Raw genomic sequence first — 121896 nt, 5'->3', positions numbered from 1 at the left:
ACCCAAAAAGGTTTATAAAGGGTTAATGATTAATAGATGTTACAGACATGAGTAGCATGAGGTTATAAGCACATCAGAAGAGGGTGTCATAGGTGTTTCTAAGCAATCTAGAGACCCGATTGACTTTATAACAATCGATTAAACAGTTATTAAAAGATACTTTAATTCTCTATTAACCATGTAGACACGGAACTTTAATATAAAGTGTGTCCCAACTCTCTATTAACCCCAGCTTCTCTCAGGAGAGTATGCCAGAGAATGACTCCCAGATGGCACCTTGATTTAGAAGGAGTTATATTCCATCTCTTCTTTTCCATGGGAACACAAGCAAATGGGAACAGGCTCTTTTCCTCCCCAACCTGCCAGCCCTATGGAAGGATGTTTATCCAAATAGACCCTCCAGTATTTTGGAAGTGTGCCCATCACATGTTGAAATTACATTTAAAAAGAGCCATAAGAATGAGCACTGCAGTTTTCCAAATGTTCTTTTTTCTAGCAAGAAAAACACTTCTGCAAAGCCAACCTGATATGTCCTTGGGGGTGGTTCTTATAATTGTAACTGACAGTATGGTATATGAATTCTGTTCTGACATGCCAGGAAACCAAGTGCCATCCATCTTCTGTCCTAGGGAACAGTTTCCTTTTCCTCTCTGTGGCTGAATCCAGAGAGATGGATTTTTTCCATTTGGGGGGTAAATGTCCAAACCTGGCAGCTAAAGCTTTTCCCCACCTTTATTGACCCACAAATGAAATGTAGCTGAAGGTGCAAATAAGAACCACCTACCTATTAAACCACTTCCTACACACCACAGCTAAAGTATATTGCACATTGACAGTTTCAATCTCTCGCACAGATCTAGACAGCCGAACGATGATTTGATGACCAGAAAGAAATGTCCTACCTGTATCCTCAAAATGGTTATCCCTTTTTCTGTCAGATTGCAATAGACAGATCATCAGCTCTCCCAGAGAAAGCCCCTTGACCTTTGAAAAAACTCCTTCTCGTCAGTGTTGTGCCGACAGTATGCGAGCAGGTTACATGGAGCTCCTTTTTCTTTTGTTGTGGGGCATGCTCAGCTACAGAGAGGCGGCAACTGGACAAGGAAATGGTAAGAGATCATCACTTTCTGGAAAGTAAAATCTGTTTTACTATTGCTTGGTTGCTGGAATAGGTTACTAACACTCTGACCTCTTTAAGGTCAGGAAAGAGATTAGTAGTTTAAAGGAACTTTGTATTCTAAGGAAGCAAGACAAATATGCCCACAAACCATCAGTCAGAGATAATCCAGAGTGGGAACATTACCTGTTTTGTCTGAGTAACATATGACTCTTCTAACCCATCACTGGAACAGTGGGCAGATCAAAGAAATACTAAGCACTCTTCTGGGCAGACAGTTCTTTTGAATTTTTTTCCATTTTGTGTGAAATTTTAGGAAATATAAAAATAGAAGTTGAAATGTCAGTAACCTCAGATAACTTGCAAGTGTTTGCTACAGATGTGATCAATGCCAATTACTCTTTTTCACCCCCTGAATAAATGTCATCTATTCATTCTAGAAGAAATTAGAATAACCATCCACCACAAGCTACAGGTTTAGATTGGTATTGCCTTTTTGGGATATTCACATACTCTAAGTAATTGGCTGAATTTGAAGAACAGATTGGTAATATGTACATAATTGGTGAGTGTGTTTGTGTTTGAACTTGAATATTTAAATGCAAAGGTGTCTATAAATTATAATGTCAGTATACATGATATTTCTATTCTACACATTTGAAGGATTTTCAGCTTCAGAGGTAAGAGCTGGGTAGGAAATTCAGAAAGACGTTCTTTTATGGGAAGGAAACTCATGTGAACTGAGTTTATTGCTAATTGTTCACCTCTAGCACTGTATTCTAAAATTGTACCAGGGAAATTGTGATCTTGAGAGGAGATTGTATTGTGTATAAAATAATAATGTGTCCTGGCTGTTGCCCCAGTCTACTCATAAGCAAAATGTATAATCTCCAGGCAATTATATTTTCAGAGAATGATGCATTGAAACGCGTATCTTTTTTAAAAATTGAGACATTTTATTGGCAAAATGAAATGCCAGAGCCTCCTGCATGATTTGAAATGATGTATGTGACAGTCTCACAGTGAAATGTTCAGCAGGAGATATGTAAATGGAATCAGTTCTGGGATGAGTCAAGTCCTGTGTATCATGTTCTCTATATTACTCTGTGCTGGATGCAATTGTGAAAGCACACAATGAGAGCTGCATTTATCAGAAGCCTTTCTTAGAATCATGGAAAAACTGAGGGGTGTCTAAAACTTATCTTGCATGCTGAATTCTGTGACTGAATTCTGTCATGAGTTTATAAACATAAAAGATTAACTTAAGATATTTCTACATAGTTATCTCTTCTGCATTGCTTTGCCTCTTCCCTTCACTTCCTGTGCTTCCTTTGAATGCCTGTCATATTTTCATAATTTTTAACTTCATTGTGTTATTCTCCTTATAATAATGCTCTTTGATACTGAAATCTAACTCTTTACTAAAATCTTTTCCCCTTCGATTTAGTTATTATGGGTTTGCCTCAAACTGGGTGGGGTTGCGACTTCTTTGGAGGATAGGGACATAATTCAAAATGACCTTAGCAAGTTAGAGAAATGGTCAGAGGTAAACAGGATGAGGTTTAATAAAGAGAAATGCAAAGTGCTCCACTTAGGAAGGAACAATCAGTTCCATACATACAAGATGGGAAGCGACTGTCTAGGAAGGAGCATGGCAGAAAGGGATCTAGGGGTCATAGTGGATCACAAGTTGAATATGAGTCAACAGTGTGATGCTGTTGCAAAAAAAGCAAATATGATTCTAGGTTGTATCAACAGGTGTGTTGTAAGCAAAAGTTGTGAAGTCATTCTGCCGCTCTACTCTGCACTAGTTAGGCCTCAGCTGGAGTACTGTGTCCAGTTCTGGGCGCCACATTTCAAGAAAGATGTGGAGAAATTGGAAAGGGTACAGAGAAGAGCGACAAGAATGATTAAAGGTCTAGAGAACATGACCTATGAAGCCAGGCTTCATGAACTGGGCTTGTTTAGTTTGGAAAAAAGAAGATTAAGAGGGGACATGATAGTGGTTTTCAAATATCTAAAAGGGTGTCACAAGGAGGAAGGAGAAAATTTGTTCCTCTTGGTTTCTGAGGACAGGACGAGGAGTAATGGGCTTAAAGTGCAGCAGGGGAGGTTTAGATTGGACATTAGGAAAAAATTCCTAACTGTCAGGGTGGTCAAATATTGGAATAAATTGCCAAGGGAGGTGGTGGAATCTCTCTCTCTGGAGATATTTAAGAACAGGTTAGATAGACATCTGTCAGGGATGGTGTAGGTGGAGCTTGGTCCTGCCTTGAGGGCCGGGGGCTGGACTCGATGACCTCTTGAGGTCCCTTCCAGTCCTATTATTCTATGATTCTATGATTCTATGAAGTACTACAGGTACTAGTGTGTTTTTTTTCTTCTTATGAGGACCATATAAAGGACAGGAAAGAGTCTTTCAAACATAGTGAGTTAAAAAGAGGGTAGTCCAATTTATGGGCCAAACTTGACAAAGTCTTTTCATAATCACTGCATCTATAGTGCCTATAAATCACTGCATCATTTACCCTTTGATCTCCCAGTATTGCAGATCCATATAATAAAATAAATCATGTTGCACAGTTCATATAGCACAGGGTTTCTGGGCAAATACAGCATCCATCATGAACATTTCTGGAAAGGGAATGAAAATAAAAATACTTTGTTCTCATATAGCATTTTTCATCTGTGGCTCTCAAAGAACTTTCCAAAATGTTAGCAAGCATCATTTCCCTCATTTTATAGATGGTGAATCTGAGTTAGAAAATGATCATTCACTCATTTAAGTAGCATATCAGGGGCAGAGAAGGACAGAGAACCCATGTCTCCTGACTTCTGGTTCATTTGACAGACTGCCTTCTATCTTATTATTCCTTGGTGTACAAAACAGACGGGTGTCAATTGTAATTAATATATAGTTACTTTTGTATTCAGTTTCATGGACCTACATAAGCCCTGTGATTCATTCTGACTCTCTAATTCATGGACTAATTAACACGACAGGCATGATTCACCATTACCTTACCATCTGTCACCATTGGGGCTATGTCTACACAGCAGCATTATTTCAGAATAGCTGGCGTTATTCCAAAATAACAAAAAGCGCATTTACGCTGCAAGCCTTTATTTTGAAATACTGGTGAGCTGGAGGACTTTTTATTACGACTCCTGTTATCCTCAGTTTACAAGGAATAAGGGAAGTTGAAGGAAGAGTGTTCTTTCTTTGACTTCCTGCTGTGTAGACAGCGCCAAAAGCCGAATGAAGCTATTTCTACTTCAGCTACGCAATTGACGTAGCTCAAGTTGTGTAGTTTGGTTTAATTTTTGCCCTGCTATGTAGAAGTACCCTTACATTGTACAAAGCGAGCGACATTTGGGCGTGAAATGCCAGCTCCAGAGTATATGAGTGAAGACATGTAACTTGATAGTATTTTACCTGCACTTTACAGAGCTATACATGATTTCATAAGGTAGAAAATCTGACTAAGGTTGTGCTGCCTAGTATTACTACACATAGCATCCCTAACTCCTGTCCTGGACAAAGCAGCCGCACCAAAGACTGCTGTCCATAGGAGAGATCTTTTAAAAGAGGTGCTCAGGAAGTGAGGGAAAGTACTTAATACATGGTCAAGAGGAAAATTGTTCCAAGCACAGGTGCCTGTGCGGAAAAGGCATAAAGCAAAAGATCGGAGATTTTTCCTCTATTTTGTCCTTTTTATGACTGTCCTCTAACCACTGTCATAAAATCAAAGAGCGTGTTCTTCTCCGGGGCAACTGTTGAGTACATTGCAGTAACAACATGCTCATTTGGTGCTGACTACTAGATTGTGTGAGAAGCAAATTCTTTGATGTATGACATTTTCTGTTTTGAATTCACTTGACCACACTTTTACTCAGATGTGGCCTTGACAACATAGACCTCATCTGTGTTTATACCCACAGGAAAAGGTCGTTCTATTAAGAAGAAGATTTGGCAATTAAAAGTGTTTGCGTGCACATAAATTCAATCCCTGTTCTTTGGCATTAATCTCCTCAGTTTTGGGTTTTGGTTGTTCTTTTCTAGGAGGTGGTATAGAACATCACTGCAAGAGGAATTGCTCTGGATCAGTGTTTCTCAACCTTTTTTTTTATAAAATACCCCTTTTTCAAAAAAAATTATAAGTACAGGAGGCCCCCACTTTATGACGGCCCAATTTATGACTCCCCCTCGCCACACTTACGACCTTTTCCATAAGTGTGGAAGGGGCCGAAAGCTCCCGACATATGTCCCCACATTTACGACAGCATATGACATCTGTCGTAAATCGGGCTTGAGTTATGATGCCCCCAACTTGCGACACTATCCCTGGAGCTGATCACATCACAAGTTGGGGCAGACTGTGCCCCCTTTTAAAAAAATATAAGTACCCCCGTACCTACAGTTTTCAGACACACAATTTTTTTTCTACCATTGCAACACATTTGTTTAAACAACTTAATCGTAGCAGGGCAGGCAATGAAATTTTTGGGTGTAAAATGTACAAAAATAATAAAATGCTATAAACCGTAAAACAAAAATTTAGTTTTTTCAAAATTTCAGTTGTGTTGATGTACCTCTCCCCCCCCCCCCCCCCCGGACTTCTCTCAAGTACCCCTAAGAGTACTTGTACCACTGGTTGAGAAACACTGCTCTGGATGACAAACGTGGCCAGACGATATGGGTGTTTGGTGGGAAAACATGCTCCAATTTTCAATAATACTGAAAAAAAATATGAGTCACACTAATTTGGCTTTGAAATGGTAGGGGGGAAAAGCCTAAGAATACTGCCCAACTGAGTGAGGTCCGTCTCACAACAATAATCAGAGCCATTCGGTTTTCCTCTGGCAGTCTCAGGAGAGAGATCAAGGATTGACTAGGCATTATTCATTCATATTTATTTATACCTTGTAATGACCCTGCCATTGTACAAAATTTAGTGTAAAGCATCTTCCCTGACCTGCAGGGCTGAAACTTTAAAAATGAGAAGATAAAGAAATCCTGCAGTGCAGATAAGGGAGGTATGGGAATGAGATCACTGGTGAAGAGAATAAGGCAGAATAGAGTGGGTTGTGAAGAAGGAGGGGAAATCTGGCAAACAAGAATGGGAAATTGTTCTAATGATCATAGTCAGGCCTGGAAGATGGAGGCAAAGAGCAGCAAGAGACAGAAAGCCAGTGAAGGAATTCAGGGGGTGGGGAGCTTCCCATCAGTGCAGTGGAATAGGTTTTAGCAGCAGGGTTTTGGACTGACTGGAGGGGAAAAACAAGGAGGCTAGAGAGGAGGTTATAGTTTTTGAGGCGAGTGTGACCAAAGTCATGGGCATGTGTTTTAACAATGGAACTGTCCTGAGAAACTGGACATGAAGTTAGAAGTAAATAGATGAGTCAGAGATTATACCATGATGGCAGGGCTGCTGACGGGATGAGGGGAGGGGGGCAACTTCCCCAGATCCCAGCAATTTAAAAGGACCCGGGGTTCTGGGATCCCACCACAGCTACTGAGGCAGCAGCAGCCACTGGACGCCCAGGCCCTCTAAATCGCCATCAGAGCCTCGCGTGGCGTGGTCCAGGAGGCACTGATGGCTGGATGGGGGTAGGTGCAGCATGGCCCTGGCAGCACAGAGGGCTGACTGCCCCAAGCTCCGCCCCTTCCATCTGAGGCCCTGCCCCTTCTGTGGGGCTTGAACCCCTCCTCCCTCACATACATTGCCCAGGACCTGGCGAAGTCTGTTGCCAGCCTGGCATGAGGCTGAGATTGGGAGACTGGGAGGCTGACGGAATTATTGGTGGTGACATGATAAAGGAAGTAGAGGAAGGGGATTCGACTGCATAATACAAAATGGGAGCACACTCAAGCCCGAATGGGGCAAGAGGGCATTTTTTCACCTCAAAATGGAGATATTTTAGGGAACCATAGGACATCCCTGTCTGTAGCCACTTCTATCTCTCCTAGATTATAAGCCATGGGTGTGGCAGTCTTTTACTCCAGAGCAAGGTGTATTACTTGGTAAGGACTGCTACCATTGGGAGTGTAAGGGGTTGCTAGCAAGGTAGTTTGCTCTCTGGTCAGCCCACTAAAGACTTTGCATATGTGCTTGATGATTTAACATTTCATGCAGCATCCAGATACGATGATGATGGACATTGTAGAAAAATACAATTACAGATGGATACTTTGCATAAACATTTTTGAGACCTTGCACTCTAACTTAAATTCTCACTTTTTGGTTTTAGTTCTTTCTAGGTACAATCCACACATCCATAGAATATATTAACATTCATAAAATTCAAAGGGATCTTGATAAATTGGTGCACTGGGATATAGCTAACAGAATGAAATTCAACACAGGCAAAGGTAACGTGCTACATCTAGGAAAGAGAAACCAAAATACTCAGCTACAGAATGGGGGGTAACTGACTTGACAACTGCACTGTTGAGAAGGATCTGGGAATTGTGGTGAATCCGAACCTCAAAATGAATCAGCAATGCGATCTTGTGGCCAAAAAAAGGCAGATGGAATATTTTGAGAGTGCCCTTCTACTCAGCACTAGTTAGGGCCCAGCATGAGTACTGTGTCCAGGTTTGGTCATTGCGACATAGAAAAAATGTAGAGAAACTGGAAAGGATCCAGAGGCGAGTGACAAACATGATCAAAGGGGTTGGAATGCAGATGTACGAGCAAAGGTTGAAAGAACTGGGTATGTTTAGTTTGGAAAAGGGGCGCTTAAGGAGGGACACGATTGCCGTCTTCAAATACGCGAAAGGCCGCCATAGAAAAAGATGGAGGAAAATTGTTCTCCCTTTCCACAGAGGGCAGGACAAGAAGCAATGGGTACAAACCACAGAATAACAAATTAAGATCGAATCTCAGGAGAAATTCACTAATAGTAAGAACAGTAGGACCATGGAACAAACTGCCTAGGGAAGTTATGAGACTCTCCTTCGCAGGAGGTTTTCAAAAGGAGGCTGGATATCCCTCTGTCTTGGATGGCTTAGACACAACAAATCCTGTATCTTAGCAGGGAGTCAGACTACATGTCCCTTGTGATCTCTTCTAACGGTATGGTGGTATGATTCTATGATTCTGCGTTAATGTACGATGATTAGTTAGACTGCAAGCTCTTTGGGCCTGGAACTATATTTTTTGTTCTGTATTTGTGCAGTACCTATCACAGTGGGGTTCTGGTATGTGTATGGGGCATCTGAGTGCTATCACAACACCAACAATGAATAGTAGGTTCCGCCTAGCTGATCTCCCTTCTGGTGCTGTTCACCACACCTATGATGATTTTCTCATTTGTGTTTTATTTGTATCATCAGTTAGGTTGTAAGCTCATTAAGGAAAGGATCTTGTCTTCTTACAAGATTTTGTTAAGTATTACATATGTTTACAACACACATGGTCCAAAACCCCAGATACAAATGCTCTCTAACTTCAGGGAACTTTAGAACCGGACCCAAACTTCACAGCCTAGACCCATCTCTAGTTTACCTGTATAAATAAGAAATGACATTAATAAAATGAAACTAATTCAGGGAGGAAATGTTACAAAGATAGCACAGATATCCATTTTTTCTTTTAGATCAACAATAGTTGGAAAAGTTTTCAAAGCCAGAACACAATAGTTTCCATTTCACTCCAGCACCTCTGTCTGCTGTATTTTCTCCAACAATTTCTGCCTAAGTCTTCAGCAGTACCAGACTGCTGTTCCCTTCCATGCCATCCTTGTACTTAGAGGAAAATATCCTATTCTGTATGTTGCAGTTTTATATTCTGCACAGTACCATGTCATATCTAGTGTAACAACCTTGTCATCCCCTCTCCCCAAGGATATTGTGAGTTCAGATTACCATGACATTTGACTCACTATGCTGTGTCTTTCTAGTATTCCAAATACTCTCATCAAATTTCCCCTGTCACTTATTTTGGTAAAAAATAAATGACTTTCTGTCTGGATTCCTGCATCAAACCAGTCCTTAACTCAAATATTGGTGTGAAGTAGCCATGCAATTAACAAGTGGCCATGCAAAAAACACTCTGAAGCAGTGATGGGCAACCAAGAACAGTGAATGGGCTGCGTGCATGGCCCTCCTTAATCTTGACTGGTCTGCATGACCAGTGGTGGGCAATTAATGGCCCACACCTGTGACACATGTACCCCCTCTCTGTCCCCTTTTCCCATGTACCTCTCACACACTGAGACACTGGAGCCCCGCATTCAGGGCTGGCCTTACCATGAGGCGAACTGAGGCAGCCGCCTCAGGTGTCAGACTGTTGGAGGGCACCACTAGGACCCAGAGTGTAGAAAATTGTGTCTGCTGCCAGTGCATTTGTATTCTCTCTGCTCTAGATGCACAGAGATGGTGGAGTGCTGTGATGGAGGAAGGAGGCACACGAGACATAACAGGCAGGCAGGAGAAAAGGTGGAGTGGGGGCATCATTTGAGCTCCCTGCCTCAGGTGCCAAAATGTTGTGAGCTGGCCCTGCCCGCATTTCCTATTCCTCTTCCTTCTCCTTCCCAGCACTTTCGGAGCGACATGAATTGCCTGATTACTGCTCCATCCCTTTTCCTCCTCCTCCCTCCCAGAGCTTGATCAGCGATAAACAGCTGACTTGCGGTGTTTCAGCTCTGGGAGGGAGAGGGAAGAGCATGGACAGAGCAGGAATCAGCAGATTTGTGGTGCTCCAAAAGTGCTGGGAGGGAGGGGAAGGAGTAGGAAGTGCAGGCTGCCAATGCCCCAGTGTGTGAGAGGTGTGCAAAGGAGGGGGGCAGACAGAGAGTCTGTGGGCCACAGGTGGAACCCCATGGGGATGGATGCAGCCTGTGGGCTGCAAGTTGCCAGCCAATTCTCTAAAGCCATGATTTTATTGGATTTCAACAACTAATATGTTTTGGGAAATCCCAGTAGTATACTTGGGTGGGAAACTTCTGGGAAAGAACCAAGTGCTTAAGGAAGTGATGTTGGCATTGAGATATCTCTCTCCTCTTAGACAGCATCATGTTTTTTGCAGACAATGAGTTATCGAAGTTAACATCTTTTGAATCTATTATATAGCTGAGAGAGTGTGTTGTCTGTGAGCAAGCGAGTAATTCTGTCTGTCTGTCCATCCATTTGTTCAATAACTCTTCCTAAACGGTAAGAGCTAGGGCCAACAAATTTGGTAGGCAGTTTCCACTTATCATAACGTAAATGAAGAAAAAAAATTAATTGAGTTAAGGACCTGAACAACGCTGGGTAAATCTTCTAGTAAAATATAAAATGGTGGCTATGACTATTAAAAATCCTATAGCACATATGCAAGAACAGAGAAGTTAGCTTCAATGTCTACACGATGAGATAAGGTCGAATTTATTATGGTCAATTTTTTAGCACCCGATTTTGTAAAGTGAAAAGTGTGTGTCCCCACTGTGCACAAGAATTCAGCATAGTTTTAAGTAGCATATTCCAGTATGGTAACTATCATTGACTGAGAGCGAAGCTATGGAGAGTTATGGAGAGCTATCCCATGGCACCTGGGCCTCTTTGCTTTCTGGGTTGTGCTTCCAGTGCATGCTGGGAACAAGCTTGTGCAGCAGGTGGTTCTGGGTACATGTCATCAGCGGCCCATAATATACTCATTTCCTCCCTCCCCACCCCTGCAATGACAAACAGTCTATGGAAGCATGGAACCCATCATGGATCTTGTTCAGCATCAAAGCTTTATGATGCAGATGTTAACCTTGGTGGGCCTAATGCTGGAGTATGTCCAGAGCATAGCCAAGATCTGCCAGAATGAGGAAGAATCTCAGGAGGCCATGAACATATTCTTCTGTGAAGCACCCGAGTTGAGCGAATTGCAAATGCCGCCAATATTCAATCCTCTGCACTCAGTGGAATGCTGGTTCTGGTGCTGTGGGACAAGTGCAGACGGGTGAGACCACATTGTTATGCAGATATGGGATGACCAGCAGCGGCTGCAAAACTTTTGCACGCGTAAGGCCACTTTCATGGAACTTTGCAAATTGCTTTCCCCTGCCCTGCAGTGCATGAATATCAGCATGAGACCCGTTCTGACAGCGGGGGAGTGACAGTAGCCCTGTGGAAGCTTGCAGTGCCAGAGAGTTACCAATCAGCTGGGAAGCAATTTGCAGTGGGGAAATCTACAGTAGGCACCGTTGTGATCCAACTAGCCAAGACAATCAATACCTTTCTACTACGGAGGACAGTGACACTGCAAAATGAGGAGGACATTTGCCGATCTGGGGTTCCCTCACTGCAGTGAGGTGATAGATGGAACACACATTCCCATCTTGGCACCTGACCACCTTGCAAAGGAGGACATAAACCACAGAGGTGCTTCTCAATGGCCCTGCAGCGGCTGGTGGATCACAAGGGCCATTTCACCAATATCAATGAGATGGCTGGGAAAGATCACAGAATCATAGAATCATAGAACCATAGAACTGGAAGAGACCTCAGAAGGTCATCTAGTCCAGCCCCCTGCTCTAGGCAGGACCAATTCCAACTAAATCAACCCAGCCAGGGCTTTGTCAAGCCGAGACTTAAACACCTCTAGGAGTGGAGACTCCACTACCTTCCTAGGTCACCCATTCCAGCGCTTCACCACCCTCCTAGTGAAATAGTTTTTCCTAATATCCAACCTGGACCTCTCCCACCGCAACTTGAGCCCATTGCTCCTTGTTCTGCCATCTGTCACTACTGAGAACAGCCTCTCTCCATCCTCTTTGGAACCTCCCTTCAGGAAGTTGAAGGCTGCTATCAAATCCCCCCTCACTCTTCGCTTCTGCAGACTAAACAGACCCAAGTCCCTTAGCCTCTCCTCGTAGGTCATATGCTTCAGCCCCCTAATCATTTTGGTTGCCCTCCACTGGACCCTCTCCAATGCATCCACATCCTTTTTGTAATGACACATGCCTCTTTAGGATTTCTGCCTGTTTGGAGAGCTACAAGCTGGAACTTTTTCCCTGATAAGAAAATTACAATCAGAGAAGTTGAAATGCCAATAGTGATCCATGGCAACCTGGCCTACCTCTTGCTCCAGTGACTCATGTAGCTGTACACAGACAGCCTGGACCATAGCAAGGAGCAGTTCAGTTACAGGCTGAGCAAGTGCAGAATGGGGGTAAAAGGTGCTTTTGGGCATTTAAAGGGAAGGTTCCTTAATCTGCTAACTAGGTTAGATTTCAGCAAAAGCAACATTCCCCCAGTGGTGGCAGCCGGCTGTGTGCTCCATAATATTTGTGAGCGCAAGGAAGAAATGTATCTATCTGGGTGGAATGCCAAGTCCCAGCGCCAAGCCAGGGATTTTGAACAGCCAAACTCCAGGGCAACAAGGAGAGCACGATGCGGGAAAATGCTAATTAGAGGTGCTTTGAAAGACAGTTTTATGAATGGTCAGTTTTAAGAGTGATGCATGTTGCTCTTAATGAGGTGTCCCTGCATTCATTGTGCTTGCCTGTAGCCCACCAAGGAAGAGACTGTTGTTCATAAATCATGTGTTTTCATTAAGGGAACACAGAGCAGTGACAGAAAAGGAGCCCAGGGCAGGAGCTTCAGGGGTAGGGGTGCTAACAATGTTGAGGACAGCCTTTTGGTCCGTGATGCATCCCTAGGGATTGAAGGTGAGGCTGCCCTTGACTTTCAACCCCCTCCCCCCTTCATTCTAGAGCCCCTGGCAGAGGAGGCTATGGAACTTGGTGAGGAGGGAATGTTGGCCCTCAAGGGTTGGAGAAGGTGCCTCTCCTGGAGCTCCAACAAGTAGTTCACCACATCCACCATGGACAACAACTCACTCTCCTAGGGTATGTCTACACTACCCCCCTAGTTCGAACTAGGGGGGTAATGTATGCATACCGAACTTGCTAATGAAGCCCGGGATTTGAATTTCCCGGGCTTCATTAGCATAAAGCCGGCTCCGCCATTTTTAAAAGCCGGCTTGTTCGAACCCCGTGCCGTGCGGCTACACGCGGCACGGGCTAGATAGTTCGAACTATGTAGCCATTCTGATCTATCTGTACGCCTCGTGTATCTATCTGTGTCCCCCCTCCCCCCCCCCAGGATCATGTCCAACTGTGAGATGTCCTGGGAAGGGGATTTTCTCCAAAGTTATAAAAAGTTCTTGGCTATGGTGGCTGCAACTCCATGCTCCAGGTGTCCACAAATCTCCAACTGCCAGAAGATGATACGGGACAACAGAGGATGGATTACTCAAAAGTCTTCTGTTAATTCTCTCTCTGCAACATCTGGCAATGACCACTGCCAAAAGACAAGATACTGGGTTAGATGGACCATTGGTCTGACCTGATATGGCTTGTTCTTTTTCAGATAAGAGGTAGATGGGGCTAATTTATGAAGGGCCATGAAAGTGAAGATAAAGAATTTATGTCTATTCAATTGAGAAGGACGAGATTGTGGAAGTAAACAACGAAAGGGGTGACATGGTGTGGTGGCACGTCGGGGTTCCTGTGCCTCCTGCACCTCCGTAGTGGCACGAACAGACTCCACCAGCCAGTAGAATAGAGGGAGTTTATTGCTTCTCCAGGATACAGCACAGCACAGATGCAATCCAGTTACAGGGCAGGCCTAGGATGCCTCAGCCCCCCCTTGAGATGGGAGAGACTGGGCCCTTAAATCCCAGGCCCCTTGCTTAGGCTGCCTCCTCCATGATTCCAGCCAGAAACTAAAATGTCACTTCTAGCCCTGCCCCCCAGCCAGGGGCTGGACCTCGCCCTCCTTCCTTTGTCTCCCTCCCTGGGAGCCAACTGGTCGGACAGGTTGGGAACCCCTTGCATAATGACTCATCCCCTGTCCTGCTGGGCCGTGCTACAAATAGCCGCCAATGGAGGTCACCCACAGCCCACTGCCCAGCATAGCAACCAGCAAGATACCAACACTACACATAGTCAAAGGGGGGCTAGGAAAAAGATCCTTGCATGGGAAAAGATCCTTGAATGGATGTGAGTGGGGCAAGTTTATGTGTCAAGGCCATAAGAAAAGATGATGTGAAATGCTGAGTCTAAATGAAAGTTTTAGCTGAGTGTATGGAGAAGAAAGGTTGAATCTTAGAAGATCCAGGAAGACTTCGCAAGATCTGGACACAGCCTGGCTGTGAGGCGCCAGAGAGAGGGCCAAGTTGAAGATGACACCCACACTACGGGTCTCAGTGGCAGTGTGGGTGGCAGTGATGTCCACAATCACATACAAGTGTCTTTTTTTGTGTACTATTGTGCACAGCCGCTCAGCAGAACCCCAAGCATCTCACCGGCTTGCCAGATAAATGAGCAATTGCCCTTTACAACGAGTAGGTTAAACATCGTGAGTTTTTCTTAAGAAGAACTTAAAGAGATGTCAGTTGGAATGCTGATGGGTGAGATTCAGATCTACCAGCTGCTTTAAAGAGGCATCTGAAGTCTTGAGGGAAATGTGCTTTCACCTTTAAGGGAAAGTGAGAGTACATGTTCATGAAATATCTCTAATCTGATAACTCTTTAATTTTAATCACCCTGACAGTCTGTGGTAAAGCATGCGGTTAACTATTTCGGGTACAACAGCTCCTCTAGAAGCCACAATCTGCTGCTATATTGTACAAGTCAAATCCTTTAACAGCATAGAGAGGTAGGTGGATTGAAGACATTAAAACAGCTCAGATCATTTGTGCTCACTGGATGTCTGTGTCTTCTTCCTCCTTTTCTTCCTGTGTGGTCACTAGCCCTCTGCTTTCACTAAAGTGGTGAGTACAGGCAGGGAGGGAAGGAAAACAAAGCAAAACATACAGTAGGTGACAGTAAGAGTTTTAAAAAAAAGGAACATGAAAATAGCATTATAGCACTGGGTTTAGAAATCACTGGTTTCCATGGCTGGAGGTAATACCAGCAAGGCCATGATTATCTACATAGAGATATCATTTTGAGAGTCAGGGGTTGAAGGCAAGAAGAATTAAAGACAGAGGGCTGTCTGGAGTTTGAGGCCTTTTGTCCACTGGAGGGATTGTTTCTTATCATAGCAAATGGGAGGAGGTGGTGAGTAGAGAAGCCTCATCAGAGCAACCTGTGATGAGTGTCATAGATAAATAGCCACAGACCACATTTGTCTTTTCTTTCTCTTCCTGAATCTTTCAAAGACCCTCTGCCTACAAACCACCCCCTAATGGATTCATCACTAGGTCTTCCTAGCACAGCACCCCATATTAAGAAAGCCCTTCAAATCTAGAATCCTGAGTTTCCCAAGATTCAGGGAACTGGGGCAAATGATTCCAGAACTTCATTTGGGAATGCATTCATCTAACACTGGGTCTACAGTGAAGCCTGATCCTGTCTTCTTAGTGGCATTATAATTACCCATTCTTAATTAATCCTTGTGATTGAGAATTATATTTAAATGTCATTTGCGGTGGTCATAACAGTCCTTTTTTCTGGATGGATTGTTTTTAAGTTTGCAACCTTCACTTTCTCACTATAAGCCAAAGGTGGGCAATAATTTTTTGCTGGCGGCCACTTCAGAAATTTTTTAAGTGGCTCCAGGCTGCACCAGAGGGGCGGGGCCTCAAGCCGAAGGGGCGGGGCCAGGATACTTCCCTGCTTTCCCACCCACAGACCACGATTGCTCTGAGGGTGGGGGAGTGCATAAAGTCTTTATCCCTTCCCTCCCAAACGTTCCCCCTTTGCAGTGGGAGGAAACTGCGCACTCCCCCTTCTACTCCCAGACCAATCAGGGCTTTGGGGCGGGGGAGTGCACGAAGTCTTCTCCAGCCCTTCCAGGAGCATGTGGTGCTTCTAAGCGCCACATGCTCCTGGCAGGGCAGAGGAAACTTTGTGCACGGGCATGGGGGAGAGTCAGGGCTTCCGCAGGCTGGCTCAACCCACTTGGTGGGCTGGATGTGGCCCAGAGAGGCCCTTTTGCCCACCCCTGCTAAAAGCTGTAGTTGGTTGATTGCTGTTCACTGCATTGGAACATAACTGTGAATCGCCTAATTTTTTTATCACTTTGCTTAGTGACTGTTGTAACCGTTTTCACACAGTGTTTCTAATGCTCGTATTTGGGATCCACCACAAAAGAAATTGGTCAGAGTATTCCTATGTATTGAGGTAATGTTATTGGTATTTCACATTGGGCTACTGCTAGGTAGGTTCAAGAGGTGTTACCTGAGCCCAGCCAGCAAAGGGTAGGCATGAAGCTACATGGCTATTGCTACTGATAACCATTCCCAGCTACCATGGGGCCTTCTGTTTCCTGCCTTGCTTCTCTCTCAAAGTGAACAAAGAAAGAGTCAACCTGCCTTTCCTAATTTGGACTCTAAAATTCATTCAGCTGCATCATCCCTAGTCTGGAGTAAACAGTGCTGAGAAACACTGATTGCAAGGCAGATTTCTTCTTTGATGGATTAAAGACTCTGGGTGAAATATTGACTTGCCTGAAGTTAATGACAAAACTCCCAGAATCAGGATCCCTTTTTCTTAACTTGTATAAACTGGTGCTGCTAATAATTCTACTGATGAAGTGAAGCATTTATAGAAATCTTTTTTAAAGTAAAAATAATATAAAGCCAAAATGTTCAAAAGTTTGGATGGGTTCCAAGAGCCATTTATGTGCCTATTTTGGGGCTCAGGTGGGACTTGAGTGACATGACAGTTTTCCACGCCTCCCCATTCCTCCCTCCTGCTCCACTTACTTTTGAAATGCTATTTGACTGCTAAACTCTTCTCGCTATGCATCATGCATTACAATCTATGTCATCAAAAGAAATTGTTCTGAACTAATGATTTCTTATCCCCCAATCACTAGAGCCAGAATAGAGGGAGTTTTGTCCTTTCAATCACAAAGGCCTTTTTGTTGATATAGGCATTTAAGGTTTGGACATTATATAGTTTAAAGACATTTTATATTAATTTAGTGCTGGTTTGACAGCCCCAGACTCTTCAGGGAAAAAAAGAGTCAGCAAGCAAGTCATCCCACACTGTCTCATGGGTATGTGTTGGAAGTGTCCTGGAAGTTCCTTTTTTAGAATTCTGATTCTGAATTGAAGGACAGATTAGGGCAACTTCCCTGCCTTGAGTGGATGTCACCCTCTGTCTGAATCCTAATAAACAATCTCTGTCAAATGCAACTGGTGACTTAATTATGGTGTATTCATGGGGAGAACATATTGGGCACAAAAGGGCTATTGCATTTAATGGAGAAAGGCATTGCAATAGTGAGTAGCTGGCAGCTAATGCCAGACTAATTTAAACTGGAAATAATGCACCAGTTTTCAACAGTGAGGGTGATTAGCCACCAAGGAGCAGAACTTTGCTGCACAAAGATACGTCTACACTGCACTGCTATTTTGGGATACCAAAGGTATCCCAAAATAGCTACCCTACATCCAAGGAATAAGTCCACGATTTTGAAATAACAGATACTCTGTTTTGCCATCCCTGTAAACCTAGTTGCATGAGGGATAAGGGATGGCTTGAAATAACACTTTATTTCAAAATCTGGTGACATGTACCACAAATTAGTATATAGAACCTGTGGGTTATACATGTTTTTACAAACCCTGCTCCCCCCGACAGGGTATACATGTCCGAGGAGTATACACATTTATTTTTACTCATGAGGCCTGGGGGCTCTCCATTCCCCATCCCGGAAGAGTGTGGGTTGTGCCTTGCTGCGGCTGCACAGGTCCTGGGGGTGAGTGCTGTGAATGTGGTGAGTGGATGAATGCAGGACCCGCAGGCTATACACATCCGTGGGTAATCTAAGGGTTCTTTTACACAAAAAAGAAAAATCGCGGGTTATACACGGGTGCGGGTTATAATCGCTAAACTACAGTAGACATGCCAAATTCCGAAATAGCCTATTTCAAAATAAAATCGAAATAAGATACACAATTTGCACCCAAAAGAGATGCCCATTTCCTCCATGAAACCCCAAATCCTCCCATACTTACTACTCAGCCAAACAGTCCTGATTCTATTGCCATGAGCTCCTCTGTGTTTATGGAAGAGTGGGCACAATTGAGTTTGCAGAGCACAGTAAGCAAAGAACCTCTCAGAACCTTGAGACCTCTTCTTAAAAGCAGGATTTTCAATGTGTCTCCCTAAAATGGGAGTGGTACATCCTATCAACCTTTGGGACAGCGAGGAGACCTAGCACAACACTGTGATTGGGTTCATTGCACTGAGTGTTGTTGGGGTCACTGGTGGCCAAGCATATAGGTGGGTGGGGATTCCCTCCTTCTGTCTTGTGTATTCCCCCTACCTAGTGGCTGGTGTCGCTTTCCTGGACTCCCTGACCTTGCTCTGCTCTCTCTGTGTTACTAGATTGGTCTATTACTGTGGAGTATGTTCATTTATTAGGGTTACGTTTCTGAGGGGAGGAGATCGATAATTCTATCAACACGTTACTTATCTCACTTGTGTTCTCATATGGAGCCCCATTTTCTACTTCTCCCAGAGCTGGGTTCTTCCCACCATAGAATCAGATGAGCACACATTCACACATTCTAACAGAGCATGTCTGAGAGGGCCGGTTAATCAGCATTCACAAACTGACCCCCTTATATGTCTCTGGACTCAGTAGTCTGGGTTGGACAGTGATGCCCAGCTGTGATCCTCATGTGCCCTTGGACTTGTGGGATGGGTTAAACAGCACTTTAAGTTGCCACTCCCATTTGTCTCAAGGTTCAGCACCTACCTCCCTAGCCCCACTTTCATGCCACTAATGTTCTGCTAATAACTCACTTGATAAGCATACCCCACAGAATTTTTGAGGTTGTCTGGGTTTGGCTTCCTGCACTGGGGTTCCTGCTCTGGGGTTCAGCTTTGCCACTGCCCCCTAGCTAAGTTAAATATGTATGAGTTGTGTGGCATCCTGGCACATGCCTCAGTTTGGCCCAGCTGGCCTCCCAGGATCATGATGAGTGGGGGGCTGAACCAAACTGAGTAGTGGTGCAACCCATGTATCAGATCCTAAGGCCTGGAGTGGGGAGCTATGCCCTGAGACTCATTGACACCTCTGAAAATTTTGTATTGAAACTCATGGTTGATAGAACCTGATCTAGTGGAGCTACCTGGTGAGTTAAGCCCTCACTAACCCAAAACAGATATTCTGGGTCTCATTATCCATCCGACCAGGAGTTTTACCATCATTTCTTGTAACCTGAAGATGTAATTCTCTAAAAGAAAGCCCCGTTTTATTGGCATCTTGGACCGGATTAGTCCAGGGCTGCTTTCTATCTGGTCTGGGATTTCATCTCCCATGGTCACTGAAGTTAATCCTTTTAAATCCCTCTTCACCCACATTTTCCTTCTTTATAATTCCATTACTTTGTATGGTGCTCCTGATTTACATCATGTCAAAAAGATCAGGCCTCAGGTCATTAGTCTACGCAGGGATAGCAGATCTTGGAACAATGCACTGGAATGAGAGAGGCATTCAAACATGTACTCCCCCATTTGCAGAAGTGGAACTACTCTAATGACATAACCATATGGACATCATTGCTCCCAGGCTGTCTAAAATTAAAGTGATTCAAAGTCCTCCAGCCATGTACTAACAGACCTGCTTTCTCTTTGCAGGGAAGTGCCGTGCCCCAGACTACATTAAGTTTGCTGAGATTACCATTGACAAGGTCATGGTGCGCAGCAAGGCACGATATGTGTGCAAACCTGGCTATCAAAGGATAGTTGGAGAGTCTGATCTTATTGTCTGTAAAAATGATTCTGGGCTCATTCACTGGACCACGAGAACTTCTGTATGTAAACGTAAGTAGTTACCTTCCCTCCTGCTATGTCTAAGCACCTCTCTTATCTGGACAGCCAATATTCAATTAATTGTGCTACTCTAGAAGCAGCACAGCACGGCAGTAATAAGTGATGTTTTGTGTTCCTACTGCTCTCATGCACACCTGACACTCAGATATTGACTCTTTCTGAAAATACAACATCTAATATACAGAGAAGTGTGTACAATGAAATTAAAATAAAGAGTTTAGTTTATTATTGCTATTAAAAACATTATGGCAGAGCTAGAAACACCACATTGTTGAGCTAATGCATAAGAAAAGGAAAGTAAAACAGATTTTAATCAGAAACTGACCAATTTAGAGTCACATTGCAAGCTGAGTGAAGAAAAGGAGTGGAAACACACAGCTTACAAAGTGAAAGACATATGGTACCTGTTAGAGGCCAAAGCTTCTGTCAGGAACAAAACAAGGATGGGCCCAGAGCAAAATCTAAGCTCTAAACTTTGGAAAAAATATGGATCTGAATATCAGTCCAAACTTCTCTTTATTTACCTAGGTGTTTATACGATACTAACCATCTGATTCCGAAGTTAGCTGTTGCTCATGCCTACTTCTAGAATCAACATGCAGGCTATCAGGGGAAATTTCCTAATGGTGGAATCTACTCATTTATTATTTGCTGAGGGCCGACAGTAAACACAGTCCTCTAAGAATCTCATAGAAAGACGTGGTTCCTTCTCTTAGGAGCCAGTGCACCTAAAAACATACAAATCCAACACAGACCTCACTGGCTGCCCAAAACAGTTTAACCCGTGGAGAGAGGACTGGCTATTTGCTCATGTCCTTCTCACAACTTTCACTGTTGCCTCTGGAGTTTAGTCTCTTCTGAACACAGTGGAACTTTCATGTCTCCTGCCCCACTTACTAGAGCTTTGGATGTTCATTTTTCTGGTTCCATGGGACCACAGGCAATGAGGTGACAAGAGAAAGTTTTCTTGTCATGTCTCCCTTCAATACCCTGTTGCCATAACTGGAATCATTCTTCAGCAAAGAGCAAACTCCCTCTGACCTGATGCAGCCATTAAAGCTATTTGAAACAACCTACTCTTCAATGTATATTAGATTTTGCTATTTCAGTCTAATCTACTAAAAGGCACTTGTATCAGTCACGGTGTTTGTTTCAGACATACCCATGGTTCTGGTCTTTGCTAGGAGCCCTAAGCTTCACAAACATGTGTGATGCTCAGTCGTAATCTCTGGTTGTTGTTATGTGCATTTATAGACACTGGTTAGAATGGATAGTGGAGGCAATCGTGTGCTCAGCCACATACGGCTCTAGTGAGGGTATGGAGGACTCTCCAATGACTTATCTCTAGTGAGATACTGCAACACGTAATTTGTCCTGTTATGCTATACTTGCGGTGAGGCAGGGATTTAGAGATGTCATATCTGATAAGTCTCAGAGGGGTAGCCGTGTGAGTCTGTAACCTTAACAAGTAGTCCTGTGGCACCTTAGGTTATGTCTAGACTACATGGCTCCATCGACGGAGCCATGTAAAACTAGTCTACCCAACATAGTCAATGAAATGGGGATTTAAATAATCCCCACTTCATTAAAATAAAAATGGCCACCGCACTGTGCCTACAGTCAGCTGATCTGTCATAGTGCGGCATTCTAGACACAGATTGGTCAACAAGAGAAGCCTTTGTCGACTGCTCCCTTATGCCTCATAGACTCATAGACCTTAAGGTCATAAGGAACCATTATGATTATCTAGTCTGACCTCCTGCACCATGCAGGCCACAGAATCTCACCCACCCACTGCTAGAATAATCCTCTCACCTATATCTCAGATATTGAAGTCCTCAAACGATGGTTTAAAGACCCCAAGATGCAGAGAACCCACCTGTGACGGGTTTTAAGGGTGCGAGCGCCACACCCCGCTGCTCCCGCCCGCGCCCCGGGCCGGGGCCAGCAGAGTGGGGTGGGGCTCCGCGAACCCACTGCCCTTGAGAGCTCAGTTGTCCCAATATCCGGGGTCCGTAAGTGAGCCCGGGACCGGGTGCGATCACCCCTCGCCCTGTATGGGGCCGAGGGGGCTCAGCAGACCTAGTCCGGTACCTTCCCGTGCGGCCCCCGTCCGGGGCTCTTGAGCCATCCCTCTAGTCTCGATCCCTTCCTCTCGCACCCTCTCGGCGCGGGGGGGGAGGTTGGGTAGTGTGTCCGGCTATTACAGCTTTGAAGACCTGCGCTGAGGTCGGGGTGTGGGGAGTGGGGGACCCGGGCCCACCCTCACCACCGGGTCCCAGCCCGAGGCCCTAAGTGGGGTGGGTGCTTTAAAGCGATCCCCCCACGGCAGGTGGGGCAGCCGCCCGAAACTCGCCTGCCCACGGGCACCAAAACGGTCCCGCCTCGGACTCCTTCCACTCCCGCGCCGTCGGCCCCCTGGGCCGGCGCAAGGTTAAATCATTTACCCCATCGCAGCCGCCATGCCCGTCCCAGGGCGAATCGCCAGCTGCCGGCGTCGTCTCCCCTCGTTGCCCAGAAGGCCGGGTGCTTGGGGTGCCGGGAAGCCAGGGTGGCTGCCCTCTCGGTCCCCTCACCCTGAGCGTCTCCGCGCCCCTGTTAGGGGCACGGGCGGGTGATGTCAGGGGCGTAAGCCCCGCCCCCTCCGGGGCTCTCCGATCCGGCTCCCGCTGGAGCGCGCCCATGGCTCCGCCCCGGGGCGCAAACCGTGGCGCCCTAACCGGGCGTTTTGCAGCTGCCCGGGGCTTCCCCCGCTTCCCCCGGCACGCGCCTGACCCCGCTTTCTGCCGCGGCGGGGCCGGCGGCGTGGCGCCGAGCGGCTTTCGGCTGTCTACGGCCGCTGCTTCCCACTCGGGAGGGGGGTCCTCCCCCGCTCCCAGTGCAGACCCCGCTGGGTCCGTCACACCACCCACAAGTGACCCCATGCTACAGAGGAAGGCAAAAAACCTCCAGGGCCTCTGCCAATCTACCCTAGAGGAAAATTCCTTCCCGACCCCAAATATGGCGATCAGCTGAACCCTAAACATTGGGCAAGACTCACCAACCAGACATCCAGAAAAAAGTTCTCTATAGTAATTCCTATCTTCCCACCATTGACCTATTTACCACTGATAGTGAAAGGTCAATTAATTGCCAAGATCATGTTATCTCATCAAACTATCCCCTTCATAAACCTATCTAGTTTAATCTTGAAGCCAGATAGGTCTTTTGCCCCCATTACTTCCCTTGGAAGGCTGTTCCAGAACTTTACTCCTCTGATGGTTAGAAACCTTCACCTAATTTCGAGTCTAAACTTCCTAATAGCCAGCTTATATCCATTTGTTCTTGTGTCCACATTGATATTGAGCTTAAATAATCCCTCTCCCTGCCTGGCATTTATCCCTCTAATATATTAAAAGAGAGCAATCATATCTCCCCTCAGCCTTCTTTTGGTAAGGTAAACAAGCCAAGTTCCTTGAGTCTCCTTTCATAAGACAGGTTTTCCATTCCTCGGGTCATCCTAGTGGCCCTTCTTTGTACCTGTTCCAGTTTGAATTCATCCTTCCTAAACATAGGAGACCAGAACTGCACACAGTATTCCAAATGAGGTCTCACCAATGCCTTATATAACGGCAGTAACACCTTCTTATGTCTACTGTAAGTACCTTGCCTAATGCATCCCAAAACTGTATTAGCCTTTAAACGAGGTTTACAGGAGTGGTCAACAAAGGTTTCTCTGGTCGACCGATCCACATCTAGACTGCCGTGCTCTGCCGGATTAGCTGATTGTTGGCACAGCGCAGCAGCCATTTTTATTTTAATGACGCAGGCATTATTTAAATCCTCATTTCATTGACTATGTCGGGTAAACTAGTTTACATGGCTCCGTTGATGGAGCCATGTAGTCTAGACATACCCTTAAAGATTAACAAATATATAGATAGATAATATCATGAACTTTCATGGGCAAAACCCTCTTTCTCAGATGAGCCTGAGAGGGATAACAAGAACCCAGAAATTATAAAAAAGTAAGAAGGGGTAAAAAATTACCTGTCAATTGTAGAACCGGTGCTAATGACGATGGTGGTCTCACCAGAGACTGGCAGTCTGGAAGTATCCCATACTTAGCTTTTGATATAAAAATGAGGTGTTAAAGGCAGGGGATATTAGCTTTATAATGTGACATCCTGTTAATGTCTTTATTTCTCTGGGCTTGTACAGTGTCAAATTTGTAGATGAACGTCTATTCCATGCACTCTCCCTGTACTTGGCTGGTGAAATTCCCTTGTAAAAAAATGGGTAAATCATGGCTTTGTATAGCAAAGTCACCTGAGTGCTGCATACTGTTTCTTTATATCAAATCCAGGTGAGCCATTAACCAAAACATGAACATGCCAAGTAATGAAAATTATCTTTGCCTTCTAATTACAAATGGGAAAATATAGGCAAAATATGAGGAAAGTTTCCTGGCACTGTGATGTAGTGTACTGAGCTATGGAGTGAGGGGGGATTTGATAGCAGCCTTCAACTCCCTGAAGGGAGGTTCCAAAGAGGATGGAGAGAGGCTGTTTTCAGTGGTGACAGATGGCAGAACAAGGAGCAATGGTCTCAAGTTGTGGTGGGAGAGGTCCAGGTTGGATATTAGGAAAAACTATTTCACCAGGAAGATAGTGAAGTACTGGAATGGGTTACCTAGGGAACCCTGGCCGGGTTGATTTAGTTGTGATTGGTCATGCCTAGAGCAGGGAGCTGGACCTGATGACCTTCTGAGGTCTCTTCCAGCTCTATGGTCCTATGGTTCTATGGAGCAGTCTCTCTAGGGGCTCTGTCTTCTGTGACTTTTTAAAATAGTCAAAACATATGGAATTGACAGATTGGATCAGACCAACAGTCTGTCTAGTCTAGTAACCAGTCTGAGAGGGGCCAGACCCTGATACTTCAGAGAAAGGGGAAAGAACCCCATAACAGGCATACATGGAATATTCGGAAATATGTAGAGACAGATTATGTGCTATAAGGAATCACTCTGTACCTCTACTGGCAGGGGCTGGCCTAGGCAATCAAATGGGGATTTTCCATTTGTGATTCTAGAGTGAGTAACTCTTCCAGAAATAATCCCACTACATTTAATCTCATCCTTAGGGGACACCAGTGCTATTTCACAGCAGTCAGAAAGAAAACTACAGAACAGTGCACCGGAGAATCCAGTCACCATAGTGCCGTCTGACACAGCAGGTACCAGTCATGTAATTTCTGTAACATATTTCTTCTGTTGGGTTGCATGGGAGCAGAAAAAGGCCAACCTTGAGTGTTTTCCAAATCCACTCTTTAATGTTTATGTTTTAGATTTGGTCATCTTCAATTCAGACATAGCAGTCACAAAATCCACTTGCTAGGAACAGCTGTTAACGTGTGATCAACAGGGTTTTTCATATTACCGTGCTTGGCCAAAGTTTGCAGGGCCCCAGGCAGCATGCTGGCAGCGGCTACACTGCATGCCCCGGAAACTCCCAGCCAGAGCAGCAAGTGAGAAGCCAGGCATATGGGCGCTGGGCAGCACGGGGCCCTAAAGGCATGGGGTTCAAAGCAACCACTTTACTTGCCTTGCCCTAAGTCCAGCCCTACATTTTGCCCCCTAAAACTGGGGGAGACTGGCTTTCTCCACACAGGAAAATGTTGTTGCATTGAAAATCTCACTGATGTGATAAGAGCCACAGCGAGATAAATATTGTGCCTGACTTAGTGTTTGCTCCCTTTGGATTGCATAGGTTACTGTGGGATGCCCATGCCCATGGAATATGCCACAGCTAAGGTGACAGAGTATGCTGTGGGTCAGGAACTGCATTACAAGTGTCTGAGCGGTTATGATGCTCGACCCCCAACCTCTGGTATCAGGACATGTAAGGAAGAAAGTGGGAAAATCTTCTGGACAAGTCTACGTCTGCAATGCACTAATGACAGCAAGAGTGTAGAAGAGACGACTCAATCGGTTCCAATAATAGGTACAAAGCAATCTTTCATCCGCTTGGTCACATCACTAGCCAAGAGGCTACCAGCAAAACCAAAGATCAATTTGGGGCTAGGTTCTGTCAGACCCTTGAGGAGACTCACTTTCTCCAGACATACTACTTGTTCAACCAGGACTGGATCCTGCTAATTGGAACATAGGTTCTACACGTGCACCATATCTGTACCACTGTGCATTAATCACTGTATATTAATAAAGTCATATAGAAATGGCTGAAATTACAACTGCTTTATCTAACAAAATACTAAACATAGAAAGCAAACATAAAATCTGGTTGTAACAAATGAAGTGTGGTTGGGGTTAGAACTCAAACTAGGAATGGTTTAAAGAGTCCTACCACTGTCTCGATGTCTGGAGAAAAGAGCTAAGTGAGTGTCTTTAGGCTGAGGAAAAGGAGCAAGCAGAGACGGGACGGAGTTGCAGAGACCTAGGTAAGTAGGCAGTCTTCTCTGTTCTGGTCTTCTTTCTGCCTTTCTCCTGTACTTGACACGCCGTCCTGTGTGCAGTGTGCAGACCAGAGGATGAGATGGTATGTATGCATGTGTGTATGACTGGCCCTGCTGTAGACTCCTACCTAAAACAAATAAACCCTGTGCTAGCAGTCATTACGGCTATAAAACTGGATTGCTGCACCACAAAGGGCTGTCAGCAACCAGGCTGGTTTCTGCCCCAGATGGCCTACAAAGCCAAACAGCCTGCTAGCTATCTCCTTAGCACCGCTGGGTTATATTGATAACATGCACACAGAGAGCCCTGAGGGGTGGGTGAACTCCCCTTATGAACAAACCCTCTGGTTACTGGGCAGATTAGGATCATGTGACCTATTTTCCCACCTTTTCTCTTTCCTGCCTTTCCTCTTTTTCCCATTCTTTTCTGACAGGAAATGGTGACCAGGAGACTGGATGCCATCTTAAAGAGGACATAAAAATGGAGGACATAAAAAAAAAGCCTGGTGCCCCTTCCCCAGTATATCCCCTCCTTGGCAATCTGGTACGTTGGTGCCATAGTTGTCACATTAACATTTACACAGGAGGAGGCACATAGCTACTAAAATTAACTACACTCCTGGTTTTCATCTTTACCCAACTAATTATTGCAATATTGGCTATAAAGGTTACAAAATAAACAATTAAGATAGTAACAAATGGATGCAATAAGATGTATCATGCATTACTCATCTCTATAGGGCTGGCAAACAAAGATTCCCACCAATAGGCAAATTGAGAGTATTGGAGCACTTTTTTCAGGATATTTTCAATTTCAGTGTTGGAGTGGTGCACTGTTATCATTGTGCTGTGATCCTGCTTTACAAGCTCCTGAATATGTTGCTTTAATTCGGGATGCTTTACCTATTGCCTTAATACTCTCAGGTTAGCTCCCAAATTCACAGGCTCTACATGGTCATATAAATCATAAGCAAGCCTTATATCCCTGGTATTCAACTTCTCCAAAATAAACTTAATGTCACAACCCTCAGAAATAGCACAAAACATAAGCACAAATTAATGTGAGGATCATTAACAATAGGGTAAAAGAAATTAACAATAAACTGGGTACAAGCACTCCTGATGCATATACAGTGATTGTTGATTATAACCAACTCCGACTGAGATGTATTTCTTCGTTGCATATGGTAATGGCATCTTCCCTCAGCTGTACTAGGACATATGTGTGGCCCCCTGCAGATTTTGGTGGGACACACATATCTAATATTTACCTCCCGTACATATGGAAATGGATAAATCCCAGAATATTCTCCTCAATCCTCTATTACCAAATTTGGTATATCTATGGGCATTAATACAGTATGGCTACGTCTAGACTGGCATAATTTTCCGGAAATGGTTTTAACGGAAAAGTTTTCCGTTAAAAGCATTTTCTGAACAGAGCATCTAGATTGGCATGGATGCTTGTCCGCAAAAGCACTTTTTGCGGAAAAGTGTCCATGGCCAATCTAGATGCGCTTTTGCACAAAAAAGCCCCGATCGCCATTTTCGCGATCAGGGCTTTTTTGCGGAAAACAAATCTCAGCTGTCTACACTGGCCCTTTTGCGCATAAGTTTTGCGCACAAGGGACTTTTGCCCGAACAGGAGCAGCATAGTATTTCCGCAAAAAGCACTGATTTCTTACAGTAGGAAGTCAGTGCTTTTGCGGAAATTCAAGCAGCCAGTGTAGACAGCTGGCAAGTTTTTCCAGAAAAGCGGCTGATTTGCGGAAAAGCGTCCGTGCCAATCTAGACGCTCTTTTCTGCAAATGCTTTTAACGGAAAAACTTTTCCGTTAAAAGCATTTGCAGAAAATCATGCCAGTCTAGACGTAGCCTATGATTTTATTAAGAGACTCGGCCAAGGATTGGTTCAAAGAGGCTAATTTGTAACTCACATTGCTAATATGTTGGGCAATAGTACCTGTACTCAAAGCATTGACAATTCCCAGTCCGGTACCCACCTCCTCTAGAAGCTTGGCAGCAATTTCTCGCTGTGAAAGTGATATAAATGAAGACTGGCTATACTTACTTGAAACCTGCAGATTTAAAGTAACTTTCCATAAGGCATACCAGGGTGTGTCACCATGATGCGCTTCAGATCCTCCTTAACAACCACTGAACCTATATGATTAACATGTTGTTTTGGAATAACTTGTACCTGGATATGATATTTGGACCCAAACACTCCTATCAGGGTCCAAACTTCTGAATCATTACCAGCTATAGACATATTTAATTGTCTCACACAACTTGCTTTGTTTATAGATGGTAAGTATACAGGACAAAGACTATTTACATTACCAGTTGAATTACAATATTGATGAGCACCAGCTTCACATTTAAGATCAATAAAATACTGACAAGAGGGAGTATGTAGTCTCATTTTTTTGCACAAAAATAAAGAACTGACCATTGGAATAGACTGTAACATTAAAGATCCCTTCCTTAACATGACTGGCTAACACTGAAGAAATATAGGCACACTTCAATGGACTTTTTGTCACAAAGCCACCTGTACAACCAGTGACCCTCGGATCTTGAAGCTCCCAACTACAACCCCCGAGATATTTTTGAGACTCTACCTAGGAGTAAAAATTCTCGAGCCCACTGCTCATTTTTGTATGCCAAAATCGTATTTGCTCTACTACTCTTTTCCTTCTTCCACTGTAGCTCACAGTCTTCTCCATTTGTATAAGCAAATATGGAAATATGGATACCTGTAGTATCCTCAATTCTAGGCCTAAAAGGGAAGCCCCAGTCCTTAGGTTCACTGGGTTGCGATCCCCTTATTCCTGTTATAGGAGTCACAGTACAGAAATAACTGTCCCTCATGCACAGTAATAGCCATACATAGGGTTCTACAACAGATAATAAAATACATTACATCCATGAGGGGACTGCTGATCCAAGTTTCCTATGACACAGAAGAAGGAGACAATAATTACATTCAAATTATTGTACATTCAGTTACCCTTCCAATCTTTAATCTGGCTGGAATGGAACCATTTCAATCGGGCCTTCCTCCCCTTACGGCTTTTCAGCTCAAGCTCATAGACCACCAGATTTGCTTTATTTGTAATCTGAACTGGACCCATCCACCTTAGGTTAAAGGCGTGACCTTTTTTTCCTGAAAAGTACTTATCCAGCACTTTATCACCCATGTTCCATTCTTTGGGCTTAGAAGAATCTCCCAGCCTCTTATCCATTGATCTTATGTTGGTCTTTAACCAGATAGCCACTTGGTGTTGGATGTTATTAATGTCATGTATGATTTCTTTATCAATTAGTCTACACACAGCCTGGGCTGATATTCATCTGTGGGACACCCCTGATCCATCAGTGTTCAGTCAGGCGCATCAATTGACCGGTCATTGCCTGATGGGGGATGTATCCAGGAGAAGCTACAGAAGATCTCAGGTCCATAAGAACCAGCAGGAGTTTCCGATCCCAATCTTTGCCTTGACTATTGACTAACTTCCTCGATGCAATTTTCAGGGTATGATTTGTTTGTTCCATTATGACAGCCTGTAGTTGTTTGGTTCTCTCGCGTTGTGCTAGTTTCTGTAACAAATCTTTTGTAGGGAGATGATCTATAGCTTTCTTGGCTTCATACTGCAAAAATTTTTCCAAATTTCATTCCAGAACATCTTGTGCTCCTTCTGATTTGAACTTCCCAGGTGATTACTCTTTCCAAGCCGGATAGGAGATTTCCTCTTCCTCTTCTGTGAAGAAGATCCTTTGACTTCTTGCTGATGCTTCCAGGATTTAAGGGATCATCTGCCTCTTCTGCTGCCCTTGTTTGTAACAGCTGCCACCTTTTTCCTAGTCCCTACAGCTGGGAAGGCTTCCTGCTGAAGTTCATAGGCTTCCTTAATGTGATTCTCTAACTCCCCCAGCGAGGTATTTTGAGAATCCACATGACCAAGGGCTATACGGAGGGTTGGTGTCAAATCCTGTAAAGCTGTTGCCCAGGACTCTGCTGCATCACATGAGAAATCACCTGCTAACCAATACAGAAGTTTCTTCCTTCCTAAATATCTCTCTGGCCTCTCATGAGGGTGTTGTCTTTCAGAATAAGAGTTGCTTATAAGGTTCTGACTAGGGTAGTAACATTTAATAAGGCCCTCATACATTTGAAAAGGGTTGGTGGCATCTCCCACTTGCAAGTGCACAAGCAAAGCACTAAATTCCTCACTGACCATACATTCCCGTATTAGGGCAGAGATGTCCTCTGTTCCCACCCCGGCAGGGCACACACCTTAAAGGACCAGTCTAAAGCTGTATCCCTATTCAGGGGACCTAGGATCTTGTCTGCTGCTCAAGCTTGTTCAGCTATATAAGACTTAAACTCTTGTTGAGTTTCTGATGATCATGTAGGCCCTGGGCCATAATTTACCACTGTGTTAGTTATAGGTGCCATAGGTAAGCTCTAAGGCTGTGTCTAGACTACATGCCTCTGTCGTCAGAGGCATGTAGATTAGACACATAGGCAAAGTCAAATGAAGCTGCAATTTAAATGATCATGAGATGAGATTTACCGGAGCTGCCGACAAAGGGCTTTGATGTCGACAGGGGAGCGTCCAGACTAGCGCGCTGAGCCGACAGACAGCTGATCAGCTGTTTGTCGGCTCAGCGCGGCAGCCATGTAAATTTAAATGAAGCCGCGATCATTTAAATCGCGGCTTCATTTGACTTTGCCAAAACAACAAATCTACATGGCTCCGTCGACGGAGCCATGTAGTTTAGACGTACCCTAAGTTACAGGAGGACTGGGCTCAGGAGAAGCAGTAAGCTGCCACCCCTTTCCTGTTTCCCTGCTCTGATATTTCCTGCAAAAGACATGGAACTTCTCCATCTCTGAATCAGTCCAAGTGTTCTGCTTCTCTGGCCTGGCTTAGACCTGACCTCTTTCATGAGCTCTCAGATTGCTGCCTGAGATTCCTCTTGTTTAATGGCAGCTTGGATGAGTTCTTTGTCAGCATGTCTGACAGCTCTGAAAGCTGAGAGTCCAAGCGGCTAACTTGGATGAGATATCCACCATTTTGGGGATCCAGCCCCTCTACCTGATCATTAAACTTCTCCAATTCAGCTTTCTTTTCCCTAATCACTTGCTGTAATTGAGTTATAGTACTTGCCTGGGATCCACAGAACTCGTGGAGCTCCTTAGAGACAATGTACAGCCCATAGATCAGAGCCCTTTTTATCTGCTTCGTGTTAGGAACAGGCTTCTCCTGGATAAACTTTTCCCAGCACCATGTCAGGGTAGAGTATACTTTGCCCACCTTGAGCAGCCCTTCTCCCTAAAGGTTCTTCCCTTTTCCAAATAATTCCACACAAAACACAAGGGAAGTTTTATTCTGAATCAGTAACCACCCAGCTTCTCCAGTGGTCCAGGTGCACATGCTGGATGGGAATCAACCTGCTGGTATCTTGAAACCGCACGGCTTCTCTGCTGTGCCCCAGAAGAGCACAGGAACCAATGATACCTGGCAGCTCTCAGCCATGGCTGGGAAGTACACAGATAGCAGCTGGTTATTACCGCAGAATGGGGCTCTGTCCTCAATGTCAGATAAGACCCGACTTATCTTTGCTTGTCTGACCCACAAAGCTACTATCCCCCACCGTCTGGAACTAGCCCTTAAACCCTCTAGATCTGGATTCCTCAGATCTGCAACCTAGGGTGGACTCTATTGCCCCAGACTGGTCACTCATTTACTCATGCTATTTAGGCCCACAGAAGGAGGCTGATCCTTCCCAGTTGCTGCTCGAGTTATCCCAGGTTCCACCCCACCTAGATCCCCATCTGTGGGGAGAGGAGGTATGATTTGGTACCGCAGACCAATGACTCCCCCCAGCCGCCACTGGGCAAGCATTGGTGGTTCACCACCACCCTTGCAGGAAATGAAGGTGCACATGCCACCTATGGACACCTCTCTGTCACCCTCGGGAGCGATTTCCCACCCACACAGTGTCCTGGCCTGCTAGCAACTGACAGAGCTAGAAAATAAACTAAAACAGGGTACGTCTACACTACAGCGCTAGTTCGAACTAACTTAGTTCGAATTAGTTAATTCGAACTAAGCTAGTTCGAACTAACGCATCTAGAACTAAAAACTAGTTCGAACTAGCGTTTTGCTAGTTCGAACTAGCAAGTCCACATTGAGTGGACTCTGAACAGGGCTTAAGGATGGCCGGAAGCAGTGCCGGCAGGGCATAAAAGGAGGACTTAGAGCATGGAGATGCTGTCTCAGGCTAGCCGAGGGCTGCGCTTAAAGGGTCCCGACCCCCACCCCGGACACACAGTTCTAAGGGGTGCCCCGCTTGCAAAGAAGTTCTGGCTTGGAGTGCCCTGAGTGCCCACACTGGGCACATCACACCACTCGGCCATCAGCCCGGCTGCACTTGCCGCAGGCTGCCATCTGGGGAGAGGGAGTAATTGGGGGGCTGCAGGAGAGCTTCCACCCCCAGAAGCCCGCAGAGCCAGCCCAGTCCTCCCCATCGGGGGCTCGTACCCCATTCCTCCCTCACCTCCTTCCACTTACCCTTCCTTAGCCCCCCTTCTTATTGATGTACAAAATAAAGATAACGTTTCTTCCAACATTGACTCTGTCTTTATTGAAAAAAAACTGGGGGAGACTGGGAAAAGGAGGTGGGAGAGGGGAAGAGAAAGGCTGGGAGAGGGGAGGGCAACTAACATGATCAGGGGTTGGGAACAGGTCCCAGATGAAGAAAGGCTACAGAGACTGGGACTGTTCAGCTTAGAAAAGAGGAGACGGAGGGGGGACAGGATAGAGGTCTCTAAAAGCAGGGGTTGGGTGGAGAGGGTGCATTCAGAAAAGTTCTTCCTGAGTTCCCATAAAGAAGGACTAGAGGACACCAAAGGAAAGGAATGGGTAGCAGGCTTGAAACTAGTAATAGAAAGTTGTTGTTCTTCAGAAAGCAAATAGTTAACCTGTGGAACTCCTTGCTGCAGGAGGCTGTGAAGGCTACAACTAGAACAGAATTTAAAGGGAAGTGAGATAAAGTGATGGAGGTTGGGTCCATGGAGTCCTATTAGCCAGAGGGTAGGAGTGGTGTCCCTGCCCAAAGTTTGTGGAAGGCTGGAGAGGGATGGCACGAGACAAATGGCTTGGTCATTGTCTTCGGTCCATCCCCTCCAGGGTCCCTAGGGTTGGCCGCTGTCGGCAGACAGGCTACTGGGCTAGATGGACCTTTGGTCTGACCCAGGACGGCCATTGTAAGCTCAGGGCTCAGTGTCGGGGGTCTCAGTGGACCCCCTTGATTTTCATGCACACCTGCTCCTGGGTGGCCAGGCTGGCAGCTCTCCTGCCCTAGACGGCCACTTTCCTGTGCCTAGTGCGGAGATCGTGGACGAGGTCCACGATGTCCGCACTAGCCCAGGAAGGTGCCCGCCTCTTGCGGTCCAGGGCAAGCTCCCGGGAGCCACCAGCCTGGTCCCAGCAAGAGGGGGTGGGCTGGGGGGCATCGGGTGGGTGGCTCTGTGCCGTGCCAGGTGCAGGGTCTGCTAGCTGGGTGCTGGCAGGCTTGCACCTGGCACGGGCACCGTAGCCAGCCCGTGCCCCTTTAAGGGGTCCGGGGCCGGGAGGGGGGCATAGAGTTTCCCTGGTGTTGGCCAGAGTGGCAACCAGGGAAACCTGGGGAGGGCTAGCCTCCCACTAGTTCGAACTAAAGGGCTACACAGCCCTTAGTTCGAACTAGCTAGTTCGAACTAGGCGTTAGTCCTCGTAAAATGAGGTTTACCTAGTTCGAACTAAGCGCTCCGCTAGTTCGAATTAAGTTCGAACTAGCGGAGCGCTAGTGTAGCGCCTAGGAAAGTTAGTTCGAACTAACGGACGTTAGTTCGAACTAACTTTCTAGTGTAGACATACCCACAGTGACTTGACTAATAGTAGGTGTCCTGCTGCGGTTGACAAAACTGTTAGACCAGGACTGAATCCTACTTACAGGGACACAGGTTCTACACCTGCACTGTATCTCTATCACCATGTATTAATCAAGTCACACAGAAATGTCTGAAACAACGACCGTTCTATTTAACACAATACGAAACGTAGAAAGCAAACGTAAAATCTGGTTGTCACAAATGAAGCCTGGTGTCAGGCCAGAACCCAAAATAGGAATGGTCTAAACAGTCCTACCACTGTTTCAATGTCCGGAGAAAAGAGGTATGTGAACGTCTTCAGGCTGAGGAAAAGGAACAAACAAAGACACGATGGAGTTGCAGAGACCCAGTTAGGTAGACGGTCTTTTCTGTTCTGGTCTTCTTTTTTCCTTTCTTCTATATTTGACATGCCCTCCTGCATGCGGAGTGTGGACAGGAGGACGAGATGGCATGTATGCGTGTGTGTATAACTGGCCCTGCTGTAGACTCCTACCTAAAACAAATAAATTGTGTGCTAGCAGTCCTTATAGCTGTAAAACTGGATTGATGCACCACAAAGGGCTGTCAGCAACCAGGCTGGCTTCTACCCCAGAAGGCCTACAAAGCCAGACAGCCTGCTAGCTGTTGCCCTAGCATCACTGGGTTGTGCCGATGACATGCACACAAAGGGTACGTCTAAACTACATGCCTCCGTCGACGGAGGCATGTAGATTAGCCAGATCGGCAGAGGGAAATGAAGCCGCGATTAAAATAATCGCGGCTTCATTTAAATTTAAATGGCTGCCCCGCTCTGCCGATCAGCTGTTTGAAGAAGCCTTTCTTGATCGGCACAGGTAAACCTGGTTTCACGAGGCATACCTGTGCCGATCAAGAAAGGCTTCTTTGTCGGCGCGTCGCGTCCAGACTGCCCCGATCTGCCGACAAACAGCTGATCGGCAGAGCGGGGCAGCCATTTAAATTTAAATGAAGCCGCGATTATTTTAATCGCGGCTTCATTTCCCTCTGCCGATCTGGCTAATCTACATGCCTCCGTCGACGGAGGCATGTAGTATAGACACACCCAAAGAGAGCCCGGAGGGGCAGGTGAACTCCCCTTATGAACCCTCTGTTTACTGGGCAGATTAGGGTCATGTGACCCATTTTCCTGCCTTTTCTCTTTCCCACCTTTCTTCTTTTCCTTGCTCTTTTCTGTCAGGAGATGGTGACCAGGAGACTGGTCGCCATCTTAAAGAGGACATTAAATGGAGGACATAAAAAAAACTGGTGCCCCTCCCCCCACATATTGATGAACAAGGGGAAAAAAAGTGTCTTTATCATAGATGAGGTCTTAAAAGCCTTCTAATCCACCAACATTAACTGCCAGTTCTCAGAGCATATTTGCCATCCCCGCAACAGGTTGGAACTAAATGACTCACGTGAATACAAAAAAAAAAAAGGTGTCTCATCTGAGCCCCTATTGTAGCACTGCGGCTTTAGGGACTTAGGCTGTAAGCAATTTATCCCCTATTTTCAAAATGGGGATCTGAGGTTATGGCCTTGATATATAATTGATTTCTTTTAAAGTTAGGAGTCTAAGTACTTTTGTGAATTCACCCATGGTTTTATCATCATTTCTTGTAACCTGAAAATGTACTTCTTTAAGGGAGACATGGTATTGGCAGATTGGACAGGACTAGTCCAGGGCTGCTTTCTATGTGGGCTGGGATTTCATCTCCCATGGTCACTGTGGGGTAAGCCTCTTAAACCCTTCTCCACCCTTACTTTCAAACATGCAATCCTCCATTTGCAGTAATGGAAATACTCCAGTGCCATAACCATATGGACACCATTGCTCCCAGGCTGTCTAAAATCAAAGTGATTCAAAGCCCTCCAGCCATGTACTAACAGACCTGCTTTCTCTTTGCAGGGAAGTGCCGTGCCCCAGACTACATTGAGTTTGCTGAGATTACCATTGACAAGGTCATGGTGGGCAGCAAGGCGCAATATGAGTGCAAACCTGGCTATCAAAGGATAGTTGGAGAGTCTGATTTTATTGTCTGTAAAAATGATTCTGAGTTCATTCACTGGACCATGAGAACTACTATATGTAAACGTAAGTAGTTACCTTCCTTCCTGCTAGGTCTAAGCACCTCGTTTATATGGGCAGCCAATATTCAATTAATTGTGCTACTCTAGAAGCAGCACAACACGGAAGTAATGAATGATGTTTTGTATTCCTACTTCTCTCATGCACACCTGACACTCAGATATTGACTCTTTCTGAAGATACATCTAATATACAGAGAAGTGTGTACAATGAAATTAAAATAAAGAGTTTAGTTTATTATTACAATTTAAAAACATTATGGCAGAGCTAGAAACACCACACTGTTGAGCTAATGCATAAGAAAAGGTAAGTAAAACAGATTTTAATCAGAAACTGACCAATTTAGAGTCACATTGCAAGCAGAGTGAAGAAAAGGAGTGGAAACACACAGCTTACAAAGTGAAAGACATATGGTACCTGTTAGAGGCCAAAGCTTCTGTCAGGAACAAAACAGGGATGGGCCCAGAGCAAAACCCAAGCTTTAAACTTTGGAAAAATATGGATCTCAATATCAATCCAAACTTCTCTTTATTTACCTAGGTGTTTATATGATGCTAACCATCTGATTCCGAAGTTAGCTGTCGCTCGTGCCTACTTCTAGAATCAACATGCAGGCTATCAGGGGAAATTTCCTAATGGTGGAATCTACTCATTTATTATTTGCTGAGGGCTGACAGTAAACACAGTCCTCTAAGAATCTCATAGAAAGACGTGGTTCCTTCTCTTAGGAGCCAGTGCACCTAAAAACACACAAATCCAACACAGACCTCACTGGCTGCCCAAAACAGTTTGACCCGTGAGGAGAGGACTGGCTATTTGCTCATGTCCTTCTCACAACTTTCACTGTTGCCTCTGGAGTTTAGTCTCTTCTGAACACAGTAGAATTTTCATGTCTCCTGCCCCACTTACCAGAGCTTTGGATGTTCATTTTGCTGGTTCCATGGGACCACTGGCAATGAGGTGACAAGAGAAAGTTTTCTTGTCATGTCTCCCTTCAATACCCTGTTGCCATAACTGGAATCATTCTTCAACAAAGAGCAAACTCCCTCTGACCTGATGCAGCCATTAAAGCTATGTGAAAGAACCACACTCTTCAACATGTATTAGATTTTGCTATTTCAATCTGTTCTGATGAAATACAGGACTATGTAGCACTTTAAAGACTAACAAGATGGTTTATTAGATGATGAGCTTTCGTGGGCCAGACCCACTTCCTCAGATCAAATAATGGAAGAAAATAGTCACAACTATATATACCAAAGGATACAATTTAAAAAAAAATGAACACACATGAAAAGGACAAATCACATTACAGAACAGAAGGGGGATGTGGGGGGGGGGGGAGGAAGGTGAATGCCAGTGAGTTAATGATATTAGAGGTGGGGAAGGGGAGATGTCTGTGAGTTAATAGTATTAGAGGTGATAATTGGGGAAGCTATCTTTGTAATGGGTAAGATAGTTGGAGTCTTTGTTAATTCCCCTGCGGAGAGTGTCGAATTTTAGCATGAATGCCAGTTAAGAGGATTATTTTGTTTCAGCTACACCAGACTAACACGGCTACATTTCTATCACTGTTCTGATGAAAGGCACTTGTATTAGTCACAGTGTTTGTTTTGGATACACCCATGGTTCTGGTCTTCTTTGCTAGGAGCTCTAAGCTTCACAAACATGTGTTATGCTCAGTTGTGATCTCTGGTTGTTATGTACCTTCATAGAGATGGGTAACAATGGATAGAGGAGGGAATCATGTGTGCTCAGCCAGATACTGATCTAATGTGGGTATGGAGGAACTTCCAATGACTTAACTCCAATGAGATACACCAACACTGAATTTGTCCTGTTATGCTGTGATTGCAGTCAGGCATGGTTTTAAGGATGCCATATCTGTTAAGTCTAGAGGGGTAGCCATGTTAGTCTGTAACTTTAAAAACAACAAGTAATCTGGTGGCACCTCAGAAACTAATAAATATATATAGATAATATCATGAGCTCTAATGGGCAAAACCCACTTCCTCAGATGAGCCGGAGAGGGATAACAGGAACCCAGTATTTATAACAGAGTAAGAAGAGGAAAAAATATACTTGTCAATTGTAAAACCAGCGCTAATGATGATTGTGGTCTCACCAGAGACTGGTGGTCTGGAAGTGTCCCATACTTAGCTATTGATATAAAAATGAGGTGTTAAAGGCAGGGGAGACTAGCTTTATAGTGTGACATCCAGGTAATGTCTTTATTTCTCTGGGCTTGTACAGTGTCAAATTTGTAGATGAAGGTCAATTTTGCATTCACTCTTTCTACTTGGTGAAATCCTTTGTGGAAGAATGGGTAGATCATGGCCTTGTACAGCAAAGTCACCTGAATGCCGCATATTGTTTCTTTATATCAAATCCAGATGCACCGTTAAACAAAACATGAACCTACCATATAATGAAAATTATCTTTGCCTTCTAACTATGAATAGGCAAAATACGAGGAAGTTTCCTGGCATTGTGATGTAATTTACTGGGCTATGGAGCAGTCTCTCTAGAGTGCTGTCATATGTGACTTTTTAAAATAGACTCCACTCAATTGGACTTGACAGATTGATCAGAGCAACAGTCTGTCTAGTCCAGTAAACAGTCTGAGAGAGGTCAGACCCTGATACTTCAGAGAAAGGGGAAAGAACCCCATAACAGGCATACATGGAATATTATTAAATATGTAGGGTTAGATTACGTGCTGTAAGGAACCACTCTGTACCTTTACTGGCAGGGGCTGGCCTAGGCAACCAAATGGGGATTTTCCATTTGTGATTCTAGAGTATGAGTAACTCTTCCAGAAAAAATCCCAATAAGTTTAATCTCATCCTTAGGGGACGCCGGTGCTATTTCACAGCAGTCAGAAAGAAAACCACAGAACAGTACACCAGAGAATCCAGTCACCATAGTGCCGTCTGACACAGCAGGTACCAGTCATGTAATTTCTGTAACATATTTCTTCTGTTGGGTTGCATGGGAGCAGAAAAAAGCCAACCTTGAGTGTTTTTCAAATCCACTCTTTAATGTTTATGTTTTAGATTTGGTCATCTTCGATTCAGACATAGCAGATCCCAAACCCATTTGCTAGAAGCAGTTGTTAATGTGTATCAAAAGGCTTTTTTCATATTACCGTGCTTGGCCAAAGTTTGCAGGGCCCCAGGCAGCATGCTGGCAGCGGCTGCACTGCACGCCCAGGAAACTCCCAGCCAGAGCAGCAAGTGAGAAGCCAGGCATATGGGCGCTGGGCAGCATGGGGCCCTAAAGGCATGGGGTCCAAAGCAACCGCTTTACTTGCCTTGCCCTAAGGCCAGCCCTACATTTTGCCCCCTAAAACTGTGGGAGACTGGCTTTCTTCACACAGGAAAATGTTGTTGCATTGAAAATCTCACTGATGTGATAAGAGCCACAGTGAGATAAATATTGTGCCTAAGTGTCTGCTCCCTTTGGATTGCATAGGTTACTGTGGGATGCCCATGCCCGTGGAATATGCCACAGCTAAGGTGACAGAGTATGCTGTGGGTCAGGAACTGCATTACAAGTGTCTGAGCGGTTATGATACTCGACCCCCAACCTCTGGTATCAGGACATGTAAGGAAGAAAATGGGAAAATCTTCTGGACAAGTCTACATCTGCAGTGCACTAATGACAGCAGGGGTATGTCTACACTACATACACTACATCAAATTAAGCATCTACACACAAAAACTATTACGAAATAGCGTTTTGCTATTTTGAAATAGCGCGTCCACACTGAGTGGACCCTGAACCGAAGTTAAGGCTGGCCAGAACCAGTGCCGGCAGGGCATCAGGTATGTGGGGCTGTTGCCTGAGGCTAACTGAGCTCCGTTCTTAAAGGTACCCTACCCCCACCCTGGACAGACAGTTCTCAGGGTTCCCCACTTACTTATCTACCTCGATGAGGGACAGCAAAGCAGTCCTGTCTTGGAGTGCCCTGAGCGCTTGCACTCGGGACACCACGGCACTCGGCCACATGGAGCCAGAGCTGCCCCTGGGCATGCCAGTGCATCTCATGGGGTCATTGCCATCAGCCCAGCTGCACTTGCTGCAGGATGCCATCCAGAGGGGTTTATCGGGGGGCTGTCAGGATCCAGGAGGCCCTGCAGGAGAGCATCCACCCTCAGAGCCCTCAGAGCCTCCCTGGTTCTCCTCACTGGGGGCTCGTGCCCCATTCCTCCCTCATGTTCTTCCACTTACCCCTCCCTAATCCTCCTTCCCGATGTCAAATAAAAGACACGTATGTTCAAAAATAGAAATTGGGCTTATTGAACAAAACTGGGGGGGGGGGGGGAGATGAAGCTCTGGGGAGATTGGGAAAAGGAGGTGGGAGAAGGGAGGGGAAAGCCTGGGAGGAGGGAGCTGGAAGGGGGAAGCAAGGGGAAGAAGGGGGAAGGGAAGCTCAGGGCCAAGGGTTGGGGGTCTCGCCGGACCAACTTGATTTTCATGCAAACCTGCTCCTGGGTTCGCATGTGGACTTTGGTGGCCAGTTTGGCAGCTATCCTGCCATAGATGGCCACATTCCTCCATCTAGTGCGGAGATCATGGACGTTGGGGGCATCCCCCCAAACCTTAATAAGGTCCATGATCTCCATCCTGGACCAGGAAGGTACCCACCTTCTCCAGCCTCTGTCAGGCTCCTGGGACCTTACAGACTACTCCTGGGGAGCAGTGGAGTGCTGGCTGCCAGTGGCTTGCTGGCTCATGTTTTGGGGTCAGTGGGTCAGGGGCCCCAGTGGCCCCTGCTGGCTCCGGGCTGGCACAGGTACTGTGGCCAGAGTCTACCCCTTTAATGTCTCCGGGGTTGGGGGAGAGGAGAGTAAGTTTTCCAGGTTGTGCCCAGAGTGGCCATCAGGGCTCCCTGGGAAAGGCTGGAGACCCCTTATTTCAAATTTGGCGTCACTCCTCGTAGAATGAGGTTTACCAAATTCGAATTAAGCGCTCCGCTATTTCGAATTAATTTCAAAATAGCGGTTTGCATGTATAGACACTACTAAAGTTAATTTGAAATAAGGACTGTTATTTCAAATTAACTTTGTAGTGTAGACATACCCCAAGAGTGTAGAAGAGCTGACGGAATCAATTCCAATATCAGGTACAAAGCAGTGTTCTGGCATTGACTAATCATGAACGAGATGTTTGGTCCAGCTCCGATTCATCTCCCTTTGCACAGGTAACAGCCATCTCCAGCTGGCTGTGACTTAGGTGTTGGGAACTGTGGGGAATCTTCAGAGATACTATCAGGGATGTGGAAAACATCGGTGAGGAATGGAAGAGGAAATGACAGACTGCAAACTAGTATTGGGTTTCTTTCATCCTCCTGGTCATATCAGTAGCCAAGAGGCTACCAGCAAAACCAAAGATCAATTTGGGGCTAGGTTGTGCCAGACACTTGTGCAGACTCACTTTCTCCACTTAACTGACAGTTAAAGGGTGGGAGGGAATTGTCCTTGTCATATATGAGGTCTTGAAAGTCTTCTAATCCAGCAACCTTAACTGCCAGTTCTCAGAGCATATCTGCCATCCCCTCAACACATTGGAACTAAGTCACTCACGTGAAAGCATAAGAAAACTATGTCTCATCCGATGCCCTAGTGTAGCAGTGCGGCTGTAGGGAAGTATTGCCCCTATTTTACAAATGGGGATCTGAGGTTATGGCCCTGATGTATAATTGATTTCTGTGAAAGTTAGGAGTCCAAGTAGCATTGTGAATCTACACCTAAGTAATTTGCTTAAAGTCATAGAATCATAGAACTGGAAGGGACCTCGAGAGGTCATCGAGTCCAGCCCCCCCACCCTCAGGGCAGGACCAAGCTCCGTCTACACCATCCCTGACAGATGTCTATCTAACCTGTTCTTAAATATCTCCAGAGAGGGAGATTCCACCACCTCCCTTGGCAATTTATTCCAATATTTGACCACCCTGACAGTTAGGAATTTTTTCCTAATGTCCAATCTAAACCTCCCTTGCTGCACTTTAAGCCCATTACTCCTTGTCCTGTCCTCAGAAACCAAGAGGAACAAATTTTCTCCTTCCTCCTTGTGACACCCTTTTAGATATTTGAAAACCGCTATCATGTCCCCCCTTAATCTTCTTTTTTCCAAACTAAACAAGCCCAGTTCATGAAGCCTGGCTTCATAGGTCATGTTCTCTAGACCTTTAATCATTCTTGTCGCTCTTCTCTGTACCCTTTCCAATTTCTCCACATCTTTCTTGAAATGTGGTGCCCAGAACTGGACACAGTACTCCAGCTGAGGCCTAACTAGTGCAGAGTAGAGTGGCAGAATGACTTCACGAGTTTTGCTTACAACACACCTGTTGATACAACCTAGAATCATATTTGCTTTTTTGCAACAGCATCACACTGTTGACTCATATTCAACTTGTGGTCCACTATGACCCCTAGATCCCTTTCCGCCATGCTCCTTCCTAGACAGTCGCTTCCCATCTTGTATGTATGGAACTGATTGTTCCTTCCTAAGTGGAGCACTTTGCATTTCTCTTTATTAAACTTCATCCTGTTTACCTCTGACCATTTCTCTAACTTGCTAAGGTCATTTTGAATTATGTCCCTATCCTCCAAAGAAGTTGCAACCCCACCCAGTTTGGTATCATCTGCAAACTTAATAAGCGTACTCTCTATCCCAATATCTACATCATTGATGAAGATATTGAACAGTACGGGTCCCAAAACAGACCCTTGCGGAATTCCACTCGTTATCCCTTTCCAGCAGGATTTAGCACCGTTAACAACAACTCTCTGACTACGGTTATCCAGCCAATTATGCACCCACCTTATCGTGGCCCTATCTAAGTTATATTTGCTTAGTTTATCAATAAGAATATCATGAGAGACCATATCAAATGCCTTACTAAAGTCTAGGTATATGACATCCACCGCTTCTCCCTTATCCACAAGGCTCGTTATCCTATCAAAGAAAGCTATCAGATTAGTTTGGCATGACTTGTTCTTCACAAACCCATGCTGGCTATTCCCTATCACTTTATTACCTTCCAAGTGTTTGCATATGATTTCCTTAATTACCTGCTCCATTATCTTCCCTGGGACAGACGTTAAACTGACCGGTCTGTAGTTTCTTGGGTTGTTCTTATTCCCCTTTTTATAGATGGGCACAATATTTGCCCTTTTCCAGTCTTCTGGTATCTCCCCTGTCTTCCATGATTTTTCAAAGATCATAGCTAAAGGCTCAGATACCTCCTCTATCAGCTCCTTGAGTATCCTGGGATGCATTTCATCAGGACCTGGTGACTTGCTGACATCTAACTTTCCTAAGTGATTTTTAACTTGTTCTTTGTGTATCCTATCTTCTAAACTTACCCTCTCTCTGCTTGTATTCACTACGTTAGGCACACCTCCAGACTTCTCGGTAAAGACCGAAACAAAGAAGTCATTGAGCATCTCCGCCATTTCCAAGTTTCCTGTTACTGCTTCTCCCTCCTCACTGAGCAGTGGGCCTACCCTGTCCTTGGTCTTCCTCTTGCTTTTAATGTATTTATAAAAGGTCTTCTTGTTTCCCATTATTTCATGATCACTGTCCCCCATACTGTCTTCCACTTTCAAGTTCTCAACTAGTTCCTCCCTATTTGTTAAAATCAAATCCAGAACAGCTTCTCCTCTGGTAGCTTTTTCAACCTTCTGAAACAGAAAGTTGTCTCCAATGCAGTCCAGAAACTTATTGGATAGCCTGTACCCCGCTGTGTTAGTTTCCCAACATATATCTGGATAGTTGACACCTAATCCTAATCCTAATCCTAATTAGGATTAGGATTAGGATTAAGTCGCACAAGACACCTGCAGCAGAACAAGAAATTGAAAATTGGTCTCCTAGTGTATATCTACACTAGCTCGTTAGTTCGAGCTAGGTAGGCAAATGAGGGCAACTGGAGTTGCAAATGAAGCCTGGGATTTAAATATCCCGGGCTTCATTTGCATGTTCCCGGGCGCCGCCATTTTTAAATATCCCTTAGTCCGAACTCCGTGCCCGCGGCTACACGCGGCATGGAGTAGGTAGTTCGAATTAGAGATCCTAATTCGAATTACCGTTACTCCTCATTCAAAGAATCTCTAATTCGAACTACCTACTCCATGCTGCGTGTGGCCGCGGGTACGGAGTTTGGACTAAGGTGGATTTAAAAATGGCTGCGCCTGGGAACATGCAAATCCCGGGCTTCATTTGCAACTCCGGTTGACCTTATTTGCCTACCTAGCTCTAACTAATGAGCTAGTGTAGACATATCCCAAATGTTTAAGCAAGAGGCATAATGGCTGGATCTTCCTGCCTCTTCAAACTGGCATGGAATAATACTATGCCTCTTGGTGAGAACTCAGTTTCCTGGATGCTGCAACTTCCATCATATCCATGTATAACAAGCAGTAGACTGGGCATGCTCAAGTGTAGATTTGTGATTTAAAAAGCAATCATGGGAAGTATGTACCATAAATTAGCGTATATAACCCATGCACGAGTATTACCCGCACCCGTGTATTACCTGTGTTTTTTCCTGATTGAGTAAAAAACATCTTATATACCCCACGCACGTGTATAGCCTGTGGAAGGTGAATGAAAGATAATGAGGGTAATTAATTCAGGCATCAGGGTCTGAGCCTGTCGCGCAGAAGCATTTGAGCTCCCAAATACACAACTGCCAAAGCGCAGCGTAGATGGCCGCAGCCTGACAGGGCAGACAGGCTGGCTCCCCCGGGGGTGAGCTGTCTGCCCCAGGCTGTATAGGAAGGGAAGGTGACTGGGTTTACCCCTTGCACCATCTCCAACCCTCCCCAGCTGCCTTCCACCCATGCTATGCACTCCCCCAGGGTGAGCTGTCAGCCCCAGGCAGCCAGAGCCAGGAGCTGAGCCAGGAGCTGAGTAAAGGAGCTGTGTCCTTAAACAGAACACTCCCTCTCCCCCTCACAAAGAGCCAGCCACGTTTGGACAGACACAACAGAGGGAAGAAAGGTCACTGGGTATTCCCACAGCAGGGGAATCTCCTCTCCCTCCCCACAGCTGATTACTTCTTCCCTGAATTCTCATCCCCCTCTGCACTGCCTGCTTGGTCCCTCCCTGTGACAGCTGCTCAGGCTACAACAGCAATTCTGATTCAGCACCTCAACCGCCACCGAAGTAAAAAAAAACAAACCTGTATTACACACGGACGAGTATAGCCCACGGGAGGGTGAGTTGTAAAACTTTGCATAACCCGCGGGTTATCTACACTAAAACATGGTACTCTTTTCTTCACTCTGTAATGTGGGGATGTGAGTTCCTATCCCTTTCCTGACTCCCATTTCTCTAAATTAACTTTGGGGAAACAGTCATTTTTTTTAACTACCATACTAATTACTCTGTGGTGTTTCAGATAATGTCATCTGTTAACAGATTTGATTCTTGATGTCTTCTCAAAAGTTGCTGTCACTGTCTTACTGATCGTTTTCATCATTTTGGGGTGGATCGTTGTACAGAAGCTATGGTAAGTAGAAAGCATGGCAGAAATGAGTTAATTAAACCTAAACGATCCTTAGCATGCATGGAGCTATTAGCTACATCACTCCATACACAGCATAAGTGGGATTAATTGATGTATTCTTTTGTATTATATGAATGATTAACTATATAAAACACGGGTCAGCAACCTTTCAGAAGTGGTGTGCCAAGATTTAACTTATTCACTTGTATTTATGGATCTGCAGGCCAGGGGGAGGAGGGGACAGGGCAGCCTGGGGCAGGCAGGATATGGTGACCATATTTTCTGAACCAGCTGCAGCTAGGGAGAACGGTTTAATTTAAACTATTAAACAGATTAAGTGTTTTAACTTTCTCATGTTAGTTTATCAAACTTAATTTTAAATAAAGTAAAATATTAATTTCCATCCAATGCAAAAGGTGAGGGTGTGGGGTGGGGGTACAAGAGGGCATTTGAGGGTGGGAGGTGGTTGGGGGAGTAACGCAGAAAAGGTGAGAGGTTGAGAATGCAGCCAAATAGCTAGTTGGGGAGGGAGGCAAAGAAGTGGGGAGTAAAGGTAAGTGCAGCTTCTGCAAAGTAAAATTGTATCCCCCCTCACATCTTCCCTCTGCTCCAGCATTGCTCCCCTCATCCCCATGTTCCCCCTCACCCTGATGCCCTGCATCACCCCATCCCCCTCAATGCAATCCCTGCTCCCTCCCATCCTACCCCCACATCCTCTTTCACCCCTCTTACCACCACATCCCTGTGCCCCCAGCATGCACACTGGCAGGGCAGCAGCCCTGGAACTCACAGTCCCCTGGGAGCAGTGCTGGGGTGAGGAGGGGTGATGGACAGAATCACTTCCCTGCCTGACCCAGCCCTTTGCCAGGGCTTGCCCCTCAGCTTCAGGTTACTGCTGTGGGGCTGGGGTAGGCAGAGCCCGGGGCTGCTCAGGACTGGTTCTAGCCCAGCCAGGCACAGAAGAGGCTTCCTGTCCCTGCACACACCCCACAGCGAACAGCGCAGTGCAGCTGGTGCCCCAGTGCCCCATGGAGGCAGCAGCAGCTTGTGACCAGCCACCCCACCCTGGATCTGCAGAGCAGCTCCTGCCCCACCTCCTCCCTGAGGAGGGAGCAGAGTTTGTAGTGAAGTGGGGGGAGGGGCGTCTTAACCCCTTAGCTCCTGAGAGCTGCACTGGGTCAGAGCAGCCCCAGGGATGCAGAGCCCAGTACGGGGTCACGCCTCCTGCTGTGCTTGCCAGGCCACCCCTGTCCCTACATTCCTGCGCTCATGTCTCCCCACTGCTTGCCCTTCCAGCAGGAAGCTGGAGCTGGTTCTCCAGCCTGCAGCTGTGCAGTGACCGCAGGGATCCAGCCACTGCTGGATGGGAGGAGGGGGGCTGAGCTCCTGCTGCGCATGCCACTCAAAATTGGCTTGCGTGCCACTTATGGCATGTATGCCGCAGATTGCCAACTCCTGAGATAAAATAAAGGCACAATGAAAAAAAAATCAAGATGAACGTTTTTAAGGTCAAAATGGGCACATGAAACTATAATCTTGAAAATGAGTCTGTGAGGCAAAGGTGTCAAAAAAGGAACAAGCTGTCAAATAATGAGTGGACAACATTGCTAAGAGGAAAATGAGGTGTAATTAATGTAAATGCATGGGATTTAAGGTGACACTCAGTGGGGCACTGTATTGCCAGGATACAAAGTATGTGGAAGTCACAGACTAGGTTGTGCTGGTGCAGGAGTGGCACTGTCATAGGTGCTAGACCTAGGGGTACTGGGAATGTGGCAGCACCCCCTAGAATGAAGTGACCATCATATACAGAGGGTGGAAAATGTTTTTGGGTCGGGGGCCACTGACCCACAGAAAAATCAGTCAGGGGCCGCACACAAGTGAGAAGCCAAAAAAAAAAAAAACCAACCAAACAAAAAAAAAACTTCACTGACATGGCCCCTGAATGAAAAGGAGAAAGACACACCCCACATTTCCCTCACACACCAGAGCCTAGGGGGGCCCATCCTAGTGGATTTGGTGTGCTCCAGCCCCACGGTGAGGTAGCAGGGAGGCTAGAGTACCAGCATGGCTCTCCAACACTGGGAGAGGGGCCCTGAGCCTCAGGGGCTGGATCCAGGCAAGCCAGGGGCTGCATTCAGCCCCCATGCCTGAGGTTCTCCACCCCTGGTTTATAGTTTGGTTCGATGGCTCTCAGCACCCCCAAACTGTACAAATTGTTCCAGCACCCTGGGTGCTAAAAGAAAATATAGACTCAGAGTAAAAAGCTTAAAATGAACCAAACTGTACCATCGAAATCTAAATAGAATTTCTGTGCTTGAATAATAAGAATTAGTGCTGCCACTGGACAATTTACTTCTTCACGTAACACACGCCACCTGTGGAACTCATTAAGGGTCACCGAGTCATATTAATAAGCAGCGGGTTTAAAACAAACAAAAGCAGTACTCTTCACAGAACTAACAGTCCACCTGTGGAACTGTCAGCCGACGGTCAGGGCAGTGTGTGTGTGTGTATGTTTCCGAGAAAAGGTTTAACGTCCGTGTCTTTACTGCTAGGACCGGGGTCCCGTCGCAGAGCGTGGCCAGCAGGCCAACAGACGCCCCGTTATATAGGAAGCGCTTATTACATCTTAGATTTTAGCTGCTAGAACACAGGGGTTCCTTCGCAGCGGGCAGCTAGGAAAGGCTGAAAAGGTGCCCCAACGGATCTTGTCACCTGGGAGTGACACAGATCCAAACGCCCAAGCTCTTCCTATGCCTGTCCCTTTATGACCGGCTGAAGTTCTTTTAAATTGTGCTTGGATCTATTACAGCAACTGAAGGAGTCAGGTTAAAGCTTAAACAGTTACAGGTTTATTAAAAAGACTTATAAAAGCATATGGTTACAATGGCTATTGCTCTATTTTTTAAATGCTAGCAAATATATATATATATAGGTCTTAAAAATGATCACAGGAAAAAGGTAAAGATAGAAAATAGAAATAATGGTACCAAGTGACAGCTTAATCTTTAAAGAGCTCTAACACTATGTATATATATACTTAAACAAAGGACCACATGCAGGTACAATTTTTACCCCTTTCTGTGCCTCTCGACTGCAGCGTGTCAGGCCAGGGCCGGTCTCTCAATTCCTAGGAAAGACGAATACGAGGTGGGCGTCCCCTCCGGAACCTCGGGAGATCAAACACCTAACCCGACCAGCAGATAGATGGTAGATTGACACTCAGAGAAAATGTGCTGCTGGACCCATCTATATACCCCTGGGGGCCCGTATCCTCTTTCTTATCTTAAGATGCCAAATTGTACTGGTCCGTTTTGTGGCGCCAGTTCTTACAAGCAAGTTTCAAGTTAATTTACACTTGCAAGAGAGATAACTAAATTGTGTGTACTAGACATTTTTTTACTGGGCGAGAGATTCCTCCCCCCGCAGATGGCTGTGTGTTCGTATCAGTATGGGTTAAGTCAAGGACACTCCTTGGCAGCCTCTTGGTCAGCAATTGGCGTATCTCTGTTTACAGCCATTCATGGTCACACAGCCTGGGCCTTCTGCTCTGTGTGCCCTGGATGCTCCAGGCAAGCAAAAATGGATGTTACAAGGGGGGTTCCTGTCTGGCTACAGGAACTCATTGCCAGAAGATAATGTGAAAGCCTAAATTATAACTGGATTCAAAAAAGAATTGTATAAATCAATGGATGGTTAATAGCTAATAGCCAAAGTGGTCAGAAATGCAACCCCATGTTGTGGGTGTCCCTAAATCTCTGACTGCCAAAAGCTGGGACTAGATGACAGAGGATGGATCACTCCATAATTGTCCTGTTCTGTTCACTTCCTCCAAAGCACCTGGCATTGGCCACTGTCAGAAGACAGGATACTGGGCTGGATGGACTATTGTTCTGACCCAGTATGGCCGTTCTTCTCTTCTTATTTAATCAGTTGCTTTTCTTCTGGCTAATCCCTGTGACGCATGGTTGCTGACCTTTCACTCTAACCACGTCACATCCCTAACTCATCAGTCAAGTTATGGCCAAATCAGGCTTCAGATTTATTTTAGTCTGGACTTTTTCCGTTTGTGGTTTTTCTAGCCTAGATTATCACCAAAATCAGATTATGGGGAAGATAAACAATATTATTTAACTTTAAGCCAGGCCTGAAAAGAGCCGGTGTGCACCTTTGTACTCCACAAAAATGCCTCTGGAGCTACTATATTGTTATTCTGAATTTCCACTTCCATTTAAAAAAAATTACAGTCTTTAGCTGTTACACATGGCAATGAAAACCTAAAAAATGTGACTCAAGTTTCAGAGAAAAACAGGAGGTCCTGCATTGTACATCTAGAATGTATTGTATACACTAGTACTGAGGCCCAGAAAGAGAAGAAAGGCAGACATAAGAATATAAGAAAGGCCATTCTGGGTCACACCAAAGGTCCATCTAGCTTAGTGTCCTGACAGTGACCAATGCCAGGTGCCCCACTTCAAAGATCAGCTGAAAACCTCAGGTTGAAGAAGCAAGGGCAAAAAATAAGGACAATGTCAGTGCAGGGATCTATCACAGAGCACCAAATTAGGATGAATATAGAGCTGTTAGGTGTGGAGGATGAGGACACATGGGTTGTGGTGCCTTCCATCCCCAGCTCCATATTTTTATCACTTCTGGCCCTTGGAGGCATGGCACAGCATCTGTCTATAGGAAATCAAGGCCTGAATGAGAGTTAGCTAAAAGGGCTCAATCCAGATAAGACTGGGATGATGCCTATATGATGATGAAATCAGTTGTCAGCTGTGTTTCTGATCACCTGTATTTGGCAAACAAGCTGTGCTGCTTCCTTTCAAAGGCAGGATCTTAGCAGTTCTCTGTGCCTTTTTCATCATTATTGCCTTGGGCTTAGCACTGTACCATCAAACAATTCAGAAACAGCATCGGGCCTGTTTACTAAGCAGGCTTTTACACGGAAGGCACTTTGCCCCAGGACTATGTGACCTCTTCTGATCAATTTCCAGTTCACGCTTAAAATACTTGTTTAGATTTTTAAAATCTTACTTTGAATGAACTGTGCACCTTAGCTCCAAGGTTTTGTACGGTAACAAAGGACCACAATCCCCACCCCCTTTTATCCTCTACCAAAGAATTTTCAGGGATACGCTGCATTCTAACCAAGGTCTGTGATTTTACTGTGTTGTTACAGGAAAGAGAGGTGTTTTGCAGAAGACGTAAAGATTGAAAAGACAAAGAACATTGCAACAGCAGCAGCAAGAGCAGAAATGGGGAGCAAGGAAGAAGCTCAAAGACTGGAATCCAATATGTAAGGAAGAAACAGATGTTTAATGCTCAAACTGGATTGCAGTGGGACAGACTGGCTCTTGCCCAGAACCGAGATATCTGAGCTCTCAGTGCTAGGAAAAGAAATATAGCATATTGAATATTTGTTATTAACTGCTGCCCCACCCCCCTGTGAGCCCAAAATGGTGCCCTTAAAGTATATTAGAGATTGAATTCAATATTAGGAAAAATGGGGATGAAAGCAAAGATGCAACAATGAAGATCCCTAAAAGAAACACTGATACAGTGACTTGTCATTGAGGCATGAAGCCCAGACCCCAGCTAGGACACGGTGGCCAAAGACTAATAGGAAAGTAACCCCCCAGTGCTAAGACCTGATCTTGATGACCGGTTTTGGCTGCCGCAGTGAAGGGAAGGTGCTCAGGACCTTCAACTTGTAGGCTCTTCCAAGCCCTTAGGGAGGTCAGCTGAGGGACCCCTCAATGTCAAACTTGAAGAAGCAGAATCGCAGATGATAGATGATGGGAGTGAACAGTGGGGAGTGACTCCTCTCTCCTTCTCTGACAGGTACAGAGAGATGATCCTCTGCCACGGTTGACAGAGAACCTGCACTTCTCTGCTGCCTCTAGGCTGACAGCAGCCAGCTGACGTTGCTCACAGCCCTTTAAAGATTCCTTGGCAGGAATCTGAGGTGGAGCAAAAGGGGCCTGTGGGGTGCAGGGGAGCACCCCCATTTAGTAATTAATATTTTGGTGAGGGCACAGGACATCTCCTGAGGGCTACCATGAGCCACTAATTTACCTGAGGTAAATGGAACTCTTGCCAAAGGCGGGAAAATCTGGATGGATCCAGATCCCTAACAGTCACTGAATGTTCCAGTGGGGGAGGGGCAAAGCCAAGATGGAGTCCTGGGGTTAAAGGTTGTCAACTTCATTTTGCTAAACACAAGTCACTGATTCTTAACATCAGAACCATTCATAATAATGCAAGTTAGAGGCCAGATTTTACATATGCATCATTCTTATTAAAGACAGTCTGCAGTATGCTGTACTAATACACCTGAACTTTGGGGCAGTTATTGGTGAATATACAGCTCATTGTGCTAGACAGTAAGAATATCGTATCTCTGTTTAAATGTCTCATTACCTCACTCACCTTGTTTCTCTAATATGCTGGGCCCAACACAGCTACAACCCTGCAAACAACAGTGGAAGATCTCTGACAGTGAATGTGGACACTTGCCCATGTACACCTACTGTCACATATTCCAAGGGAGAGAAATGGGTTGGGAACCTTTCCTTCGCTTTTACTATATAGGTTTTGTTTAGTCTATTCTGCTTCACTTATTAAATACTTTTACAAAACTGTATAAAATCACATCTTTCTAAAACACTCTGAACATTTTTCACAGCTCTTCTCACATAACAGGAGAAAGGGATCAGTAATACCTGCAGAAGACATAATTTCAGTGTGTGATCAATACGAGCTAGGTATAATGTTAGCCCAGGTATGAATGCAGCAAAGTATCAAATAAAATGAAAAATCAGACTCAGAATATATTATCTGCCTATTACTGAAGCACCGAAATTATGAGTTACTAGCAGGTTTATCCAGCATTGCTCAGATCTTTAACTGTAATAATTGTTGTTATTGGGTTTTGTTTTGGGGTTTTTTGTGGGGGACTGTAAAGGAAAATATACATGCTATATTTAAATGATTGTATTGGGGAGGAAGTTGGGTGTGGGGGGAGCAGGGCTGGTAGATATGGGCTCATGGTAGGGGGCTCAGGGCAGGGGGCTGGGAAGTCAAGGGGAGAGTATTCCGGGGCTGATGGTGGCAGCAAGGGTGATGCTGTTCCAGTCTCCAACTGTCCCCTTGGACTCTGTTTTGTCTGGGAGAGGGGTAGAGATTCTGGAGTTGGCCCAGCATCCAGCTGCTCCTCCAGACTCCTGCTTCTGTGAGAGGGGATCCAGGGATCTGGGGCCTGGCCCTGGCCTCCAGCTGCTGCACCCTGCCTGTCGGGGAAGGGGAAGGAAGGACTGGGTTTCTGGTGGCTGGCCCAGCCTACAACTGCTTCCCAGGCCTGCAGTTGGTTCAGGGAAAGGGGCTTCAGGGGCCAGCCGCTGCCTCCAATTGCCCCCGGCTTCTACACTGTATAGGGGGTGGGCTGCAGCTCCGGCGGCTGGCAAGAGCCTCTAGTGCCACCCCCACCCTGCAACTAGTGTGGGAAGGTGGACTCCAGGAGCCAATTCTAGCCTCCAGCTGCCCCGCCCCCTCAACTGGTATAAGCCAGGTTTCTCCTTGGGGTAGCCTTTCCAGGGGGTGGGGGAGACAACCACAATTCCCAGACTCCTCTCCAGGGACTTATGTACTTTGCGAGGTGCCAGGCCATAGTTCCTGGTCCCAGCCTCTCTTTAGGGGGCTCTCCTGGGTGGGAGCTAGGCTGTGCTGCCCTCCTCTGGCATTGTTTGGGGTAGAGGGCAACTGGTCGGCCGGCCATGTGAAGCCCTGTCCCCAGATGGCCACTCCCCTGCTGGTGCCAGAGGTTCACACTGCAGTATCACTGTCCCCTGCATTCACTGGCCCCAGTGGTCACTCTGCAGTATTGTTGTTCTCCAATCAGCCCCCTCCCTGTCTATGTTATGGAATATAGTCCCATTCTTGACCCTTCCCATTTTCCTGGAATAACCAAACCCTGACCCTGCTTTAAGTTCTGATATGAGAAATCTGCCTACCAAATTTCGTGGTCCTAGCTCTAACCATTTAGGAAGAGTTCTTGAAGAAATGAACTCACACTAAGACAGATATACTCTAAAATATATATATTAACTAATTATAATATACTCTGTGCTGTTGCTTGATATAGTACCGATAAACACTGGTGCAGCTAATCATTTCAGGGGTATGATTAGATATTAATACATTACAGTCATGAAAATAAGGCTTCCATACGTGATTTGGCCACCACACAGACATAGTATAGGACAGGTCCCTGTACCCAAGAGCTTACAATCACAATGGATACAACAGAAAAGCACTATGTGTCAAGTGAATTGGACAAAGATGTATTTGTGGGCTATAACTGGCAGGTGTTGCCTCTGTTTCATATCATGAAAGTGAGCAGAAAACGCATGTAATGAGGCTTCCTGTCTATGGAGGGATGGAGCTGGTTGGGTGGCATTATTAGTTATCATTCATATTACGTTGGCACCCAAGGGCCCCAATCAGAACCAGCACCCTGGTGATACACACTTTACAGATTAAACAGTCCCAGTCCCCAGAGAGCTAATGATCTCAATAAAGACAAGATACAATGAGTGAGGGGTAACCAAAACCTGGAGGTTATGAAGGAGGGTATCAGGATAGAGGATGCGGCAGTGCCAGAATAATAGATATAGTGGGAGTACTGAGAGTCATTGAGACAAACTGTAAGCCCCATTTACAGTGGAAACCACTTCAAGACAAGGGATATGGGCAGCGCCCCCACAGCTCTACTTCCAGCACCTAGGGGAGAGTATGTCTAAACCGCAATCAGCAGTGTGAGTGCAGCTCAATAGGCATACCTTTAATCTAGCTAGTGCTGCTAAAAATAACAGCAAAGAGGGAGCAGAGCGGGCTACCCACATGAGTCTGTCTCAGGGCTTTGGGCAACGTCTACAGCTAGTGCCTCCACTCTACATAGCTATTTCTAACCGAGACAGCTAAATTCAAGCTAGCGTGGGTATGCTGGCCCTCGCTGCCATCACACCTGCAACTGCAATGTACACTCCCTCTGAGACCGCCCAGTTAGTTACATGCATTATTTCATAGTGCTCATTCTGCTAAAACATTACTCCTTGATTGCAAATAAACAGTACCTGCGCTCTGCATACCATTTCCCAGCCCAGCAGTCACCCACAGGAGGCTTACGAACAGCCCTGGCATTTACCTTCTTTCTCTGGCATGGTTCCCAGCATATGCTTGGTAGGAGGAGCGCTCTCATTCTCAGATTCCACACTGAGCAATGCCAGGTACTTAGTACATGGATCCCTGAAGCTGCATTTGGGTCACCATCAGACTGGTCATTGTTGGCTGCATCCCTTTATTTACTGGAATTAACCCAGTCACAGAGCACTGCGTACGTGCTCTAAGCTGGTTCATTCATTCCTTTGGAGTCCCAGGTATTTCATGCTGTTACCAAAGGAAGCAGGGCATCTTTAGGTATAACCAGAGGAGTGTCTGCACTTTCTCAAGGCTGAGGCTCCGTGAAAAGCTAGAGGAGTGTTTCAGGTGGTGGAGGGAGAGATTACTAGATGAATAGGTGGGGGATTCCAAGTGGCACTGGAAAAAGAGGGAGGATGTTTCCATTGTAAAGAGAGGAGGGGGGATTATAAGTGTGGCTGTGGTTTCTAGCCTCTCAGGGATGACAGGGCAGGCTTCAGAAGGTGGGTGGAAGAACATAGTGTGTGAAGGGCAAGGCCCCTGAGTAACCAGAAAGGTGGCTGCATCAGTAGGGTTCACCTGTTCTTTAGTCCGGGTTCTGTGCCTGGCCTTTGATAACTTTCTAAATTCATGATGGTGAACAAGGAACAGGTTCTTGACCTGGGGGATGCCCTAGTGCATATTCCTCCAAGGGCAGTTTCCAGGCACTGGGTATGCTAAATAGATTACATGGCTTTTAAAAAAGCAGTTTGGTAGTTCTGCTGTGTGTCCCTGGAACTCCTTCCACCTCAGTGAGCTAATTAAAGAAAATATTATTATCATTTGTATTACAAAAGCACAAAGGTGCCCTAAGACCAGGGCCTGCTAGGCATTGGACAAGCATCAAATAAAAATACGGTCTCACCCTACAGTTTACTGGTGGGTGAAATAGAAAAGGGTTAGGGGAAAAAGCTTAACAGTAAAACAAGACCACTTTTGCACAGTCTGCTGTATTCTCCATTGATTTGCCTAGCTGTTAAACAGTTTGCAGTGTTCTGTAAGTATCTGGTTGGATATGACTGGTATCCTTTTGGAAATTCATGGTTATTCTCTCCATATTGCAGTTATGTTGTAATTATTTCTCATCTAACTCACTGCATATGCCATCCACCAGTTTTCCCCATTAGTCTTCTGCAGGTTAGTTCAGGCTCCTGAATGTCACATTATCACCCGTTATAAACAACATTTATTCACATTGTGTCTACATTGGCATCCCTTTCCGGAAAAGGGATGCTAATGAGACTCATCGCAATTGCAAATCTGCGGGGGATTTAAATATCCCCCGCGGCATTTGCATTTACATGGCTGCCGCTTTTTTCCGGCTTGGGGATAGGCCAGAGAAAAGCGCCAGTCTAGACGTGATTCTCCGGAAAATAAGCCCTTTTCCGGAGGATCTCTTATTCCTACTTTCAAGACGGAATAAGAGATCCTTTCAAGTAGGAATAAGAGATCCTCCAGAAAAGGGCTTATTTTCCGGAGAATCACGTCTAGACTGGCGCTTTTCTCCAGCTTATCCCTAAGCCGGAAAAAAGCGGCAGCCATGTAAATGCAAATGCTGTGGGGGATATTTAAATCCCCCGTGGATTTGCAACTGCGATGTGTCTCATTAGCATCCCTTTTCCGGAAAGGGATGCCAATGTAGACACAGCCATTGTGTTTTGGAAAAACATCTTTCAAATTGTCATTGCTTTCTACCCTCTCCCCGGCTACGTCTACACTGGCCCCAAATTCCGGAAAAGGGATGCAAAGCAGGTAAGTCAGAATAGGGAAATCCGCGGGGGATTTAAATATCCCCCGCGGATTTAAATAAACATGTCCGCCGCTTTTTTTCCGGCTTGGGGAAAAGCCGGAAAAAAAGCGTCTAGACTGGCGCGATCCTCCGGAATAAAGCCCTTTTCCGGAGGATCTCTTATTCCTACTTCTTATTCCTGAAAGTAGGAATAAGAGATCCTCCGGAAAAGGGCTTTATTCCGGAGGATCGTGCCAGTCTAGACACTTTTTTCCCGGCTTTTCCCCAAGCCGGAAAAAAAGCGGCGGACATGTTTATTTAAATCCGCGGGGGATATTTAAATCCCCCGCGGATTTCCCTATTCTGACTTACCTGCTTTGCATCCCTTTTCCGGAATTTGGGGCCAGTGTAGACATAGCCCCCATGTACTGATGTATCTGTTTTCTCTTTAGTGCTTTTTTTTCTCACAGTAGAAGAAACCTTTCAATTTCCTCTAACAACTTTGGCCACCACTAAGGCCCAGTTCTCAAAGGTATTTAGATACCTAACTCCCACTGATATCAATGTGAGATAGATTTCCCTAAATATATTTGAGGATCTGGCCTTACACCCGTCTTCTCCCTGTTTGTCCATCTGGGAGCTTTAACTGATTTATGGTGTTTTCTGTATTGGGTGACTGCCAATGTCCCCTCTAATCTTTTCCATCCATGTGTGGAATAATTTTTGTCATGTGCACCAATGCATGTGTGAATGTGTACCACCAAGAGAAAGACAAACCTAGCTGTTGGTACACTGTTAATCAGCTATATGACACTGGAATCTCTCCTCAGTGGCCACACAAGTGCACAACTTACAGGAAACACAGGTGACCTCTCCCATTTCCATCTCCACTTAGGATTTTTTACTCTTCATGTTGTCACATGAGCTGCTTCTGACTCCATTCTTCCTTTACATAAAGTGATTATGGATTCGCAGTGAACCTACAGGCTCTTTACCAGACACCATTCCCTTGCTCTGCAGGAGGGAAAGAATTAAGCCATGGGTCATCCTGGAAGAGGCAAGGACTCAGTTCAGCATCTAACCATCTGCAGTGCCTAATGGCCAGAGAAAACAGTAATCATCTGGGCATGGAGAGCAGAGGGGAAAAGGCAAAGGACTGAGCTGTAGGCCAGAAACAGTAATCTAGGAGCTAGCTGCAGCAGGAGAGCCAGACAGTGAACAGGTCCAGGAAAAGCTGAGAGCCAAGCATAGAAGCAGGTTGTGCCTGACCCAGATGTAGCAGTAACAGGATAGAAAATGTTTTTTTGATTTGTTGGTGATTCTGAAACAAAGGGCCAATGCTAATGATGACTTTTTTTTCAAAATGGTTGAAAGATTGAAAAAGTTTCAAGTCAGGTCAAAACAACATGGCTTATTTTGACCTGCCTCACATTTTTTCATCCTGATTTTGGTATCTTGACAAAAGCAAGGGCAGACGGGAGTCACAAAATGCCAGACGGGGGAAGCCGCAAATCCTTTAGCCCAGGGGACTCGTTCAGCATGAGAGAGATGCACATTCCATTCTGCTGGATGTGAAGTTGGACATCACTCTTTGCTCTCCCACAGTACAGAGGAACATACCAGGCTATGATGAGATAGCTTCCACAGAGTGCAGCTGATTCCCCTTTTTATAAATAATTGAATAGTCATTAAAGCAAGGACTTGAACCTCCCGCACTTTAAATGCTCCAATTACTAGGCTCTAGAATCAGTCTCACTCAGGTTCCCTGGCCTAATGATAATTCTTTTTCATTCACCGACTATTTATTGAGGAAAATTCACCCAGATGTAACCAGAGTATGTCCCAGTCTGCTAGAAAAAGGGATGGACATTGGTTTGGTTAGTGGAGGAATGAGTGGCTCGGGCATCATGCACTCTGGTACCATTATATTTACCAGGAAAAGTTGTACAGATCAGGTAGTATCACGTTTCCCACTTAGCACTGCTTTCATGGGTGCAAGAATGTCCGGGCTGGAAAACGGACCCTTTCTGCTTTGCCCCGGGACATGTGCAAAGCCCACGTCCCTGAAGGCACCATGAAGAGGAATCTCTGTGAGCTCTCTCCTAGAGATTTCCAGCTGAAGAGCTGCCACCTATGGCTTATAACATAGGCCGAAAACAAAATGGTGTCGGATATTACCGATCCCTTCCTCTCACGACAGAAGAAGTTTGGAGACTCATGCTTAAATTGGCTTGGGGAGAAAAGGCTATACAAACATTTAATAAACAAAAAAGGAGTATGTAATGCTCATGACAACACAGCTACTGGCAAAGGCTCTCAACCCTTTCTCCAAGGGGTTTGTGGAGAGGGGAGTGAATGGGGTTAGGGTTTTATAGTCTGGGACAGTCACTGTGAAACAGAAGAATCTCCTCCTTTCTATACAGTTCAGCCAGCTTCTCCTCTAGCTCCCCCAGATTGAGCAGCTGGACCACATTCTGGTCATTCGGAGCAATGACTGCCCAGGACTTCCTGTGATTGTTGTCAATCTCACAGCAGGCAGCAGACCAGATGTAGCTGGGCTTATTGACTCTGCCTTCAGCTATGTAATTGTTGCCAGGGACCACTCCCACAACGACATATGTCGTAGCACACTCTTCGGTCCTACTCAACATTATTTCTTGCTCATAGTTGTTCCATTTTCCACCATTGAGATTCATAAACTGTGGCACAATGTTGGTCAGAGTGAAAGTAGCAGCCTTATAGTCAGAGTCGGGTTGGTGACTATTGGGATTCAAGTGACCCCTGTTGAAATTAACCAGATTCTTGTAATCCTGGAGGACAGCCTGGCTCTCTTGAAGCAGTCCCTGGTCAACACCAATCTCATTTAAGAGGATCCATTCTGTTGTCATTTCATTTTGGTAAGTTGAACCCATCAGCTTGAAAATCAAAAAAAAATTAAAGGAGTCAGTCATGTGTGAAAGGAAAAATGGAACCAGGGCCCTTGGGCAGATGCCTTTGGAGGTCTAAAGGAATTGGTAGTGCTAGGTATGAGGTCTCGCTAGGGACCTTTGGTCTTGCCTCTTGGTCCCTTGGGATTTACATGTGAGCTGGAAGGAAGTACACTACCAGTCTCAGTCACAGTCATGACTTGTGTGAAAGAGGAGCCACACTTGCAGTACCTATTTTGCTTCCTGAAGGCTGGATTGTGCCCACAGTAATATGGTACAAAGCTAGCCTGACCCAGAGGAGCACAGAAGTCTGCATTCTATGTGGGGCAAGTCCTTCTTAGAAAAAAGGGGAGGGAATTCTGAGATGAGCAACAGATGATCCAACCTCAGTTCTATAGAGGAAGTGGACATCTACCAAGGTCTCTGCTACATGTCCCTAAGGGAAAGTCCTTCCCAACCACAAATTTGCCAGTTGATTCAACCCTGTCCTTGGGGACCGGAGATTACTAGTGCAATCTCCCATTTTAATGTGGAGATTGCACTAGTACAATATCTAAATACATTTTGACCACTATTTTCTGGGGTTCCAATAATAGAAAATAATAAAAAACTTTTGCATAACCACAGCACTGTTCCCCTGAGGAGCTCAAAATACTTTGTAAAGATCAGTGAACTTTCACAACAACCCTATGAGGTTGGTGAGCATTAAAATTTTTGTCCTATACCTGGTGATGGCAGGGCACAGCCAAGGTGTGATCTGCCCTAGCTTGCACAGCAAGTCAGAAGACATGAGGCAGACCTAGCAGTTCTAGCTCCCATGTCCCTGTATAATCTTTGTCACAATGATGTGACTCTGCACAACAGAACGGGACAGAGAATTCCCAGCTGTGTTGTCCATGTGTGCGTGTGTGAGTGTGAGAGAGAGAGAGAGAGTACATGGAACAGAGATGGGGGAAACAAATACTGGGATTTATTCTATATTTCAATTTTTAATGTCCAAGATTGTGTCCTGTAGTAATGGAGAGGCAGTCAGGAGAGCATCTTACCTGGGGTTCCACCATCCAGCTATTAGGTCTCTTTCCAGAACCTGGCTGGTACACATATGCAGAGTATATTGGAATGCGGTTGTCCCTGTCATACAAGGTAGCAAAGCGATACTGATTCTTGAAACGCTGGCAGATCTGGGCTGGGTTGGCAGGTTTGATGGCATCATCTGGGGGGGTTTCCCTGAAGAAAAACTGAGGGCATGTGTTCTCAAAAGATGTCACCAGTTCACAGTTCCCCGGCATGAGGCAGCATATGGAAAACTGGAGCAGCAGCAGCAGCAGCATCATGGGAACAAGTTAACGCTAACGTCTCTTCGGCACCTGGAGAACAAATGTCAATGGTATGTAAGATCTCCAGGAGGGGAGGGAGGGAGAGAGTCTAGTCAGGGAACAGCTGCCCAATATGACAACCATCTTGCCTCAAAAAGTGAAAACCAGTGTGGATGTTAGTGCCACTCCTTGAGCCCTCAGAGAAGGGAGTTAAAGCTCAGACTTCAGGAGGGAGTCAGGCAGTCCATCATTTCTAACTGTCACACTTCTAGGACAGTGTGGGGGGAAGGAAAAGAGCTACTGAAGGGGTTGATTCCCTGCACAGACATAACCATTTTTCTCCATCTGGCTGATTAGAAGACCCTATTTCTGCCCTGTCTCTGTGGCTGCAAATCTCTGTCCCCAAAGGCAGAATACAGAGGATCTCTGCAATTTTAAATATACAAAGTTTCAGTATCACTTCCCCCAAAGTTTGTCTACGTGAGGGGAGGATTTGGCAAAGCCATTCACATTTGGAGCAAAGCATACCTGCCAGCCACCAATACTACATCTCCCTGTCCTTAACTGTTAGCAGGATGATACCCTATTGCTTGGATAAAACAGCCTATACAATGCCAGAAAATCTGGAAGCTTTATCTTATTTCAGCCACATCTCATGATGTCAGATAAACTGTTTCAAACCCAGGCTATGTCTAGACTGCAGGCTTCTTTCGGAAGAAGTTTTTCCGGAAGAGATCTTCGGAAAAAACTTCTTCCGAAAGAGAGTGTCTACACAGCAAACACGCAACAAAAAAGCAATGTGGTTTTTCAAAAGATAGCGTCCACACTGAATGGCTGCTATCTCACATTTAAGCTGTGATGACTATGAACGGAATGGTCACCAGGACACCTGTGCTTTTTCCTCTTTCCTCTTCTTCCGAAAGAACTCCCTCTTCCCCCTCCACGCATGCCTTTTTCTGAAAGAGCTCTTTTGGAAAAAGGCTTCTTCCTCGTAGAAAGAGCTTTACCAATGTCAGAAAAACCCCTCTGTTCTTTAGATTTTTTTTTTTCAAAAGAAAACAATTGCAGTGTAGATGTAAGTGAAGTCTTTTTTTCAGAAAAACAGCTGTTCTTCCAAAACCCTCTGGGGATATGCAGTGTGGACATACCCCCAGAGTTCTTCCATGTTCCCTGGGATCTGCAAAACCTCCCATGGTTGGGGCTGAGCAAGTGCTGTTCAAATAAGTAGCCTCCACACTTGTTTCTGGTGCCCCGATAACAGCAAAGATTTCAGCATCAAATAACTAGATGCTGAAACTAACTAGTGTTAGTACTCTTCCTCTCTAATTGCCTACTAATGATTCTTATCTGCCTCTTTTGACTATCCAGTCTTTAGGTGCTTATAGAGTATTTCTTTTTCCAGTTACATTCCAGCTCTGCTTTCCCCTTGATATTTTTATACCCACGGCCTCTTCTTGTCCCCCCCCTCCTATTTTTTCCCTTCTCCCCACCCCTCTTCTCCTCTATTTATTTTAGTTCTGAATATCCAACACTCTGGTCATCTGAGGAAGTGGGCTGTGACCATGAAAGCTCATGATACCATCTACATGTTTTGCTAGTCTTTAAAGTGCTACCAGACTATTTGTTGGTTTTTTAAATTAGAACAATCATGTTATAATAAAAATCAAACTGCATTTGGAAGGCTGCTGCTACCAAGCAGAGTACAACATACCAGCTGCTCCCTGCTGTCAGATTTGGTTGCTTAGGATATGATCGAAAGCTTGCCGTTTTCCTTTGTTTTCAACATGTTCATGGGCTGACTGAGCTTGGGTGGAAGGAAGAGTCCCAGAAACAGGTTTCTGTATTAGGTCTCACTCCCCAGTGTTTGCATTTTTTATCTCAAGGGACAATTGTTTGGCTTTCATAGAAATGCCTTCCAGTTGGCAACTCATGATTACACAATCTATAAATAACATAATTTTTCAAAAATAAACCAACCTACCGTGTGAAAGGACTGCACACTGACTTGTCGGTTGGTTTGGTTCTGTCTGTACCACCAAGGATGTAGTGGACTTTTCAAAAGCCTCTGTAACAGAATGAGCCTAAGAGCCTGGGGCTGCTTTAAAAAGGGAAGTTTATACGTAATTACATTTTATTAGCTTCCTCTAGTAGTGTTAGTGTTACATGGGTGGAGCTAAGATCAGCACTGCAGTGTTATTCCAAATACTCTTTCACAAGGTCATTGACAGAGATAGCTCACTATACAAACCAGGAATAATCAAATCAAGTTACTTACCCAGTTTTATGGGAATTGCCCAGGTGAGCGAATGGCTGGTTCTCAAATGTTTTATTATGCAAGATGCTTTATGGCAGTTGAAATGATCCCAAGCTACAGCTCCAGGCCTGGAGCCAAATTTCATATCTGGCCCCTGGGCCAAAACCAAACACTGAATCTATATGTTCTTGAACTTGGAGGTTCAAAATTCAGACATGAAGTTGAACTTTCCCAGATATGTGTTTGGATCTGATGTCTACATCTGGGCCTATTTTAGAGAAAGTTTGAGTTTAGCTCCCAAGTCCAAACATAGATCCAAATTGTGGTTCTGATCTGGAACTCTGGTCTGGGCTTATTTGTAACCCACAAGAAAAAATATGTCAGTAGATAGTCTTATCACAGTTATGAGAAATAGCATAAAGTTGACTAGGTATCAGTTGTGCCCACACAGGACTAGACTCTTCCCAGACAAAAGCAGGTAACATATTAATAGGACAATAAATTATTACCCTCAGTTAGCAAAATATGGTTGTACAAATGGGGAAATCAATAAATCCCGGGACTTTGATTTTAGCATGGCTGTACAAAGGGTCAGGTTGTTACAACTTGTCTCCATTGTAGAAAATATCCTTCCATAGCTGGGGCAGCTTGTCAAAGTAATGTGTGAACTGACAGCTGGGTCCAGATCCTGACCTGCCAGATGCGCTGACAGGATTTGAATGTAGAGTTCTTGCAGTTCTTCAGTGACATGATGGTACTGGTTTGGGTTTAGGACAAGTCTATTTTAAGGTCCTTGTTGGTGGAAATACACATCCTTACAGAATAGTAATCTCAATAATTAGCCTTTCATTGCATCTTGCTCCCATCCACCCCTTTTGGAAAATGTCCAAAGGCATAAGTTCTGTTTACGTCACACAGTCTGCATAAAGCTGTGATGGTGTCAAAGGTCACGTGCTTGAGATCAATGGGGGAACCAGAGCCAATGCCTCATAGGGCCATATTCTGGCACAGTGCTGCTCAGAGTCCGATCCAGCACCCAAGGACTATCAGGGTAGTTTGTCTCTAACAATTGCCCCCAGCTGCATGGTATGCCATCCTGAAAGCTTGTCCTACTCTTTTTCTAAGAGCACAGGGACAAAAAGGAGCCAAATTAAATTTGGGGCTCTGTGTGGGTGACAGACGCATACACAGAGTTATAGTACAGCTGGAACAGTCTGAAGCACTGCTCTGGCACCTTAAAACCAGGAGGGAGCAATGCTCCAGCACTTCACCTGGCACACAGGTTTGAGACGTCATTCCAAGTTGGCCCAGCCGCCCCTCCATCATGACTAGAGTGGCTATGGGTACATCCCCAGATTAGTCATAGAAAATTAGGGTTGGAAGAGACCTCAAGAGATCATCTAATCCAGGGCTACTCAACTTTGGAAGCCCCGGGGGCCACAATGATGCTCACAGCACATGCCGAGGGCCGCAATTTAAGTGTGGTTGCATATACATGCAAATATATATGCAAATATATTAGAACATAAGAACATAAGAATATTCAAATAGCTTCTTTCGCACTGACGGGCATGAATACAAAGATTAAGGCAAGACTGCACAACACACAGGCCCCATTTAAGTCAGTTCTGCTGATATTAATAAAATGCAATATTTACCTGATTTCCACCCATATGACAACACTTTTAATGATCCATGACAGTCCAGGACTTTAACTACTAAAATGCATATCCACGGAAGACCATTACATTGACTACTTTTTTGTTTTGGCTCTCGGCCGCGGGCTGAGCCCTGGGTAAACCTAAACTGCACCATGGGGTGCAAATGTCCAACCCCTTGTTCAAAACAGGGCCAACTCCAACTAAATAATGAACATCACAGTACTTCCGAAAACAGCCTGGGCTCACTCCTGCCTGCATGGCCCAGCCTCTGCCAGCATGACCTCCCAGGCATGGTGTGCGTGAGGTCACACCATGTGGGGAGAGGTACTATTTTGAAGAACACACCACCTCACTCTCTCTCTCTCTCTCTCTCTCTCTCTCTCTCACACACACACACACACACACACACACACACACACCCAGCATGAACGTGCCTGCAAAGAGGATGCGTTTTGACACAACACGCTGTCCCACCCCCATGAGTGTGACCTTTCCCTCACAGTGCATGCAAGATCATGCTGGTGAGGACACAGCAGCATGTGCTTCAAAATGGCATTGTGTGTGAAGACACCAGACAAAACAGTGTCCAGCTTTATATCAGCATGGGTCAGGGAACCAATGACACAAAAACTGGAGTGTCCAGCTGAACACTACCAAATAGCCTGCCTAATCGTGATAAGGGATAGTGGGGCCAAATGTGAGTGTGTGGTATTGTGACTTGGTGTGCTTTGTTGCAACACCACTCAGATTTGGCCCTTGCCATGGGAATGAGGTATGGACAATGGGAGTGAGCAATTGACTGGGAGGAACAGGATGACAGGGAGGAACAGCCCTAGCCCAGGATAGGAACCAAGTACGGAGACAAAAAGGCACCAGCGAGTGTCTGGGAATGTCCCAGGTCAGTGGGTGAGGGGCTATTGGAGGACTATAGGATGAGTGGGGTTGTTGGGGAGGCTGCTAGGTGAGCGATCGGGGGCAAGAGAGGGATGGAGGACTGGTGCTGGGTGGAACAAGGATATTGGGGTCATGGGATGGAGAGCAGGATGTTGAGAGTCAGTGGGGCATAGTGGGGGCTGCCATCAGAGGGATGTACACTAGGACTTCTGGGATAGGTGTGGGAGCTGTCAGGATAAGTGGGGGCTCATGAAAAAAAAACACTGTCAACCTGGGCTGCTCAGCCAGTTAAACTGGGTGGATGGATTGATACAAATGTGACACCAAGCTGGAGCACAATCATGAATCTTGTACTTATCTGAAGTTTGCAGAGAATATTAATGTTGTAATAACACTATTTTACATGTGTTGCCAATGGGCTTTTTGCCTAGCTTTTTGCCTGTGTGCTTTGTCTTTGCCATGCTGCTTAGTTTAAAGTTTGGCACATTAATGCTGAGTTACGTATGATTCCTGCTGAAGTATTGTGTATTTATTACTAGCGTGAGACAGCTCATAGATATTATTGCACAGATTTTCAAGAAAATAAAATACACTGAACAAAATGTTAGCTAGGTTTGGCGCATGGGTGCTTTATTTTCTGGTGACATCACACACAAGATAGTCTCCAAAATCTATCTCCTGCACGACAGAATGATCAACTGGAGATAACTTCTGCAGGACCTCTGCACTATCAGATAAATGCAGTAATACCTAAGTCATTGCATACCCCTATTTTACTGGACTGAAAATGGTGTTCCATGCTCTGAAACTGGCATCCACATGTGTACTCACAGACAGCAGAAAGTGATGGGTCCTAGCCCACTCATTGTTGGCACCAACTGTTCCTTCTCAGGAGCTGCTAGCAGACACAGTGCCAAACACAACATGCAGCAACTCATGAATAACACTGGCAAAATGCCAGTCACTGATTACAGAACTCCCCTTGTTGCACTGAAGGACAGTAAATGGAGGAGAAACCATTTTTTAAAATATCTGTGGGATCTGCCCAGGTAAGCTGGCAACTGATATAACAATTTTTAACTAGAATATTTATCGTGTGTGCCATCATGACATTTATGCAGCAGTAGTTCCGCAAATGATCTTATCACAGTTCTAAGGCATTGCACGACTGTAATCTATGACAGTCCCTGCTGATGAAAGACTAGAATCCTTGCTAAAATCTTATGAGGCTATTACTTCCATTTAGCAAATAAATTTGACTCAGCATATTCAAAATAGCACAGTAATGTGAAAATACACAAGACAAAGGGAGCTAAACCTACAGAACTATTTTTTTAAAATGGAAAAAATTACAGCTAATTTGGGTGCTTACAATCCATATTGTGGCACTTAATCACACCTCCATCACCATTTGTACATTCCAGAAGCATTGTTTCTTTTGATTTTTAACCTCTCTGGATATGGTCTCTCCCTGATACTGCAGAAGGACGTAATATTTGATTAGCTGCAATCACAGAGCATAGAGTTAATTATTTGTGGGTTTAAGTGGCAAACCTTTCAGTCAGTATTGTTATAAGGTGCTTCTCTCCAGGCCACCTGGATAACTGGCTTCTAAGAGCGCCACCTTACAGGGGGTGGGTCATTCCATCTGGGAGTGTGGTCTTTCTTTAGTCAGAGAGTGAGCAAGAAAATAATTCAGTTAAATTTTAACTTCCTTAGAGGTCACCCTAGATTCCACAGAGTTTCTGCTGATCTACTTCAGGTCAGGTTCACTGATCTTTTCTAGTTTCTGGTGCATCTAAGGATCTAGCCCATATTTTCCATTTCTTTACCCTCTTTTACTCTGGTGTGTCTTTTCCAAATCAAACTTTTTTGCTTTGATGTCCTTAGTTTTTCATTCCATTTGTTTCTTCCATCATATAAACCTATAGTTACTACAAAAGATGACTGTAATATAATCCATGAGTTCCCCTCTATAGAGGTGGGTGGGTCTCTATTATTACATGTTTGTTTCCTTCTATTGTATGCACTCTTACAGCTTAATCCGATATTGTAGAGAATACAAATAATGTGATAAATATGTATGTTTATAAAGGAGAGACACTAAAGACTGTAGAAAAATCCATTGAATAATTGCTTGGTTTTGTTGTCTTTAAGGGTATGTCTACACTAGCCCCCTTGTTCGAACTAGGGAGGCTAATGTAGGCATTCGAAGTTGCAAATGAAGCCTGGGATTTAAATATGCCGGGCTTTATTTGCATATTCCCGTCCAGTTGCCATTTTTAAATCCCACTAGTCCGAACTAAGTGCCAGTGGCTACTTGCTGCAGTCAAACGTTAATTCGAACTAAGTCCTTAGTTTAAATTAACTGTTACTCCTCGTGGAATGAAATGTAACAGTTAATTCTAACTAGGGACTTAGTTCGAGTTAATGTTTGACTGCCGCGTGTAGCCGCGGGCAGTTAGTTCAGACTAGTGGGATTTAAAAATGGCGACCAGACGGGAACATGCAAATAAAGCCCAGGATATTTACATCCGGGGCTTCATTTGCAAGTTCGAATGCCTACATTAGCCCCGCTAGTTCGAACTAGGGGGCTAGTGTAGACATACCCTAATTGAGTAAGGTGGATTCTTCAAACTGCTATGTCACAATGTGAGAGTGGCTGCCTGACTGAGTCTATGTGAAGGAAGCAGAAGAAATGGAATATTTGTGCATGGTTCTGGACAGGATTGTTCATGCTAGAACATGCTGCACCCTCTGCTTTAATAGCAGGAGCTGGTAAAATATACTTTGTTGCAAATGGGATTTAGTGGAGAAAATGAGTCTGCAGTAATTTGTAGAAAACACTAAATCCCTGGTCCATTTGTCATGAATAGAAGTTCAATAATGTAAAGCAAGTTTTTATTTTTCTAAAAGAAAGGTTTTAATGTTTAATTTAAGCAAGGGATAGAATGAGCTTGAATGTCTATTAACAGGAGTTAAAGTAGCATTTTACATGGGTTAAACAAGATTTGATTTTTACTGGTAAAATTTGTGACTGAATTCTATTTATATATATAATTTCTTAATCATTTTTTTTGTATGGTTTTGGTGTTTTTAGTAGCATGGGGTAATCTGTCTCTCTTGTGGAATTTTCAGGATCTAAGGCCTTTTTGCAGGGTGGTGGACAAAAATGAAAAAAAACAATGTGGGACCAGGTCTGAGTGGGTTTTGCATGGCAGGACGAGAAGAGGATTAAAAAATAGTCGTGAGAAGGGCTCTAGTTCACACCTACCTAGCTAATTATGGTTCTAGAATTGCTTTTGTGTTTCCCTACAGGAGTTCTCCACGACTTGTTCACTGCAATTTATCTGCCCCATAAAGATGAACATTTCTGTTAATTTCCTTTCTAACTTCCAAAGAATTCCCTAGGTTACATGGCTGCTGGTGCAGTAGTGAGAATGCAGCATCTGTGCATTTGCTCACACACCTCTTATTTACACACTTGGTACGTCTGTAAATACATAATGCTTTGTAAACAATGAAAATAAGGAAGGTCACAGATTAAGCCAAACAAAGTTATTTTTTCCTCGCAAATAACTGAAAGCCCTGAGAGTTTCTGTGGGCGGTAGCAGCATTCACACCACATGTTAATGCACAGCGAGCTGGTGCACCCTAGATTCACATGTTGGCTTGCTGTGTATTAACTTGCTGTGTAAAAATGCCCTTTTATAGTTCAACACTCCAGTACACTCGTGATGTACTGTTGGACAAGCCTATGGCAAAATAACAGGTGAACTGTACTGATGATATTAGACCACAGCACATGCTTTCTGTCTCTGACTAAGTACAGGTCTTCAGACAGACCCTATCCGGCCCCTATCCAATGGCTGGATTATGATATGTCCGTTCTTCTTAGTGATCGAGCAATGCACATCGGGTGGCACATGACCAGAATTCATCACCAAATTTTGTCCACTGGGTGAATGATTAGTTTCCCCAGCTTGGGCTGGGTACTGAGTCGTGAATGCTGATCTGTGTCCTCTATAGGTTTGTTAACACTTAATGATGGACAAGCCATTGGCCCGAGGGCTATTGCAGCTCAGTACTCCAGGATCCCTCCCCCTTCCCTTTCCCCTCTCCTATTTATTTTGGGTGTGCACATCCTAAACTCATAACTCCGGTCATCTGAAGAAGTGGGCAGTGCCCACGAAAGCTCATGATACCATCTACATGTTTTGTTAGTCTTTTGGGGTTTAGCTGTTCAGTGGGGATTCCCCAGCTAATTTGCATTTGTTTTTCAAATCAGTTGAATACCTAAGCTCTTTCCATCTCAGCAGCTAGCAGGATTAGGTAAAGCAGAGTGGTTACTTACCAGTAATTTGGTTAATGTCACCTTTGAATAGTCACCCTTGTGGAATTGGTGCCTCCTAACAATGGATTGTGGGTGACATGATGCCAGGGGAGTTCCATCAGGGGAGCCAACAGCCTCTGCTGGCCCCTAGACAAGGTGTGGGGAGGGCTGGCTCCAAGCTCCTAGAAGGTCTGGGGCTTTGGGTGGAAGGGGTGGGGCCAGGCAGCCAGCCATGTAGTCCCCAAAGCCACCCAGAGTGCACTGCGCAATGGTCCAGCAGTGATTTAAAGGGATGAGGGCTCCAGCTGTTGCTGCAGTAGCAGAGGCAATGGATGAGAGCCTTGGGTCTCTCTGAATTGCCGGGCCTTGGGGCAACTGCCCTCCTTTGCCCTCCCAGTTGGCAAACCTGGGTGCCATACCCCACAAATGAGACAGTAGAGAGACCCTCAAGAAAGAGGGAAAAAAGGCTCCTTCCTGGTAACTATAGATCTTTGACAGTTGCCTCTGGGCATTGACACTTGTGGGATATAATACCTCCTGGCATAGAGTCTGCTACCCCTCATTACCAGGGGATGCTGGACTCAGGGGTGGGAATATGGAGAGACACATAAAAAAAATTAAAAATCCTTTTGATGTGAATGATTGCAATAATTTTGTAATTTCTTTTCTTATCATCTTATACACACTTTTGGGTACACATAATTAAAATAAATGAATATACAATATATAATCATTTTGTTTGCCAGAAACACAAATTTGAAAACAAAAACCCCTTCTCAATTAGTCATGGCCAACTTTTCCTAGTAATTTGTATCTCTTTATTAATATTCGGAGCTGTGTTCGTATTTGGTCACTTTCCTTATTTACATTACTGTACTTTTTTAAAGCCATCTCCTTCCCTAGGCCTGATCTTTGAGTAGTACATTGTGTAACCCCACACTCTGTTCCTTATTCCTAGCTTTACAGAGGAATTACATAGGTTGTTCATGACTCAGCATCCGCTGCAGTCACAAGCAGAATTCATGTTGACAACAGTGGAGCAAGAAACACCTCCGTTAGCATGGGCATTTGCCTAGAACTCTGAAACTGTGTATGTATGTCCAGAAATAAGGGAAGATAGTAACTAGGTAAATAATTTCAATTCTCTACAAGGGGGCTGAAGTCTATTTTCCATGGGAAAAGTTGGTGCCAGAATTATTGTGTGTTATTCCAGTCTTTCACAAGGCCATACACAGAGATATTTTTGTCTAAAGGCCACATCAACTCATTTACAGGATAAACAGTTAAAATTAATTTCCTTGCTGGTTCTCAGGGAATTGCCCAGGTGAACCAGTATCCAAATATTTATACTGTAAGATCATGAGAGAATTTAGGACAGATATTGACTGAACCCAAACCCCAGATACAAGTTCTAGAGTCAGACTTCCTATCTGTGAAGAGGGCCAAAATGAAACACTGGATCTAAACATTCCTGAACTTGGAGAGTTCAAAATCTAAACGTGAATTTGAACATTCCCATGTACTAGTGTGTTAGGACCTGATGACTGGGTTGGATGCATTTCAGAGAGAGGGTCAAACTATAAACTCTGATATAAACCTGTGTCCGGATTCAGTGTTCCAATCCAGAGTTTTGGCTCATATCTGACTCTGATCAAAGGAGAAATTTCTCAGTACGAAATCTTAGTCCAGTTCTCAGGAATAACACAGAATTGGCCTTGAAGCCTCCCAGAGAAATTAGGTAACTTTCAATAGAGGAACAGAGGTTTGATCCTGCATGGTGCTGAGCATTCTGGACCTGATCCAGAAAACCATAAACACATGAAAAATCCTGCTGAAGTCAAGCATAAAGTCTCTTCAGCTGCAACACAGAATCTGACCTGAGTGTTGCTGTTAATAGTCACAGGCCCCGACCCTGGAAAGGGAACTTTCCCAGGGGCCATGCTCTTTACCAATGAACTGTGCTCCTCACAGTCAGGTTCCTCTCCCGAGACATAACGTCATCTCTAGAAGACTTCTCTATTTTCCACTCAAAAACCGGTTAAATGCTCACTCCTGGTAGGCTTGTCACTTATCTTCTAGCCCATAGTAAGGGGTCTTGCATAGCTGCACCACTCAGGAGCAGTCGAGAGAAGGGACTGCCAGTCAGAAATACACAATTTTCACTCCTGGCTCCAGGAGGGAAGTAAGATCGCTCTTGACTATTCAAGCAGCAGATTATTTCCTTTTCTGCACCAGCTCAGCTCTGTTGGGGAGCGCAAGAAGGGCAAAGCCGAGACTCCTCCTACCTTTCTTCTTTGCCCACTTATACCCTAGAAAGCCCTCTCCCTCCTGAACATGGATGGAAAGGTGGGTATAAATGAAAATGAAATGAACGGAGATGCCTATCTCCTAGAACTGGAAGGGACCTTGAAAAGTCATTGAGTCCAGTCCCCTGCCTTCACAGCAGGACCAAGTACCACCCCTGACAGATTTTGCCCCAGATCCCTAAATGGCCTCCTCAAGGATTGAACTCACAACCCTGGGTTTATTAGCAGGCCAATGCTCAAACCACTGAGCTATCCCTCCAAAATCCTTCCCTTGAATTAACTGTTACTCCTCATTGCACGAGGAGTAACAGTTAATTCGAGGGAAGGGTTTTGGATCGAACTACCGCGTCTACACACGGGAAGTTAATTCGGGCGACTGGCATTTTAAAATGGCCACCGGCCGTGAATATGCTAATCAATCACAGGATATTTAAATCACGCGCTTCATTAGCAACTTCGGTATGCTTCCTTTGCCTCCCTAGTTTGAACTCGGGGGCAAGTGTAGACATACCCTCATTGAGCTGGGTACCATACTCTGTATCTGTGCAGAGCGGAGACAACAGCTCCAGGACATTAGTTCCCAGAACTCTAAGGAAACAGGCACTTGCCGTGAGAACCAACTGGAATGACTGTAATCACAGACCTGGTGAAGCTGCTCTGTTTGGATTCAGCCAAGCTTCTCCGTCTGGATTTCACACACTGGACCCATATGCTTTTGGCTTGCTAAGTCTGCACAGATTCCAGGCACAACCTCTGGCTCTAGGTTTCTAGGCATGGTCTTGAGGTGCAGATTTTCCTTTTATTACCCCCTTCTGAGAGCTGAGACGTCCACCATCAAGCCACTTAGGCCCTAAGTCTAATGCTAGCTCTCTCACGCTGCCCAGCTTGTTTAAGCAATACCCCTTCAGGGATATGTGACAGCTGAAGCCAACAGCCACAGGCTTTGCAAAGGATTCGAACACAGCTACTCTTTAGATCTACTGACCTAGGCAAAACCCTAAAATAACTGCACACTGATCCCTGTCTCCATACCCTCACCGCTCCTCTTGAGCATAGTTTGAGATTTGGGTCAGTATTTTTCCAAGTTCCAGGTCCCTCTGTTGACGATTATCGGCAGCTCAATAGATCTGGCCAGGGAGAACAAAGGAATAACTGCCTCCTAGATAAAACCAGTTTTCTCCAATTTCTGCCACACTTCTCTCCCGGACCTCTACAGTCTGTCTCCATCAGTTTTGGTGGGTTCTGCAGTCAAAAAGGTTCTCTTTGTTACAAAAACAGAGCCCTTTGTCAGCACCACACAGGGTTTTCGGGGGACCCAGTGCAAAATCTGAAACTGAGCACCCCCTCTTCTGAAAAATTACAACAGAGAGGAGGGGTTGGCAAGCAAGCCCACATCACACTCATCCCATTGGGGTGGCTCAGCTCCTGTCCCATGCGGTTGACACCAGCTGCCCGCTCTGGGTGTTGTGAGCTGGTAAGTGGGGTCACAGCATCACTCGGTTTTGGGCCTGTCACTGCTAGATGGACCTCCTGACCAAATTTCAGTGAACAGTTGAGGTTGCAACATCATTTAGTCGGTCCCTGATATCAAAAAGGTTAAGAAACACTGTGCTAGAGTAAGGCTATGTCTGCACTGCAACGTATGTCGGCATCACTTAAGTCACTCGGGGGCAAGGGGATAAATCACCCTTATAGAATGACATAAGTTATGTTGACATAAGCACCAGTATGGACAACAGGAGAGATTCTCCCACCCATATAGCTTCCCCTGCTCTGCAGTTTGGAGTAGTTTGTCAGTTTTGGGTGGCTACGTCAGAGAGCTCAGACTCTTGAAAGTAGGTGTGCCCCACCTTTCTTCTCTTTGTTCCCTTTCCTGGGGAAATTCTATCCCTTCAAACCTTAGCCCTCTGTACAGGAATTGGAGAAAACTGGTTTTATCTAGGAGGCGGTTATTCCTTTGTTCTTTCTGGCCAGAGCTATTGAGCTGCAGATAATCTCCAACAACTAACCTATTCATAGTCAGAAAGGCAGGCGCCACTCCCCTGTGTCCTTACCACAAGGAGTCTCAGGCAAGAACACAGTGCAGATAATCCTAAAGGGTTATGTAATCGCCACTGGGTAGATTCAAACCTCTGGAGCTTAGTATAGGAGCCTCTACAGCAGGGCTACTCAACTTTGGAAGCCCCAGGGGCCACAGTGATACTCACAGCACATGCTGAGGGCCACAACTTAAGTGTGGTTGCATGTACATGCAAATATATATGCAAATAGTTTCTTTCACACAATGCCCCAGCACTCCCAGCACCTCCTCCCTGGGAGCTAGAAACACTAACACCCTGTATTCGTCTGTTCCAGCCAGCCTGTCCGCTTACGTTTTCAAATGCTCACCCTGCCTGGGAGATGCCTCGCCATTGTGGAACGTGTTTCCAGTGGAGGCCATGTTCAAAACATCCCACTCGCAGGCTGCGCGTTGAGCCCATGAAGACCCAAACTGCACCACGGGCTGCAAACAAACGGGCCATGTGCCGTGTGTTGAGTAGCCCTGCCCTACAGCTTAAGCTATAAAGCCAGCTGGCTCTCAGCTTAGGTTGTAGAGCTCCCTTGTTCTTATCTCTTGCTGGAAGTGGCCTAAGTGTCACTACATGAGACAGTGAACCTCACTAGAAGTGTAGGTTACATTTAAACATATAGAGAGCTCATAATCTCTCTTAGAATTCATAAATGGTAGATGGACAGATTCCCCAAAGCACCAGAGAAGGTACCGCAGGTTTCCATATGTGGGAGATGTAGGGAAGGGGAGTTGCATGTTAACACTAAGCCCTTCTCTATTCCTGAACACAGACTGTCCCCTTCATCTTCCGTTGATTTTTTATGGGCTGGAAGTCTCCTCCTTTCAAGAGCACCACAAATACATCCTCCAATAGTGGGTCTGCTGCAATATAATTGATTGGATCTTGGTAAAAAATTCTCCAAAGGGAAAGACTCCAGCTCACTTTTACCATACATACCTGGGTTGTCCCTGAAGATGTAAAAAGTGGGGACAATGGTTTTCATCAATAAAGCTAGCAGATGTGGCTGACACACAAACAGGGAACAAATCTGAGGGGTGCAGATGTGCATTTTCACAATCATTTTTCAGGGCATGTGATCACTTTGTCACTCTTACTGCAAACAATTCTTAGAAAACAATTATTTAGTGTGGGGACTGTCAAAGAAGGATAAATGTTGGGTTTTTTTTGTTTTGTTTTTTTTGTATTATGGCAACATTTAGAGTTCCCAGCCAAGATCATGGCCCCATCCTGCTACATGTTGTTCAGTTAGTAAATAGATAAGACAGACAAAGAAAGTGCTGTTATCCCCGATTTATGGGGGTGGGGAGAAAGGAGGGCTAAGAAAGACCCAGGGTATGTCTACACTACCCCGCTAGTTCGAACTAGCGGGGTAATGTATGCATACCGCACTTGCTAATGAAGCCCGGGATTTGAATTTCCCGGGCTTCATTAGCATAAGCGGGGAGCCGCCATTTTTAAATCCCCGCTGCTTCGAACCCCGTGTAGCGCGGCTACACGGGGCTCGAACTAGGTAGTTCGGACTAGGGTGCCTATTCCGAACTACCGGTACACCTCGTTTCACGAGGAGTACCGGTAGTTCGGAATAGGACCCTAGTCCGAACTACCTAGTTCGAGCCCCGTGTAGCCGCGCTACACGGGGTTCGAAGCAGCGGGGATTTAAAAATGGCGGCTCCCCGCTTATGCTAATGAAGCCCGGGAAATTCAAATCCCGGGCTTCATTAGCAAGTGCGGTATGCATACATTACCCCGCTAGTTCGAACTAGCGGGGTAGTGTAGACATACCCCCCGAGAGTAAGTGACTTGTCCAAGGTTACACAGGGGGTCTGTGGCAGAGCTAAAGACAAAGCTCCCAAGTCCCAGTCCAGAGCCTTATCCATAGTCATAAGCAGGGCTTGACAAACAGCGGTGAAATCTACTCACCAGCCCCGCACAGAGCATGCACAAGACCCGCATTGCACATGCATGCACCACCGGTGAACGGGGTGAACGGCTAAAATCTACTCGCCATGGGCGAGTAGATTCAGTGATTTGTCGAGCCCTGGTCTTAAGAACATAAGATCATACAAATGGCCATATTGGGTCAGACCAAAAGTCCATCTAGCTCAGTATCTTGTCTGCCAACAGTGGCAGTGCCCCAGAGGGGGTGGACCGAAGACAATTGTCAAGCAATTTGTCTCCTGCCATCCTTCTCCAGCCTTTGACAAACAGAGGCCAGAGGCACCATTCCTTACCCTCTTGCTAATAGCCTTTTATGGACCTAACCTCCATGAATTTATCTAGCTTTTTTTTAAACTCTGTTATAGTCCTAGCCTTCACAGCCTCCTCTGACAAGGAGTTCCGCAGGTTGACTGTGTACTGTGTGAAGAGGAACTTTCTTGTATTAGTATTAAACCTTCTACTCATTAATTTCATTTGGTGTCCTCTAGTTCTTATAGTATGAGAACAAGTAAATAACTTTTCTTTATTCACTCTCTCCACACCACTCATGATTTTATATACCTCTATCACAGCGTTTCCCAAACTATGGGCCGCGGCCCGGTACTGAGCTGTGGGCCTCAGCATGGCTGCTGGGAGGGGAGCAGAGCGGGGCGGGCTGGGAGGAGGTGTGTGTGGGGAGGGGGAAACCGGCCACCGGGAAGTAGGGTTGGGGGCAGCAGTGCTGTCCCGCGGAGATGGGGGGAGATGGGCAGCCAGCAGAAGCAGGGTTGGGGGCAGCGGGGCTGTCCCGCAGAGATCTGGGCAGGCGGGCGGGCGGCGGAAGCAGGGTTGGAGGCAGCAGGGTTGTCCCGCAGAGATCAGGGCAGGCGGGCAGGTGGCAGAAGCAGGGTTGGGGGCAGTGGGGCTGTCCCGCAGAGATCAGGGCAGGCGGGCAGGTGGCAGAAGCAGGGTTGGGGGCAGTGGGGCTGTCTGGTGGAGATCGGGGAGGGCAGGCAGCGGAATCAGGGCTGGCCAGGGGGGCTGGCCAGGGGAGATCAGGAGGAGGAGGACTGGAGAACCAGCTGCCGGAAGCAGGGCTGGACGGGAGCAGTGAGGCTGGTCAGGGGGGTTGTTGGGGGAGTGGGGCTGACTGGGGGAGATTGGAGAGGAGTGGGGGGAACCGGCCGCTGGAAGCAGGGCTGGACTGGGGGAGATTGGAGGGGAGTGGGGGGAACCGGCCGCTGGAAGCAGGGCTGGACTGGGGGAGATCGGGAGGAGAAGGGGGGGGGGAGCAGGACTGACCCAGGCACATGCAGACCCTGCAGACCCTTGCAGACGAGTGAGTCCAGCCGGGGATTCCATTTTGCCCCCCCCCCCTCCGCCGCCACATACCCTCCCTCGAGTAGTTGTGAACTGCCTGGCTGGTAGACACACTCAGGCAGCGGGAGCACATCTACCAGCCAGGCAGTTTGCAGCTAAGGACTGATACACCTAATTATAATAAAACTTACCAAATTAGAAAATACCAGACATTTTATATGTCTGGTAATTTCTCAATTCGTGTTCTGGACAAAACCCTCCAATACCAGACTATCCGGTACAAAACCGGACACCTGGCAACCCTACCCTTCCTTGCACTCTCCCTCCTAGCCAGATACCCTACCCCCAATCTGCTCCTGCTCCCGCCTCCTGGAGTGCCCATGAGGCGCCAGGTCCCCCAGGCCCTGGCCCAGGCTGGCGGAGAATGCAGCCGGGTGAAACACTGAAAATTTATTCATTTTTCATTCTTTTTTTTATATGTGTTTATATTTTTGGGCTGCAAAAAACAGTACTGAAAAAAAAAACGGGTTCCAACTAAAGTAAAAAGTTTGGCAAACCCTGATCTAACCAGCTTTCTATCCATCTTACAGGCCATTTATCCAATCCATATTCCCTTAACTTGCTGGCAAGAATATGGTGAGTGACTGTATCAAAAGCTTTGCTAACACTGGCACTGGGGGCTTTGGGAGGACCAGAAATAACTTATTTGAATATTCAACATTTGCTTGATGAATATGCAAATATGCAAATGATGCTACTGGTCCTCCAAAAGTTCATGAATGGATTTACTGGTCCCCGTGTCAAAAATTTGGGAACCCTTGCTCTATCATATCCCCCCTCAGTCTCCTCTTTTCTAAACTGAAAAGTCTCAGTCTCTTTAGCCTCTCCTCATATGGGACCCGTTCCAAACCCCTAATCATTTTAGTTGCTCTTTTCTGAACCTTTTCTAATGCCAAACTATGTTTTTTGAGGTAAGGAGACCGCATCTGTACGCAGTATTCAAGATGTGGGCGTACTATAGTTTTATATAGGGGCAGTAAGATATTCATCTTATTTTCTATCCCTTTTTAAATAATTCCTAGCATCCTATTTGCTTTTTTAACTGCTGCTGCACGCTGCATGGATGTTTTCAGAGAACTGTCACAATAACTCCAAGATCTCTTTCCTGATTAGTTGTAGCTAAATTAGTCCCCATTATATTGTATGCATAATTGGGGTTATTTTTTCTAATGTGCATTAATTTCTCTTATCCACATTAAATTTCATTTGCTATTTTGTTTCCTAATCACTCAGTTTGGTGAGATCTTTTTGAAGTTCTTCACAGTCTGCTTTGGTCTTGTCCCATTCTATCTCTCTACTAGCATCCTAGATAACACCTTCAAAGTCTAAACTATAAAAAATTACAAAATACACGGTGGCCCTAACTCCCCAATTCCATGAGTGAACATACTAGAAGATTGGAAGAGTGTAAAATCCATTGTCTGCTCTCCCAAAAGAGCCTCTGCTCATATCCACACTGGGGAATAAAAATGAAATAACAGGATTTCCAGTCCACATAGAAAGGATTGTTTGGGCCCAGTGGGTTTTCCTCATTGTCGTGGGACAGTATTGTTTCTGGACCACGTCTGGGCTATGTCCAAGGAACGTGTCCTCTTTTCCAAAAAAAATGTCGGAAAAACGAACGCATTTTGTTGGCATCCCTGTGAACCTCATTTTACGAGGAAGAAGGGATATTCTAAAAAAGGTTTTTTTCCCAAAATTTGGCCCAGTGTGTCGCGAGAATCACAGGTCCGATGATGAATACCCAAGGGGGGAAGGACAGAACCAGATGGACTGTTTTAGCAAATAAAGGATATTTATTTATGACAGTGATGAATTTATAGTATTGATTCTAAGATTTTTAATAGACCGTGTTAATAATGAATTTACAGTATTTATTATATTTATTCTACGATTTCTAGTTAAACGTGTCAGAGATATAAGGATGGGAATGGCAAGGGGAATAGTCTCTAGTCTAAAAATATCCAGCTACAGTAATTAAATAACAGTGATAACTACAAACTCTATGTACTACCCAAAACAACTACAACACTAAGCTTATACAACAAGAAAAAAATCAAATCATACATACCAACTTACACAGCACATGGAACATTTCACAGATATCGGTTTGGTTGCGAAGGCCTTGATTACGCCCGAGAGTCGGGGGAGGTGGCTGGTCAGTTGATCAGGCCAGCAGCGCTTTGAAGTATGTGGGAAGGCACACACACAGTGGTACATGTGTTGCGAAGATCTCCTAGAGCGAACTGTGGGATGGGTATTTATCCCCAAATCTGCACATCGCTTTCCCGTGCTTGCATATTACCATATATGGCCCAATGGTCACCAAGTGGGGGGGTCTGTGTCCCAGGGGTTGGGCCGAAACTGTGCAGGTTTCATGCGACCAGGTAAGCCCTGCAGTTCTCACGCCAAGGTGATGGGTGGGAGAGTCTGAGGCTATTTTCCCCTTTTCACACCTTCCCTTTTTCTAAAGGCAGTGGTATGCAGGAAGGGTGCGGCCAGTCTCTCCCAAGGAGTACTGCAGCCCACTATAGCAAGAGCAGCCTGGCCAAACTTTTTTACTATTTGCTTTGTGAAGAAGAACTTTCTTTTATTAGTTTGAAGCTTGCTACCCATTTGGTGTCCTCTAATCCTTATAGTATGGGAACTAATGAAGAACTTTTCTTTATGCACCTTCTCCACACCACTTATGATTTTATAGACCTCTATCATATCCCCCCTCAGCCTCCTCTTTTCTAAGCTGAAACGTCCCAGTCTCTTTAGCCTCTCTTCATATGGGACCTGTTCCAAACCCCTGATCATTTTAGTTGCCCTTTTTGGAACCCTTTCCAAGGCCAAAACATCTTTTCTGGGGTGAGGAGACCACATCTGTACACAGTACTGAAGATATGGCGTACCATAGTTTGATACTTCCCCTCCTCCTTCTTCCTCTGGCTTCCCCCTTCCAGCTCCCTCCTCCCAGGTTTCCCCCTCCCCTCTCCCACCCTCTCTCTTCCCCTCTCCCACCTCCTTTTCCCAGTCTCCCCAGAGGCTAATCCCCCTCCCCCCAGTTTTGTTAAATAAAGAGAGGGAGTTTTTTGAACACACGTGTCCTTTATTTTGTACATCAGGAAGGGGGGCTAGAGAGGGGTAAGTGGAAGGAGGTGAGGGAGGAATGGGGTACGAGCCCCCGATGGGGAGGACTGCGGTGGCTCTGCGGGCTCCTCGGGGTGGAAGCTCTCCTGAAGCCCCCTGATTGCACCCCCAAGATGGCAGCCTGCGGCAAATGCAGCCGGGCTGATGGCCGAGTGCTGTGATGTGCCAAGTGTGGGCACTCAGGGCACTCTAAGAAGGACTGCTTTGCTGTCCCTCATCGAGGTAGACAAGCAAGTGGGGAACCCTGAGAACTGTCTGTCCAGGGTGGGGGTCGGATCCCTTTAAGCACAGTCCTCAGCTAGCCTGAGACAGCAGCTCCGCGCTCTAAGTCCTAACCTGATGCCCTGCCGGCACTGCTTCCGGCCAGCCTTAACCTCAGTTCAGGGTCCACTCAATGTGGACATGCTAGTTCGAATTAGCAAAATGCTAATTCAAACTAGTTTTTAGGTCTAGATGCACTAGTTCGAATTAGCTTAGTTCGAATTAACTAATTCGAATTAAGTTAGTTCGAATTAGTTCTGTAGTGTAGATGTACCCTGGTATAGGTTTGCAAAAAAGGCTGTGGAATTCCCATCCCTGGTGCTTTTTAAGAACAATTTGGACAATACCCTGCCAGGGATGGTCTTGACTTGATAATGTCTCAAAGTCCCTTCCAGCCCTGCATCTCTGATTCTATGATTTAAATCACAGGTCTGGGTCAGAATACAGTAATTTCACTGAAAGTCTCTTCATAGAGAGGGAAAAAAAGAGATGGGATTGCAACCAATTCCACACTGTTTTTTAAATGAAGGTGTTTGCAAGTGATAATATTTATCTTTTATCTAATCTGGAAATCAATCAATAGCCAGTGCAGAGAATGTGGTCACTGGAGCAATGTGCTTTCTGGATGAGACCAAATGTGAATTCACACCTGGTTATAATTTTCAAATGGCCTGATGGTCCAGTCCTTTGCAGATCATGCTGCAGAAATCCAACCTTGAGATGACAAAAGCATAGAGAACTGCCCATGTATCTCCTCCAAATTGAGAGGACGTGGCTCCTTGTCAAATTCAGGTGATAAGAAGGCCATTTGCCAGCCACTATCACCTGAAAATCTATAACAGCTAGGGATTCTCAGAGTACAAGCCATGGGTAGAAAAAAAGAGGGACGTAGGCCATTTATAAAGGATGCTGATCTACAGGTTTAACCTCTCTAGTCCAGCACTCTCAGGACCAGCAACATCCGTGGTGTGGTATGATTTCAGTTAGCTGGATGTCCACTTTTAATGGGTGTGGCCAAGTTTCCTGTGGTCCCATAAAGTTTGTTTACAGCCACAAGTCCTGGCTCACAGGGTTCCGTATTGTTATTTAGCTCTAATTTACCCTTACATGTCTTACAGCCCAGCAGTGGAAGTGTTGGTAATGCTGCTAAACAATATTGACTTCTTTTGGTTCAGCACCAGTCAAAAGGGTGCTGAGTAGAGAGGTTCTATCTGCAGTATTTTTGTTTCTTCCATCCTGCAGATATTGTCTCTGCCATCTCTGGGTTGAACCTCACTGGGTAGCTGTTATCTAGGCCTCCATTTCCTTTGACTCAGGGCAAGAGGTTCCACTGTATCTTCAAGGTTAGAAGAGATGGATAAAGCTGGATAGTGAAGACTCACAAGCTGTACCTACTCCCTCAACAGCCCCACATATCCATTTAGCAAGAAGGGGGCTGAGCAAAACCCTGAGGCGATGCTGATAACTAGTGTTTCATTAAAACGATTAACCCTAAATGAAGAAACAACATGGAAGGCAGCAGTGATGGTAACTAAGATAAAAAAATCTGAGCTGCTAATGAATTGCTTTGTCTCTAACACTAGAGTGATTGGTAAAGTTTTCCTAAAGTTCACATGAGCAATGGGACATGAACTAACATTCTTGCCCATACAAAGGGGCACAGTAATATCTTAGTACCACCACAACGCTCCGTACTCAGAGCTCATATGGATAGGACAGAGAGACCAAAGATCAGAAAGACCCCGGGGTCTGATCCAGCTCTCATTAAAGCCAATCACAAAATTCTCATTGAGTTCTTTGGGACAGTATCCAGCCCATGGGTGAGTGACTGCAAAATAATCCTGGGATAACAATACTCCTGTCATAGCAAACATCTGGGGTGCTGTTAATTCACTTTTAGTAATGGCTTCCTATTACTCCTAGTTACCTCCACCCCCAGGCCTCCTCTGAGCAATTTGTCTCCCTCCTGTGCATTTATGCTTATCACATATTAGAGGAGAATGGTTATGTTTTGCAAAACATTCATTAATTCTGGTTGTGTTGATTCTGTTGAATAGAGTCCAAAAAATTAAAACTGGAAACCCACTTTTGTAAAGAAAGAAAATAACCCCATTGAGGAAGGATTCCCAGGATTCCTGTTGCAGGAAGCATTGTGGAAAATTACACCTAAACAAAAAAAAAAGAGAGAGAGAGAAATATAACTGTTCATTCTTCATTTGCTGGCCTTAATGAGAGCAAGCAAAGTGTTTCTATTTTGACAGCTTTCATCTGTGGCTGAAAAGGATGACTTTGGAGATTCCAACCCAAGATAAGGGGTTGGTTGTTTGTGTCATCTGCCTGTAATGCATCTGCTGCACCACAAGGCCAGATATATCTGTTCTGCAGAACCTGCCAGAATTCCAGCCAGGCCCCAGCTCAATTACATGAGCCATAATGACCATTGCCCACCAATGATGATCAGGGTTTTTTGTTTTTTAATTACGACTTCCCTCTAGTGTCCCTAGGCAGCAGGGCTGTGAGAGCTCTCCTAGTGAGACACTTTTAATTTAAGGCTAACCATTCAGACAAAGGAACTGGGCTTTGAATGTCAATATTGTTAACTATTTCTTTGCCAAACATTTCAGCAGAAACATCAGGTATCCTGGGACTGTGGGGCGAGGGGAAGTGGAGGGCTGGGACTCTGAACCCTTGCTTCTTGCCCAACTTATGTGGGGCTCCCGAGTGCAACATGGATGTGGTTTTCTTTCCACCAGTTGACAATGGAAGGTGGAATTCTTTCTTTGCATCATCTGTCTTAATCAGCTTCTAATTTTTAAATACTTTGATAGCCAGTTGCTTTAAATACCATCCTTTAAGATATGCAATGAACCTCTTCCAGCTGAGAGAGGCTTATCATGATTCCTATTGCCCTGCCCTTCTAACTCACTGGATGGAGTTTTTATAGATCCTTAGATTTTTTTTTAAGGCCTGGAGGGGCAAGAAACTGATAGTGCTGGGGAGTGATAGAGGAGCTCTGGGTGTCTTAGGGATCGAGGTACAAGAGCTCTGCTGTGATTTTAGTACCTGGGTTTACTGAGTTTTCCTTGGCCATATGCCTGGGCTACTGTGGGTGGAGTGAACCCTCCTGATGCCAATTTCCGATCTGAAAGCCCCTGCAACATAAGTCCATGGATTCACTTGGCAGAAATGCAACAGCTGTCACCAGCGAGGCTTTCCCCTCCAGGGTGAGTTTTTATAACAGGTGAAAGTATGTAATGTCATCAGAAAGGAAACAGATCTCCCTGGCTTAGGATTCAACCCAATCCCCTGACCACAGATGTGCAGCTCAACCTGCCCCACGGCAGTCACTTCACTTGGGGAGCCAACCAGCCACTCCCCTATTACCCACGTAAAGGGTAGGGGAAAAGTAGCTAGCCCTTCGTTCATCAGGGACTAGTCTGTGTCAGCACTCCCCAGCACATCTGTTTGGGAATCTGCTGTGTGGACTCTTCTCCAAGTTTGTTGCCATCAGTGCCCTGCAGAGCTAGCTTGAGCCAAATTTTCCCACTGTCGTCCTTAAATATGGTGAAGTTAGAGATTGGGGGTTAAGCATTATAACCCCTCAGACATTTCTAATGCACTTCCTCCCCATGGGATATACTGTCACAATAGCTCAGGCATGTTGCTTGGGCCTGGGCATCCCACTATAAGCTATGAGATCTAAAGGAGGCAGGCAGTTGTCTAGATACTACTTGCTATAATCAAGTTATTGTAGCTATAATCAAATCAGCAGACCCTTGTGTGGTACAAAATTTGTATCTACATCCGCATTCATATCCACAAAAAGGAGCCATGGATAGCTGCATTCACATCCGCAGATGCAGGTACCCGCAGGTATTGGCAAATTTGCAGGGTTCTAGATACAAAATTTGTATCTATATCCGCATGTGCAATAATGAGCTATAGATATCTGCATCTACATCTCTGGATGCAGATACCCATGGACTTGAAGTGGATATCTGAAGATTTGCAGGGCTCTACAAATCTGTGCAGTTGTCACAGATACAAAATATGTCTGTGCAGAGAAAACCATACTCTCCCAATTTTCAGGGTCATGTAAAGTCCAGAAAATCTGTGGATATTCGATTTATATCCACAGGTATCCTCATCTGCAGACATGGATGTGGATATCAGTGGCTCATCTTTGCAGATGCAGATACAAATTTTGTGCCCATGCAGGGCTCCTGGTCATGAAAAAATGCTGCCATTTGATCACACAGTGGCAACTCTTTCTGAATCAAAGATTACAAAATAAAGTCCACTACAAAACGTGAAAGAGTGGGATTTTTGAAAGCACTCACCTCTGGCCTTTCTCTGCTCCTATGGAAGTCAAAGGATGAAACGTTACAGTAATAAACTTACTGTATCTTTCATGTCAGACTGGACCATGGCTAATGGGTTCTCTGTAGCTCTGCTTCATGTTCTTGTTTCTGACTGACATGAAGTTCTGGGCAGAGTAGATTCGTGACCCCCTCTGGAGAAGATTGTTTCATTCCTTCTGTTAGACAAGATGATATTTTATAGAATTGTAGGCATGAGGACTGGAAAAGCTCCATTAAATTGTACCTGGGCTTGTTAGGGATTAGCACTGGCAACTCTGGGCTGGGCAGTTCATATCCCTGGCACCTTTGGGCTTGTCTCATCAGTTATGAATGTAAAATAATTGCTTGAGCCCCGGCACTCTTCCATTATAAATGAAGTATAGAGTCCAACCTCAGTCTATGCAGAATTACTCTCTGTGGAACATACTCTTACATCTCGTCCACTCTTGTTTGACAGTCAGAAGAAACAGAACTTTCCCCAATGCTTTAGGGAACCCATTCCATAGCTTAATACACTGCATCTCAGGCCTGGGACACTTTCCTGATTTTTTTTTTTTTTTGGTAGCCTGAATTTTTCCTTGTAGTTTGATAAAGCCAACCGTTTCACAGCGGTATATGTGCACATAGGGCTTGTTGTTGTTGTTGTTCTCTATAATTGGATCAGAGTCTCTGTACAGATCAGAGTCAGATTAATGTGAAATATTTTAAAATAGCTTTTGTGGTTGCACCAGGAGAGAGGGAGTTTTAACCAGAATGAACATGTGATAGGGCCACCGCGTTGGAGAGAGACCTGATAACAAAATCCCCTTGCCTCATTGCTAACAATCTCCATGCAAACAGGAAAATAAATGTCCAAACAACTGCTAAACAGGTCAAGAGGTGTGAGTGGCTGTTGTGGCCCAAAGAGAATAAACCCAATAAGCAGAAAAGAGAATATGAGCAAATGAAAAATCAGAAGAAAAAGAACTGCATTGAAATATGAATTTAAGTTGTTTATATTCATAAGGAGACTGCTAAGATTGTGATATCCTTGGTAATTTACATGAGGTATATGACTCTTGAGATACTGGACTTGATATACTTACATTTGTACAGTCCCACTGATTTTATCCCTTTGATGTAAATAGACCATGCTTTTTCTTGTGTCAGCACTGAAGACTAGGCTGGAGGTTTAACATGGAGCAATGGCCTTGTACCTATTAAGAATATGAGCCCCTGTGAAGCAGCATCTGTCTCCCTTAATCCGACACCACAGGCTGTTGTATGTGCTCTTGGGAGGCGCTGAAATTGGCAGTAACCTTGAATGAGAGATGAAACTCAAACTGCAGAATTGAAGAAGCCTGCGACCCCTTTACACAATTTCACAATCTCCTCATTAGCAAAAGCAGCCAATTCTGTTCCTCCTTGGAATTGTGTACAAGCCCTCAAACTGCCATCCCTAGCAAGGAGAAAGACAAGCAAAGACTGCCTAATCTCTCTGGGTATGTCTACACTTGCCTCCTACTTCGAAGTACGGAGGCAAATGAAGCATACCGAAGTTGCAAATCAAGCCTGGGATTTAAATATCCCGCGCTTGATTTGCATGTTCCCGGCTGGTCTCCATTTTAGAAATTCACTATCCTGGAGTAACTGCCCGCGTCTACACACGGCAGTGAAATGGGAGTCCGATTTAAAGCCCCTAATTCGAATTAGCTGGTAAAACTCATTGCAGGAGGAATACCAGCTAATTTGAGTTAGGGCTTTAAATTGGACTCCCATTTCACTGCTGCGTGTAGACGCAGGCAGTTGCTCCGGGCTAGTGAATTTCTAAAATGGCAACCGGCCGGGAACATGCAAATCAAGCACGGGATATTTAACTCCCGGGCTTGATTTGCAACTTCAGTATGTTTCATTTGCCTCTCTACTTCGAAGTAGGGGGCAAGTGTAGACGTACCCTCTGGGAGTAAAGGATGCATGAAATGTAATGAGTAAGGGTATGTATAGACCGCATCCCTTTGCCGGCAGAGGGGTGCAATCTAGACATATCCTAAGTGTGGCCACTACTAGCCAGCACTATCTGGTATGAAAAACTTGGTTGCTATAATGGGGATACTGAGGGAGGAGGAGTAGACTGGCTGGATTGCCATGATTAGGCCGGCTAAACAGCAGCATAGTTTCTGTGCAATCTACTTGTAATTCAGTGCATCTGCACAGTGAGAATCCCATTCCCTTAGGCATCTGGGGGCAAGAATCTTCTCTGTCCAACCCTTCCTATTATTTCTAATATTGGACACTTGCAACCCCCATATTTCTCTTGTGTTAAAGCCAGATCCTCTGCAGTCCATGGGCTAACCCTTAGCTCTGAGGGGATTAGGGCCAAACTAGTGCTGTAAATAGAGCTTAGCAAAGAAAAGATTTTTTCCAAGAATTCTTTTCTATCCAGACTGTATGTTATTCACTGTTAATGTGTGGAACACTATGGGGTAACTAGGGGAGGGGGAGAATTTACAAACCAAAGAAACTAGTTTGCTGCCTGATCTGGTGACATCTCATTTAAAATACTTATTTTTACCTTTCTATCAAGAGTGCCATTTATAGGGGGGTTAAAGGGGAGTAGATCCCCCTGAAGTTGGAACCCCTGGATTTCATACTTAAGGTCTGCTTAAAGCCCATGCCCCATCTCCAGAGGCAGTTCTTAAATGCAACAGAGTTTGAGCTGCTTACAACTTTTCCAAGCTGGATATGTTAGATGTCTAGAAAATCATAAATGGTATGGAAAAACAGAATAAGGAAATGTTATTCATTCCTTCACTAACATAACAAAAGAAGCTGACCCAAATGAATTTATAGGCAGCAGATTTAAAAATAAATAAATAAATTGTTCACAGTTAACTTGTGGAACACTTTTCCAGGAGTTGGTGGAAAGGCTCAAACCATAACAAAGTTCCAATAATCAGGGCCAATCCAAGTGGAGGGAGGGCAGGGGCAAGAGGGCCATTTGGCCTGTGCCTCAAGCTCAAAGGGGGACTCAAATTTAGACACTTGTTATATTTTTGGCTAGAGTTTTCCTCAAGAACGAGTGTATTTGCATAGAAAAAGGCCAGAAAAGCATTTGTTAAATTAAAAAAAAATCAAATATATCTCACTCTTTTTTGGTGCCGTTTTTGGTTTTCACGTGTCGTCCTTTTTTATTTTTATTGTGGCTAGTTGGCCTCAAAAGCTGGAGGTGGCTTGGGCCTTTTCTGGACCTCTGAGAGGGCCTGCCAATAAGAACAAAATAAGTTCAAGGAGGATAGGTCCATCAATGGTAGCTAGTCCAAAATGGGCACAGATGGTGTCCCTAGCCTCTGTTTGCTAAAAGCTGGGGATGGGTGACAGAGGATGGATCATTTGATAAATGCCTCTTCTGGTCATGCCTTCTGAAGTACCTGGTATTGACCACTGTCAGAAGACTGGATAGATGGACCATTGGTCTGACCCAGTAAGGCTATTTAGATGTTCTTATATAGAGCTGAAATGAATCTTCCCTACTTGGGGTGTGTCTAGACAACCTAGTTTTGTCGACAAAAGTGGACTTTTGTCGACAAAACAATACCAGCGTCTACACTACCGCGGAGTTCTGTCGACATAACGTCGACAGAACTCCGCGGTTTTGTCGACGCTGGTGTCATGGCTCCTTCCCCACTCTGGCATGATAAATGCAGAAGTGAGGGCCAGCAAGTGTACCCCAAAGCCTTATCTACCAGGCTTTGGTATAAAACTTCCCCCAAGATCTTGAAAACCTAGATCTTGGGAATAAAACTTCCGCTGCCACCACCCAAATGTTGCTAAAGAAACCAGGGGAAAGATCATTTGGGAAATCTTCCCCCTAAAACAAAAATCAGGGCACACCATTAACCACTGCCAGGTTAATAAAAGAAAAGAAAGAACTTTTATTATTACAACAATATTCTGGTTGCAAGTATAATGACTAGAGAGGAAGGTAACAAAATATACTCATGGAGAAACTCCATGGGCCTAGAACTTAGTTACAAAGAAAAGCCAAAACATCTTTTAAGCAGTGCCAGATCTCAGATCCCATACCCAATCCATAACACAATAAAACCTAACGAAACTACCTAAACTTTACCCTACTTACAGAAAATGAAGAATGATGTCTTGGAGAGAGAGAGAGACATGCTTGTCCCTCTCTGTAGCTGCAGAGAACTCTCTAGCGAGCCAAAAGGACAAAGGAAAAACCCAAATTCCTTTGTCCCAGTTTGAAAAATCCCACCTACATTCTTATTGGTCACTCCACCTGGCTAGGTGTAGTTAACCCCTTAATCCCCAGGCTGCTGGCTAACCCTCATAATCATGACATGCCCACCAAATCACAGACGGTGCTGGACAGCCTCTGGCCACACTGGCTGTGATTTCTTCCTGTAGGTCTAAGATAAAACATAGTAAATACATTATGCACACTTGACTAAATGATTGAAGACATAAAAAGTAAGCAAAGGCTTCCATATCCATAGAATACCATCACAGCTATACAGAGAATATTAAGTAGTTGAGTCCAGAAATGCCTCATTAATCAATCAAACTCTCAGTCTCAAAATCAAATTTAGAATAGCGTGGGGTCTTGATCTAAAGTTCAATTGACCAGGTTCTGTGCCTCTTGCAAAATACATCACTATCATACACCAGGCCAGGTCTTGGCACCACTGAGAGTGTCAGCTCAGGGCGAATTGCTTCAAACCAGGGCTATTTACCGCCCTCAACTGGGGTCCTTTCCCAGGCACCCCTCAAATTACACCGAGCACTTCAGCTGCCTCCCCGGTCAGCCGGAAGCCTCACCAGCAAAACCCCTTAGACACTTCAGCTTCCCGGTGCCATCACCAGACTTAGGCCTCCATCCACAGGTGAGAGGTTACCAAAACCCACTCACCAACTCCAAACAGATCCTCCTGGTCCAAAGGACTCAGCCACAGTACCAAGCCAATTTTCACTTTAGATTTTACCCACAAGATCACGCTGGGCCAATCCTTTAGAATCTAAACTCTAAAGATACATTACTGAAAGGAAGAAAATGTTGAGAGTAAGGTTGTTAATGAGAATCTTCATATATAACATCACACATGTACACACGTCTCATACATAGAATCAACAGTGAACAAGCTTTCATTAGACACCTTACATGGGTTCCTTTGCACAAAATGTTGCCGTGCCTCAGTTTCCCTTCCCATACAGCATATCAATTTTGGAATGTCCCTTCTCAGGTGAGAAGCTTCAACACTAATTACAAGTATTAACAGTGAAATACCAGGGTCCCAAAGCTTTTGAACATCCAGTGTGTCCTTGGGTACATCTTGTAACAGTTTCCAGGGTTTTGGTACAAAATCATGCATAGTGGACATCGTTACCATTCTTAGTAACAGCAGTACAGTGGTTCTGCAAGTTAACATAAGCAGTAGGAACACATCCACCCCAACTGTACATTGACAATTCTGGCTTTTTACATTTAAAAAGTTGCAACCTTCCTGGGCAAACACAAGTCTTGCCCCTCCCCCATGCCCTGTGGGTTTAGGTTGTGAACTCCCTCCCACACAGACATAGGCCTGGCTGGGTGTGGCTCCCCTGTTCACAATGGCTATGGAATTCCTTTGCTCCTCACAGGATCTTTCTATCCCCAAGTCACTTTTACCCCCCTCAGGCACAGCAACCCGCTGGCCAGCCCCACCATAAGGATCCTCTTCCTTATGACTTTCTGCAAGCAAAAGCTCATCTTCCCCTGGCTCTACAGCAGCATCACCCTGCTGAACTACCACCAACTCCTCCTGTGATCCCTCTATCCCCTGAACAGGCAGGTCTTCACACAACCCCCCTTCAGGAAAACACACAGACTCCTCTGGGGAAAGATCAGAGACCTCCCCCTCTCCTTTCTGGGCTTCAGCTGCCCCCAGAGCTAAATCTGGGCCCACAGCACTCTCCTCAGCCAATCCAGGCTGACAGGCACCTCCTGTAGACAAAGAACTGGGAAGAAACCCTTCCCCCACATGCATACCTCCCTCCTCAGCAGCCAAACTGCCAGGCTCCACACACAGAGGTTGCTCACACTGAACACCCTCCAGAATTTGATCTTTTTCCCCAACTAAGCTTTCACTCTGGCCAGCCACTCCAGACTGCACCAGAGGGACCCTTTCCCGAAACAGGGCAGGGAGAGCCCAAAAATCTGACCAAAATCTGACACCAGCCTCTTCTCTGAGACTCCAGGCAGATATGCAGAAACCTCACTCACAGACACACAGCTCTCTCCCTCAGGCAAACATTGAGGAAAACTTTTACCTGGCTCCCCATAGGACTGACTAGCCACAGACAACTTCCCAGATTCACACTCATCCCCTTCCCAAACCTCATGCATGTTCTGGGGCTGGGTTAAGGTATCCGCCTGATTATACATACTATTCATGCCATAATCACACCCCATCCCCACATGGTTCTCCACTGAACCCCCCTGAGGATACAGTCTCTGTTGTTCTTCCACTGCCTGGACCTGGAGTTTCCTGGGATATTGAACAGGGACTGGAACATTCATGGGAGCAGGATGGTCAGTTGATGGGGCCTTCGCTTTAGCAATCCTCTCCTGTGTTTCCACCTCTATTCGCCTGGTCTCGGCCTTTATTTCCGCTAGTCTTGCCTGTGTTGCTGCTAGCCTCGCCTGTGCTGCTGCTAGCCTCTCCAGATATTCTTGCTGGGCACACTTCTCCTCGGCCTCTCGTGCACGCCTGTCTTCGGCCTCTCGTGCACGCCTGTCTTCGGCCTCTCGTTGTGCACGCCTGTCTTCGGCCTCTCGTTGTGCACGCCTGTCCTCCAGCTGTAGGAAAAACTCTATCTCCTTGTCAGTTAGAGGCCTGCCGATCTTACAGGCAACTTCCCATGTAGAAGGCATTGGTGAGGGGGGAGAAGCGCTGCTATACATTGCTCCTGCCCTCTCCTTGGGGAATGAATCTGTCCTAGAGTTGGACATCCTGTCTTAACTAGCCTAGCTATCCAGTTGTCCCGAAAGCTAGAAAAAAACAAACTGTTTGGGTAGGTCTGTGTCTGGCTTAAGGTCTGCCCCTCCCTGAGGCAGCCCAAAAACAAAAGAAAAACAAAAGGAAAACTGCAAAGCTTGCAACTCAAAAGAAAACTGTGCCCTTTTAAAAATCCTGGGTTCTCCAAATAATCCCACCGCTATGCCACCATGTCATGGCTCCTTCCCCACTCTGGCATGATAAATGCAGAAGTGAGGGCCAGCAAGTGTACCCCAAAGCCTTATCTACCAGGCTTTGGTATAAAACTTCCCCCAAGATCTTGAAAACCTAGATCTTGGGAATAAAACTTCCGCTGCCACCACCCAAATGTTGCTAAAGAAACCAGGGGAAAGATCATTTGGGAAATCTTCCCCCTAAAACAAAAATCAGGGCACACCATTAACCACTGCCAGGTTAATAAAAGAAAAGAAAGAACTTTTATTATTACAACAATATTCTGGTTGCAAGTATAATGACTAGAGAGGAAGGTAACAAAATATACTCATGGAGAAACTCCATGGGCCTAGAACTTAGTTACAAAGAAAAGCCAAAACATCTTTTAAGCAGTGCCAGATCTCAGATCCCATACCCAATCCATAACACAATAAAACCTAACGAAACTACCTAAACTTTACCCTACTTACAGAAAATGAAGAATGATGTCTTGGAGAGAGAGAGAGACATGCTTGTCCCTCTCTGTAGCTGCAGAGAACTCTCTAGCGAGCCAAAAGGACAAAGGAAAAACCCAAATTCCTTTGTCCCAGTTTGAAAAATCCCACCTACATTCTTATTGGTCACTCCACCTGGCTAGGTGTAGTTAACCCCTTAATCCCCAGGCTGCTGGCTAACCCTCATAATCATGACAGCTGGTATACCTCATTTTACGAGGCATAACACTTTCTGTCGACAGAACTCTGTCGACAGAAGGTGTTATTGCCTGGACCACTGCGTCCAGACTACCGAGTTTTGTCGACAAAGCGGCTTGCTTTGTCGACAAAACTCCATGTGTCTGGACGCAAATTGTCGACGGAAGTTTTGTCGACAGTATCTGTCGACAAAACTTCCGTCGACAAAACGCGGTAGTCTAGACGTACCCTTGCTGTAACCCACTCCCCCCCACTCCCCTTCCAGAGCTGAGCTAGAGCCCAGGAGTCCTGATGGGGTCTCTCTCCTGACACAGATAGTAACAAAGTAAGGATATACTTAAAGTAAGGATATAGTTAAATAATGGAATTGCCTTGGGAAGTTATGGAATCTCCATCTCTGGAGGGCTGCATCCCTCTCTCCTTTAAGGATCGGCCACATGCAGCTTCTGAATCCCTGGGCCTCTGGGGCCATGTGTACTCCCTGCAAGGGGCCGTGTGCACTGTTGTTTACTCCAGCTGTTTACTTCAGAGTTTTCCCACCTCTTGTGTTCACCTCAGACACTCTTCTGCACTCACTCAGGGAAGAGCTAGGGGGTTAACAGATAACACTTTAACAGTTTAGGGAGCCAAATAACATCGTTAACAGGTGAGAAAGAGAACAACATTCATTTTAACTCTTTCTTTCTTCCTCCTTCGCCTCCAACAGACTCAGCCTCTCGAGGTCCCTTCCAGTTCTAGTGTTCTATGATAAGTGCTGTGTAGACAGAGCCAAATTTCGAAATAAGCTATTTTGAAATTGACTCAAAATAAGCTAAGCAATTTGCATAGCTCAAATTGTTTCAAGCTACGGGTGCAGTGTAGACACACCAGTGGAGAGAGGCTCATTCAACTTGTATACCATGGAGCCGGAAGGTTCCATGACAGTTGGGAATGGCAGTTGGAATGGCAGTTCTGGGAGCCCAGCAAACATGGGCAGAGATAAACTCAGTTGTCTACAACTGCCTGGCTATATGAAATCCAAACACTACCTCAGAAAACAACCAGCTTGTTCAGTGGTGGCTCCCTATTACAATGGTCAAAATATTGTGAAAGAACTCCTTTAAAAAAACAGTTATGGGACACTTTTCACATTTCCTGGGATAATCTCCATATTGCTGTTTGAGAAGCAAATCTTTTATCAAATTTGACATGTGTAAATGTTGATATTGAAAAGCAATTATTTAGCAGGTATAATTTAATATAAACATTTTATTTCCTAAAGAAAATGAAAGTTTAACTTGAAGTCTCCATTAATTGTACATCCATAATCATGTAGTTTAAGACTTAAAAAAAACCCACCAGGAAATTCAGAATAAAAAGACTATTATGCAACATTGAAAGTTGCTCAGCTACAAAATGCCAACTCAAACATTCAAAAACTAGGAAATCCAGTTATGTCAATCAAACAATCAATCAATTAACAGCCATTTACAAAAAGCAGAGTCTTCATCCAGCCCTATTCAATAGATGTGTCAGCAAAAGAGAAAGAAGCATGCCACCAGAACAATAATTCAACATTAAACTTTGAATTTGCATTATTCTATAAATAATACAACTTAATTTACCTTAGTCTAGACATTTAAAAAGTGAATTTTATTTGAAAATAATACTATTTCTAAATTTAAAATGTAATTTCTCTAGCATGCTAGGGTTTATCTGTACCTGGAGAAAATAAATAGCTACATAATATAAAAAATACAGTTGATATTTTGCCTCTATTTATATATCTGACAGAATTGATCTCATAATATATGGCAGCATGTAGTGAAAAAAACTTAGATAATTTAATTGCATTGTGAGAAAGTTAAGATTGCTAATCTAAATACAATACTGTCAACACATCTGTTAAAAAGCAGGGAAATCAACATTTAAGGTATCAGCAAATGACATCTAAACAGAATCCTCCATCATAATCCATTATGCTCACAGCACACATTCCCAGTAATGCAAGTATAGCTCTGCAACTCAGGTACAACCAGAATTTTTAACTTTCACTCTGATCACTGGAGGCCTATATGAAACTAAAATGTGAATACAATGCTCTCTTTTAAAAATAAATTATGTGTGCATTGTAAGCACATGTGATATGCTGTACATTTTGATAGATTAATCTTCTCCATACTGCTTGCAAAGTACCCAGATTTCTGTTTGCCTGCAGAAGGAGGATAATCTATTTCCTCAGTTGGCTCATTCTCCAGTCATGAGTTGAGATTACAGGTTGAACCTCTCTAATCTGGCATTCTTTTGTCTGGCAACATCCATGGTTCAGCATGATTTTAGTTGGCTGGATGTCCACTTATCATAGGTGAGGCCATGTTTCCCACAGATTTATAAAGTTTGATTACAGCCACCAGTTCCAGCTCTCAGTGTTCTGTGCTGTTATTTAGCTCTAATTTAACCCTAAATGTTTTCTAACCTCCCAGGAAGCAGGGGAAGTGTTGGTAACGCTGCTAAAAAATATTGACCTCCCATGGACCAGCAAATTCTTTGGTTTGGCACCAGTCAGGTCCCAAAGGTGCCAGACTAGAGAGGTTCAACCTATCGTAGATTTTCTTAAAAGCACAGCGTGGAAAACATTAAAGTGAATTGTAAATTAATGTTTCTACATAGGAATTACCATATTGCTGCAAATCACTGCTCTACCTAGGCCAGTGGCCTGTCTCAGACAATGGCCTAGACCGGATGTTTATTACTCTATTTGTACTGATAGTTCCTTTTTTCACTTCCTGATAAGACCAATTATATATCATGTGACAATAAGTCCCACAGGTTATTTGTGCATCATTCTATCAACAAGTATCTCATGCCTTTGTGACCCATCTCTGAACTCCCTTTTTATCTTTTTTTGAGATAGGATGAGCAGAACTAAAAACAGTTTTCCAGGCAAGGCATACAATCAATTTATATAATCTGAGTTTCTTGAAAGCACTTTCCTAAATTCCTTGTGCCAGATATAAAACAATGCTGGGGGCTGTATCAGCACAGCCTGTTGTGGATGGAAGGATAGATGAGAACTCGCAAAGCAGTTTTTGTATTCCGAGGCATTTGGGGATTAGAATTACTTAAGGATGGGTCACTTTAATACCAGTGGGGAGCCATAATCAAGCTCCATTGTGGGGCCAGAGTTAGATGAATGCATTGGCCCAGTGAAATTTTGAAATAATTTACTCAAGGTGCCTGAAGCTTATGGAATTCAAAGATGGGATTCAGGACCTGGAGGGCTATCTTGCTATGTGCTGCTGTGTTAGGAAGGTAGTGATTAATTAACAAATCCATTAGAGAATTATCCTGCCCACAAAAGGGGTGTTTAGCAGACAGAGGGCCTTGGGTACATGCAGAAAGAATCAGAAGAGACAGACAAACACAAATATTATAGAAAGTGCTTATTTCTCTTTTATTACTGCAGGTTGCTATGATAAAACGTCTGTACCCACCAACTGCCTGCCCACATGGGGAGAAGGATTGGGAAGGGGCCTCGAACTGCAGACAGCCTTCCACGTTTAATTCTTTTTGCCTCCTACACAACTCCCAAGATCAGCCTTGCTGACATAACCCCAAATCATGAAGATCAGTGATTTCCTGTGCAGAATCATGCTCCACATTCTCTTTCTTTCCTTTCCTTGTCACCTGCTATAGCTTTCTGTGTTCTCTTTTCCTCCTTTGTAGCCTCCTGCTACAGTGAAAGCTGAAAGCAAGTGCACTCACAGGAGGGAAGGGAGGAGGAAGATAAAGAGAACCATTGTGCACAAATGGTCTGAACTGTTTAACATCTTCAGTGCTCCTACATCTGTACATTGTACAAGGCAAATCCTTTAACAATCTAGAAGCAGCCTGTGGCTTCTAGAGAAGCTACTTTACCTGAAATAGTTAACCACATGCTTTACCACAAACTGTCGGGGTGATTAAAACTAAAGGGTATTCAGGTTTAGAAATGTTTTGTGGGCACAGTCTCTCGCTCTCCCATAAAGCTAAAAAGCACATTCCCCTTTGAGACTTCAATCGCCTCTTTGAGGCAGCTGGTAGATCAAAATCTCAGCAGGGATTCAAACCTCTTAAAATCATTCTCGAGGAAACCCACAACATTTAGTCTATGTACAGTAAAGGACTAATGCTGTTTTAATTGGCAAGTAAAGAAAGAATTTGGGGTCTGCCAGGCCAGGCCCACTTATGGGAGGGCAAAAGGGACAACGGTCCTGGAACCTGGTGGTAGCTGGAGCAACCAGAGCCCTGGCCCTTTAAATCACAGCTGGAGCACTGCATGGTGCATTCTGGGTAGCTCTGAGGGCTGCCAGGGGGAAGGGCAACATGGTCTGGTGGCACTGAGGGCTGATTGCCTGAGGCCCCACCCTTTCTGGGAGCTGAGGCCTCCCCATATTGCCCAGGGGCCTGGCTTGTCTGTGGCCCTCCTATGCCAGGCTGTTGTGATGCAAATAGTTATGCACAGAGATGATTCTCACACTCAGAAGTTGCTCATTCACAAACAGAAGCCACATTTTGAACAGAGGGCCCACAGACCTCCCATTATTTTGGAATTTGGGTACATCACAGTTTAGCCTCAATGTGAATTCTCCAAATCCACTTTTGAATTAGGGAAAGAAAATTCTCAGTGATTTCTCTTGAGTTACTGACCTGCATAAATGACTTTGTTTATATTACTGACACTTCATAGCCAGTTTGGACTGTATGGGAACTGATCTGAGTTGACAGTTTGTGAATATATATTTTTAAAAAGGACAAGAAGACAATATTTGTTAAATGTACTAATTGCAAAATGGTTATTAAATGAATATTTGATTGGCATTTCTGAAAGAGTCTCTTTTACATTACACTCCTTGGGTGCGTCTACACAGCTGTGTTTAACTTGAAATAAGCTATGCAAATTAAGCTATGTCAATTGTGTAGCTTATTTCAAAGTAGCTTATTTCGAGTTTTGGTGCTTCTTACATAACACTTATTTCGAAATAGAGCACTTTTCCTTCAACTTCCCTTACTCCTTGTACAATAAGGGTGACATAAGTCAGAGTAAGAAGTCCTTCAGCTTGACAGTATTTTGACATTATGTTAAAATAACAGCTGTGTAGACGCAGACTAACGCTAGTTATTTCAAAATAATGTTGCTGTGTAGCCGTAGCCCTTGAAGGCAACTGTCTATTTTTAAACAGGGCATCATGTATCTTAAATATATACATGGATCCCCATTGCTATAGTATCTGACCATCTCAAGATTTTCAATGTGTTTGTCATCCCAATATCCTTGTGAAGTAGGAGAGTGCTATTAACTTTATTTTAGAGATTGGAAAATGGAGGCATACAGATTCAGCTACTTGCCCAAGGTCAGTAGGCTCTGAGGTAGAGTAAAGAATTGAACTTAAATTGCTGTATCTTAAGGCAGGGCTCTAGCCTCTGGATGGACCAGTCTTCTTCTCATCAATTTTTATCTGTCTTAAGAGCCTTTGGTGTATGCAGTCTTTGTAGCCATATTGGACAAGAGATATTAGAAAATCAAGGTGGGCGAGGCAGTATCTTTGATTGGATCAGCCTCTTTTGGTGAGAGAGACAAGCTTTGGAGATTACAGAGACCTCTTCTTCGGGTCTCTATGTAAACTTGAAAGTTTGTCTTGAAGAACTTGAAGATGCTTGTCCAATAAAACTTAGTGCTTACCTACCTAGTCTCTTCAAGAGTCTTGGAGGCATCTCTGCTTCTCTGGCCAGTGTCAGGAAATTGAGTGGTTACCAAAAATTAAAAGATAAATTAACCAAATATTTTCTGTCCTTCAGGCAGGATATCTGAGCCTTGCTTTTATGACAATACAGGCCATTTTCTTATTTCAGCCACACTGGTTAATCAATTTCTATATGAATTATATAGAAAATGTAGACTCAAGCCATATGCAGAACATTACTGAAGGTGGATGGTGTGATGGTTAGAGGACAAACATATAGATATATTTGTAAGGAAAATTTATGTTTCACAATACACAACAATGGGTATTGCCCTTTTAAAATGTAGATGGTTATTACAGATTATTTGAAAGATGGCAGACTCACCAGTTCCACTTGCACTCATTCTATGCATGAACGGAAAGGTGATGTAGGGGTTAAAACAGTGAGCTGGGACTTGGAAGACCCAAATTCAGTTCCTTCCAGATACAGACTTTCTGGATGACCTTGAGCAAATGACTGAGCCTCTCCCCAGTTCTCCATGTATGAAATGCAATGATACTTCCCTAACTCCCAGGAGACTAAAAATCGTCAGAGGAGTAACTGAGTTAGTCTGTAACTGGAAAAACTTAAAAAACAATAAATAGTCTTACAGCACCTTAAAGACTAACAAAACATGTAGATAGTATAATGAGCTTATGTGGGCACAACCCGCTTCAGATGGAACTGAAAAAAACTTTTCAAGAAGACCCAGGAGACTGTGAGATGCTCAGCTACTAACGTGATGGAGGTCACAGTATAGGATCAAGACATTGTCTTAGAAGAAGGAATAGAACCTGTAAAAACACTGCTCCCTTTATCACTTGTATTTTCCTTAGGTGGGATCTCACTTCCAAGACTTCTACTGCTGTGTAAATGAAATCTGACAAGATCATAACTTTACACAGAAGTGCATCAGGAATTAGAGGATCATTTTGTGTGTGTGATGAGAAATATATTTTTTAAATGGTGTCCAAAATGCACAAGCGGGGAAATTTGACATGGGTATTTCCAGCATTATGTCACCATGATGCTGTCAGCCAGGTACCATGATAGTCTGAACTCTGACTTCCTCGTTTGTGGGTTGAAGGCACTAACTGTGATGTATTTTTGATGCAGAGTTTAAAACTGCAATGTATAGAATGGCATGTTTCTTTCCAAGTACAAGAGACATGTGAGAGGGCACAGTATGCAGCTGGCTGCCCTGAAGATTTCTCCAAAGAACATTTGAATTAATAATCCATAAAGGCAGCCAGGCTCTTCAGAAAGAAGAAAGCTTTTTCCAAAAGGTTGGAGGAGCCAATCCTGAAGCAAAATCCAGAAGGCCCAACACAAGTTCCCTTGCAATTCATTTCCCCCAGGAATTTGTTGCTGCTTCTGAATCCTCCCATATCCTCTCTAGAAGATGGAATACCACAACTGAAACTGACCTCAAGAAAAGAGGGAGAACTGGCACCACGTGCTGAGCTGAGACAGAACAGTGGTTCAGGCACTAACCTTGGATGTAGAATACCTGGCTTCAGTTCCCTCCTTGGCAAATCACTGAGCCTCTCTGGCTAGATCTATATTGCCTCTGGAGCATGCCATCCAGCCCCAGAGATGGGCTTGTGATATCTGGGCTCATGCTAGTGTGCTATAAACTGCTGAGTACCTGTTGGGCTCACAAGCTGTGAGGGGTGGGCTTGACAGTCAAAATTGCAGCGCCTTCCACTGTTATTCTTACCATAAGACTCTTGTTCTGGGCTGGGAGTCGGGATCAGGTGTCTGGAGTGGGGATCATCTCTGGAGGTTATATAGCACTTTATGAAAACAAGAGCGAGAACAAGATTCTTTCTCCCGAGACATTTACAATCTAACTTATACACATACCAGTTTAAAGGAGTAGCCATGTTAGTTTTCAAGGTGCCCCAGGAGTCAGACTCCTCTTGTTTTGCAGATACAGACAGATTTATTTGGGCAGAAGCTTCTGTGGGTAAAAACCACTTTGCCAGATCCTCTATTGTTTGAGCTAAAAGCCACCTGGCTCTCAGCTAAGGGCATAGAACAGGGGTGGGCAATAATTTCTGAAGGGGAAGCCACTTCAAAATTTTTTGAAGTGATTGCAGGCTACCCTGGAAAGAGGTTTCACTAGAAATAAGTGAAAGTGCTCGTGCCTCCCCTGTGGCTCTTGCCCAGCCATGCTGTAGAGCAAACTCATTCTTTCTCTATATGAGTGGTACATGGCACAGTGGAGCATGCCCAGTAGGTGTGTGGGTTACACTTGGATACTTACACATGACTAGAAACATGGCAGAGGGGAGCACAGGCTAAAAGCAGCATAGGAGATCTGGAAAACTGGTGCAAAAGTAGGTCTGTAGTGCCCCTCATGGTAGAAAAGAGACAAGTCTCAGTTTTAATAAATATCCAGGTGATTTGTTTTGTTTCTTTGTCCAGGTTACTGGATTTCGGCATGCTTCTTGCTGCCTCTCTAGCCTGCCTAAACATAACAGGCCTGACTCACCGCATGGTTGTGCCAAGTGCAGTCATTTGCACCTACGCAAAATGAGGGTAAAATGCCACCCCGGCATATGTGAGTGGAGAGCTCTGCTTCGTAGTGGTTGTTACAGTCACGTAGCACAGGTTTAAATGACCACCCCATACCTCCACCTTTCAAGGCAGCGGTATGCTCCAACCGCTCGCTAATTACACCACAGAGGGTCTCTCTAAGATCTGGCCTGAGATGTGTACTCATGGAATGAATTGCTAATCACACCACAAATTCTAAGAGGAGATTTTTATGACTGAATATAGATTTGCCCCTAAACCCTCTGCTATATGAATTGTGCAACATGAACTGTTATACGCCAATGAATTTACAATAATAGGAGAGCTAGCACCTAAAGGATGAAATTAGAAAAATCAGCTGTTAAATAGTAAGCTAGTCTCAACTGTAACTATAATAGTGTTGCCAGTCCACTATAATAAGATGCCTTAGACACTGTAGAAGCTGTGATTTGAAACGCTGGCCTGGAATTTGGCATGCCCTCTTTGTTATAGCTATTTTCAAAAACCCATGACATTAAAAACAATCCCTGAAGCCACAGTGCTGACAAGCAATGCTACAGTAACAAACAGGAAGGGGGGGGGGGGGGGAAGAGTTTAGTAAGGAGCTAGTCTTTTACCTCCGATTTTGATGATAAATAAAAAGAACAATATCAAAATTATACCAGAAATGACATTCATTCAAGATAAGCTCAGGAAGGGAAGGGAAGAAGGTGATAGATGCATGGAAAAAATCAGTTCAAGACATTTCCAGTGTGCATTTTGAAGGTAAGTACAGAATTGAAGCACAGAATGCAGCACAAAATGCATGTGTTTGACAGCTGTTTGAACTATTGATAGCTTTTTGAACTATTTCCATAGTTCTCAGGAAGGTTTCTGATACGCACAGATCTGTTAGCATTAGCTCTCCCACTGCATTCCAGGACACAGTAATGCAGAAAATAGGATATACAGAACTTGACTCATCCCCTTACTAACTCTATTTATATAATGGCTTCTGAACATTTCACAGAGACACTATTAAATGCATCCCCTAGAAAATATACTGGGGATAATGACATTATTTTGTCCTTAAAGTTGTCTATTTAATAAAGAGATGAAAATCTTTCAAGGCATAATTCTCCAGTGAGGAGAAAACCTCCAAGAGATACAATGTCCCATTTACAAGGGACCTGGGGCAGCAGCCTAATCTAGCTGTTCCACAACACACTGTCAGTTCTTCTGTAAAGATCACAAATACCTGGGAGTAATACCTGGGAGTAATTCCAGTTATATCTGCAGGTACTTATTAAATAGCAGCGAACTCTTCAGTTCATCTGAAATTCATTGCCTATATCACGTGGCCTGTTCAAGCTTTTACCTCTGATCTCTAGACTCCTTGGGGTTCCAGAAGAGAAAAATTCATATGTGCACCTTATCCTTTAGAGATATTTTGCACTGAATACACAATAGTTCAAATTCAAAACATATACTAGAATATTCGTGTAATCCAAACAACTCATGTTGGTGAACATGCATAACCTAATAGCAATTCTTGGTGGTCTTCTCCTTAACTCAAAATAAATTTACAGGATTTGCTGCATGGCTAGTAAAATCTCTTGAGATAAATAAATAGCATTTCTTACTTAACAATTAAAATCACAATAAATATGACTAGTATCTCTAATAAAAAGGGACTGTTTTTCAACTATTAGCATGAAATATATATTCACCTGCAGAGAGATTTTTAAGTTACCAACACTTACCAATCTTTCTAATTTTAGATACCTAGCATTACAGGAAAATGGAGATGTCTCAGAACTTTTCAGGCCAGACAGTTGTAAGAATTCCTTTGATCTGCCCACTATTGCAGTGATGGGTTAGAGGAGTCATACCTTACTCACACAAAAAATTTCACATACCTATTCTGGATTTTCTAGTTGATATGTGGGCACAAAACATGCTTACTTCCTTAGCATACGGAATTTCCTAAATTGCTAATTTCTTCTCTTAAAGCAGTCAAATTTCAGGTAACCTACACTACACCAACAATCAAGCAATTGAAAACCAAGTTTTACTTTCCAGAAAGCAACAAAATGGTTTCATGTTTGTTTGTTTTTTCATCTCCAGCCATTTTTATGGATCCGAGCATATCCCATATCACAAAGTAAGCTCCATGGAACATGCTCACATATTTTCTGTACAACAATGATGTCCCCAAAGATAAGGGGCTTTCACTGGTTGAATCAATGAACTGTCTTTTGGTATTATGATGGAAAAAGGGAAAGCCATTTTGAAGACACAGCTGGCATTTCATTGTGATCAACAAATCATCTTTTTGCTGCCTTGATCTACTTGAGATAATAAAGCTTGTCTGCTCAGATATTAGTAAACCTCATCCAGGAAATCATGCTGTTTGCAAAATGTGGTATAGTTTAGTTTGTAGGAAGTGGTTTGACACTACATAGTATGTTGCAGTTACTTACACCATGAGAGTTTCATTTCAGTTGTGTATCAATACAGGGAGTGAAGTTTTAGCAGGAGTAGGCACTTAACCTAAAAATAGAGAAAGTCTGCATTTAGCTATTGAGAAGGAAATTCTATTCAATAGGATAGTAGCTGTGTAATACCTCATTTTCTGATGTATGATTATGGAATTCATATAACACCAGTTCCAATTATAAAAAGAAAATTTTTCCAAGAAAGATCAAATCTGGCTTTTTTGTGGTTTTATTTCTGCTGATAAAAACTACCTTTTTCTTAAACATAACAGGAGTTAAGATTGTCTGCATCCTAATCTCAGCTTGGATAATTATTTGCTTTGTAACCATTTGCAAATCACTTATTCTTTATGCCTCAATTTCCCTATCAGTATATTTATAATACCACCCTAAAAACGGAATGTACAAAGTGTAAGATAAATGCTCAGTTGCATCATTGCAGTACTTTAATGTTAAATAGATTGTTGCTTTCTTTAAATAATAGGTTTGTCCCTCCTTGTGCTATCAGGTACAACTGAGAATTTAAAAGCCACAACCTCACGGTTCACAATGTTTTTTTATATGAACCCAGACAGACAATGAGAAAAATAGACATTTACTGTTCAGCATGAACTCCTTGTTTATTCCATTAGTGAAGGCATTATGGTTTTGTTAATAATAAAATTATTAAACTTCAAATATATACCACCTTGCACCTACGCTGGAGCTCATACCTGCAATTCCAGAGATCCCTTGGGTTTGAGCCTGAAGTTTGCTGTTGATTTGCAGTATGGCCTTCGATGAATCACTTACCCGTTCTGTGACTCACTTGCAAAATTGTAAGGCTGAATCTTTGTTTATGGATGTTGTTTGAAGATGTGAAGTGTTCTCTCCATCTGCCGCTTTCTTATTTTTCCCTCACTTAGTACTGACCAACATTTTTCTAGGATGCTGTGGAGAACACATTCCATCACTGTCACAGTTTTACAGCATCTTCCCTCCAAGATCCTCAGCACTTCTCTGGATAGAAAGAAGAAGACAGATGAAAAGCTTTCCAAGTTTAAAGAAAAAAAAATCTAGGTAGTTATCTTTAGCTCTCTGCAGCATAAAAACAAAATTTCCCTGGAGAAAGCCAAGCATTTTAGCTTAAGAATTAGCTGGTGTACCAAGAGTGCAATCAGACTTACAACACTGAGTTTTAAATAGAATCTTTTCATGCTGGGATTCTGGTTTTTGTTTCTAAACACAGAATGGGTGGTTATCTGCCACTTGCCCATCCCCTATTGTTACTCCTTAAACAGGTACTTCTTGTCTTGTGGTTGGAAAAATGTATTTGCTGTCAATCATCTTTTCAGCTATGTCAATCAAATCCCTAGGGGTATGTCTACACTTGCATCCTATTTCGAAATAGGGATGCAAATGAAGACATTCAAAATTGCAAAGGAAGCCGGGATTTAAATATCCCGTGCTTCATTTGCATATTCACATTATGGCGGTATTTCGAAATAGCGCTATTTTACAATAAAACACACTGTGTAGATGCATTATTTCGAAAGAAAATCCTTCTTTTGAAATAACCCTTATTCCTCACAAAATGAGGTTTGACAGTTATTTCGAGAGAAGGATTTTCTCTCGAAATAACGTGTCTACATGGCATGTTTTATTTCAAAATAGCGCAATTTTGAAATAGTGCCATAAGGCGAATATGGAAATGAAGCACAGGATATTTAAATCCTGGCTTCATTTGCAATTTCGAATGTCTTCATTTGCATCCCTATTTTGAAATAGGGTGCAAGTGTTGACATACCTTTAGCAAGTACATGTTTTAAATCTGAGCTAAGAGACCAGTATTTGGGGCTGATGATGAAGATTTATTTCACTTGCTTGTATTGAGAAAAATCAGAGCTTTGTCCCTGTCAGGTTTCTTCCCTCATTAAATCAGATCATTGCTGAAGAGCTTCTATTCTAATTTCTTGTCTGGCCAAACTCTCTTTAGTTTCAGGTATTGACTTATGCAAGTCATGAAGGGAGGAGATGAGTCTCTTCTAACGTCCTTCATCTCATTCTCAATTCCCTAACCGCTAGCCGAACTGCTGTTTCTTCTCTTTGCCCCCTCAGGAGAGCACTGAACAGCATCCATCTTGTTTCCTAATGCACAGCCCAACTTTGATCTTAGTACAGTTGTCAACCCTCCCAGCATAGGCAACTAGTGCCTAAGGCTGAAGAAAGGGCCACCCAAAGGAACAGAGAGATGTTATAGGGAAGAACTCCATGTAGCAATTAAAATTTTGGTGGGGACACAGGGGGCCAGTGCACCTTCCACTGGAAGTCTCCTGGAATTGGGCTCTATCTCCAAGAGTCGAATGAAGCCAAAGCAGGAGATTTTAAGCTGCTAAAAGTCCAGCCTGCCCTGGCCCGTTTCACTCCTAGAAGTGGCTGGCATGTCCCTGCAGCCCCTTAGGGGGATCTCTGTGCCCTGCTCCCACTTCGAGTGCCACCTCTGCAGCTCCCATTGGCCAGGAACTACAGCCAATGGAAGCTGTAACAGTGGTGCCTCCATATGGAGGCAATGCATGGTGATCCCCAGCCTACCCCCAGGGACATGCCAGCAATTTCTAGGAGTGCCACTTGGGGCGGAGGCCATACCCCTTACTCACTCCCACAATCCAACACCCTACTCTAGACTTGAGCCCCCTCCTGTACCCAAACTCCCTCCAGGAGCCAGCACCTCACACTTCCTCCTGCATCCCATCTCTCTGCTCCAGACCTGAGCCCCCTCCTGCATCCCAAACCCCTACCTATGCCAGAATCCCCTCCCATATCCCAATCTCTTGGTCCAGCCTGCTGAAAGTGAGGGAGGGAGCAATGGAGGGATGGAGAATGGAATGAGTGGGGCAGGGTCTCAGAGAAGTGTGGGATGGGGGTGAGATCTCAGAGCAGGAGTGGGGTCTCAAGGAAGGAGTGGGATGCAATAGGGGTGTTTGAGTTTGTGTGACTGGACAGTTGGCAACCATAGAGCTTAGCTGTCCATTTTTTCTTTTATTTTGTCTAACTTCTTGCTTGTCTGGCCTTGCCAGATGCAGAAGCGGGGATGCAGCTCTCTCATTTCTTTTAAAAATCCCCCTCTTTAACTCTAACTATGGATGGAGGTGGCTTCTGGGTCATGTGTATTGAGTTCCCCCTTTCTGGAAGTCATATGCTTTTAAGGCCTCCCTGGAAGTCTCCAAGCAAATTCACAAGAGTCTCCATCTACAGCATAATCCACATACCAATATAAAAATGTACAACCCTACGTCGCTCTGTTAGATTGGAAGTAAGAGACCTCCAGTGGCTGAAAACTGCAAGCACACTTTTTGGGAAGGCTTGCCTTGTAAACCATAGGCCACAGTAGGAATTTTGACACTTTCCAAAGATCGTCATATTGCTATTGGAACAATGATGCCAAAACAGGGTGTCAGAATATTTCCTGGCTGCCATCACCAGAAGTGATGAGATACAGTGTTGCCAATCATGACAATTTCTTGGTGAATGCTTTTTTGGGTGTGTGGGGGAGCCTGTCTGGCAATGATGCAAGAAACCCTAGTTCCCGTGCTAACTGTAGCTTGGTTGGGGGAAATCCTCTCTCCTTCTTTCCCAGCTTCAGAGACATAGGGGTCAGCATGATTCTGCCCCACTGTCAGAGCCGATAGGGAGCAGCCAACACCGTTCTTACAGGAGGGGATCAGAAAGAGCCCAACAGCTCAGAGTGGCCCTATTCACCCCTCCCCCCATCCCCTGTGGAAAAAACGGGTCATTCTGCTTTGCCCCTCTGGTTCCCTGCAACACCAGGTGTGGAAAGGGGTGAAGAACCCCTGGAGCTACCTCTGCTCAGTCAAGAGCTCCTGAAGGTGGGGCCAAAATCACCTTGATCAATACATTTGGGAGAGCAGGAAAGACACACTCTCTCTGTCTCTCTCTCTCACATGGTGGGGCAAGAGAGTCCAAAGACAGACTAAAACCCACCATATGTACACTGAAGATTTGGAAGGCCAACCCTCCTGATCTGGTGTATGGTCTGACTCAAGATTTTTGAACTTTTTATGTTGGCAATACTGAAACAGAGACAAAGCAAGAGATGGGAGTTTTGTTTGTCAGTGGGGTTTTTTGGAAAACAAAGGTATTCCCTGAAACATCACTACACAAAGTGTAACATTTTCCAAAGCACCTACATGACTATGTCCCATTTTCAAAAGAGTCGCTTAAGAATCTTTGAAAATGTAAAGCAAAGCAGCCAAGAAACAGTGACTGCCCTTTCAGTAACTGCTGCTGTTCCAGATGTGTTGCACATCTTCATTGCACTGTAAATAATTGTGGGCTCCAGTGCACAGCTGTCTGAGACTTTTCCCTTAACGGTACTCATGAGGGCAACACGAGCACTTTCTGCTGCCCTGCACCCACATAAAGTGTGGAGCCACCCCTGATAAATTCCATTTTCTGTCCTGAAGACAGGACTGACTTCTCCATGCTGATCAGTAGGCTGCCTAAATCAAAAATAGATCAAACTATGTTTATGCCGGACTACATCTGCAACCTGGATTGGCCTCTTACCCACCAGTGAGCCAGGTAAGAGAAGATGTGTACTGCTGACCTCCAAAGTTGTGCTGCTACCACTGTCATTTATAAATACAGAGGGGCAGTTGAGAGATCAAAGGGAATCACTGAGAATGGATAATCCGTGGATGGGGAAATCTTACAAGTTTTCCAGGGTGCTGAGGTATTGCCACATGAAAGGAAGCATCTTTAAGATGCGAGCAGCATCCCTGGGCTCCAGGGAAGGAATGAGGGAAGCTAGAGCAACCATCTGGAATTCTGATTTCTCTAGGAATTTGTTTAATTCTCTTGGATCTAAAATAGACCTAATGCCCCTTTTACTTTCAGGGTCAAGAAACATTGAGAGGAAAACTTCTTTCCCTCTAACAATGAAGCTGCTCTAACATCATTAACTTTATTGTACAGACCGTGACAAGTATTTTCAGTTGACTCTCACAGTCAGACTAATTTTTATTAGGTCACCATTTCAATATCCCCTGACATGTCACCAGTGCGGTGACTTATTGCATTATCTGAAAGGGAAATGTTTCAATTTCCTTAGCTGCATGTGCACCTAACCTTACTCTCGTGATATCTTCATGAGTTGATAAAATTAATGTCTCTGCTCAGTGACGACACAATTTTTTCCAGCACTTTGTCAGAAACAGTTGTACAGTCTATCCACCACCACCACACTTGCTTTACAGTCTGATCCTTCAAATGCTTAAAACCAATTATGTCCTTCTTGGCAAGGGGTGACTGTTTTCTTGTAAGACGTAGTTTTAGCTCACTATGGCATTGTTCAAGAACATTTCCCCAAACACAAGACATTGTGGAAGAAGGCAAGACGATTCCACTGTAGATGAAAATCTATATTGCAGATAGAACTCAGAAAAGTGTTGGTTACCACTTTCACCTTCTTAGGCCTTGTCTACACTAACCCCATCATCCATGTAATCTATGTGACATCAGCTTTGCAAATAGTGTGTCTGAAGTTGACATACTTACCGTCTTCTGTGGAGTAAGGTCAGCAACTGCTGCTTTCCTGTCAACTCTGGCTATTCTTCTCATCCTGATAAAGTACTGGAGTCGATGGGATAACGCTCGTAGATTGATTTATGGTGTCTAAGCTGACACAATAATTTGACGCCTGTGGATCAATCACTGTAGTGTCAATCCACCACATAGAGGAGACAAGCCCTTAGTTTTATGCTCAGCGTCATCACTGCAAGTAGAAGTGAAACTGCCAAAATCTTTTTTCTTCAGTTGTCCATTTTTGGATCAGAATTCAGAATTCACCACTGTAACTTTTGAGATCAGTAAGATTTGAAAAACACACTGACCACCACATGATTCCCAGAACATCAAGTTCATATGAGCATAGCACAGTGTTGCATCTGTCACAGGCCAATCTTCATTTTGTCTCATGAATATTTATGAGCAAATCTGGAATAAGGTTAGTAGGGTAAAAGTCAAAACACCCATGGCAACAAACATTGAATCACAATCTGTCTTTTATGCCAGAATTAACATTTTCAACTAAACTAAATTTCCATTGCAGCAAAATATAAGAACTCTGGACAAAAGCATGTTCAATGAAGGAAGTGGCATGCATTTGAGAATCATATTTTGAGATGACAAGCAATTCATAATAGTTTCTTCTCAGTCCCAAAATAGTCTTCCCAAGTGTATGCTAATTCCTCTGCTGTTTTTAAATGCAATATAATTAATTATAATGCCATTCCAGATCTGGCTTCTTTCAGCTTTTACCCCAACTCAAAATGTAAATATAAAACTTGAGCATGACTTGTATGTCTTTTTATAGCCATCATCATCAAAGGCCCATGATACAATAATTGCATTCATTAGGACCTGTCATCTTTATTTTTTACTCCTCATAACCTTGCTTCAGGAAATGGAAGGGGATCTCATCCCAATGAGCAAAGTACAGCATGCAATCCAGCTCTGACACTACTTAAAATTTAAAAAAGAAGGGTTTTGTTCTCACATGTAGTGTTTCAAAAAAATTCTGCTGCACTTCTGTGTGCCATAGCACACCAGTCAGGTATTACTGGCTTAGAGCAATCACTTGAGAAGTGGCATATCCCTATTTAAGCCCTTTCCCCCCCTCAGGTAAAGGGGGAACTTGAACAAGGGGTTTCCTATATATCAGGTATGCACCTTAACTGCTGTATTAAAAGTTAGGAGAGAAGCTCTTCTTCTCCACTGCCTCTGCTGGCCATTTTGTGTAAGCTTGCTGTTAGGGCTCTGATCTGGCAGGCAGCCTCAGTGCATAGCTACCAGATCAGGCCCTTTGGGTGAGTTAGAGCTTAAAGAATTTTTACTGCAAAACCTTAGATGCCAACTGAGTTTAGGCACTTACAGGATTTCAGCAGGAGTTTTGTGCAGCTTAATAGAGCCAAAACTGGGATTTAGGTGCCTGAAACATGGACTTAATTGCCCCCCTTTGAGCACTCAGCCTTTAATCTCCAAGAACTAGAAACCAGTCAGCAAGTCATTCTGTAAAGGTATCCATCTGCTCATCTATAAATCTGTTTCTCTGAAGATACTGTTTAATTGGATTCCTATTCACCAAGCTATCGGGTGAGAGAATACCGAAGAACCCTGTATTGGGTAATGGAAGGCACTGATAGCTGCCAAGTGAACTCTGAGGGATGCCAGAGAAAGCTTCAAGTTTTGCAGGTGAAGAATGTATTCGAGAATTTGGTGTGGAGGAGAAGACAATGGTTGAATGTTATTCTGGAGGCACCAGTAGAAGTATCTGCGCCATTTAGCCAGGTAAGTATTTTGCGTAGACGTCTTTCTACTATGTATCAATATGGACCTGACCTGACCTGAACAAAGCTTTTTATCTAGTCTAAGCCAGTCAGGAGCCACGCCGTCAAGTGCAATGCTTCTAGTTTGGGGTGAAGGAGAGATCCCTGGTCTTGAGAGAGGAGATCTTGATACAAGGGCAGAGGCCATGGTGGTCGAAGTGACATCTTGTGTAAGAACGGAAACCATGCTTGCCTCGGCCAAGCTGGTGCTATTAAAATTACTGTCGCCCTCTCCATCCTGATTTTCTCTCGTATTCTGGGAATGAGGACTGTTGGCGGAAAAGCATACAGTAGCAACTTTTTCCAATTGATCAGGAGTGCATCGCCGAGAGATCCTTTGCCGATCCCTGCTCTGGAGCAAAAAAAACGACACTTTTTGTTGATGGATGTTGCAAAGAGATCTACCAGGGGCGTTCCCCATCTGCGGAAGATTCTCTGAAGTACATCCAGCCTCACCTCCCACTCGTGGGGAAGTGTCTGCTGAGGGAATCGGCAATGACATTGGCTATGCCAGGTAAGTACGATGCTGTTATGATTATGTTGTTCTGTATGCACCAATTCCAGTATTGTACCGCTTCGGCGCATAGGGAGCGTGATCTTGCTCCTCCCTGTCTGTTTATATAATACATTGCCGCTATGTTGTCTGTCAACACCCTGACTTTTTTGTCTCTCAGACTGGGGAGGAAGTGTTTGCATGCTAGAAAGATCGCTCGCAACTCTAGTTGGTTGATGTGAAGGCATCTCTCGGTGTGAGACCATTGTCCCTGGATGCGCTCCTCACCCATGTGAGCACCCCATCCGATGAGTGAAGCATCTGACATTATCTGAACCAATGGCTGAGCTTGGTGAAACGGTACTCCCGTGAGGATGTTTAATGGGTTCGTCCACCATCGAAGGGACCCGTGCACATGGGATGGAGGAGTAACTAACTTGTGTATGTCGTGTCTTGTGGGGACATACACCGTTGACAACCAGTGCTGTAGATTTCTTAGATGGAGACGTGCGGGCGGGACGACGAAGGTGACTGCAGCCTTGTGGCCGAGCAAGCACAGGCAAGTATGTGCTGAGACTGTTGTGGTTTTGTGGAGAAGATTGACCAGGTCTTTTATTTCCTGGAATCTGTCCCTGGGCAGATACGCTCTTGCCGCACGGGAGTCGAGAACTGCTCCTATTAACTTTATGTTCTGTGTTGGAATTAATGTGGACTTTTGTTCGTTTACTATCAGCCCAAGTGAGTTGAAAGTCTCTCTGACTATTGAAAACATCTGCGTCGTCTCCTGTTGTGATGTTCCCTTTATGAGACAGTCATCCTGATAAGAGAATATGATGACTCCGAGACGACGAAGGTGGGCGGCGACAACGGCTGAAGCCAGCCCAAACGGAAGGACGCAATACTGAAAGTGCTCGTTGCTTATAACAAATCGCAGAAATCGCCTGTGCGCAGGGTGTATGGCCACATGAAAGTAGGCATCCTGGAGGCTGAGGGCCGCGAACCAGTTGTCGGTGTCGAGAGAAGGAATGATCGTAGTCAGAGTCACCATTTTGAATCGCTGCTTCCGCAGATAACGTAGATTGAGTATGGGTCTCCAACCCCCATTTTCTTTTGAGTTAGGAAGTACCTTGAATAGAACCCTTTTCCCCTGAAGCAGTCTGGGACCCTTTCTATCGCTCTGATTTCTAACAGGAGATAGGCCTCCTGTTGCGATCTTCTTTTCTCTTTTTTTTTTTGAAGACTAACTAAACAAAGGCTAATAACTAACTAACACTAAAGTTTAACTATTTACACGAGGTTTTTTTTTTCAGAGAAATGGTAAGTGACTGAAGAGAGATTGCCAGCTCCCGTCAGCAACCGAGGACGGTTGAGAGGAACTGGCAGGGGGAGGCCGAACCGTGCACCTTAGAAAGGGCGCGAATGACCAGCGGCGCAGGGAGCATGCACAGTCCGGCCTGATATGGCTATGAAATCTCCCGATCAGTGGCGCCGGGACGGACCCGACACTTAGAGTGGAGCACCCACGGGGCCACTTGAAGAAGAACCTGCTACATATGTTATGTGGTAACAACTGGCTTCCTCCACCTGTTGTGGAAGTATCAGGCAATGCTGTCAGAAGCAGGTTCTTGGCTCATATATGCGCATTAACATAGTTCCATTGTTGCTAGGGCTATGATGGGGTGCTAGATCTCCCACCTGAGCCTTAGTGTCTACAATGCAATTTTTAGCCCTGCAACTACAGCCCTGCAAGCCTGAGTCATCTGGCCTGGGGCTGCCATGGGTGTTTAATTGCTGCGTAGACATACTGGATGGGGCCTCAACAGATGGCTATGGTCACTGCTGTGGCTAAGGTCAGGAACAGGGCTGGCCTTACCATGAGGCGAACTGAGACGGCCGCCTCAGGTGCCAGACTGGGGGGGGAGGAGAGGGAGGCACCACTAGGACCCAGAGTGTAGAAAATTGTGTCTGCTGCTGGTACATATGTATTCTCTCTGCCCTGGATGCACAGAAGTGGTGGAGTGCTGTGCTGGAGGAAGGAGGGCACAAGAGACATAACAGGCAGGCAGGAAAAAGGGTGAGAGGGAATAACAGAAAGCAGCAGGAGCTGCAGGGAGACAGAGGAGGAGGAGCCTCTTATGTACCTTTCTAGCACCCCTAGGAGCCTGGACTGATTAACACCAGCTTCTCAGATTTCCTGTTTCCTCCTGCTTCCCTGAACCCACTTGAGTGGCTCATTTCCAGCTCTTGTAGTATCAGGTAAGATTGCAGGTCCCCCAGGAAAAGGAAGAAAGAGAGACAGATCCATCAGAAACATTGCCAGATGCACTAGAATTCCAAGGAGACTGGAAGCTTTACAGATCTGTCATGACTGTGAAAGATGGACGGTGCTAGTCAACAACTGGTGCATCGGAGTCATTAGAGAGAGGAGTGAGCCAGTCAAAGAGAAGAATCATCTGGCTGTAACAACATCATGGATACACCAGCAATTAGACAAGGTGAAGACAGTTGTGAGGAAAGATAATTTTATTTTCTGTATGTACCATATGTAAAATACAGTACATTTTATTCCAATATTTCTGTGTCACCTCTCTATTACAGTGTCTTAATGCACAGGAATTGATGACCCTGTAGTAAAACATTCTGCCACTTGCAAGCCAGAACCTGAAGCAATTTACTGAGTCATCTGTCACAGCGGTTTTCAAACCTTTTTTCTCGTGACTCAGTTGAAGAAAATCGGTGGTGCCCGTGACCCAACATAATTTGACTAGAGTGTGGGATCCACGGTAGGGCTGAAGATGAGAGTTTTGGGGTGTGGGAGGGGGCTCTGGCTTTGATGAGGGGAGGTAAGGGCTGGGGCCGGAGGAGCTCCTGGTCAGTGGTGCAGTGGGGGTGCTAAGGCAGCAGACCATGCTGCGCCCCAGAAGCAGCCAGCAGCAGGTTCCCAGCCAAAGGGAGTGCAGAGCTAGTGATCAGGGCAGGGGCAGTGTGTGGAGCTCTGTGCACTCTCCCCCACCCCAGGAGCTGAGCCTATTGCTGGCCACAGCGCAGACTGCAGTGCTAGGACAGGCAGGGAGCTGCCTTAGCAACCCCGCTGGTCACCTGATCCCCCTGCAGCAATGAGACCCAGTGCCTGACAGGGTTGTGGCCTATAGTCTGAAAACCGCTGCTCTATCATTGCAAGAGGCTGCTATGTATTTCTGGATATAGATCAGCTGAATGAAGACACTGTTAGTCTCAACAAGTCCATGTTGTTACCAGCTTGATGGCTGATCTTGCAGAAGTGCTTAGTCAGTTCTGAAGTCTTTGCTTTATAAGAATCCATCATCCAGGGTTCCAGGAATTAGGTGTAGTCAGCCTGACAGCCAGCCTAATCACCAAGCAAGACGAAAGAATAAATAGCATTTGAGACATTTGTCAATGCCTTACACCATTTCCTCTGAGGAAAAAAGTACTGGTAATAAGTACATTTTAAAAATTCTTTATGTTGAAATGAAAAATTTACAGAAGCAAATATAGGCCAGGACTAGGAAATACTCAGAAGGGATTTTGTTTTCCCTTTTCAGCTAGACTGAGTTGTAATCATAAGCAAAACCACTAAGCAAGAAACCTGATGTCTGTGTATGAAAACTGGTGAGGCCTCCAGGATAGACACTTCTAATGAAAAAGGTCACAAAACACGTCTCATGAACCATGTGAAGGAAACAGAAAAAATTCATCCTCTACGCAAAAAGGAAAAAAAAACTTTAAAAACTCTATTATTATATGAATGTTCATTTATTTATTTGTATTACCTTAGTGCCTAGGACCCTTAGACATGGACCAGGACCCTGCTGGGTGCTGTACAAACAACAAAAACACTCTGTCCCAAAGAGTTCATAATCCAAGTCAGGAAGTCCACTACCTGATTACCTGTCAGCAGGAAGATGTTTTGGACCCATGACTATAGATCAGTGGTTCTCAAACTCTGTTGCACCACAACCCCCTTCTGACAACCAAAATTACTATGTGACCCCAGAAGAGGAGGGGGACCAAAGCCTGGGCCTGCCTGAGCTTTGCTACCCTGGGCAGGAAGGCCAAAGCCCAAACCCCATCCAGGCAGGAATGCCCAAAGCTGAAGCCTCCAGCCTCAGCAAGTATAACATCAGCCCTGACGACCCCATTTCATGACCACTTTGGGATCACAACCCATAGTTTGAGCAGCACTGCTATAAGCAATTCACTGAGCTGCTTCTCGCATCATGGTGACAGTGAGAGACACTTCCTGGTAGGTATACTCCATCTGAGGCTTGTTTTAGAAGTACAAGGAATATGTTTGAGTAGCTGCATTAAAGAAAACTATACAGGCAGTCCCCGGGTTACTTACAAGATAGGGACTGCAGGTTTGTTCTTAAGTTGAATCTGTATGTAAGTCGGAACTGGCGTCAGCCGCTGCTGAAACTGATCAGTTTCAACCGCGGCTGAATCTGGACGCCAGTTCTGACTTACATACAGATTCAACTTAAGAAACCCAGGTGTCCCCAAGTCAGCTGCTGCTGAAACTGATCAGCGGCTGATTCCAGGAAGCCTGGGGCAAAGCAACTCTGCCTCGGGCTTCCTGTAGTCAGCCCCTAGTCAGTTTCAGCAGCGGCTGACTTGGGGATGCCTGGGGCAGAGCAGCTGGGGTGCTGCTGGGTTGCTCCAGTAGCGTGGCTCCTCGGCGCTACTGGAGCAACCCAGCAGCACTCCAGCTGCTCGGCCCCAGGCGTCCTGATTCAGCCGCTGCTGAAACTGACCAGCAGCGGCTGAATCAGGATGCCTGGGGCAGAGCAGCTGGGGTGCTGCTGGGTTGCTCCAGTAGTGCCCAGAGCGGCGCTGCGGGACCAACCCGGCAGCCCCCAGCTGCTCTACCCCAGGGGTAGGCAAGAAAAGCCTGGTCTGCTGGGGGGGGGGGGCACTAGCTGCCCCCCCCCCCCCACCCAGCAGACCAGGGAGACAGGGGTGGCGGGACCGCCCAAGTCCTCCACGGCTTTGCTCCGTCTGCCTGGTCTGCTGACCTGGGAGACGCGGAGCAAAGCCGCAGAGCATGCAGGCAGAGGGACAGTCCAGGTGCACCGCGGCTGTCCCACTGCTGGCGTGCTCCGAGGCTTTGCTCCCCATCTCCCTGGTCTGCTGGTCGGGAGATGGGGAGCAAAGCCTTGGAGCACGCCCGCAGGGGGACAGCTCAAGCGCGCCCTGGCTGTCCCGCTGCGGGTGTGCTCCAAGGCTTTGCTCCCCATCTCCCTGCAGACCAGGGAGACGGAGAGCAGCTTTTCTCGCCCCGGAGGACGGTGGCGGCGGACCGCGGCGCATCTGGGCGTCCCGCCGCTCCCGTCCTCCGGGGCGAGAAAAGCCCCATTCGTAACTGCGGATCCAACATAAGTCGGATCCGCGTAACTCAGGGACTGCCTGTACACCTCTCTAGAAGCATGCTCCACCCCAAGGCCCTGCCCTCGTTCCCCTGAACCTGGCGGGTGTCCAGCTCAGACTGGTGGTCCGGAGCTCATGGCTATTGCATGCTGGGTGACTTTTCCCTGCTGGACCCTTACCCAGCCTCTGAGACTTTGCGCCACATTTCCTCTTCCTGTCTGGCCCCTATTCTTGGGTGTTTCTTTGTTTAAGCCCCACCTTTGTTCATCTTATGATCTCCTCCTTGCAAGTTTCCACTGCTCCTACCTTCTGCTGTCCCTCCAGAGAAGTCAGCTACACTAGTTTTCTGGTGATGCAGCCGATCCTTTGTCCCAGATATTTTCCCCAAAGTATAATCATTAGTCCCAAGCATCCTCCTATTGCATCAGTCTGGTGCATACCTGCAACAAGCGTGTCACAAACACTGAAGCCCAGAGGCAATGCAGCAGTTTTTCACAACATCATTTCACAAAATCAATACTCATAAGTTGTGCAGACACAGTTCCAATTAATCAAAACACCAGAAGGGGAGTCCCTGAGGGGAAGCGTGTGGTAGCAAATGCACAGAAAAAACAGAATTAAACTGCAAAGACCTGAAGAGAAGAAAGCAGCCAGTCCTGTGGGCAATGTGGGGAGATAGGGCGATAATAAATGAAAAGCCCTCCACCCACGGAAAGGAAATAAACAACACATCTGCAAAAAGTGGGATTTACCCAAGAGCCACACCCTTTACACAGAACCGTGTTTTCATTATCTTGTCTTGCAATACTGGTTTAATCTTCCTTTCTCCCAAAACCAAGATAGCCATGTCCGTGCAGCTAAGAGATCAGGCCTGGAATACTGGGGTGGGAAGTATCCCAGGAGAATCCCTGACTTGAACAGCTTGATTTATTTGAACACCGAAAGGTGGTAGGATGGTAGAACGTTCCCATTCCTTATCCCTGGCCAGAAATACTTCTTTTCTGCCCTGAAACTAGAATCCAACAACAAACAATTTGTGGATGCAAATCCGCCATTGACTTTTGACTGTGCCCAGGCAAAGACACTATCTGATGGCCTGAGAACACATCATCTTTCCATGTTGGTCCCATCAAGAATGAAAGTCTGCTACCAAGCAGGGTTTGTGCTGGAGTTCCTGGATTTGGTCTCCCATGGCCTCCTGACCATAGTGCCTATATGTAGATAGTCACTGTTTGTTATACACATCTTCTGTTGTGTGCAACACAGTTTGTCTATAGGGAGTGTGTAATGCAGGTGTGAAACATGCTAAACAGTGAATTCTTAACACTGAAAAATCAGATTCTAATGGTTTGCTTGGTTGGCATGTGAAACAGTGAAGAATCAATTGGAGTGGAGGATTAAGGGAAACCTGGGCTGTCTCCCAGTGAGAACACTGAGAAAGGGGAGACATTCTAACTCCCAGAGCACCAAAGTCATTGCCGTGAACCAGTTGATAATACATGCCACTCCACACAGTTCATCAGACATGAAGAACTGCAATTATCCATCTTATTGGGGGAAAAAAAACCCAAACCTCACTGCTAGCTGACCTCTGACTCTTCTGCATTTTCTTCACTGTACACGATTTTACAGTGTGGTCCTGTTTGCCACTGTCACAGATCACAGGTCGTGCCCACACTTGGCCCCTCGGCTCCTCCAGTGCAGCAGCCCCCACCCTCCAGTGCAGCAGCCTCTTTTCGGGGAACCCCCTCCACTCCAGCAGCAGTGAGACAGCCCTTTCTCAGGGAGTCCACTCCAGTGCAGCGACCCTCTCTTGGGGTGCCCTCTCTTGGAGTGCCCTCTCTTGGGGTGCCCTCTCCTCTCCAGCGGCAGCAAGACAGCCCTTTCTCAGGGAGTCCACTCCAGTGCGGTGACCCTCTCTTGAGGTGCCCACCTCTGGGACGGTGCCTCTCAGGGCCTTCAGCTGCCTGCCTCTGCCGTGAGCCCCTTCGGGGGGTCCACTCTCTCTGGGGGGCACTCCATGAATTTGGAAAATGGTCAAAGGCAGCACTCTTCCATGATTTTAATGTACGGGTGTGGGGTCTCGGAGGAAGATGGGGTGCACACAGGAACTTGGGGTAAGGCACAGGGGTGCAGGAGGAGGTGTGGGATCTGGGAAGGACTTTGAATGAAGGAGGGGGTTGTGCCATGGGACAGGGGATTTGGGTACAGGAGCGGGTGTAAGAGTTTTGGTTGTAACCTAAGGCAGGAGGGGGTTGTGACCTGGGGCAGGAGATTGGGGTGCAGGTCTGAGTGGGAGTATGGGAGCAGGAGCAGGGGTGCAAAGGGTTGTGGGGAGGGGAGACTGGTCTGTCAGGGGCAGGCTCTGGCCAGGAGGTGCTTACCTGGGTGGCTCCCGGCCAGCAGCCCTGCCCTCCATGTCCCCGCACGCTGCTCAGAGCAGCTGGACAGGCCATGTGTATTGCTCTGAGGCCAAGGGGAGGGATATGTCACACACTGCCTGTCCTGCAAACAGAAAACCGGCTAATGGAAGCTGAGAGATTGTGCTGAGCATGGGGGCAGTGCACGAAGCCTCTCTCCCTCTACCGCCCGCGCTCACAGCATTCACAGAGCTGCTCTGGGCAGCGTGCAGGTGCAGGGCAGGTGCGGCGCCTGGCTGAGGCTTGGCAGGCCATTTTGGCTTACAGGCTGCATTTTGCCCACCCCTGGACTAAGCATATTGCTGCTACAGTCCATTCAGCCCTGAAGATCAGAGATCAGGATTTGTAACCCAAATGAAATCTCCTGTATGAGAATGGAGAAAATTAAATAATAAGACAGGCGACTGCTAAAGCTGTTAGTAAAATGAATCCTATTTACTTTCCAGGGTGTTGATAAAAAGTTTTCTAACTTCCGTTGAGATCTGCCTCCCTGATGCAAAGTACAAATGCACAAATGCTAAGGCAGGGAAACAGAACATTTGAAACCAAAGACAACTACATTGCCTACAGAGGCACAGAAACACTTTTTTTTTTTTAATAAGAGAGACCAGCTGTTACCATGGTGTATACAAGTGGAAAACCCAAAATGTTTGATCTGGGAACTGAAGACCACAGATGATGAACCTGCTAATATTGTGCTGTTTAATCATCCCAGTTAAAGTATCAAGAGGAAATACTACTGATGCAATACACAGTAGTTAGGTCAGACATAAGAAGAAAAAAACCCCAAACAAGTTACATGTAAAGAAGGATAATAGGACCATAACATTGCCCTGTCTCTTGGGCCAAATTTAACAGCACATAATGGCTCATATATGCCAGCAGAGCTGGTGTGTAAGGTCTGAAAAAGTTCCATAACAGCCCCCCAAAGGAATTATCAGGATGTAGAAGAACCCCTAATAAGTATACATGGCAGAGCCAGCTCAGGGACAGAACTTGCAGGAGCCTCTAAGACAGCCTGTGTGCTGCAGCTGGGAGAAGGCAGGTTGGGGCGTTGTTATGCCCTTGGCTTTTATAACAGCACATAGGGACCATAACACCTAAGGCACTAGTTAGGCCAACCTTCAAGTTGTTGTAACATGCACTAAGGGCTGAAGAACCCCAGCATGAGAGAGGCAAAGGCAACACAGGTGTACAACTTATCTACGTGTCTGTGAAAGTGATAAGGCAGGAGTGGCCAACCCATTACAGATAAAGAGCAGCCGTGTTTGATTGAGGAAAAAAAAAGCCATGGCCACCGTGTTTTCCTTTCTAAGAGCAGAGCAGGCATTGACCTTTTAAGGCAGCCAATGCGGTGCAGCAACACGCTAATCTGCGCCTCATTTGCATACTCACTGCTGGCAAAACCAGCAGTGTAGACATAGCTTAAAGGTGCATCTACACAGCAGGGCTTAACTTGAAATAAGCTACGCAAATTAAGCTACATCAATTGCATAACCCTAACTAAGGCTACATCTAAGCTGCAAGCTTCTTTCCGAATAAGCTCTCAGGGCCGGCTTCCTGCCACAAGCCCTGTCCCAGGTGATTGCGGCTTTAAGAGCTGCCAGGAGACAGGAACTATAGAGTTGTGATGAGTGTGGACAAAGTGGCCTGCAGGGCACCTGTGTTATTCCTAGGGGCCTCTTTTCTTGACAGAACTCCCTCTTCTGCATCCACACTCTTTTTCTGAAAAACTTTTTCTCAAAAAGCCTTATTCCTCGTAAAATGAGGGTTACCGCTGTTGGAAAAAGCCCTCCGTTATTTCAACATTTTGTTGAAATAACGCAATTGCACTGGTAGAATTGTTCTTCCAGAATAACGGCTGTTACTCCGG

At 45.0% G+C, this 121896-nt stretch overlaps 2 protein-coding genes and 1 long non-coding RNA gene across 6 annotated transcripts; 1 reads left to right on the top strand and 2 right to left on the bottom strand.

The window, feature by feature from the left end:
• Window positions 1-822: 822 nt before the first annotated feature.
• IL2RA (interleukin 2 receptor subunit alpha) lies at window positions 823-52878 on the top strand. The gene is made up of 9 exons (XM_025183200.3): window positions 823-1109; window positions 19697-19882; window positions 25013-25105; window positions 25639-25872; window positions 36195-36380; window positions 39227-39319; window positions 39849-40046; window positions 45807-45897; window positions 51083-52878. The coding sequence occupies exons 1-9, from the start codon at window positions 1025-1027 to the stop codon at window positions 51201-51203; spliced, it is 1287 nt and encodes a 428-aa protein (XP_025038985.3). The 5' UTR covers window positions 823-1024; the 3' UTR covers window positions 51204-52878.
• A 4345-nt stretch (window positions 52879-57223) lies between these two features.
• On the bottom strand, window positions 57224-63209 carry LOC102451180 (endonuclease domain-containing 1 protein-like). 2 transcript variants are annotated; one of them, XM_006120370.5, is made up of 3 exons: window positions 63091-63209; window positions 60840-61160; window positions 57224-59781 (listed from the first exon to the last, which is right to left on the bottom strand). In XM_006120370.5, the coding sequence occupies exons 2-3, from the start codon at window positions 61125-61127 to the stop codon at window positions 59236-59238; spliced, it is 834 nt and encodes a 277-aa protein (XP_006120432.2). In that variant the 5' UTR covers window positions 61128-61160; window positions 63091-63209; the 3' UTR covers window positions 57224-59235. The 2 variants fall into 2 exon arrangements, with proteins under 2 accessions (XP_006120432.2, XP_075782023.1); XM_075925908.2 differs by lacking the exon at window positions 63091-63209 and adding an exon at window positions 62821-63074.
• Window positions 63210-81046: 17837 nt separating this feature from the next.
• On the bottom strand, window positions 81047-105753 carry LOC112545342 (uncharacterized). 3 transcript variants are annotated; one of them, XR_012903093.2, is made up of 7 exons: window positions 105054-105749; window positions 104326-104395; window positions 88809-88922; window positions 86769-86981; window positions 85663-85859; window positions 84386-84474; window positions 81047-83488 (listed from the first exon to the last, which is right to left on the bottom strand). It is a non-coding gene; the product is annotated as an uncharacterized LOC112545342 (long non-coding RNA). The 3 variants fall into 3 exon arrangements; XR_012903091.2 differs by having other exon boundaries at window positions 84386-85859; window positions 105054-105753; XR_012903090.2 differs by lacking the exon at window positions 81047-83488 and having other exon boundaries at window positions 83498-85859; window positions 105054-105746.
• Window positions 105754-121896: the final 16143 nt, after the last annotated feature.

The sequence above is a fragment of the Pelodiscus sinensis genome, chromosome 1 (genome assembly GCF_052426305.1).
Source record: "Pelodiscus sinensis isolate ZL-2025 chromosome 1, ASM5242630v1, whole genome shotgun sequence".
Lineage (NCBI taxonomy): Eukaryota > Metazoa > Chordata > Testudines > Trionychidae > Pelodiscus > Pelodiscus sinensis.
This window is presented reverse-complemented; position numbering and strand designations above follow the sequence as displayed.

Bases quoted from the DNA above. Each gene is read 5' to 3' on its own strand.
- IL2RA (XM_025183200.3), top strand. From the start codon at position 1,025: ATGCGAGCAGGTTACATGGAGCTCCTTTTTCTTTTGTTGTGGGGCATG. The intron at 19,883-25,012 runs GTAAGTAGTTAC...TCTCATCCTTAG, and splicing joins GAGAACTTCTGTATGTAAAC to GGGACACCAGTGCTATTTCA. The intron at 40,047-45,806 runs GTATGTCTACAC...ATCTGTTAACAG, and splicing joins GTGCACTAATGACAGCAGGG to ATTTGATTCTTGATGTCTTC.
- LOC102451180 (XM_006120370.5), bottom strand. From the start codon at position 61,127: ATGATGCTGCTGCTGCTGCTGCTCCAGTTTTCCATATGCTGCCTCATG. The intron at 59,782-60,839 runs GTAAGATGCTCT...TTGATTTTCAAG, and splicing joins GCTGGATGGTGGAACCCCAG to CTGATGGGTTCAACTTACCA.